Source organism: Mytilus trossulus, chromosome 6 (genome assembly GCF_036588685.1).
Source record: "Mytilus trossulus isolate FHL-02 chromosome 6, PNRI_Mtr1.1.1.hap1, whole genome shotgun sequence".
Lineage (NCBI taxonomy): Eukaryota > Metazoa > Mollusca > Bivalvia > Mytilida > Mytilidae > Mytilus > Mytilus trossulus.
In genome coordinates this window covers 19234489-19358110 of record NC_086378.1, presented here as the reverse complement: position 1 = coordinate 19358110, position 123622 = coordinate 19234489, and the positions used below count along the sequence as shown (strand labels likewise).

At 32.1% G+C, this 123622-nt stretch overlaps 1 protein-coding gene across 1 annotated transcript; it reads left to right on the top strand.

The window, feature by feature from the left end:
• The first annotated feature begins 1965 nt into the window (after window positions 1–1965).
• On the top strand, window positions 1966–52784 carry LOC134722388 (uncharacterized). Its single transcript, XM_063586007.1, has 8 exons — window positions 1966–2005; window positions 4040–4057; window positions 7906–7995; window positions 17892–18119; window positions 36343–36582; window positions 39689–39772; window positions 41623–41649; window positions 52678–52784. Exons 1-8 carry the CDS (start codon window positions 1966–1968, stop codon window positions 52782–52784), a joined length of 834 nt encoding a protein of 277 aa, XP_063442077.1.
• Window positions 52785–123622: the final 70838 nt, after the last annotated feature.

Sequence of the window (123622 nt, the reverse complement as noted above, 5' to 3'; positions counted from 1 at the left end):
ATGCATACAAATGACTTCTTCTAGAGAACCACTGAATGGAATGAAACCAAACATGGCATGAAAGTTCCTTATGAGGTGTTGACCAAGTGTTGTTACTTTGTAGCCGATCCATCATTCAAGATGGCCGCCAGCGGGGGACTTAGATAAACATAGGACCCAAATGACTTATTTTAGAAAACCACTGAATGGAATGAAACCAAACGTAGCATACATGTTCCTTTCTTAATGAGGTGCTGGTCAAGTGTTGTTACTTTGTAGCCAAATTTTATCTTTTTTTATATGATTTCAAAAACCCAGGTAGAATCAGGTGAGCAATACAGGCTCTTGAGAGCCTCTAGTTTTTATCTTTATTTCTACGCTCTACTGATGGAGCCACGGCGACGATTGATTGTAATACTTTATTGATGATTTATATCAGTACAATTTAGCGACGAACAATTTTTTTTTATTAAAAAGTTGTTTTTTATGTAATAAGGACACACCAAACCAATTTCATTTTTGAGGGGAAAAGAAGTATAAATTACAACATTCACAAAACACATACACTTTTTGGGGTTTGAAATGTCCTTCTGTGGGAATTCCCTGTTATTCACACCTAAAACACCCTAAATCCCGTATATCGGACTTTAATCCTTTAGATAAACATACGACCCTATGGGAAATGCATACAAATGACTTATTTTAGAAAACCACTGAATGGAATGAAACCAAACGTAGCATAAATGTTCCTTTCTTAATGAGGTGCTGGTCAAGTGTTGTTACTTTGTAGCCAAATTTTATCTTTTTTTTATATGATTTCAAAAACCCAGGTAGAATCAGGTGAGCAATACAGGCTCTTGAGAGCCTCTAGTTTTTATCTTTATTTCTATGCTCTACTGATGGAGCCACGGCGACGATTGATTGTAATACTTTATTGATGATTTATATCAGTACAATTTAGCGACGAACAATTTTTTTTTATTAAAAAGTTGTTTTTTATGTAATTAGGACACACCAAACCAATTTCATTTTTGAGGGGGAAAGAAGTATAAATTACAACATTCACAAAACACATAACACTATTTGGGGTTTGAAATGTCCTTCTGTGGGAATTCCCTGTTATTCACACCTAAAACACCCTAAATTCCGTATATTGGACTTTCATCCTTTTATAGGGTCAAATTGACTATTTATCACACATATCATAATATTTGTAAATCGAGATATTGATCCAAAAGCATTTTAATTTTTGTTTTTATAGTAAATTCTATTCTATTCACTTTTTGAAATTGGCCCTTCTGTGAAAAAAAATCACAGCAAATTGGCCCTACCTCTTTGTTTTGCATGCACACGTATAAAAATTGCGGTTTTTATCCAACGCAATCATAAGTCTGAACTTTGTTTTCGATTAAGACTTGTTTATTTTTATTCGTGTAGATGTAAAAGTTGGTTGTGGATGGGTCTAAACACAGCACAAACAACATTTTCCAAAAGACCAAAACGCTTTGACAAACAGGTCGAACAACTGATTTTCTTAAACCCTGCTGTCTTCCATTGACGATTACCAAATAAATAGATTACAAGATGTAACAAAATAAATCTTAATATTAGTTTGCTACCAAACAGAAATAAACTTGAGAGATAGATGGTATACCACAAACATGTTTGCCAAAAAAGTGCAGGTGTAATTATCACCCGTGTATACTGCAAATCCCAAAATTCACCGTTTGGTGGTGTGCCTCGAACGTACGGATTAGGTAACAGGTACATGTACTACTGATATCGGTTTCGGATTCGGCCCGGAACTTGCTAATTATAATTGGTTATATTAATTATGTAGAAGACAAATTGGCCCTAGAAGGGTGTAATTTTTAATCAAAACAATTGTCTTATATAAGTTATTATATATTAAAAGTTGATTTTTTTATTTGTCGTTCTAAATAGCGTCATACCGGCTTACAAATTGGCCTTCGTTATTTTAGTAGTATGATAGATAGTACAGAGAAAATTGACGAAGTCCGTATACGTTAGTTACACGCCAAAGTCATAAAACTTTGCTCGGTGCTCAGAGCATAAAAATCATGCTCGAAACATGAAATCCAGTAATTTGATTGGTTGATTTTGAAGTCTGGAGTACGAAAAAAATGCTCGAAAGTTCTATGACCGCAAGGCCAGAGGAACTGCATGAGACTAAAACGTTAAAAGAATACCTCCTTAAAAGAAATTGTTCATAAAAAAGAAGGTGTTCAACATAAATACACCCAATATCAAATAAATTGACATTAGATATGAATCATTCTCCATCTATTGAAAAAGAGATAACGTAAAAAAAAGTACAAAATTTATTTAATGATCAACAAATGGGCTGGATCAAAGCACTGAAAATGATTTATTTTTTTATCATTTGTGGGTTTGGGAGTACTTTATGAACGCGTGAAATTTATAAAGTGTATAGTTTATGATAGTGCAGTTGATTACTATAAAGAAGCTTGTATGAAGCTTTTACAGTGAAGTACAGTTGCATATTTCGTGAAAGTTATATGACACAGCGAGTTTTTTTCTTCCTGCACATGGTTTTTTTACAACATGTCCGTAGGTTGATATACAGGCCAGGTGTTATATTTAATACCGTGTAGTGTTTTCTGTTCGACGTAGTGATATTTTAGACAGTCCGATTGTACATGTATTTTACTATGGCTGCTTTAAATGTGTAAGTCCAATTATACCAATACATATGCCTTGACCAGAACGTTTGTTTTTTGTAGTTGTTAGAAAAGTGTAGTTGCTCTGTCGTTTGTCTGACTGAATATATGTTACAGGCATTTTCTAAATTGAAGAATTTTCAAAAATGTCTATAATATTTATTCATTTGATACATAAAAGTGAAATGTTAATAAATAGTTGGTTTTTTTTGCAGCTGAACAAGACTAAGATATTATTACGTGAGTATTTCTGTATTGGCCTGAGGCGAAGCCGAAGTCCAATACAGCTGGACGAGGACCAGTAACAAGGTCAATACAGAAATACACGTAATAGTATCTTTATTAATTAACAGTTACTACAGTGTTACAATATTTTTTGTATTTCATTTCACAAGAGATAAATATGCTTACCCTGGAGTGGAAATATCCAAATCTTAGTTTCTTTTTTTATAAGATGCAATATCTAATGATCTGGTGCTGTTTCAAGGTGTCTTCAGCTTCTTATGAACTTTCTACCTTCCGGTCACTATAAAGTTAAATTTATACGCAACACATAAAAAGTAATTTGAATGGTACTGCCATTGCATGTGTTATGCAAAAACAAATTGAAAATATCATAAACAAAATGATGTAGGAGTTGAAAATTATACAACTACATGTATCCACAAGCCAAATGACTAAAGAACGACGATTTTCACAATTACAATATGCATATGCCTGGTTCAGGTTTAAAACTACATCCCAGCTTCTTTGTACATGTTTTAACAGGCTCACCCTTACCAGATCACCCCAGTTTGATTTTTTTTTGTTTTGCATGCTTTCCTTTGTTCTGTGACATTTTGGTGGGAATGTCAAATCCACTATAAAACTTATAGTTATTTATACGGAAAAGACTATCTATCAATATTTACGTAGACAAAATCCAGTGTCGATGCTGGGATTCGAACTGAAGACCTTTAGCATATCAGCCCACGACACATACCGCTAAACCAGGACATCTAGTCTGGATACCAATTATTCCCCCCCCTCCCGCTCCACCCCCACCTCCAATTATTAGTAATTTAACATACTTAATAGCAAGATATGTTTATTAGTTGGGCGAGTTGGTAGACCTTTATTCAGTGGGGTTTAAACCCTTATCGGGTATATGTAAGTTGTCAGATTGATGGTTTAATTTGATTTTACACTTTTCAAAAGTGGGACGATTCGGTAAACAAGAGTGGGTCGATTCTTTTCTAAAGGTGCCATCTAGTGTGGGCCGTTTAGCCAGTGGGGCGAGTTCACATTGTTTTATATCTACTATATTCGATCATTTTAATAAAGTAGTATAATAAATTTGTGTGTTTATTTCATTGTAGGCAATCAACCATGTGAAGGTAAGTACCCGTTTTTTTATATCTGGATTTTGATCATCTATACAATATAAATTTGAGATTTTTCATATCATACTGCAGTTTAAATAGTATTTCAAATTTAGAGATTTTTCATATCATACTGCAGTTTAAATAGTATTTCAAATTTATATCATTTAGAGTCAACGATTCCCTCTACACAAACAAAGATATACACATATGTTGTAATGCATTTTCATTTTTGTTAATCTATTTCTCATTTGTGGACTCATTTTTAGTAAACCTTGTTTTACTGAAATGCAATATATATGTGTCTAAACATACCAAAGCCTACTCAATGTTTGGTTTAATTTCTCCTCTTAACAAACACCATTATCAATTTCAAAATTTTGCAAATGTACTTCATCAAAGGCTGTTTGAAGCAATTAAGAGAATGAATCAGGGTACCTTTCTTTTTATATAGTCTTTCTCACTTTCGAATTGACGTTCTTACTAATAAAGCTAATTCAAAAGACGACGGATGGCCTATAGCTATCACCTCGTCTGTCTATCTATCTGTCTGTTGGTCAGCAATTCTACATTTTAATAGACCTTTTCAACATCTCTCGACACCTACAGTTGAGAACGACTACGACCGGTAAAATGTGAAGGGTCTTCTCAAAAATAAAAAATAAAATGTGATCATTATTGATTTGATTCCGTTCAATCATTGACAATGATAAAACTTTCCTACAGAGTCCAAATGACATGGGTTTTTTTAATTTATAAAAGAACATGATAGACTTGAAGTCACATTTCATCTTTTAGACGTTTAGCTTCTAGCTGTCCTGGTTGAATTTGGAAAACGAAAAAAACATGTTTTATTGCAGTTGATATTTAATTAAACAATGATTATGTCGGTTGACAAGGTCTGTAATTAGTTTTGGCCTTGGATGCCTCTATAATGTACTCAATACTTTGATTCATTTCAATTCACCAATTTCGTGTTCCACTTGAATTATGTATTCACCCATCACTGCTTAAATGTTGTAACATTGAAACGAGGGGTCAATTTTTTTTTTCAAAATTCATCAAGAAAAAACTTTAACTCGAACAAGATATCTTGAAGTCTTGAAGCGGAGAAGACCGTCGTTGATAAAAAAACAAAAACAAAAACCAAAAAAAACGTTATGTTTTACTTCGACCCTAAAAAATCAATATGTAATTATACCTCCAGCAATTGAATATGTACATCAACTAAGGTGAAGTTCGGTGGAAAAACACCAAGTTGGTCGTGTTCACAAGTGTGATACGGACGGACGGTCCATTATTCTTTTTCCTTTTTTGAAAAAAATCATAAAAACTTTTACACCAACAAATTAAATCGTTATTGGCATGCGGCAAATATTTGGCGAAAGACTCACATAATCACAAAAGTGAAGAGGAAATGGGTTAGGTTTCAGAATGTTTGGAATTTTTGTTTAATTAATTCAAAATGAAATGTCGTGCAAATACATACGAAATAAGGATATTCTACGACAGAGACATATATATGGTGGACGGATGCGGACGTTTGGAAATCGAGAAATTGACAAATCGAGAAATACAGAAAGCAAAAACGAAAAATCGAGAATTCATTTTGCGATTTCGCATTTTCGTGTTTTTTCTTTCGTGTTTTTGCGTTTTTTCTTTCTTTGTTTTCTCGATTTCTCGATTTCCCGATCTTATCTATTTCCCAATTTCTCAATTTTCCTTTTTCTCAATTTCCGAATTTCCCGATTTCTCAATTTCTCGATTTAGCTTTCTCGAAATCCCAATTTCGCGTTTGCAAAAATGAAAGGAGTAGTCACGAAAACGCGAAAAGGCGAAATAAATGTCTGCATCCGACCACCATACATATATTTATTTATTTATTTGGTTGATATATATTCTTAAACTATATAGTCAAAACAGTATAAAACCGCCAATCCAATATGTTACGTAATAATAATCATGATGGTTTTTGTCTTTGAGACGACCCATCCATTTTACCTGTAAACTGTAGGTGTCATTAGTCGGTGTCGAGAGATGTTGAAAAGGTCTAATTAGCCAACTCATTCATCTAATGTCTATTTATATGCTTACTTATAAAACCTATTATAAAAGAAAGGTTTCTTTTGGATTATTTTTTTTTACAAATGTTTTTTGTTAAATTAGCACTATTTACGGTATTCGGAAAATCAGGAATCATGCAAAACATTAATGTGTCATCTGCTTGACCATAACAATTTTTTTCTCATAAAATTTGGAATCAAAATATCTTTTTTAGGAGAAACCAATACCTTCTTTTGTAAGTTAAATGTCTAATCCCTTAGTGTACTAATATGAATAGTATTTTACTGGAAATGTTTGACAACAAATATTGATTCTAACATACATATTTTGTTCAATAAAAAGACAGGAAATAAGTTGGTGAACCAAAAAGTTCAAATCTAATTGAAAGTTAAAGTGCCCATGAACGAACTGATCATGCACGAGTGATTCTATTCATAAAAAGTGTTCGTGTTACAACTAAAAAGAGTCCGTGTATCATCTAAAAAGAGTCCGTGTAACACCCGTTAATGTATTGTTTTTCTATAGCTCTGCGGGAGGCAAAGTCGTACAAGCATATGTTTCATAAAAGAGGCGAAAAGTATCAATGGGATATCGAATTCATATGTTAAAAACAATCTGATAATGCATTGGCAAGAAAAGGAAAAAATCCACCAAAATAAAAACAAACAAAAAAACAGTATTCGCAGCATGTAATATAGAAAATTAAAGACTGAGCAACAAGTAGCCCATAAAAAACGTGGATGATCTCCTGTTCTACATGTGATTTGCAAGCTTTTAGAAATGCCGGATTCTTTCTTTAAATTCCAAAAGAATAACCAATACGGTTTCAAATCAGAAATAAATTATCTCTACCATAAATTGCTAAACTGTTGGTTTTGTACCTATTATCGTGAAAACCACACAGATAGAGAAAATCTGAATGAATGAAAATGGTTGGAATTTAAAGATCTGACTCCCTACTGTAAATTTATGTGTAAACTGTCAGACGACTTCTTATCGGAGTTATTGCCCTTAAATTATTTTTTTCCATTTGATTTTTAGTTTGCATATTGTCTTGATAAGTATTAAAGATAAAGATTACTAGAAACTTGATCCGCGTGACCAGATCTTAAAATTAGTCGTATGCATGAAATCGCTTGACGATTGATGATCATTGATTGTAGCACGATTTTAAACCCTTTTTTTTCTTATAAAAAAGTAGAAATGGATAAACATTATTCATAGCAAAACAAATCTATACATATTACAATATGTTCTGAAATGTCTCTCTTATTGGAGTTGTTGATCTTATATAACAATTTTCACTGTTATAGATAATTTCACACTTTAAAAAGCAAACATGATTAGCAATACATGATCTACAAATGAATTAAAAAAAAACGAAATAGTTAGTGGACTCTTTATTAGATTTTTTATCATTGATAAATTATTTTATCATTTTTTCTTGAAAACAATAAAATACACTTAAAAAAATTTATTCGCAAGACATACTTTACAAACAAAGTAAACTTTGCCTAAATCAATACGAGCCCTTAAATGTCGATATTTTTATCCTTTTGATTTATTTTCAATTAAAGCTAGAGATAGCCGAGATAAACTATTAAAAGAAGACAAGATCAACAAAACAGATATTTTTTTGTCATGAATCATAAACAGTATTCTAGTTCGAAATACTGGAATGTCCATTATTCAACATACACATAGAACTAGATGAGCGACACGGACTTCATGTTTTCAGAGCTTTGAGTTTTGTAGATTGGTGTTGTCTACTATACAATTTAATTGATTTTCTTTTACAGGTTACATTTATGCTATAGTAGTAGTGGTTGTAACCCATGTTTGCCCTGTACCTATTGAAGTGATCATTGTGATAATTATAATTATATATGGTATGTTAAAGTATAGTTTTATTTTATTTATATTTTTCAATGTATTGCATATCTGTATTTTAATATTTCATTCTAAAACTTATAAATAAAGATTTGTTTTCGTTGATAGGTATTACAAAAAATGTCTAAAACACTAAACCGGATTCATAAATGAATGTTGGTCCAAAATCAAATATTTCTTTAAATATTCAGTCCATCAATAATTTATAAAGTATAAAATTGCACTAACGTCTGACGGCAATTTTTAGAATTTTCTTGGCCCAGGCAAAAAGCCGTCAGACGTGAGAGTAATCTTGAACTATAAATAATGACTAGAACACACCCGCGAAATCGCGGGCATTCAGAGCGTATTTGAAAAGATGTAAAGTGTTGTAGGAAGAATTTTGTAAAAGATTTAATGACTTGAGAATTTCAGGAAAAGTATCAAAAGTCATGGGTCCTTTATTTACAAAATTCCCATTTCTTGTTTTCTATTAATTTCATTATGAACATACATTTAGTGTACATGTATTATGAACATTCCAGTCAGGAGCCTGTAATTCCCTGGTTCAGTGATATTTGTTTTTCGTTCATTTTTTGTACATAAATAAGGCTGTCAGTTTTCTCATTTGAATTGTTTTACATTGTCATTTCGGGGCTTTTTATATCAGACTATGCAGTATCAGCTTTTGCTTATTGTTGAAGGCCGTAAGGTGACCTTTAAATGTTAATTTCGGTGTCATTTTGGTCTCTTGTGGAGAGCTGTCTCATTGGCATTCATACTACATCTTCTTTTTTTTTGTAAAAATTTGAGTGACTTGAGAATTAAGAAAAGGTATCAAAAGTCATAGGTAATTTGGGACAGGATAATTGTTTTGCTAGCCCGGCTCCTCCTTTTTCCACAAAAAATCCTTTTTTTTTTGTTCTCTATTAATTTTAATGACACATGAATAATTTTAGCGCTTATCTGTATATTATGAAAATATGATATCAGACAGAAAATACACTTTATTCGTAGTATATGTATTTGTTTCAAAGTAAAAAGAAAAACGCAAACCGGAGGTCTAATCTGACTTAAAGTTCGTCCAATGACGGATATAAGACAGAAATCACACTGTATTCGTAGTATTTATGTATGTTCAAAGTATACAGAAAAACGCAAACCGGAAGTCTAATCTGACTTAAAATTTCGCCCAATGACGGAAACATATCCGGACGTCTTTTTTCTCGTTTTTCACCCAAAATAACTCAATCTGAATAATCATATGAATGGATGACAAATGCGAGTATGCACTGCTCCGATAGGACACAGAGGCATGATGATTAATTTATTGTGGAAATAAGAGAAGCGACACCAAAAATGAGGTCTTCTCGTTTAATAGTATAGATACTTAACTATTTAATTGTACACTTGTAAAAAGGCAGGGCATTTGTTAAAACGAAGATTTAATTATGACGTCTTGAATGCATCACAACAGTAACATTTTTGTAGTTCAACACGGTCAACATTAGTATAATTTCTCTTTTTTGAAGTATATGTGCACCTGCGTATTATGTCAATTCAAAAATACCTCACACAAATGAAAGTATCATTTAAAGCGTTCTATTTAATCCTTTTGTTTGCCATATGACCTATCTGGTCTATTGAGTCCAACATTTGAGGCCGATGGCAAATGATAACTAAACTACGTTTCTAAAATTATTAACCTTAGCCTAAACAGATAAGACGTTACTTTTGTAAGGGTTACGTCCCTTTAATGCATTGTTACAGACTTATTATCGTGACGTTACGTTACCGGTAGTTACATTTATCCATGATTATCACAAAGATGTGAAACCGGTTGGAGAAAAATGTAGAGAATTAAAGGACTTTAAGAGCATTTCGAAATTTTTTATATTTATATTATATATATATGGAAAGGTAACACATGGCCAGCGAAAGCTCTTTTTTTGAGAGCCCAGGTGGTCGTGTGGTCTAGCAAGACGACTGCAGTGCAGGCGATTTGGTGTCACGATATCACAGTAGCATGGGTTCGAATCCCGGCGAGGGAAGAACCAAAAATTTGCGAAAGCAAATTTACAGATCTAACATTGTTGGGTTGATGTTTAGGCGAGTTGTATATACATTGTGTACTCAGCCATGTATCACCATCATTGATGGCGATCCGATGGATACATCTGTTGTAGGGTTGTTACTGACTCAGACTTACTTATGAATATAATTATTTTCTGTGACTGTATCTTACATTAATTTGTAGGATCCTTTACTATATATAATTTAGCTGATCTGTAACAATAACATCTTCATGCCTTATATATCATGTACTGTGGTTCGCCGCTAGATTAAAACTGACGTGGAAAGGTAACACATGGCCAGCGAAAGCTTTTTTTTGAGAGCCCAGGTGGTCGTGTGGTCTAGCGGGACGGCTGCAGTGCAGGCGATTTGGTGTCACAATATCACAGTAGCATGGGTTCGAATCCCGGCGAGGGAAGAACCAAAAATTTGCGAAAGCAAATTTACAGATCTAATATTGTTGGGTTGATGTTTAGGCGAGTTGAATATATATATATATATATATATATATATATAAACAACATTTTCCAAAAGACCAAAAGAGTGAAAAAGTATATTTAAACAAAACGCATTTGACTAACAGGTCGAACAACTGATGTTCTTTAACCCTGCTGACTGCCATTGACGATTGCCAAATAAAATTGATCACAAGATGTAACAAACTGGATCTTAATATAAATTTAATACGTCACAGAAAAAAAAAAGTTGTTAACTTGTGGACAGGATGTTGTGCCACAAACGTTCGGTGTCAATATTTCTTTAGTACACCATATCCGGATTTCGACAATAAATGTCTCTTCAGTGATGTTAGGGATCGAAACGGTATTTGGAAGGCCATATAAAAAGTACCCTCATTTTTTTTTAGAGAAAGTACCCTCATGTTTAGATTAACTCTTGAATTTTAAGAGTCAATATATAGGATGAACGGATCATATAAACCGGAGGGAAAATATGATACATGCCCAAACAAAAAATATAAACGAGTCTAAATTGAAAACTACGTTCAAACCTATGATTGCATTGGATAAAAACCGCAATTTTTATACGTGTGCATGTCAAACAAATTTCGTTGTAGAAGGATCTAAAAACAGCACAAACAACATATTCCAAAAGACAAAAAACGTGAAAAAGTATCTTTAAACAAAACGCATTTGACTAACAGGTCGAACAACTGATGTTCTTTAACCCTGTATATATATACAACTCGTCTAAACATCTAACATTGTTGGGTTGATGTTTAGGCGAGTTATATATATATATATATATATTAGGCGAGTTGTATACATATATATATATACAACTCGTCTAAACATCAACCCAACAATGTTAGATGGAAGAACCAAAAATTTGCGAAAGCAAATTTACAGATCTAACATTGTTGGGTTGATGTTTAGGCGAGTTCTAAACATCAACCCAACAATGTTAGATCTGTAAATTTGCTTACGCAAATTTTTGGTTCTTCCCTCGCCGGGATTCAAACCCATGTTACTGTGATATCGTATATATATAAGGAAAACGAATAAAAAAAGAAATAATTTAAGATTCAATTTAGAAGATTTTATACAATTGCTAACTGTTCAACTCCAACGACCAAAATGAAGAAGTACGCTACTATAATATAATCAGTTAACTGGAATCGTATCTGAATTTACGGCTCGGTAAACATCACCTTAAATATATTATTTGGTATTCCGTTTGTAATCAATTTTCTACATATATAACTAAACATCAAAACCAAATATTTGTATCTATGGAAAAATTTGATACAGTTTGATAAAAAGGGGCCCAAAGGGTCAAAAACTAAACTTTGTTTGATTTCATCAAAAATTGAATAATTGGGGTTCTTTGATATGCCAAATCTAACTGTGTTAGTAGATTCTTAATGTTTGGTCCCGTTTTCAAATTGGTCATCATTAAGGTCCAAAGGGTCCAAAATTAAACTAAGTTTGATTTAAACAAAAATTGAATTCTTGGGCTTCTTTGATATGCTGTATCTAAACATGTACTTAGTTTTTGATTATGGGCCCAGTTTTAAAGTTGGTCCAAATCAGGATTCAAAATTATTGTATTAAGTATTGTGCAATAGCAAGAAATTTTCAATTGCACAATATTCAGCAATAGCATGAAATCTTCAATTGTACAGTATTGTGCAATAGCAAGACATTTTCAATTGACAGTGTTGCGCAATAGCAAGAAATATCTAATTGCACAATATTGTGCAATAACAATCAATTTTCAATTGGAGTTATCTTTCTTTGTCCAGAATAGATATTTGTGCAATAGCAAGATATTTTCAATATTCTTTGAAAATTTTAGTTATCGTTCTTTGTCCAGAATAGTAGTTGAATCAACTTAAATCATTGTTTTATACAATATACATTTTATTTTCACTTTTACTACCAACTAATAAATTAAAACAATCTTTACCATTTAGTGATAACAAGCACTTTTTTACATTTTGATATTTTATGATGTATATAAATGAGCAGTTATTGTTGCAAACTCCCTTAGAAATTTGAATTGAGATCAGTTTTGAAATAAGGGAAAGGGGGATGTGAAAACAAAATTGGGGGGGGGGGGGTCAATTTTTCTCATTTCAGATTTCATAAATAAAAAGTGGATTGAAGACAATAGTTTTTTTAGTTTTTATTAGTATGATTGTGTTTTATTTAGGATTTTTAATAGAGTAGAAATCGGTTTTTATTAATTGCACTTATAATTTTTGCAAGTTTATTTTTATCGTTAATTTTCTATATAATTATGTTGAAATAAAGCTACATTTTCGTCTGCTAAGATAAGATAAAGATAACAGTATTTTCCAAAGAATTAATTAATGTGTAGAAAGTTAATGGTTAATCTTAACGGTATTCCTAAATTTTATAACACCTTCAGTAGGTCAGTCTAGTCATTTAGAGTTCAAGTAAAAATCGTCTGCACGTGCAGCTGTGGCTATTTAATTTAATTACTTGGTTTTGATCATCTCTGGGAATCAGGTTAAGTTAGTGTGAAATTTCATGTCTACTGGTCAGACGTAAACAGATCGTCTTAATCATGCGATAAGTTAACATCGAAAACAATGTTGTGAAATTGTATTACGAAAATGATTGTATATATTGTAAATATTGGATTAAAACGTAGTTATTAGCAAACATTCGTTAGTTATATGATATGGATATGATAATGCTATTGGTATAACGTTATCGTCGAACTCCCAAATCCCAAATCGTCGAACTTTTAGTTTATATGAAACAATTTATTCCACTGCACATTTCAAATCGTCTCCGCAACAAAAAGAAAATTTCTTCAAACATTTTTTTGAGAGGATTAATATTCAACAGCATAGTGAATTGCTCAAAGGCATTTTTTTTTAAATTTCATTAGACCACATTCATTCTGTGTCAGAAACCTTTGATGTGTCAACTATTTAATCACAATCCAAATTTAGAGCTGAATCCAGCTTGAATGTTGTGTCCATACTTTCCCCAACGGTTCAGGGTTCAACCTCTGCGGTCGTATAAAGCTGTGCCTTGCGGAGCATCTGGTTTTAACGTTTAATTGACTATTTCCTATTTGACTCTCCGTATTTTCATAGCTAGACCATCGATCGGTCCAGGAATTAATGTAATGTTTACAAACACTTTTTTTTCTACACGAAGCTTTTGACGCAATTTAAAAAAAACTGAGACGAATGACATATAGTTTTCATTGGATTAACTGAAAGATATATTTAAACAGCTTCAGAAAAGGTATTACTTCAGTCAAATTTGGGGGAAATATGTGACATCTTCATCCCTTCCCTTTTTGCAAGATTTTAGTGCAAATAAATGCAGATTGTTGCCATGGATACGCCCAAAAGAAACTATATTTTACCATTTCATATACTAGATATAAAATCTATGAAAAAGTTTGATTACATACCTATGCCAATATATGACACAAATAGTAAGCTTAATTTTGCAAGAAAGCAATGAAAAGGAATGGTTAAATTGATGAGGGCAAATTTTGATATTTTTTCCTAACTGATTATTGCTACCTAATGATCTTAAAATCGTTCAAAAACGATTTAGTCGCGTTTATGAATTTCCGGATTTGCGCGGACATCTACTTCCGTTTCCGTTCTTGTTTGCATGAGACTTTGAATAGAATGTATATTTATCAGTATAAGAAAGGAACTCAATACTAATTCATTTGTATACGACCGCAAATTTTGAAAAAATTTTCGTCGTATATTGCTATCACGTTGGCGTCGTCGTCTGCGTCGTCGTCGTCGTCGTCGTCGTCGTCTGCGTCGTCGTCGTCGTCGTCGTCGTCCGAATACTTTTAGTTTTCGCACTCTAACTTTAGTAAAAGTGAATAGAAATCTATGAAATTTTAACACAAGGTTTATGACCATAAAAGGAAGGTTGGTATTGATTTTGGGAATTTTGGTCCCAATATTTTAGGAATAAGGGGCCAAAAAGGGCTCAAATAAGCATTTTCTTGGTTTTCGCACTATAACTTTAGTTTAAGTTAATAGAAATCTATGAAATTTTGACACAAGGTTTATGACCACAAAAGAAAGGTTGGGATTGATTTTGGGAGTTTTGGTTTCAACAGTTTAGGAATTAGGGGCCAAAAAAGGGCCCAAATAAGCATTATTCTTGGTTTTCGCACAATAACTTTAGTTTAAGTAAATAGAAATCAATGAAATATAAACACAATGTTTATGACTACAAAAGGAAGATTGGTATTGATTTTGGGAGTTTAGGTCCCAACAGTTTAGGAATTAGGGGCCAAAAAGGGACCCAAATAAGCATTTTTCTTGGTTTTCGCACCATAACGTTAGTATAAGTAAATAGAAATCTATGAAATTTAAACACAAGGTTTATGACCATAAAAGGAAGGTTGGAATTGATTTTGGGAGTTTTGGTCCCAACAGTTTAGGAAAAAGGGGCCCAAAGGGTTCCAAAATTAAACTTTGTTTGATTTCATCAAAATTGAATAATTGGGGTTCTTTGATATGCCGAATCTAACTGTGTATGTAGATTCTTAACTTTTGGTCATGTTTTCAAATTGGTCTACATTAAGGTCAAAAGGGTCCAAAATTAAACTTAGTTTGATTTTGACAAAAAATAAATCGGTTGGGTTCTTTGATATGTTGAATCCAAAAATGTACTTAGATTCTTGATTATTGACCCAGTTTTCAAGTTGGTCCAAATCTGGGTCCAAAATTAAACTTTATTTGATTTCATCAAAAATTGAATAAATGGGGTTCTTTGATATGCCAAATCTAACTGTGTATGTAGATTCTTCATTTTTGGTCCCGTTTTCAAATTGGCCTACATTAAGGTCCAAAGGGTCCAAAATGAAACTAAGTTTGATTTTAACAAAAATTAAATTCTTGGGCCTCTTTGATATGCTGAATCTAAACATGTACTTAGATTTTTGATTATGGGTCCAGTTTTCAAGTTGGTCCAAATCAGGATCTAAAATTATTATATTAAGTATTGTGCAATAGCAAGTCTTTTCAATTGCACATTATTGTGCAATGGCAAGAAATATCTAATTTCACAATCTTGTAAAATAGCAAATTTTTTTTTAATTAGAGTTATCTTTCTTTGTCTAGAATAGTAAGCAAGAAATATCTTATTGCAAGAATTTTTTTTAATTGAAGTTATCTTTCTTTGTCCAGAATCAACTTAAATCTTTGTTATATACAATATACAATGTATATTCACTTTTTACTACCAACTGATAAATTTAAATAATCTTTACCATTCAGTGATAACAAGCAGTTTTTTTACATCTTAATATTTTATGATGTATTTAAATGAGTAGTTATTGTTGCAAACTCCATTAGAATATTTTAATTGAGATTAGTTTTGGAATAAGGGAAAGGGGGATGTGATCAAAAAATTGGGTTCAATTTTTCTCATTTGAAATTTCATAAATAAAAAGAAAATTTCTTCAAACATTTTTTTGAGAGGATTAATATTCAACAGCATAGTGAATTGCTCTAAGAGAAAACAAAAATTTTAAGTTCATTAGAACACATTCATTCTGTGTCAGAAACCTATGCTGTGTCAACTATTTAATCACAATCCAAATTTAGAGCTGAATCCAGCTTGAATGTTGTGTCCATACTTGCCCCAACCGTTCAGGGTTCAACCTCTGCGGTCGTATAAAGCTACGCTCTGCGGAGCATCTGGTTATTTTTTTTTTGTTATAAAAAAGACGTTACCTGATGACAGCGTTTCTTTGTTTATAGTTATCAAAGGTACCAGGATTATAATTGAGTTTGCCAGACGCGCGTTTCGTCTACATTGAATATGACGTCATAACTTAAATAACGTCACAACTGAAATCCTTTACAACAGAACCAAAATCGGAAACGTAACGGTATTTCCGTTTCTCTTTTTAAATTGTTTGATTAAAAAAAAAGACTTCGTCCCCATTCACAGGTAATGCCTGTCTCATATTATTTATAGTATACAATTCCTATTATCTAGTCCTAGGTAAGAATGTTGAGGGTTTTACGATCATGAGATAACAGCGTACAATACATACAATGGTATAGTTTTGTGTTTTCATTTTGTAAATGTTTCACCGAGCGAGTACTCGAGTATCGCTCGGTATATCCAATGAGTAATCGATTAGCAAATGATTAGGTAATCTTCAATGAGTTGACATCCCTAAAGATTATAAATTTTGAAACGATTTCTTCTATTCACACCAGCTTTTTTCTTTCGAAACTAAAAGACAGAATGAGAATAAATCCAACTTCGTTTCATTCGAAAATTGGGCACGTAGACAAAAACATACTAAATCAACCAATCAAATTCCCTGATTATGTCAATTATACGTTTGTTCGGTTTTTGAAGAATCCGGTTAGAGTAAACATTATCCGATATGACCGTAATTGGATGATTATTTGTATGTTTTTTACATTGGTCGTGCAATGTAATACTCACACTTTTATTGAATCAAATCCTGTAAAAAAAAAACATGATTAAGCCGAAAATTAGATAAGTATTTACTTAGTAATTACATAGAACTTAATTTTATAATTCATGATGGCGTGTAGGTAGGGACACCAGGAGCAGCCATATTGTTCTCAAAAAAACGTCATTATATACGTCAGACATTTATAGCATACATGTTTAAGTTTAACTTTTGTCTTATTTATTTGCATGTCCTAACATTTTTACTTAAGCTAGGCCTGTGATCAAAAAGAATTCAAAAACCTTTAATTTGTATTTTAGAATTCACAGCTTTCTTGTATAAATAAAAATATGGTTTAACAGGGTTCAACAGTTTTTCCTTATCAATGAGCCGTCATGTGAAACCAAAATTACTTACTCAATGCTCGTTAATTTCTCGAATTTGATTTGTTTGGTTTTCATCACATCTGCACGAATCTATATTCACGTATCCTTTCATTAATTCATTATTTGAACAACTTATGTTTGGCCATCTGTGTTACAAATTGTCATGCTAACATACAAACTTACTATGTGTCTCTTGTCTATGATTTTGTGCAAGAAGCAAGCACTATCCTTTAATGTTTCGCGGAATAGATGAAGTCATTTCAATAAATGTTCCTTTTTAATGTTTTAAACATTGTTTTGTGTCTTTTATCGTGTCTTTTTGCTTTTTACCTTGGTGTTGTCATTTTAAATGAGACTTGTGAATTTTGTTTTTGCCTTTGGTATCTTCCGGTTCTTTTACACAGTGCTGTACAGAAACTCTTCTTTTCAATACATGTGCAAGATTAATCTATTTTCTTCCTGACCGGTCCTTTATTAGAAATTATATACCTAATGATGGTCTTATCATTATTAACTTTGATTGTATATATTTTAAGATACTCAGAAGGTAAAAATTACAGTGACAGCAGACAGCAGCAAAAATAGAAAATTGAAATCGGCTAAGCAGACAATAAATGGGGGAGAACAGCAGAAAGTACTTGATAAAAGAATTTATTCAATTATTCAGCAAACAAAATGTTCCATTGATGTTCGTGGAGGAAATACACACATGTGTGAATTTACAACTGATGCAGGTGTGATTTCATTACAATTTCTGATCAAAGGTAGGAACAACGTTTTTAATTACAGAACAATATTATAACACTTCGACGTTTATTTATCACAGAGAATCTGTCTAAACTACCAATTATTAATTATAATGTTTAAAACGGGTGTTGAAAGATTTCTATTTCAGTCCAATGTATGAATGCTTGCCTAAAAAACGCCTTTTGTTACCACATGCTGTTCCCTAAATTTGACAAACCTGAATATCATCAACGGCATTTTCTAGATCTCTATACAACCATAAAAAAATGGATATTACCTTTATAATTCTATTTAGTATTTTTATTTCCTCTGCTTTTCAACACATTATACCTCCCTTATTTTGATAGCATAGAGCCAGGTATAATATTTTATTTGTATGAAAATACAGTTATTTTTTAAGAAAACATCAGCTTCATCCAAAAATGGTTTGAACCAAGAGTTTTCTGTAGTAAAGGTGAAGTCATCCCTTTTGAAAATATTTTACAGACGCTATCGTGAGTTTTTTGTTACCGTAATGGAATATCAGTTTCTTAAATGACGACTGATATGTTCCAAATGTCGTAACCATAATCCAGGCAATTTTCCATGAAAGTGACATCACCGATTGACACTAACTACCAGGTCGTTACTTGAATTAAAAGAACACAAATAGTGCAACATGATGACCAGGATGTTCAAACACTTCTGGAGCACATGATATCACCCTTGATGTTGGTGTTATTTTACTGTGTATCTTGTAGACTGTTGATTCGTGGTTTCTTGCAATCAGCAACACTTCTCTGCGAAATATGCTATTTATAGTTCAGAAATATCGTTAGCTTAATCCATCAATTTGAAAAACATCTTCAAAGTACTGATGGATTCAGCTGAGGATCATGCCGGGCAATCGGTTTAGTGCGAAAAAGAAGACGTACATAGTCTTTCAATCTCTTTCCGAATAGATTAAGGCTTTGAGGTCGTTGATACCGATCAGAATTAAGAAACTAAATGGGTGTATCAATATTCATGATACGTCAATCTTTAATGACCCGAATGTTGCAAAACACTTCTCCAACCTCCATGACAAGTATGTTATTGTCCCAGTAGATAAAGCCCCAAACAGTATCGTTTCTGTGTGTAAATCACATTACATAAACTGCTTGATAAATGAATTAGGTATTGACAATTCACGTGGAAGCTCAACATATACCCCTACGACACTTATTTAGGAGGAACTATTAGATAAACTTGGTCTATTCCTAACATATGTTCCTTTTGGATTTCAATCAAAGATGAAAAACTGGATCTTTCATTACTGTTTTGGTTACTTTAACTACATTAGTATCCTTACAAACAACGTCATATTTCTGGGTATTCCAAGTACTCCACGAAACCTCTAAGTCTAAGTTATGAACGTTATTTTCATCAGCAATCAAAGACTGGCTTCAAAGCATATTCCTGAGGTGGCGTTCATCAGATGTGGATACTAAATTTCAATACAACATAAGACTCTAAGTTTTTCTAAAATAAAGTGTATGTTCTATTTTCTGTTTCCTCAGAAAACTTGGCCGCCATGGCTAAAATAAGAGCATAGGGTGGAATGCAGCTTATGACTTATAGCTCAAAAATTAAAGCATAAAGCGCAAACCCTATGTGAAAATACTCATTATCTTGAAATTATCAGCTAAATCGGGTATTTGATTTTTAGGTTATTGAGAACAAGTAAAAGAAAATTTTGATATACTTTTAAATATATGTAAATAAAATAATCTCTATTCAAGAATAAATGTAGTGATTTCGAATAACGAACTATGATTTATATTACTAAAGTAGCTAAAAACATGCTAACAAAATCTGCATTTATAAACAAACAAAATTCATACGGTTTGTTGTTAGTTGGATTTAAGGCATTGGTATTGAGCGAAACCTTTGAGCGTCCTGGTGAGTCTTTGTATACAAATTGCGAGTATGGGAAAAGCAATGTTAAGCCTTGTTCCTATGATTAGTTTATTAGATTCAGTTACGTTCACATACAGTTTGGTCACGTCGAGTGGAAATCTCTACTATGACACAAAACAATGTTTGCGTACATCTTATTTAAACGTTGTTCTGGTATAAACCTAAAAAAAAACCTTTGCTGACTATAAGGGCTTTTTTTTTAAACATACGGTTGCTGTTAAATGTCATCGAAAACATCCGAACTATTGGTAATGTGCAAGTATCATAAAAGGGTTTAGTGGTTTTTTTTAAATATAAAATTAATTATGGCTGGTAGCCAAGTGGTCTCGTGATTTCTACTGCTGTAATCACTAGCAAGTCAACACTGAGGTCGTTAGTTTGAAATCCGCCCGTGCGGGTGCACTCTGCTCCAATCTTAATTGACTACGATTTTAACAGTGGCGTTAAGACACCAACAATCAATCAGCAATCAATAACATATGGTTTTATTTGTCTTTTATTTCTATACGTCTTGCTCAGTCGCAAAAATAAAACCCAAGTTATAGTGCAATGACGAAATAGGAAAAAGTCGAAAATTGAAAGAGTTTAATTAAACTTCATAACACACGGCTAAAAATTAGCACTGGCCTAGACAAATGATTTTACTTGAATTAAGATTGGTCGTCAAAATGTCCATATTAGATTACTCGCAGTTACTGAGAGTTAGTTCAAAGTCACAAACAACTAATAAAACAAACATGCATCTAAGACTAAAAGCCTTATGAGGACAAATTATAAAGGTACAAATTAATGTAGACTGGGACATTTTGTATTTCATCGGATTCCAACATCATGCAATAAAACACTGATGTATAAGTTGTATCGTAACTACTTAAAATAATAAAACTGCAAGTTTTCTTTTCACATACAAAAGTTTTTATGAGGGAAAATTCTGTAAAACGATATAATTTTGATATTCGAAATTTCTGCCATTCAATCATTCACTTGAAACAAATTCCGGAAAGTTGTGTCCCGTTCCTGATTGGGCTGAATATCTAGTTTTCCAAATATATATATTTCGAACTTGATATTAACTGTATGTGTTGATGTTTTAGTGTTCGGTTTATTTTTTGGGTGTCCATAATTCTTTTTTGAGGTTGTTTTAATATAGTGTTATTTACAGAAGAGCCAAAATGAGTTTTCACCTGTATATTTAAGAAATGGGGATCCGACAAAATATGACAAATCCGAGAAGTCTGTTGAAACTTGGCTTTCACATTTCATAGAAGCATACATAACGTGTTATCCTTTGAAATTGATATTTCATGAAATGCAGAAGTGAAATAATTGTTTTATTGTCACGGACAGTTAATCGCGGAATTTTAACACAGATGATAGGTGTAAAGATGAAATGTACTAGAAAGTGCGCGCTTGATTGTGACTTTGGTTCTATTCAATGGATCCGTTTAGAAAATATTTAATTTAGAAGTCGATACGAATATAAGTCAACATAACATAACGGTGTTTACAGTTCGCATTCCAATTAGAAAAGCAGACCCTTTTCAATGACCAAAAGAAAACCGTTTCGCGTAGTTTTATTCAATTTCAGAGATATTGAAGATTTCCTTTCACTCTATAACCCGCATTTTAATCCTTTATTTCATATACACTATAGAGCTTGTAATAAAGGATACTACCGAAGCTAGAATGATGATTTCAACTTTCAAATTGTCAATTTTTCCATTTCACTATAGTATTATATACTCAGCGCCATCATAATCACTACAAACCAGTAAAAGTCTTAAATGGCCTATATATGCATTCGACTGTACTTATTTCTACTCGACCAGTCTGAATTGGTTTGACTTTTACTTGATATTACTCAACCCCAGTCTGAACCATACTCGACTGTACGGAATCGTACTTGACCCTTATCTTTGCCTTTGAAAATAGTCTGAAATATTTTTCGAGCAGTCTGAAACAGTCTTAACAAATTCTACACCTGTACTCTACCTATTTCATAAGTCTTAACAATACTCAAAGAAAGGTCTGAATAATAATCGCCCAGTCTGAACTATACTTGACTTTATAACAACAGCCAACAAAATCAATGAATTGTTTAACCTTATATTAAAAATATATCTTTTATTATAATTTGGGACAAATTTTTTTCATATTATATAAAATATCTATCAGAAAGGGATAAAGTTAAAGAAATTAATAAAAATTGTACTTCTGATTAGTGGCGAAGTTTTACATTTTACCTCTGCTTGGGGCAAACTCATTATTAAGATCACACCTGGTCAGAGGTACTAAATTCTAAATTACATTGATTCAAAATGGCAACATCCTGTTTAATAGAAATAACAAGGCCTTTCGAATATACAAGATAAGAAATATACCAATTTAAGAAAATAGGGCTTTCTTTTTACCTGTAAAACACGCATGTACTGAGATTATTAACCATATAAAAGAAGTGTTTGTATGTCATGTCTTTATTTGATCAAAACGTAAATAAATTCTATAGTTGAAATACATTTTTACTTTAATTTTGGAACACATTTCCCTTTTTAAAAAGTTATCAAGAATCGCTATGAGAATTCTATTATCATGATTATATTAAATTATGGTTTAAGAAAACAAAACAAAGGTATCATTCTTTTTAATTTGTGAGGTGGCTTTATATACTTTGTTATATATATGTCGTGTACATGTTATTGTTTCGTTCAGGTTATAACTGGTAAAGACGTTTTGTTGCTTTTTGGTTATTATTTTGAATATTATAATAGGTAGAGATAATTTGTAAACAGCAAAAGTAAGATCTACAAATAAATCAACATAACCAAAATGGACAGTTGGCCCCATAATGAGTTATTTCCCTTGACAGGCAAATTTAACAATACTTCGTAAATTTTTGTAATCTTTTACAAAAGTTTTCTTCTGAAACAACTAAGACAAATTTAATCAAACTTGGCCTCAAATAAGCAGAAGTGTTTTTAGTTTTTAAAAATGTGTTCGATGACCAACATGGCAGACATGGTTAAAAAAGAAAATACATGTAGGGGTAAATTCAGTTTTTGACCTTTTTTTTACGACACAGGTTCTTTGGAACCTCTAGTTCATAATTATCAAGATACTGAATTTCTTGATTGACAACTTATTTGTAACGTTTGTAAGACGTGTTTTTAAACAAAATATCGACATTTCAATGAGAACAAACTGTGGCCATCTTCTTGCCTACGTGTTACTTTATACGTATGAGACTGACTTCATAAGAGAACACAAGTAGAAAGAAAAGAAGTTAGTAGTATCCTGTAACTTTAGAGTAAATAGTAAATAAATAAAAGCACTGAAAAATGACCAAAATATACCAAACTAACAAAGCCAAAAAAGGAGTGTTTGAATTAAACATTTGAAACAGAAGAAGTTACAAATACAACTCAAAGATAGTGAGTTGAACAAGTAATTATATTTTTCTCCACAAAAATTGTACATGTAATTGCTTGTTTAGATTTATTTGTACATGCAATAAATTGTATGATGGCATCATTCAAGTAATTACTTGTACAAAGTGTAGACATTTGCGGATGTTGTAAAACGATTAGGATTACAATTAAACTTACAGGTAACATTTAAATCTTGGGCTTTCTCAAAGTGTAAAAATAAACTATCGATCCAAAATAATGTAACGATAGTGATGTTTTTTCTGTAGTTGAACAACGATTTTTTTCTAAACTATTTGCAGCAATGTCTTAACATTAATTATTGTACACGATGTTATCCAGGTTGAAAATGTTGAACGAAGTATGCTAGAATAAACTTACATTTTTTTTTAAATATATGTAACATGGGACACAACATATCGCAATCGTCATTGCAGTAGCTAGATTTGTACAATCGCTGAAAAAAGGTCAGCAATACTTTGTGTTAGGAAAGGTGCAATCAACCATGGAGCATGTTTGCATGTTTATGCTAAGACATATTTGTTTTTAACTACATAATAATTTTATTCATCAATATTGCTTGTTACATAAATCATCAAGATTCCAAGCTTCTCTTGACGTACCCTGTTACAATCCACTGACTACCCAGGGAATAATCAGCTGATTAAATTAATTGACATACAGTTATTACAAAACTCCATATTAACAATTTAAAAATATTATTCATTGATTATGTGTCTTTTTATTGAAAGTAACTTTGGACGTATTGCCTTATGTCCATTAAAATTGGTATTTACTCTCTTGGTGTATTCATTAATAAAAATTCTGAATACGTCTATGTTTTTTGTTTTCTGTTCAGATACATACATTTGTAGTACGACTTGTATATTGAAAAACTAATAATTGTAATCAAACAATTTATTGGGTAATACTTGCTGTCTGTAATTTTGTATCCAAATATCATGTGTTGTAATTTTATTGAAAAATGTAAATTACTCTTTTTTAATAGTTCGTTTAATTGTTGCCAAACTCTTGTTAAATGCGAGCAATTGAAAAAATAATGAGCATAGTCTTCTTCTAAGTTACAAAAATTGCAAAGACTGTTATTAGTTATTTTCCATTGTAATAAATGCTTTTTGGTTACATGTAGTACAATAAACTGTAGCAGTTTCCATCTGTATATTTTTAATTTATTTTCAGTTAAAAATTTGAAAATAAAGTTATATAATGAATTCATATTTGAATCTTCTTGCAATGGTATAATTTTGAGCCATCTGTTTATCTGTATTGACGTTTCTTTTTTACTGTTCACTAGAGAGTCATATAACAATTTATTTGAAAAAAATGTAGTTTCAAAATAACTATCTTTCCATGTGATCTTATTTCTATTGATATTTACCTAATTTTGGACAGAATTTTCTTTGTTTAACTATGTAAATCCAATTTTGTGGAATGGATTGTTTCAGTTTATGAAATTAAGTAATTCAGTTTACTTTACACTTTAATCTGTTCAAAATATAATTTTCAGATAGTGACATAGTGTCATCTAGAATGTCATTCAAGTATATTATATCACTTTTAATCCAGTTTTCAGATATAATTGGTTTCTTATGAAATGCAATAATTTTTTTCCCCAAATTGTTTGTTTTCTTATATCATCATATGTCACTGCTTGTTTTGTTTGCCCACCCCCAGTCAAAATTCAGGACTTTATTACTTCTCTATAAAATTCTGGAACATGTTTAAAATATTCTAAACGTTTTATATCATTTAAATTCACATTAAAAATAACAAAAATATTATTAGACACTTTTAAATATTTAAAAGGTATAAGCTTCCAGTTGGCAAATTTTCCATTAACTAGTCTATATACCCATGATGCAATAAGCGCGATAAAATAACTTTTAAAACGATTGAATATATTCTTTGATATCAAGTTGTTCAAATTTCATTTTTTGTTGAAACATTTCCTAAATTTATAAAAATCAGTTGATAGATACAATGAATAGGTCTAGTTTGGTTAAGACTTGGCCAAGTATGGTTCAGGCTAGGTCGAGTATGGTTCAGACGAGGTCGAGTATGGTTCAGACTAGGTCGAGCATGGTTACGACTGTTTTGTTGCTTAATTTTTCTCTGATGTGTCATAAGTACCATGCAAAGTATATTACAACAATATTATATTGCAAAAGTCGTGCAAGTTCGTTAAACGGAATTGTCCTGACGCTGTGCTGGTGATAAGAAAAACGGTCCTGGTTCTGTGCTCCTATGTCCTGGTTCTGTGCTTTTATATTTTAGTTAAAAGTGGCATATATTCAAGATCATTGATGCTGTACTGTTATTGACTTATTGGCTGTTGTCTGCTTTCTTGAAATTGACATTGTTGTGAATCTGTTTACTGTTATTATGAGAGCAAAACATACCCCTATTTTTAATTTTTTTTTTAAACTAACTGTAATATTATTTATTGGCCTGTTAATGGAACCCTTCTTGCCCCCTTTTAAGATAAGAAAATATGTTTACGATTTTCGGGATTACGATCATTTTGCAAGATCACCAAGATACGTTGTAATTTATACAATACTTATATAAAGTAGATGATGTGGTATGTTTGTTGTCAATGGACAAATTTCCATAAGAAACCAAAGGAAGTATGTGTTAACAACCATACGTCATCGTACGACCTTCAACAATAACCCATAAAATAAAAATGTAAAAGGTTTTGCATAAAAATGGAGAGCAAAATAGAGAACAAAGGACTTTCTGAGCGTTTGAATCATGTCTTTAGCAGTTAAAAACACATTTGTTTGTGAACAATTGAGTGCTGACTATAAGAATGACAATAGTATTGCGGGTTTGTTTGTTTGGTGTGTGTGGGTTTTTTTTGGGGGGGTGGGGGAGGGATGGGGATAAGTTAGAGCGAGGTTACAGTGAAAGCTTGGAATAGTTTCCCGTTAGATTTAAAAGTTGTATTGTAAAAAAAAATGTATCTTATAGCTATTAAGAATCACTTGCAGTCAGATTTTTCCAACAATTTTTTTTTGTCTAAACGGTTATCAGGTATTTTTGTTTCTAAAGTTCGATAGAACACTAAAAAAAATCACTATTTTATGAAAGGGCAGGCTAGAATATGTCAGAGAATGAAGACGAGATAACCTAGAGAACACTAATAAAACTAAGATTTTTTAGCTCTTTTTCATTTCAAAATAAATATTTTTGATAAAGAATTACGGGGGAGGAAGTGAACAATGTGTCCTTCTTTTCTATATATAAATATTTTTCATGAATAAAAATAAAATGTGCCTTGATTATAATTGAAAATGAGTAAATGGAAAAAATACCTAGCTAAAATACTCTTTTATTTTAATATTGGTAATATCATTAAGCTTTTAAGTTTTGTGTGTCTAACACACCATCTCTGTAGTAATGACTCCTTACTAAGATATTTCACTTCATTCATTTTTTTCCTGCATTTTGTAAATTGTGAATTCATAGAATTATTGTATTAAAATGTAGCCTTAATTTATATTTTTTTTAAAATGAATCTAAAGCCAGATATATCAAACATTTTTGTTTCCATCTATCCGTTTTCAGGACTTTAACAATCAACAATAACACGCCTGGAAAGTAAAATGCATACTCGGCTGTCTGTAATCGACCATTTTTAGACACCCCAGGCTCCTAAAAAAACAAGCCGTGGTGGGGTTCAAAGATGCAAATTAAGTACTTATATCAATATTTTATCTTTTCGTGTACGGTTTATGACCCCTCCTGTGGCCTGTCAATTCCGAAATGTGCAAACTGCTATAGTATCAAAAGAGCACAGAAAATGAATTATAAAGATATAATTTTGTACATATATCAAGGGGATACTTCTTGCAAAGCATTATTATTTATAGTTCATTATTGTATTTAGTAGAAAAAGAGAATTTAGTGAAAATAAAATCACTATTTTTGTAGAAATTCACAGACCTTTGTACAGAGATTTTTGTTACGTTTAGCATGGGATCAACACAATGGTTCATTACCGAGTAAAAAAAATCAATATGTTTATCTACCTTGCACATTTCAGAAAATTCAGATCAGATAACGAAACTGGTTCCAGCAACATTTATAAGCAATTTAAGATTGTGACCCTCACAGTTTCCATTCACCACAAATATTCTCGTTACAACGAATCATTTTAAATACAAAAATACGTGTTGCATGCAGCATTTTGTTTATCTATTAAATTTATGTATACGGTTAAAGTTATGAAAGGCAGCAGGGTCATCAGGGTGAGGAGTCCATGTCATCTGAAATAAATGCTAAGCATAGATCTAGAAAGCGACATATAATCATGACATTAAAAATAGTCTCTTCTTTTCGACTTTTTTCGAACAAATTGACACATAAAATGAATAATATAGTATTGTGGAATTTTTAACTTATTTTAGATACTATATATTGTTATCTGATATTGGACGAAAGATGTTGCCCTTTATGTTATTATGTAATACAAGTTCAGATCATTTGAAAACACATATTAAACAGCCAAATGGATGCACAAGAGCTAAAATAGGAGTCATAGATCCTGTTGGCAACAATTATCTGGCTAATTCTATTGATTTTGTAACAGTTGTTTCAAATATGACCAACTTCTTATCCAAAATCACCAGCACCGTATCAGGACCCACCAGCACAGTACGTTCTCTCGCAGGACAACCATACCCACGGTGACTACATAGAGAAATAGACACAAACTATTTTTTATGGTCAACATAACGTATTGTGTTATGATGGTATAATACTAAACCCATTACGGGAGGGATTGGCCTTCATTTTCATATGATGAAGACAAAATCTGTCAATCAGTTTAGTTGAGGTCTAGAGCTTGCATGTCAGCAGTCCTTTGCTCATAAATGTATCATTGTCATTTTGCTTAGTTTCTTCTGTTACCTATTCTGAATTTTGACTTGGAATTCTTTTGAGCTTCTTTTACTGTGCGTATTGCCGTGTGTTTGTTTATTTTACATTTGCTAGAGGTATAGGGGAGGGTTAAGATCTCACAAAACATGTTTAATCCCACGGTATGTTTCTGTCTGTCCTAAGTCCGGAGCCGACCGCTGATCACTGTTATTCTTGTAAGGCTTTTTCATTTTAGTTCATTTTTATGTTTCGTAGTTAAGTGTGATGTCCATTTCACTGAACTAGTACATTTTTATGTTTATTGGCCAGCTGTAGCAATCTCCGGGTGCGGATTTTTTTTCCCTGTGTTAAAGATCCATTTATGCCTTTGAGCTTTGTCGCGTTGTTGTTTTTTGGCAAATTCTCAATACTAGTCTCAATTTTATTTGTCGTGTTTCAACTCGCTAGCACCATTTTGACATGATTTAAGATATCTTAATACTTAATACCAATTCAGATTTGAAAATGTACCTTTTTTTTGTCCCAATCCTGTTTTACATGACGTTTGTTGCATGCTGTCGACATAACCAATCTGAACCTTTTTTGAAGTGCATTAGATTCCCTCAGTTTTTGGTTGAAAAATCAGAACATCGGTAAAATAGTGTTGCCTTTTTTTTTATAGAGACATACAGATATAATAGCTGCCGAATGGAATCCAGAAATCGAAGTCGTGGACAAGTTTCCATGGCAACAAATCATGACTTAATTTGTATATTTTGCAAAATTTCGTGATTTTCTTTGTTTTAAATTGAATTTTTAGGTACATTTTAAATTGAAAAAGTATGTGCGCACCCGAGAAACACATTTATATTTAGTGAGATTTTGTAAATAGTTATGATAGAGCTTCATTCAAATTATTGTGTCGTTTCTTGGCTGCGCACGATGTTTTCACAACAGAATTAAAGATAGAAAACTGCATAAATTCTGTGAAACCAGTACATATTATGACGTAATTGTGACGTCATCACATAAAAATCGTAACGGTTTTCATTGATATTTCTTGACCCTATGCATTTGTAAACACTCTGTGCCAATTTGAGGAAGTTATCAAACATTTTATTTTCTTGGGCCTAAATCAGGCCTTAATGCCCCTACAGAAAGTATATTTTACCCATCAGAAAAGCGATATCAATGCGAACCCTGCTTCAGATATCAAATCAATTTATACAGATCACACTGTAGGGGGAAATAATCACGCAAATCGTATACTTTCGAGAAACTGCAATTATGTGATCATGGCTAGAATATACTGTTGACCAGAGATGGCTTTTGTCTTAACCTTTGTTGAAGGATATTTATAGTTACAAGCAGCTAAAAAGACTATTCTTTTCTGGACAGGGTTCGTTTGCCATTTGTGCAATTTTTGTAATATCCTAATATTCGACCAGCACTCTATTCCTTTAAACAAGTCAAATGTCCGAAGCTTAACATTCATATTGGCAATATCATTATGACTTGTGGTTAAGAATTTTGTCGTGTTCATTAACCACAAAAGTGAAACTGGGGCTCAATTTAGATATTTGAAATTTCGTTGCATAGCCTTGCATGTACGAACATCTATAGTGTAGCTAAGTGTTAGAACTTTGATACAACGTCCCCACAATACGAAAGCCATTTGAGGTGTGAATTACCTGGATAAAATGCGGTTCCCATCAAACATTTCTTCTTTAAGATGTTAATCTACTTTGTTATGATTTATGTTCTTATTTATACATTTTACTGTACACAACACGTCATGGCACTGTTGAAATTAGAATATAACTCTGTTTTGAAAGATTATTTTTTTTTGCAATGGTGCATGTATCGAATTTAACTTATACGCTCAAACTAAGTTTTTATTGAGAAATAATAGATAGATATATTTACAAAAGTATATTTTTCTGCGTTTCGTAGTATAGTAGAAAAATAATGTTTTGCACGGTTCATCAAGATTAAGTGTAGTCACGTGTTCAGAATGCCTAATGTCAAGGGTTTTTTTATGGTTTGGCGCCAAATGTATTGTCCGTGTTATAGTCTTCATTCTAGCTGTGGACGTTCGATAGTAAACCACAAATTACAAGTGTATATAGTTATATATTACGGATAACAAATGTGTCGAGGTTTGGATAACAACACAGAGATGTCAGTTTATATTCAGGAAACTGCCGGGGTATATACGACGTTTTTATACCCAATTGGAACTTCATAAACGTCGGAAATGGTGTCGGCATTACCTCGAGTCACAGGTTTCCATGAACTAAGTTATTTTTTTATGGTTTTTCCTGGGTAGCATACATCACTAATGACGGAGATGAAGATTCAAGGAATATAACTGTTTGGCTTTATAAATATGTTGATTTGAGCGTCACTGATGAGTCTTATGTAGACGAAACGCGCGTCTGGCGTACTTAATCATAATACTGGTACCTTTGATAACTATTTTATATTGTTTATGAAATAGACAAATCTGTTAGTCTAATTTGTCATTTGTGATTGATGTATTGTAATAAATATATGTCGTCACATTATGTCAGATTATATAATATTAAATGCCGGCTAGTTCGTCCGTACGGCAAATGCAATATATATTTGTTGAGTTATTATTTAGATTTATATAGTTTAAGTATAGTTCAATTTGTATTTGGTATACTGGTCAGTCAACATTGAGTATGTTTGGTATATCCAGTTTGGTATAGTAAATACCAATATTTTTCATATTGATCTATACATTTTGTATAATTTTGTCGGTCGTTGTTCTTATTATTTGAAAACAAACTGCTTTTTAAAATCGAAAGCACTCCCCTTTTTGTAAAGTGGCGTACGTTTACTAGGAAAACTCATTCAATATTTATATAAAAGTTGAATAAGGGAGAAAATCAATCGTTCTACTGCAAAAAGTGTATTTAAATTGGAATTGAACATTCAACTTCGGTTTTCCTTAAAAACGGTAAGTGAATCATACGTTTTTTGATTGAGTTAAGTCTGCCAATTGATATTTTATCGTATGTTTTTCTATGTTGTAATGTTATGCTATTGTTTCAGAAAAAGGGAGAAGGTTTGGATCCATTAAAACGTTTAATCCCGCTGCAAATGTTTGCACCTGTCCTAGTCAGGAATCTGATGTACAGTAGTTGTCGTTTGTTTATGTAATATATACGTGTTTCTCGTTTCTCCTTTTGTTTATATAGATTAGACCGTTGGTTTTCCCGTTTGAATGGTTTTACACTAGTAATTTTTGGGCCCTTTATAGCTTGTTGTTCGGTGTGATCACCTGTCCTAGTCAGGAATCTGATGTACAGTAGTTGTCGTTTGTTTATGTAATATATACGTGTTTCTCGTTTCTCGTTTTGTTTATATAGATTAGACCGTTGGTTTTCCCGTTTGAATGGTTTTACACTAGTAATTTTGGGGCCCTTTATAGCTTGTTGTTCGGTGTGAGCCAAGGCTCCGTTTTGAAGGCCGTACTTTAACCTATAATGGTTTACTTTTTAAATTGTTATTTGGATGGAGAGTTGTCTCATTGGCACTCACACCACATCTTCCTATATCTATTTGAACTTGATTTCTTAAAAACTACACCATATTTTCGTTTGCCGACCAAATTTTACAGTACATTTTCAAATCGAATGATTTATGATATAGTCAATTATTATTTGTGATTAAAAAAAAACAGATTTTGATCACCGCCCAATAATGCTGGTTGTTTTCGTATGAACTCATCCATATTTAAATTTCGAAATCATTTTGCTGTTACTAAAAAGAATCTAGTTCTTGTTTACTCATGTTGTAAATTGGCATCCACTCATAATTTTCTTCATACTGATAAGATAAATAAGTGGTTTCTATTTATTTTGTTTTGAGTGAATAGGGAAGATAATAAGTTACTTCCGGTGGCATAAATGTTACTTCCGGTCTTTTTTCTAGTCTTTAATGGTAAGTTAATGTATCTTAATTACAAAACAAATAGATTACATTAAAAAGTCCAAAAAGGCTACTTCCGGTTTTCTCAAGGTCACTTCCGGTTGTCTTTTTTTTAGAGTCGTATGTCTCTCCACCTTTTTTCAAATGTCTTTATAATGAACCAAGTTGAAGTAATAATCAATTAACCTTACATTTAGAAATTTCAGGGACACTAACTCCTTTTAGATGCCATGGGATTTTTTCAGACCAAATGTAACATAACTTCATTACAATTAAGCAAACATTTTACACTTACTTCTTTACATATATCTGTAAAAGTGTTGGAGAAAATGCAAAAAAAAGTAAAAGTCACCATTGAGAACTTGATCTTAACCTTTGAACTTGACCTCATTTTTGAAGCAAGAACCCAGGGGCTTCAAATAGAAATGTTTCAGGGTTATGCGGTAAACGGTTTATGAGTTAAAACAAATTTATTTGGTAACAGTAGATAACTCCTATTAAATTTCATCGAATCGCTACGATCCACATTTTTCAATATTGTTTTTGTTACAAAGGAGATGCACATATTCAATAAACAGTTACTACGGAGATAACTGTTACAAAGAAAATGGTTCGGCTTAGCAGGGTGAAATTAAAAAGCAAATACACTATACGATGCAATATAAGAAATATCTAAGCGACATATTGTGAAACAAACATGTATTACATGAACAAAATTGGGTGGAAGAATAATAATAAGATATTCAGAAAAATACGATAGGTCTTTCCACAGAAAAGTTGAAAGACCTAATTAAAGAGTCTTTCCACATCAATTTTCGAAGTTATTAAAAATTAGCTAGTTCCGGTTTAGTTAAAGTTAAAAATGGCATCCAATTATAAATTTTATTCATACTGATGTAATAAATAAATGTGTGTTTATACTATTGAGAGAATTAAGGGCGATAGTGTGCTACTTCCGGTGAAGTAAAGTATCACTCCTGCTCTATATAATAGCTTCTTTGAGATGGTTAGCGCTATTAAACCAGGTTTAATCCACCATTTTCTACATTTGAAAATGCCTGTTCCAAGTCAGGAATGTGACAGTTCTTGTCCATTTGTTTTGAATGCGTTTTGTTATTTGACTTTGCCATGTGATTATGGACTTTCCGAATGGATTTTCCTCTAAGTTCAATTTTGGTGATTTTACTCTTTTTTTTCACACTGATTCAAAAAATATATATAGTTTCCATATAATTTAGCCTAATGCCAGAGGATAATTGGCCACTTTCGGTTTATCAAAAGTAACTTCTAGTCTTAAGTGATACTTGAATTATTTAAATATATGGATTCTGAGTTCTTTTTCATAAAAAAAAGTGCAAAATGGCTACTTCCCGTTTGACTGAAAGTCACTTCCGGTTTTCATTTTTCTAGGTCTTATGCCACCCAACCTTTTGTTTAAGTTCATATGGCTTTATAATGAACCAAGTTAAAGTAACAATCAATTAACCTTATAATTAGACATTTTAGGGCGTTAACTTCTTTAAGATGCCATGAGATTTTTTCAAAACAAATGTAGCTTATCTTTATTACAATGAAGCAAACATTTTGCGCTTGTTCTTTTATATATATCTTTTAAAGTGTTGGTGAAAATGGAAAAAGAAAAGTCAAATTTAAGAACTTGACTTTGACCTTTGGCCGTGACTTCATTTTCTACGTCAGGACCTAGGGGGCCTCTAATAAAAAGATTTAAGGGTTATATGGTTAACGGTTTATGCGTAAAAAAAACATACCAACAAATAAATTGGTAAAGGTAGATAACTCCTTTAATTCGCTTCGATCCAAATTATATAAAAATCATTGTGGATGTAACGAACAATATAGATAAAGAATTTTGTAGATATTTTGTTTATATTACGAATGAGATGCACTCACTTGATAAACAGTGAATATGGAGATAAATATTAAAGAAAAGTGGAAAGACCAAATAAAACAGGCGAGCTATTTCAGCGTGTTCACTCTTGTTTACCCCAACATAAATCATTCTTTGCAAAGAGCTGCAAAAACCAAATATATCGCCTAGATCCAGTTTTGAATGATGAAATTTATATATTCTTGAACCAAAATTCATCTCCTGCACACTTTAAAGTACCTTATATTATTAGAAATTATTTTATTTCCTTGTAGATAACTATAACATATCATATCTGCTATAAGAAAATTCAAGTAGCAACATAATGGAAGCCAGTTGATCATTATAATTAATTAGGTATTATGTTCTTTTGTGATTGAAATTGACCAATTTATACTCATGCAAAAAAGTATTGCAACACAAAATTGAAATTTAAATTAAAAAATCACTCTTTATTTTTTTTGTGATATAGTCTTTTGAAATAGAACTAGTTAAACATTATCTAAATGTCACCAGTGTTTCATCAATAAATATCGACTCGATAAGTTTGTATCTGCACATGCAGCTACTGTACTCGTAAACAGTAAAACAGACGTTTTTATCCTCATTGTTTTCAACACTTTAAATAACAAAATTTATAAAGTTATGTGATAGACATCTTGTAATTGGTCATCCACAACTCATAACTGCAGCAATATGGCAGATAATCAGCATGAGAGAATCAGGTATGTCGCTGTGACAATTGCACGTATTTTCGGTCATCACCATTCCACTATAGGTCGTTTTTGAAGGATAAAAATCAGGCAACAAACGATGTTAAAGACCTTCCGAGATCAAGAAGACCCTCTATACCATTTGTAAGGAAAATCAAGCATATTGAAGGTTGGTCAGAAGGAAACCCATTGCAAATAATAAAATCCTAAAAAGAGAGTGATGACCATACATAAGCCTTTAAACAAGAACTGTTTCGGGGACCTTTGCATACGAACAGACACACAGTTACCCGTATCCAAAGAGCTCGACTTATTTGGTAATTAGAATCGTGGAGGACGATCCATTGTTCCAATGAAATTCGGTTTATCTACCTTGGCCCGATCGTAGCCCGAATTTGACCCATATCGAGCATATATGGGACACTATTGGTTCTAAAGTGTACGAAAGGACACTCCAGTTGAAACACGTCATGAAATAAACAATTATACCCTTCGTCAGGAATGGTTGCTGCTACCTTAGCAACAAATTAGTCGACTTATGGCAGGAATCAGAAGACTTTAAGATGCGGTTATCCGTTTGAATAGAAGCTGCGCACAAAGTACTAATTCTTTGGCGTATAACGATCAACCATAATGTGAACAATCATCTGAAGAATAATTTTGAAATGTCTGACAATGTAAAGTTCAACTACAGTTAAAGTTGTAAAATGCATTTTTTTGTACAAAAAAACACTTTATTTTGTTATAAAAATTTTGGTTAGATAAAACATTTTTTTTCATACATTTTTTTTTCGTTTTAATGCCAATGTTATCATTAACTACGTTTCAATATTGTTTTACCAATATTTTATCATATTCCATCCAAAATAAACGCTGATTTTTCAAGTTTTAAAACATCAAGGTGTTGCAATACTTTTTTCCATGTGTATATAATTAAGTCTACTTTAAAGCTGGGGTTACTGTACTGAGAAATTTCATTTATCTTTCTAATAAAAATAACCGGTCGATCGTCTTGAATGAAGGGTTTTGCCTTGTATAAAATCCTTGCGATGACATTTACATTATGAACATTAATGAAACAATATTTACTTTGATTGAGTATGGCCAAAACAAGTTCGTGCAATTATTTTATTGGCAGGATATAGATACAATCTATCGTCTTGTACGTTTCCTTTATCAATAGACCATTTTGGTGACTTGATGAAGAAGTTTTCCCTGAGATAAAATCTGATTCTCATTGACAATGTTTCTACACCCATGGTAGAGTTAATGGTCGAAATCAGATTTTCAAGCAATATGCATTGGTCGTTACACTCATAAAATGATAGCAATCTGTCAAATATGCTGTTTTGTCAATTAAACGATTAAAACAGCGTATATCAATTTTCTATCGCAGTTGTATTAAAATATATTATATATGCATTGTGTATTTCAGATGACTTGCTGAACGTCGAACCTGGCCATAAAATAACATTGCCAACAATATTGACGTTAGGTAATCAGATTGATCAGTCTATACCATCTATACAATGGTTTCATAAAAAAGAGAAATTTGTGAATCCAGGACTATATTTTAACACCATTGTAACATGGGCTACTTATGGTGTATACAAAATCGAAATGAAGTTAAATGATCTTGGAATAATGATTCGGATAGAGAACATGCGTGTTACAGGTATGAAACATTTTTCTTGGATTGATAAGTTAAAAAGATGCAAACATATATTAATTGTTTTAACAACAAATAAGTATTCCTTATTTTTCAGATTACTTGTTACAATTTTACTTTATTTTTATTGTCCAAGCTTCTATAAAGTATCCGTATGAATACTTTTTGAGTATCCTTAAATATTGCATACCTTATTAAAATAAAAGTATATACAATCGGAAATTTTACAAAACAGTGTCAACTTAATATTCCAATAGTATCGGAAATAATATTTTTCAAACCGGAAGTAACAAATTATCTCCCTTATTTAAAAAAATATTGAAGAGAAAACATATATTTTTGTCGAGCCTTCGACTTTAGTCGAAAAAGCGAGACTAAATAAAGGCAACAGTAGTAAACCGCTGTTCAAAACTCATAAATTAATGGACAAAAAACAAAATCGGGGTATCAAACTAAAACCGAGGGAAACGCATTAAGCGATCCTACATTCCGTCGTCGGCGGCGTCAACAAATATTCACTCTGTGGTTAAAGTTTTTGAAATTTTTATAACTTTCTTAAACTATACTGGATTTCTACCAAACTTTGCTAGAAGCTTGTTAATGATCCTAAGATAGTATCCAGAAGTAAATTTTTACTATAAATGGACTTAGTTTTTTCTGCGGGGAAACACAACATTCACTCTGTGGTTAAAATGTTTAGAATTTTTATAACTTTCTCAAACTATCCTGGGTTTGTACCAAACTTGGATAGAAGCTTGTTTATGATCATAAAATAGTATCCAGAAGTAGATTTTCTAAAAATAAAAATTCCATTTTTTCCGTATTTTACTTATAAATGGACTTAGTTTTTTTCTGCGAGGAAACATAACATTCACTCTGTGGTTAAAGTTTTTAGAATTTTAATAACTTTCTTAAACTATCCTGGGTTTGTACCAAACCTGGACAGAAGCTTGTTTATGATCATAAGGTTGTACCCAGAAGTAAAGTAAAGTAAAAGATTACTCCGTTTTTTCTGTAATTTACTTTTAAATGGATTTAGATTTTCTTATAATCATAAAATAGTAACAAAAGGAATATTTTTATTGATTTTTTTCCTCATTGTTGTTGAGCCTGCGATTTACAGCAAAAATAGGCGAGACACTGGGTTCCGCGGAACCCTTACATTTTTTTTAATCAGTGTACAATAGGCTATCATTTGAAGATTGCAATGACATTTTAAACCTAATTGTGCTTTTTTCATATTTGAGTACATGTTTTTAATGGAAAGACCTTCAATTGTTCTCTGAACAATGTCTTTTATATTATTAGCTCTTTCCACTTTTCTGTGGAAAGACCTTTTGTATTTCTTCTGATCATCATTATTATTATTTTATTTATTTTCGCCACATTCTCCTCTTATATTTAATGCGTTTCCCTCAGTTTTGGTTTGTTGCCCCGATTTTGTTTTTTGTCCATGGATTTATGAGTTTTGAACAGCGGTATACTACTGTTGCCTTTCTTTATCTGAAACTTTTGTTTCGCAATAAAATTATGTCGCTTAGATATTTCTTATATTGTATCGCACAGTTTACAAAGCAAGATCGCGATAAAAGTTTATTTTTACAGATTGTTCGTTACATCCTCAGAAATATATCCACTAAGTAATATGTATATTCCTTTATAAATATCAGCGACCTTCACCAAGTCACTGTGACATATGGCATTGAGTAAATTATCTGTGACTGAACCTTGACAAGCAACCATTTCAATGTTAATCACACCGTCATTGTCAGATTTTTACAACATCATGTTGGCACTGTAAGTTATAGACAAAGGTTCAAAAGACTTGTTTGTGGTTGTTCTGAAGCCAGCCCATTTAATCTTGACCCCACAACTTAGACACTGTCCTCCAAGTGGTCGTGTTAGTTTTCGAACATTGGTCCGTCAACATCAGCATAACAGCCAGGCACCGTATATTCAGGTTTCAAAGGGCTCTCATTTTACTTCATTTGCGAGTATGGTCACGTAAAAGATATCTTGTAGATTTCGAAAAAGAGCAGGCTAATGCCGCTACAAGGCAGCACTCGCACACGCAAAGTGAAAAGGGATTAATACAAGTTGAATTTTTTCCCAATCCACTATAAATAAATATGTTTAAACTAAACAAATGGCTAATGATCATCGACTCTGGAACACGAGGCATTTGAAAAATGTTCCTAGGTCAGATGAGAGTCGGTTTCTGTTACGACCAATATACGATTTTGATTGGGAAATAAAACTGCCTATGACCAACGACTGCATTCGTTGCTGGTGGTGTTAAAGTAAGAGGTTTCTTCTCATGCTGTTGTAAGCTGAGTGTGCATATTCTGAGGGGTAAAATGAGCAGAAAGACATACAGGGATTTGGTGCTTAGAAACATCGAAGTCCCTCGTTTCGATCATCCGCCACTTGCGTCGAGCCCCTTGTACATAACACTAACTAACGCTAGGCCACACAGGGCAAGGATTGTTCCTCGATTACAAAGAGTAAGAAACCATTGGCACTATTTTTGGCCATCCATATCTCCAGGCATGAACCCTATCGAACATGTCTGAAATGTCATTGGCAGAATTCTCAATCGCAGAGATCCAGCTTTGAAAAATATTACCAATGTAAGAGGGGCAATTGTTGATGAATGGAATAAATTTGCTCAACTAAATCTGAGAAGGCTTGCACAGAGTATCGGACGTCATGTTATTAAACTGTACAGGAAGAGAGCCTGAGAGGTGTTTACACATTATATTGACTCAAATATTGACATTAAATTTGTCGAACATTCGTAAGATTATTTGTAGAGACTGTTAATGATATTGTGCGATTAATTGTTGTATGGTTTATTTATGGTATATGTTAGCAAAATTGCTACATGAACATGAATATTTTCTCTTTTTCGAGGATAAACTAGCTTCGATGCAATACAAATTTTATGAATGAATGCTTGTTTGAGTTTTATCATATGTGATATAACATTCGTGAACGCAAATGTATGTATATATAGTCAAATCACAATACATTATGGGCTCTACAAGTCCTTCTGCAAGATACCATTTAAGGTTGATGTTAAACTTAAAATTAAGATTTTTTTAATCAACAGCTAGAAATTGGACGGGAACAGTGATTATTGTTGTTGTCAACGTTTCATTGGTTGTGATTGGTGGAGTTGTTGTAGAATATAATAGTAAGGCAGTTTAATTTAGCTTTTTGTATAATCGTTTTTTATTTATTTGATGAATACAAATAAAATGCTACTACCATTCAAGCTAGTATACAAATTACCTTTTAACAGAAGCAGCATTTAAAAGTTTTGGTTGAATTATGATTGTCCTATATTGATTTAGTTGTAAATACTTTCTTTAAAACGTTTCAACTTTTCATTTAAAAATCAAATATTTGAGAAAAACATGAGCGCCCTGTTTTTGTGTGTTCTATGATAGTATTATGTACCAAGAGCATGAAAGTCTCAATAAATTTGTGCTTCGTTCTTTCTTAAGCTCACCTGGCCCAAAAGGCCAGGTGAGCTTATGCCATCACTTGGCGTCCTTCGTCATCCGTCGTCTGTCTTCTGTCGTCGTAAACTATTTCAAGAATTTTCTCCTCTGAAACTACTGGGCCAAATACTTCCACACTTTACCTGAATGTTTCTTACGGTATCTAGTTAATAAATTGTATCCGAAGTTTTGATCTATTAACAAACATGGTCGCCATTGCTAAAATTGAACATAGGGGTCAAATGCAGTTTTTGGCTTATACCTCAAAAACGAAAGCATTTAGAGCAAATCTGACGGGGTACATATGTTCATGAGGTCAAAATCTATCAGCCCTAAAATTTTCAGATGAATCAAACAACCCTTTGTTGGATTGCTGCCACTTAATTGGTAATTTTAAGGAAATTTTGCAGTTTTTTTGGTCATTATCTTGAATATTATTATAGATAAAGATAAACTGTAAACAGTAAAAATGATCAGCAAAGTAAGATCTACAAATAAGTTAATATGACCAAATTTGTCAATTGACCCCTTAAGGTGTTATTGTCCTTTAATGACAATTTTTCACAATTTGTTCAACATATTTGCTAACTTTAAAAAATCTTCTCCTCTAAAACTACTCAACCAAACTCAACCAAACTTAAACTGAATGATCAGTAGGGTGTATAAATTAAGTTTGTTTTATTTTCTATTTCGTCAAAAAACATGGCCGTCATGGCTAAAAATAGAACACAGGGTAAAATGCAGGTTTTGGCTTATATCTCAAAAACTCCAGCATTTAGAGCAAATAAGACAAGAAGTTAAAGTATTTATTAGGTCAATGTCTACCTTTCCTGAAATTTTCAGCCGAATTGAGTAACTGGTTTTTGAGGTATGATACCCCTGAATTGATGATTTCAAAGAAACTTTGCAGTTTTTGGTTATTATCTTGAATATTATTATAGATACAGATAAACTGTTCATAGCAAAAATGTTAAGCAAAGTAAGATCTACAAATAAGTCAATTTGACCAAAATTGTCAATTGACCCCTTAAGGTGTTATTGCCCTTTAAAGACTTTTAACACAATTTGTTCATCATATTGACTTACTTTTAAAAATCTTCTCCTTTGAAACTGCTGTATCAATTTCAGCCAAACTTAGGCTAAATGTGTTTCAGAGTATCTAGCATAAATTTTATATTTTATTTCTTTGTATGTCAAGAAGCATAGCTCCTATGGCTAAAATAGAACATTTTTTGCTTTTGATGAAAATAGGACGATTCAAAGAACATTTAAATAAATTGAAAAGCCAAAATAATCATTGATGAGATATTTAACAAAAACAAATAAGGTGAGCGATTCAGGCTCTTGAGAGCCTCTTGTTTGTTTTGCCTAAATTTAATTAATTGTGTGCTCAGAAGGAGGAATAACCAGAACCGCTTGAACATTGCGTCATTCCAATATTTACAGTGACTTATTTATTTGTTATTTATAATTGTATAATTTCACAAATCTAAACAAGTACTTTTTTCATACTACAACCAACATATACTGACTTTTGTAGGGTCAACAGATGGATTTTGTGTCAGTGGTAAGTAATGACGAATATTAAAGACTATATTGCATTCGAAAACAGGCCATATGCTTATACAATACCAACGAAATGTCATATCCTTCGACAGTGGGGTATTATTGAAATATATAAGGGTGGTGTGTCTTTTAAATGCGTTATTTTTACCCCAAGAATCAAGTGCAATTGTTTTAAATCAAAAACTGTAATCTAAATATATATTCGAAAAGTGTAATAGAATAATTTTGATAGGAAATCTGAAAAATTGTGCACCCAAACTGCAAAAAAAAAAATATTTGTTTGACAACTCGGCTGTATTAGGTCTAACTTAGGTCTAGAAAATAAAGCGCATTGTCTGACAAAATATATTTGATATTTAGATGAAGCATGTGCTTTATGTTTCTTGTCCTGATGGTGATAAGATATAACCATTATCTTATCTTATCTAATTTATTTTATCAAACTGTGTGACGACAATCGAATTTGACGAAGCTCATGCCGACGACATAAAAAGAACGCTTATACGGAAATTTAAATATTTTCAAATGTTTCTTACTAGTCATGTTTTTATTTACGATTCATTATGCAAATAATAATTTGTGGATTTCAGCTTGAAAGAATGATTTGTTGAAACAAATTTACCCCGTTTTAATTTGTATTTAAATATGGAAGAAATCAAGTGTAGTTTCCTGTACATTCATTCATTCATATCTTTAATTCCTCATAAAAGTAAATACGCAAAAGATAATATGTAAATGACTTTTTATACAAGCGATATTTAAAACATTGTATCAGTGACCCATCATGTAGTGGCACATATAACAACACTGTCTAAGAGATCGACATTATTCTGCTACAAACTGGATACGTGTGCGTGACACAGCTAAAGAAACTGAACTGATTCATCTATATGTTTAAAATTTGTCAGTGGTATTCGACCGCGTACATTGTAACATTTGAAATAAGATTTTGTCGTCAAAAAATTTGCAGTAAAGCTTCACTGGATACTTTTCATTAAAAATGTCCCACCAAACTTCGCGTTGTGCATTAGTACTTGGGCTATTACAACAAGCGTGTGCATAAACGTCATTTAAAAAATTCCTTGTACATATATCACATTTGTTACTTGTTGTCTTTGGTATTTCAGTAAGTAATTTAGTGATTAATAAAATAGTGGTAAAATTGAAATTGCTTATGTTTTCAAACTGATTTGGAATTTATAATGACAAATGATAGTGTAGGAAAGTCAATTGGTTTGGATTGTGACTATTTCAAGAGGAAAGATATTTACATTGAATGAAATATAATTACAGATCTCTGAAAATTTTAAGTGATCCTCTACTATGTAACCAATAAAACCAATGAAATAAACATGACATGATTGATCATTAAGGTATCACAGTGAATGCTACAACATTACCGTTCTAGTAAAATATATATAAAAATTAGTGTTAAATACAAGAAATTGTAAAATACCTTGAAAATGATAATTAACAAAACATTAGAAAACCAAACGGGACAAATATGTTTAAAACGAATACATAGAATCCATTTTCATTAGACATGTTACGAAAAGGTATATTCTCGACGCTGAGGTTGACAAATTAGACTTTAAATTTGGGGACGGTGTCAAAACATTGATTATAGATTAAAACAGGTAAAATTTAAATTATGTGCGTCTTGGTTAATTCAAATCACATTTATCTAGTACATCATTATGTAACATCCTATATAATTGCTGTTGTGATATGGTTGCTGGCTATCATAAGACATAAGAAAAAAGTGGTGTGTGGCTGAGAGTTATGCATGTTCATTCGATTCTAGATTAATAATATACTATTATATAAAGTAAGCCAGTAAGATATCAGTTTTATTGTTGTATTACAGTTCATGAAAAAATTCAATCTGTCGCTCCACTAATACCGCACAAAATTACACAGTCTGATTAAACTTATCTTTCGATTTTTTTTAATCGCCTTAGAGCGTGTTCGACATATACCCGACACTCTGATATACACAAATTCATTATTTTACATTTTCTTCTTTCTGCTCGTGGGCTTGCTCTTAGATAAGGGCGTCTGTAAAGGGTAACAAGGGCGATCAACATGGACAAATTTTATCCGCTAAGATGACGGATATCTGGGTGAAATCTAACTCCAACCTGGTCTAATTGAAGGCAATAGATTATATTGGGCATCATTTTAGTGTCCTAGGAAACCACTACGAACAAATGTTATACTATTTCGTTGTCCACAATCACTTAAGTATGAATGTAATGTCTGCATAAGGTGAGGTTAAGGTGTCAATACAAATTCATGATGCAATGCTTTTAAAACTCAGCTGCAGGGATGTTAAACCGGTGATTAACGAGTCATATTTTCCACAAACCTCTTATCGTTTTGAACATGCATGAAATATTTGCCACTGGACGTTTATCAACCAACATCCAATCAATCACAAACCCCTTATAAAGAAAATGCAAATTGAGCTGAAACTGTTTGAATTAAGACGAAGTTGGAAGGAAATAAAGGAAGAAAATGCATGCCTTCGACGCTATATGACCGGGAGTAAATTTAAAACAAAAACTATAATGTTTCAATTCTTTTGAATTATAGTTCCTTAAAATCATTATGGAATTTATCAATATCTATTTCTTATGTTTCTTTTAATATGGAACAAATGTCATTGATTACTCGTTTCATACGGAATTGCCTCCAAAAGGATGAATGCAGTTTTTAAATAATATTCAATGTATACACAGGTAACCTTTTTCATTTGTGTTTTGACACAGTCCCCTCATTAAAAGTGTAATTTGTCAACCTCAGCGTAGTGAATATACCTTTTCGTAACATGTCTAATATTAAATTATCAGACGACATCGATCACAAAAAGAAGTCTTAAATGTTCAATCAATTAAATTATTTGAGAAGTTGATTATTTGCCATTATCTTAATAACTATAATAGACAAAGAAACCACATGCAGCGAAAATTGCCAGTAATTATATACATGATTTACCAAAAAATTGATATGTTAGATATACATGTACGTTTGATCGAGGGATTCTTTTTTTTTGCCTTTCCTCTTTAATATAATTATGAAGATTTAAAGAGGTTTGATGTTTAAAATAGGCGGAAACCCCGGAACAAAAGAAATTGAACTCTTTGTTAGATAAGGTAAAACAAACCAAATTGGTATATTTGATTTGTTTACATCTGTTTCTATTGGCTTTAACAGTTTATTGGGATTGTATGCATTATATACTTGTTTTACTTGAATTATAGTATGGAGCGTTAAGATAATTATAACTCTCAATTATAGGCATTGTTTTAAAAAAACAGTCTATAGTGTCAGGTTCAAGTTCAAGTGGACCCCTTTTGAACATTAGCATAAATTCCGCCGACAACAAAAGTAGATTGATCTTTCCAAAGCATTCAAAAAATAAGAAATGGACAATAGTTGCATCGATAAGAGAAAGTCGAGTGTACCTTTTTATATATATTCGGACGTGTTTGAGTTGACTATTCTGCCTTGAAAACGTATAAAGCAAAAGTTTTTGATTCATCTTCTCGCTTCTGATTCTATTTCTTTTTTATATATTGAGGCTACAGGTTGACTAAATAACATTGAAAATTCACAGTGCTGAAAAATGAAATATATAAATCAAGTAAAATACTTTTCTAATGAGTCATAACAACAGAGTAGGTGTGTTCGAATAACAATTTTTTTACTAAATGGACCTTAAAACTGCACAACTTTAAAGAAAAAAAACTCCATTTGTGTGTGTGTGTGTCATCTAGAGTGATTAGTCTCAACCCCTAAAAATGTTGCCCTTCCACGAAATATGTTATTAGATTTGTTTTAAATATTTTCAAACTTTTGAAAATTCCATCTGAAAACCAATCAGATAATAGTTTTAAGTTGACTGAATGCATAAAAGTACATTAGATGATGCTCAATATCTAGTAGATACATTTGTCTTTTGAAATACAACTGGCATATAAGGATCTTAATGGTGCTATGTGGATAAATTTGTAGGTTTTCAGGAGCTAAATTGGCAGCACGTCATCCTTACCATAGCTTCCATTTTTTAACCATCGAAAAATTAACGACGTTTTTGGGAGATAATTTTGACGAAGTAAAATCCTGACTGAAAAGGAAGCTTTTAACCGATGGTACCACGTGGTGAATGTGTGAACTAATCGCTTCGAAACTTTTACGAACTGGTTGGCCGTTATGGAAAATATCTGAATATCAAATGACGACGGATATGTTAGAATTAAAGTAAAATTTTGAACCTGTTTTCAATCGAATAAGATTTACTACCAAAATAATAATCACATGAGCAACACGCGGGGTGCCATATTTTGAACAGGATAAGCTTACATTTCCACACATCTGGGATCACCACTGGTTTTTGTGGGGGTCGTGGTGTCCAGTCTTTGATTTTTTAATATTGTTTATTGTAGACTGATTTTAGTCGGGTTTTATTTCGTTTTTTGAGATGCCTTTGTCAGTTCGTCTCTAACTCATTAGTTTGAATATTCTTTGGTGTCTTCTCCCTACATGTATCTATTGTTGAAAGTTTAAGCTCTTCCGCCTATCATCTTGCTATATTCAGGTTTTCGCTTTGTTCTTTTAATTTGATTTACTCTGAGTTTAGTGTTATTAATAGGGTTCGTGTCTCGTGATTAAATGTGAACCAGGAAATTTAAATGTTGAACAAAGTATAAATTTCTCTTAGCTTGAAGGTATTTTTATATAAATCCAGGAAAATAAATGTATACGCAAATACAAAATTTCTGCAATAAACAAAAATTGGTAACCATGAAAATTTATGAACCCAATGAAATTTGAAATGTCTTACTAATTACTTATTAATGTAAACAACTGGAATTGAAGTTACGTTCTTAACTGTGATTTTTGCAAATTATTATTAACAGTCTTGAACCCAAGTAATATTGGCCAATGGACGATGCAAACTTTAACCACGGATTTCTTACTCAAGTTAATAATCTTAAACATAATGATTATTCAAACTTTGACTTATTAATAAGGCAGCAAAATTCAAGGCACAATGAGCTGCAAAAGTTTCTTGTCTGTATCTGATTTCACCATAAATTGATAAAAGGAGAAAAATACAGTCACTGTCGTTTCTCTTATTGAGAGTTAGGATGAAAATGTTTTTTTTTTATTTTATCATTTTTATTTCTATAAATATCAAGCCCTCTACATCCTCTGCTATGGATAAATGTTGATGGTAGTGTATCAATTTAAGCTACTAGTGTTTTAAAAAATAACTACATACAATATGTTGTTTTGTTTGAATGCGGTCTCGTTGATTTATAGTTTTAACTCATCTTATTAGTTCCCTACAGACGAAGTCGCAGGGGACTTTAGGTTTGCACTCCATCCGTCAGTCCGGCAAATCAGTTTTACACACCTTTTTTCTTCGTGCTCGAAGATATCGATTTGATATTTGGTATATTGTTTTAACATGACAAGTTACAGATCAAGTTCAAATTTTGTTACGGTCTGATAATTTTGTGCAGAGTTATGATTTCCTCGGATTTTTTTACGTCATGCTTATAGATATTGATTTAATGATTGGTACATTGTTTTATCATTAAAAGTTGCATATCAAGCTCGAATTTTGTTCCGGTCTGATAATTTTGTGCAGAGTTATGGTCCTTGAACTTAGAAAATTCACTCAGATATTCAGTTTTCTGCACTTCGTTTTGTCATGCTTGGAAATTAATTTATCATGACAAGATACATTGATTATACTCATTTCCAAATAAATAAATGTTGGTGACATACAATTTGATAAGAATTCGTATACAGGTCAAGGAAAATGATATATTGGAAATCCTTCCATGACTAAATACTGCCTTTATTACATATAGTTATAATCGTGCAGTCAGCATTTAGAAGGATATATTTTTTTATGTAACAATTTACGTTATCAAAAAAAAAAATCAAAGTGTAAATAAAAATTGCCAAATAATAACCATTTTGCAATAATTTTCAACACATTTCAATATTTCAAGAAGAAAAACCAGTCAAAAGGAAAATAATGTTCCCGTCGTAAAATATATGTTCCAATGAGAAGAAAAAAATGTTCCCATAAGAAGACAACATTGTTTTCATAGGAAGACAAAATTGTTTCCATAGGAAGAATAAATGTTCCCATGGTAATAAACTATTTACTAATGTTTCGATGGGAACTTTAACATTCCCATATACATTTCTCATGGGAACTTTGATTTTTCCCATGAGAACTTCTAATATTCCAATGGGAATTTTCAAATTATCCATGGGAAATGATCTTTTAATCCCTTGTAGAGACAACAGTGACAGCAGTGACATGATTGAACATATGGAAAAATATTATTTTTATCATCTTTCATTCGACCAAAAAATATTGGTGTTACCTTATAAAACAACAAAGTCAGATTTGCCAATTCTGGAATGGCAAATGTGTCTCGCACAGTGTTTTAACCGTACCTGAGAGATTGTGTTCGTAAATTTATATTTACAAACGCAGATATATTCAGTAAGATTTTTTTTTATTAGCGATACACGCCTCTAGGTTATCAGGGCATTAGGCTATTATATTCCCATACTTTTAAATCTGTCAGTTCTAATTGTTAATTTTGCTACGTCTAAATGCAGTCATATCATGCATATTGATGACGAGAACATTTTTTACAATTACAACTGTAGGTAGTTTGCCTAGCAAAATTCAACATACGGAACCCTGGGGTAGATGTTGAAAGTTCTTTAGTATCCCTAGATCTTGGCAATCTCCCCCCAAGAGGCAACATATGTGTTCACCTCGCGTGGCCAAATGAGCGACCCACTTAAGTAAGGTTTACTGTCGGAGCAAGACTTGTATACTCTGCAATTTTTTTTTTAAACTGCTTCTTAAACATCATGGTATATGTTTGTAATCTACACATAGATGAACCCAACATATGTTTTAATCATATATTCCAATTTCATATACTTAGTGTCTAACCTTAGTAAATGGTTTTCACAATGTATGCGACATCAATAAAAAACATTCTTTTATTAATATATGTACATAGTCCATCAGCTAGTTCTCAAAAGCGCTCTAGTTAAGGAGTTTGTGTTACACCCCAGGGTACCGCGATTTTTTTTGATAGAATTCAACTTCATTATCTTATAGATAAAATACAAGGTGTTAGACTAAAAAAAAAGTGTCCAAAAGAGGTTTTAAAACGTCCCTTTCAATGGTCGCCTCATTTAGCAATCACGACTAAGCAATTTTGAATTATTTTTTTTATATAAAGCGACTAAAAAAAATAAAGTATAAATGTAAACAACTAAAACAAATACAAAACTCTCATATTTAATGTTACTCTGAAGATTTTTTGTTTTAAAAAAATGTTTTTTTTACATTACAAACAATCCGATTTTTTGGGTTAAAATTAAGGCGTATTTTTTCCTTTCATAAAGAAATTCGTTATACATTTACCCGTTTTAGTTAATTAAACTTTAGAAATAATCATTATACAATGTTTCAATCATTTGCAGTATTTATATATCGTCTAAAATATGAAATATTTGAAAAAAATATATGTACGTGCAAGTACTCGTTAAATTACGGAAATCATCAAATTACCGTCTTTGATTCAGTATACAACATATACAATGCATTCACACAAAAGGATTATCAATTTGCAACTGATAACACATATTTAAATGTCGATTTATGATGTTTTGGTGAGACAAATTATTTTATAAAGTGAATGTGTAACAAAATATTACTGAAAAAGTACAAATTAAGGTGGGTTTTTTTTGCGTTCAGAAAAGGTGCACTCTATCAAACTCAATAAAAGTGTGCTTGATTACATTTTGTGTTTTAGCTATGTAGTGATTGACTTAAGATTATTAAAATATTCAATCGACAAACATCGCTTTGAATGAACGTCAAATAGTCAGTTATGAGAATTGGCCATACTTTTTACGTTCTTAGGTTTCTAAGAGATACAAAAAGAGTTGGCTTTGTTGTTTTCAGTTTAAATAAAGATTCTTTTAAGCGTTGGTTGTTAAAAGTACATGAAATTGTTATCAGAGGTACCAAAATTATAACTTTAGTATGCCAGACGCGCGTTTCGTCTACATAAGACTCATCAGTGACGCTCATATCAAAATATTTGTAAAGCCAAACAAGAACAAAGTTGAAGAGCATTGAGAATCCAAAATTCCAAAAAGTTGTGCCAAATACGGCTAAGGTAGTCTATGTCTGGGATAAGAACATCCTTAGTTTTTCGAACAAATCAAAGTTTTATAAACAGGAAATTTATATCAATGACCATATTATTGATATTCATGTAAACACAGATTGTTGACTACTGGGCTGGTGATACCCTCGGGGACGAAACGTCCACCAGCAGTGGAAAGAGCTTCAATATCCTTAAAATGCGAGATTTGGTAGGAATGGGTAACCCTGAAACATCCGCACAAAAAGATCTTTAAAAAACTCGAATGAAGCGAGACAAAACTGATGTTATGAAATTGTTTCAGACACTGCAAAGCTGGCCAAATCCATTTGAAACATCTGAGCAGTTTTATGGCTTGATCTCGGGTTCTGTGTCTTCTTCGGAATTAATGTGCAACTTTCTAAACGCGTATGAAAAGGGAAAGTTTGCTTCAAAAATTTTAATTAATGAACGGCTTATACAAAAGTCAACCGATATCTTCAAAACAATTAAAGATTATCATTGCTTACATTTAAAAAAAGGAAATAAAAGACAAGCAGTTAATGGCTGATTAAAACAACAAAACATTGAGGCAGATGAAAAAAATGTCGCCTGCTTGTCATAGCCCAGACAAGATAGTTGGTTGCGCAAAAGGCTCTCTAGTTTGAATTAGGTCCTCTTCCAATGTATCTTGCAAACTTTGATGGTTCACATGTTATGAAAAATTAAAATATGTCCTGAGTGGTCTTTTAGAAAATGGTCATTCCTTAGGAAAGCATGTGGATATTTGATGACATGGCAGTTATTCAACCGATTACTAGGATACCAATCACTTTTTTTTATTTGGCATTTGTTATTTTAAAAACCATCCTTTAAGTTTCGAAAAGAGGTCCCGCATTGATTTTGTCACTGATTAGTATCCCACAATATCCATTAAAAAATTAAAACAGCAGGTCCTTGGGAGGGCAAATCATTACCATAAGTTCTAGACCATCACAATCGTGTTTTTGGGAATGGACGAAATGTTTGTTAGTTGGGGAAAACAAAGTTGCTCTTGTTGAATTCGTTGGTTCGGAAAAGAGTAAATAATCCTATAGATTTACACGTGAATGTATTGATTTATTTGTATCACATGGAAGTATGTGCCACAAAATAAATGTTGGAAATGAAATAGCGTAGAAAGGCTTTATCTTATAATCAAACAGGAAGAAGCCGATTACAAAATGTTTCTTAATGCAAAAATATGCAGCTGACAAAAGTTAAGACTCCATTGTTATAAAACCTTCTGACATTGATGTGGAAGTATTGGCTTACTATTTTCACAGTTGCATATCAATTCTAACATTGTTAGATTGGTGAGAATGTTTGTAGAAAACAGCCAGGATTTCACGGCAGTACAGGTTGTGATTAAGTAAGTGTTTTGTCTGGTAAAGGAAAAAAAAGCAAAGTATTCGGCTTTCTGACACGTTATGTGTTTTCGAAAGGTCTATTCCATCGTGGTGAAATCTTTGAAGAGGTTGACGAAGAGTTGGCAAAACACTCGAGAGGTTTAAGTGTTCTATATATAGCTACGAAATTAAAAATATCGATGAATAAAGATCAGAACGTTTTGAAATGCAACCAAAAAAAGATTTATTGTCATCTACTGCCCCCAACAAAAGATGCAATGTTAAAGCACATTAAACCATCCAACTTCCAGGCGAAGATTTGGAAATAGGCTCTTAAACACAACACTGGTCTGTTGCTAGACAACTATAGTTGTATTGTTTAGAACGATTTGATCAGTATCAATTGGCTTGACCAACCACCAGCGTTAGATGCTTTAATAATTCTGAAGTGCTGTTCATTTAAAGCTGGTTGTGCAAACAACGGATGTTCATGTGTTCAACAAGGTTTATCCTGACCAGATACCTGTATGTAAATGCTCGAAAGCTTGTAGATATAAGGATTATCAAAACGTTGATATTGCTAACGATGACGACGAATATGATGGAAATGATGATAATGATAATTCGGTAGATGCAGGTGACTAAACTGATGATGATTCTATGGATTGACCTTCTGCGTAACCTTAAAATGTAGTGATTCGGTTGATAAAAAAAATTAAAAAGATAGAGATCTAGAAACCCTGACAGTTTTGTGTGTTTTAATATGTAAGTTATTTCATGAATATGATGTATAAATTTGTGACAGAATCGTGCATTTCTAGTTGCCTATGTTTGTGTCTGTCGTTGATTCTATGTTTTTGTTTTTTTTACCTTAGAATGGTTTTTTTCAACAGCCTTTACATTGTAGTTACATTATGCTCTATGTTTCAATATAAAAAATATACCATTTTATCAAGAAAATTAGTACTTTTGCTTCTTTTTATTCAAAATCATGAATTTGGGAAATTACCCTCCCCCTTTTTTCTTGGTCCTCCACGATTTAAAAATAAATTGAAAATTAGCCTGCGTTTTAATAAGATATAATTTGTTCCATTTAATAAAAAGAATAGTACTGAATTATTGGTTATTTTTACATTTTTCTGTAAATATGTGCAAAACAAAATTTTTGATATACCCTTAAATAAGTCCCCTTTTAACCCCTTTTGGACACTTTTTCAAAAGTCTAACACCTCTTAAAATATTCTTCATATATTACTCTTTAAATTTATACCAAAAAATTGCGGTACCCTGGGGTGTAACACAGAATTGAAATTTTGCCCTACCAGCTGATGGACTAACACCTTCAAACAGTAGTAAACGAGATCTGATTAATACTTATTTCTATTGCATTCAATTAGTATTTTTGTGTTTTCATCAAATTCTTTCTTTTTGCAGGCACAATCGTCATTATCATATTTGTGGTACCTATTTTTGTCTACTGCATTCCGGTAGTCTGTTTTATCTACGTTTTCTTTATAAAGAGACCAGGTAATAATTTATAGACATAATAACTTAAAATGACACAAGGATAAGAAACAAAACAGTATTACCATAAAAAATATGCAAAATAATAAGCGATTGTAACGCAAACGTTAGAAATATAAAAAAAAAAACACACAGGACAATACATCAATAGACAACCCGGTCAGGCAAAATTATTAAAAAAAAACCCATCTAGATCGCAACATACAGTGTCAAACAACAATTAAGTAGTCATACAATATTTAAAGATCTAAATAACCAAAATCTGGACGAGATTATTCAATATAGATTACAACAAATCACCTTGCCTTTTGACATTCCATATAAAAAGTGATCGTATTCTATTTGGTTTTATGAGTTGAATGATCAAATTAAAAACTTAAACCCTTTAGATATAGTCATTCAGACTCATCGGAGTGTCTGCAGTGTGTACATATGGTATTGGTGCTCTGTCTATTTCAGTTTCTGTCATCACTTGTCGTCACTCATTAACTTTTTCAAAGATTATTTCCCTAAAACTACAGAACCGGAATTAACCAAATTTGACCACAATTATCAATGTGGTATTTAATTTTAGTTCAATGACTCTGCCTACCAACCAACCTTGCGAACATGGCTAATAAAGGAGCAGAAGGGTAAAATACAATGTTTGTCTATTACCTAGGAAACCACTTTGAAAAAAAAATTGGACCTAAGCAAAAACGTTTAGAATGATGAAATCTACCATTCACATTAATAAACATCAAAACTTTCAGACGACGTCCTATTGCCATTGAATGACGAATTTTACAAATGCACTCTTTTTATACGACCGCAAAATTTTGAGGCCGTATTATTGTATGACTCTGTCGCGTTGTCGTAAATGTCGCTAAAACACATTTGGTTTCCAGATGATAACTTGAGTATAAGACGTTCGTGTCTCTATAAAATTTTACACAAGGTATCATACCACTAAAGGTAGATAAAAATGATTTTTGATTTCATCTTCGTAACTGTTTAGGAATAAGGAACCAGAAAGGGGCAAACTAGTATTTTCGTGTTTCAGGTTAATAACTTGTGTATAATATAAACTGGAGAACTGAAATGGGGAATGTGTCGAATAAAACACAACCTGACACTAGAGCAGACAACAGCCGAAGGCCACCAATTGGGCTTCAATGCAGCAAAAAAAAAACTGAGGTGTATGGTTTTCGATGAACTTGTTTCACAAGGTTCCATACTTTATAAAGAATTATTATTAGGCTAATGGCCAAAACAATTTAGGAATTAGGGGGTCAAAAGGGAGCCAAACACAAGGAGTTTCTTCTTTCCGTATAATAAATTAAGTATAAGTCAGTGGATCTTTATGAAATATTACTCAAATGTTCCATAGATTTTTTTTTAATTTATGATGATTTTGGGCCCAGGTTTTAAGTTGGTTTTACACGGGGTCCAAAATTAAAACTTTGTTTGATTTCAACAAAAATTGAAAATATGAGGTTCTTTGATATACTGAATCTAACCGTGTATTAAGATTTTCAATTGTGGACACCGTTTTCAAATATATTCACATTTAGGTTGAAAGGGTCCAAAAATAAATTTTGTTTGAATTCATCCAAAACATGAATTATTGGGGTTCTTTGATATGCTGATTCTAACCATGTATTTAGATTTTGGATATTGCACCCGTAATAGGTAAATTTCCAATATCAAAATATTTAAGTTCTTTGAACACATTTATTCTGAGTCAGAAATCTATGCTGTGTCAAATATTCAGACACAATCTAAATTCAGCGCTTTACCAAGCTTGCATTTTGTGTGCATACTTGCCCCAACTGTTCAGGGCTCGACATACGCTGTTGTATTTAGCTGTGCGCTATGGAGCATTTTATTGGCTATCATCTTGAAAATTATAATAAACCCTAACATTATGCAGCAAAACTGATCAGCAAAACAAGATCACAAATAAAGTCTATAACTGAAATCATTAGTCGGTTCCTTATAACATAAATTTCCATTTAAAGACGATTGTATACGATTTTTTGCCTTTTATCTTGAAAACTATAATAGATAGATAGAAACATTAAAATGCTTTAATATACTTTTTGATATTATTACCTTTTATGTCTTTCTGTTTTGGTCACACATTGTTGTCAATATAATGGAATTAGACGAGACTGTCATACAAGTTAGAGTTTTGAATTTATCTTGGAGTTCGATATTTTTTAGACAATATCTGTAGATAAGTCAATCACAAAGATCGTCTGTCTGTTGACTCCTTATTGGAGTTATGGCCCTTAAATTTCGAATTTTACCTTTCATTTTTATACGACCGCAAATTTTGAAAAAAAATTCGTCGTATATTGCTATCACGTTGGCGTCGTCGTCGTCGTCGTCCTCGTCCGAATACTTTTAGTTTTCGCACTCTAACTTTAGTAAAAGTGAATATAAATCTATAAAATTTTATCACAAGGTTTATGACCACAAAAGGAAGGTTGGTATTGATTTTGGGGGTTTTGGTCCCAACATTTTAGGAATTAGGGGCCAAAAAGGGCCCAAATAAGCATTTTCTTGGTTTTCGCACTATAACTTTAGTTTAAGTTAATAGAAATCTATGAAATTTTGACACAAGGTTGATGACCACAAAAGAAAGGTTGGGATTGATTTTTGGAGTTTTGGTTTCAACAGTGTAGGAATTAGGGGTCAAAAAGGGACCCAAATAAGCATTTTTCTTGGTTTTCGCACCATAACTTTAGTATAAGTAAATAGAAATCTATGAAATTTAAACACAAGGTTTATGACCATAAAAGGAAGGTTGGTAATGATTTTGGGAGTTTTGGTCCCAACAGTTTAGGAATAAGGGGCCCAAAGGGTCCAAAATTAAACTTTGTTTGATTTCATCAAAATTTAATAATTGGGGTTCTTTGATATGCCGAATCTAACTGTGTATGTAGATTTTTAACTTTTGTCCCTTTTTCAAATTGGTCTACATTAAGGTTCAAAGGGTCCAAAATTAAACTTCGTTTGATTTTGACAAAAAATTAATCGTTTGGGTTCTTTGATATGCTGAATCTAAAAATGTACTTAGAGTCTTGATTATCGGCCCAGTTTTCAAGTTGGTCCAAATCGGGGTCCAAAATTAAACTTTGTTTGATTTCATCAAAAATTGAATAAAAGGGGTTCTTTGATATGCCAAATCTAACTGTGTATGTAGATTCCTCATTTTTGGTCTTGTTTTCAAATTGGTCTACATTAAAGTCTAAAGGGTCCAAAATTAAACTTAGTTTGATTTTAACAAAAATTGAAATCTTGGGGTTCTTTGATATGCTGAATCCAAACATGTACTTAGATTTTTGATTATGGGCCCAGTTTTCAAGGATCTAAAATTATTATATTAAGTTTTGTGCAATAGCAAGTCTTTTCAATTGCACAGTATTGCGCAATGGCAAGAAATATCTTATTGCAAAATATTGTGAAATAGCAATTTTGTTTTTAATTAGAGTTATCTTTCTTTGTCCAGAATAGTAAGCAAGAAATATCTAATTGTAAGAATTTTTTTATTTGGAGTTATCTTTCTTTGTCCAGAATCAACTTAAATCTTTGTTATATATACAATATACAATGTATATTCACTTTTTACTATCAACTGATAAATTAAAATAATCTTTACCATTCAGTGATAACAAACAGTTTTTTTACATCTTTTAAGATATTTTATGCTGTATTTAAATGAGTAGTTATTGTCGCAAACTCCATTAGAAATTTTAATTGAGATTAGTCTTGGAATAAGGGAAAGGGGGATGTGATTAAAAAAATTGGGTTCAATTTTCTCATTTGAAATTTCATAAATAAAAAGAAAATTTCTTCAAACATTTTTTTGAGAGGATTAATACTCAACACCATAATGAATTGCTCTAAGAGAAAACAAAAATTTTAAGTTCATTAGAACACATTCATTCTGTGTCAGAAACCTATGCTGTGTCAACTATTTAATCACAATCCAAATTTAGAGCTGAATCCAGCTTGAATGTTGTGTCCATACTTGCCCCAACCGTTCAGGGTTCAACCTCTGCGGTCGTATAAAGCTACGCCCTGCGGAGCATCTGGTTCAAACTGTTGTAGAAAGAATAAAATTCAAAAAGAAAAATTGGTCTGACCGATTAAATCTACGAAAAAGTTAAATTGAAAACATTGAGAAAAAAAAAATACCGTTTTGGGGTGTTTTATTTTCAAGTTTGTCTATTATCTTGAAAACTGCAGGTGGCGACGTCCTATCATATGCAGCAAAAAAAACAGTCATTTTGAGTGAAAACCCAGAGATAAGTCTAAATCGGTAGGTTACATTCAAGTAAAATGGAGGACGGGATTGTTGTTACAAGAATTTAAACATATCTGTGGTCATCTGTGCAACATTTAATTCATAACGGTCATCCAACTCGTCATCACAGTGTGGGAACGGAACTGTACGGTTTTCTAATAATTTGGTCATTCGGGAGACTGTCAAGCGGTGCTCCGACATTCGCAAAATAACAAGTTGCTTGATGGAAACTTTGACGAACTCTTATGTTACTATATAACGTTTCTGCTTCAAAATTTGATAGCTCAAACATTCTTTATGTAAATATGAACCAATAAAATAATTAGAAAGATATATGCATCAAAACGTTTTCCTTAGAATGGTGGAGCTCCGTGTAAAACGATCAAAATTGTCACACAACAGCGATAAAAAATGTCATATAAACATCGAAAAATCAATGTTTGCTACCTGAATTTTCACATGTATCTTTTCTGATATATAGTCTTACCTGTCTGAAAGTTTCAAAGCCATTGTCATAGTAGAAATCTTAATTTATTCATTTTCTCCATGTCGGATATTTTTATTGACTGTACAATCGCTCGCAAGTTTACTGTAATAACACTCGGAGCCTTCCTGTACACTCACTCGGAGCTTTCCTGTAGAATTGCTTGGCCAAATTTATGAAATTCATTGTATATGCATTGCATTGGTTGTTTATTGCTGTCTTATTATATTCATAAATGGTATTTGAAGTGAAAATAAGCATATAACCAGTTATTTTGACAATTGAGATTTTACCAATGAACCCTTTTATGGTGACTATATCAGAGACAAAAACAAAATGTGTACAATAGATATAAAAAAGAAGGTGTGGTATGATTGCCAAAGGGACAACTCTCTACAAGAGACCAAAATGACACAGAAATTACCAACTATAGGTCACCGTACGGTCGTTAACAATAATCAAAGCCCATACCGAATAGTCAGCTACAAAATGTCCCGAAATAACAATGTAAAACTAGAAAACTAATGGCTTTTTATGTACAAAAAAGGAACGAAAAACAAATATGTAACACATAAACATACAACCACTGAATAAGTATACAAGACAAAAATAAAAGGACAGTACAACATATGTTAAGAATCTAATTTAAAAATGAAAATGAAAATAATCCTCGTACAAAATAAATATTTATGTATTCCGAAAAGGTGACTAGATTCTCTGGAAGGGTAATTATCATTTTTTGAATTTTACTTAATATATTATTTACCAGCAATTTAAAAAAAAATATAAATACATGTTTGAATAATACAACAAAGAATTTTTCATCACAGGATCGGGATATTGTAACAAGGAATTCGAATGTAGAAGGGTGGTAGCTAACCACTGATCCTAGAAAAGACACGTATATGTCAATAAACATGATATAAGAATAAGAAGATGTGGTATAATTTCAAATGAGATGTCTGTTTATTACAAGTTATAGCTACTGGTAGAAAAATCTCCAGTAAAATTAAATTTTATCAACGATGAGAGAGGACTTGATATCTGAAAGGGTTCATTCTGGCTATTCCTACATTTTTAATTTTATAGGTAAAATAGTAAAATTTTATGTAGGAGTTCCCAGATTTTTTTTGTAAACAATGGGATTAGTTAGGATTATGTTGTAACAACACTAAACTAATGAGATCTAATGAATCAAGGTGAATGCAGATAATTCTTGTAGAAAAAAAAAATTATATTACAATCTTTCATAAATAATATCATTTGAAATATCAATGTTAAATCATTCTTTAAATCAAAGCACTAAATGTTGAGTTACACTAAACAAAGCACCAAAGTATACTAAATTTATATTTGAATTTAAATTTGAATTTATTTATAGCACTCACATAGTAATACATATAAGAGAATACAAAGTCTTAATCAATGTGCAGGAGATGAGAAGCAGCATCTCCATACTCGACTGGAGTAAGCTCATCATTCTGTAACCTTATTTTCTATTATTATCTATGACAATTAAGTACCTTTGATTTTATATTCATTTTTAAAAATCATAATTTGTTAAAATGATGAAATTTATAAATTCTTTGTGCCTGTCCCAAGTCAGGAGCCTGAAATTCCGTGGTTGTTGTTTGTTTATGTGTTACATATTTGTTTTTCGTTCATTTTTTATATGTAAATAAGGCCGTTAGTTTTCTCGTTTGAATTGTTTTACATTGTCATAACAGGGCCTTTTATAGCTGACTATGCGGTATGGGCTTTTCTCATTGTTGAAGGCCATACAGTGGCGTATAGTTGTAAATGTCTGTGTCATTTTGGTCTCTTGTGGACAATTGTCTCATTGGCAATCATACCACATCTCCTTATTCATAGTTGAGGCTGAAGTTGAAAGTGTGGGTAACTATTAATTTTCTTTTTAAATACTTTTTTTCAGACTTTCCAGACTTTTAAATGCTTTAAATTAACTTTTTATTTCATTTTATTTTTATTTTTCCAATGCTTTTACTACTTTCTTGTTTCAATTAGTTTTATTTTTTTAGAAATACATGGTATTAAAATACTTAAAATTATTACTTTATGCATGTTTCAAACAAGAAAGTCTAATTTATACATGCAAATAATGATTTTTATTTAATTTCCACAGGTAAATTTACCTTTGACCAAATTAGACACAAATGACTAAAACAACATATTTTGCAATGAAAACATGTATTGTTCTTCCACTAATCCCCCATGTAGGAATAGCCAGAATAGTAAAATACAAAATGTAGGAATAGCCAGAAGACACCATCTGAAAGACAGAGTAAACACAAAATCCTTCAACACATTTTTTTTTATATCAATTTCACGATTAAGGAACTTTTCAATATTCCCAACTATAGCATCCGACAAATGAACGAAACAGTTGGTTTATCAAACCACATTTATATCTTCAATATTGAAATAAGGAGATGTGATATGATTGTCAAAGTTCAAAAAATAAATGAATTAAGCAATTATAGTCGGCTATAAAAGGTCCCAACATGAAAAATAAGAATCAATACATTTCGAACTTAACTGACGGCCTATTTCATAATAAAACAATTTACCAAAAACATATATGACAGACATGAACCAACGACTCTTGACTTGAAACAGGTACATAAAGAATTTGGCAGGGTTAAAAATGTCTGTGTGCGCTCATTTCTCTTCAAAACTAGCACAGCATAAGACCAAACTATAAAAATCAGATGAATGATCGGATCATCATACTATCTTTGAAGATATCAGACCAAGTGCGGATCCCGCCTTTCTGCAAAAAGGGGAACCAAACCACGGAACACCATGAAACGTCCACATTATAAAAAATCGGAAAAATGGGGTTTCAACCACCAAAACTCCCTCTACCCGCATACCAGATCCGCTAATGCAGGCTGCATCCATTCAAATAAAACTGAGCGTCAAACAACATTAACACTTTTGAGTGTGTAATTTAGGTTTAAAAAATTGTAAGGGTTCCACGGAACCCAGTGTCTCGCCTACGTTGGCTTTTAATTGCAGGCTCAAAAAAAAAAGAGGAAACAAATCAATGAAAATATTCCTCTTGATACTATCTTTTGATTGTAAATAAGAAGCTTCCGTCCAGGATAGTTAATGAATCTAATAAAGATAAAAAAAACTTTAACTGCAGATTGTAAGTAATGTTAACTGGAGGTCAAACTAAGTCCATTTATAAGTAACATGTAGATACACAGGTACAAAGTTTTAACAAAATGTTCTTCTAGATACTAGCTTTTGATCATAAACAAGCTTCTGTCTAAGTTTGGTACAAATTAAAAAAAGTATAAGAAAGTTATTTATAAAATTTGAAAAACTTTAACCACAGAGTGAATGTAATGTTTCCCGGCAGAAAAACTTAGTCCAGTCATAGGTAACTTACGGAAAATATAGAATTTTATTTTTACAAAATTTACTTCATGATACTATCTAATGATCATAAACAAGCTTCTGTCCAAGTTTGGAAGAAATCCAGTACAGTTTTAGAAAGTTATTAAGATTTCAAACTTTAACCACAGAGTGAATATTTATGGACCCCGCCGACGACGACACCGACGCCGACGGAATGTAGGATCGCTATGTCTCGCTTTTTCGACTAAAGTCGAAGGCTCGACAAAAATGATAACAATACCAACTAACGAACTGTTATTAAATCGTAACAGAAAAAGGAGAGAAAAACCATGCCAGACATATGTGGTATTTGGATTGCAGTAAGGCATCAGTTTCCAGTTTTGGGAGAGAAAAATAATTTGTTTTTGATTCTGAGCTGCCACTCTATGTAATACTAAAATTGAAAGAAGGAATAATTTTCGATTTGTCGCGAAAATAATAGATTGTTTTACGACGCATTCGAAAAAACAAGTTTGCCAGAAAAAAATCCATACCCCCCCCCCCCCTAATACCTTAGACTAGCTTGCTTGCTAGCTTGACCGTAAAGTCATAACAAGGTAAAGTATGTTACTCTCCTTTCGGAGTAGCCTAATTGGCCAAACGATGAAAAGAATAGCTCCAAGGGATTGTACAGGAAGGCTCCGAGTGATATTACAGTAAACTTGCGAGCGATTGTACAGTCAATAAAAATATCCGACATGGGGAAAATGAATATATTTGGATTTCTACTAGGACAATGGCTTTGAAACTTTCAGACAGGTAAGACTTTATATCAGAAAAGGTACATTTGAAAATTCAGGTAGCAAACATTGATTTTTCGATGTTTATTTGACAGTTTTGATCGCTGTTGTGTGACAATTTTGATCGTTTTACACGGAGCTCCACCATTCTAAGGAAAACGTTTTGATGCATATATCTATCTAATTATTCTATTGGTTCATATTTACATAAAGAATGTTTTAGCTATCAAATTTTGAAGCAGAAATGTTATATAGTAACATAAGAGTTCGTCAAAGTTTCCATCAAGCAACTTGTTATTTTGCGAATGTCGGAGCACCGCTTGACAGTCTCCCGAATGACCAAATTATTAGAAAACCGTACAGTTCCGTTCCCACACTGTGGTCATGGCGTCCGTAAAATATTCGAACAGATGATTTCAACATCAACACTTGGAATTTGTGATTTAATAGCTTTCTCCTAAAAAGCAACACTCTATCAAGAAATCATTATAGGAAAGTCCAAATTTTGCAATGTCTACTTATATTTTTGGTTCCTATTTCACGAAATTTGTAAACACTAGACTCAAACAATTTACACCTCTACACTGAGGAGATTTCAAGTGTTCCCACTGGTCAAGGATGATGAAGTCAGGCGTGGTATTTATCTGTCGGCAGATAGCGCAACTTTGAAATCACAACTTTGGCTTAATTAATCTGCCTTGAGGGAGAGGATGAGACTGTATCGTAAACCTTCCAGTTGGTTTTCGAATATGAATTTGCTGTTAACTGAGGGGCACTAGCTACAGGTTATATAAAGTCCAAAGCATGTTTTTTTTTATCAATCATTAATTAAGAAAGAAACAGTATTTCGCTTTTAGCAGCCAGTATGGTTCAATTTTGTCAAATTAGGCTAAGAAACATTGATGATGAATTATTCACTTACAAGCGAATAATTCGACATCATTGAATCCGTATTCATGTTAACTTCAATTGAATTCATAAGCTAGAGATGGATAATGCATGCATTGTGCGTGTTTGGTTACTTAATGGAACAGAGAGTCAATATTGAAAGTGAAACACAGGTAAATCATTTGATTGACTGATTCAAACCACAAAAAGATCATTCTTATACAGGTTAAAATGAAATTAAACAGACCTAGAAAAATATAATTGCATGAGTTTGCTTTCTATATACATGTTTATCTATATTTATGTTTATATCGCTTCTATGACCATGCACACGAAAGATGCTACATATTATCTATCCCATGCCCTGTAAATTGTTTATTTTAGACTTTTTTATAATTTGGATACATGTTTTACATCGATATAAATCAAACGTGAAAATATGAGTCAAATTGGTGAACATATATGCGACATGTATACGTCATATACAAATTTTCGACTTTTTATGGATTCAGAGCAGATGCGGTTCAATGCAATCGGTCTCTTTCTGAGTAGATTTGATAAATGCCATTTGTAAAAGATGGCTACCGCTGTTGCCGAAGATGATATTGCATATTTGTTTAAGTTGAGTAATAAGGCTCCTTGGTGACAAAACGATTGTTGACTAAATCAATGTATCAAAGTTATACCTTGAATTTCTGTGTATTGACAAGTTTGTCTGTACTTATTATAAGTATTTTTACATTGCGAAACATTGTTTACAGGAAATGAACAAAGCAGTGGGTAAGTTCAAAATATATTCAGATAATAGTAGTAACATTCAAGTAAAAATTTATACAAATGTGTTGTCCGTTTGTTTTCTATGCTTTATTTACTTTTTTTAATAGAAATGCTTGCCACGGATAAATGGTTTTCACGATATAAATGCCCTGCTATCAACTTTCTTTTGTTCTTCCTATTCTTTCGTTCTGATACAGAAGTTAATAATTATTAATGTGGTCTAAACAGCTTAAGATCGTAAGATTGTATTGTTCTTTGCTTTGAAAGGTCAGCGGTATATTAGTTATTGATAAACTGTGCTCCTGGAATTCAAATGTTTAAGACTCACACCATATCGTTCGAAATATTTACGGCATTTTTCTCGCCAGTTGTGATATAGGCGTTATATTACCGACAACAGTATTAAATGGTCAATACGTTTGATATGTTTTATTTTATCTAATATACAGTGGAACAAGTATCAGTGTATCTTTATCACATCCGGTAGATATACCCTGCTCGGCATAAGTGAGTCACTGACCCTGAATTGTTTAAGGGCGTAGAAATATTCACCCTTTTTTTAATATATGTGTTCTTAACGCATAACTATTATAAACCAACCAAATATGATGAGCATATATATAAATTGTTTCGATTCCTTGTATTTGCCATCATTTTTTTTTATTTGTTTAATATAATGCGTTATCTTGCATAAAAGCCAAAGTGTGTCGCTAATCGGCTTGAAAATACTAAAAATATTACCCGGGTTTGGCTTTACTTGGTCCTTTTTGGTTTTATCGACTTTTCATCGTTTGTATAAGGTTTTGGATTTCCAAACGTTTTGGCCTCGAGCATCACAAAATATGCATCTAGTAGAATAAAAAATGGAAACCTTTAATGTTATTAATACCAGAGTGGGGTAAAAAGTGTCCTTTAATATTTTTTTCTCTCATTTTTTTGCGAGGTAAATGTCCGTTTCTGTTTTTATGTAATCAATTATGGCATCAGTTTCACTACTTCGTCAATTTTCTGCTTTGTATACTGTTTTTAATTAGTCCATGTGCACAACAAATGAAAATCGCGATTTTCAACTTTGACCGCTTCCTTAAAATTGGCAGACAACGTAGCTGTCTGAAATTTGACCACTATAACGGAAGTCGTTTTAAATACACACATGATCGAAGATTAGGAAAACACAAACTTCAAAGATAAATTAAGGTTTGTTTTACTATATTTTTTGTCAGAAAAAGTGTTCAAAATTTTAAAAAAATAATGTTTTCCGTCTTTGATATATTACATTTTCACATCATAATGAACTAAAGATTAAGGTAGCACTCCACAGTTAGAAAATAAAATTAAAAAAGAGCAACAAAATGTTTTATCATCTCCTATTCCTGGATTTCTAATACATTAACCTTACTGTTTGTGTTGTACATGTGCATATGTATGTAATCAGTATCTTCCATAGATTTGATTTTCAAAAGTTAAAAGGGTGAAAAGGAATTTCTTTTATGTGTATCAATGGCAACATTCTGCATTTATTTACCATAGAATATTGCAAAAAGAAGGGTGAACATGTCACATATCCCCCCAAAATTTGGATCAAACTAGAATTGCAATGCCTTTGAGTATTACCTTTTTAGAAACTGTTTGCATAGATCTTCCTAATGATCAAATGAAAAATGGGTGTCGTTCGCCTCATTTTTTTCGTAAAATCTAATCACAAAGTTCGTGCGACAAAAAGTTGGAAAAAACATTACAATAATTGCCGGACCAATGTATGGTATGGACATGCAAATACGGACTGTCATACAGAACACAACCTATATTACATGCTTTACATAATCTTGATGTTCATATAAACCCAGTACGAAGGCTGTTTTAGTACTCAGCTATCCAAAAATTAACTTTATTGCACACTAGCTCTCATATTTTAAAAATCCACTGGGGCCAAAATGCGAAAATACACACCTAACTGTGGAGTGCTACCTTATATATTTTTAAGGTAATACAGTAAAAAGAACGAAAGTACCGAACTCACAGGAATTTTCAAAGCGGAAAGTCTCTTAAGGATGTATTCTTCTGAAATTTCAGTCTCGTTCAGTCTCGTTGAAATCCCGTTCTTGAACTATTTCCAAAATATGTGATAGAAGTGGAAAATATCCATGGATTTTAAAAATATTATATTCAAACATAGATCTGTGAAAAATTGTGTATTCACAATGAATGGTTTTTGAGTAATTACGTTTTCAAATGTTACGAACAATCAAGTCACTATTTTTAGTCAAAATTTTGAGAAAATGGGTGAGGGATACAAAACATGATTTTACAAGAATCATGTACATCCAAAATCATTATGGTCTTTTCAATTTCTTAGTTATGTATTTTTTCAATTATTTATAACAAAAAAATGGAAATAATATGCATTTTGTTCTAAAAACTGAAAAAAAATCACATAAATACAAAATTGAGAGCATGGTAAATTTTACACATATATCGAAATATATATATATTATATAGTAAAATAATAAGGTTGAAAATGCAGTACAGTTTGATACAGTGATAGACAAAATGTCCACATTCATATTAAATCTACATATTAAGTGTAATTTCAGCCTCGCCTTATTTTTTCCCTATTTTGTGCACAGCGTTGACAAAATTTAAAATTCTTCAATATATATATATATTGTTTTCTATTTTTATACGACCACGCATTTTTTGGGTCGTATATTGGTATCACGTCGTCGTCATCATCGTCAGCGTCGTCCGAAGACGGATGATTTACGGATAATAACTTAGCATAATGAAAAAGAAAGAAAATTTTAACTCAAGGTTCATAGCCACTAAAGGAAGGTTTGGATTGATTTTGGGGTTTTTGTTCCCAACAGTTTAGGAACAAGGGACCCAAAAGGGGTCAAAATATACTGACCGACTTTAGAAACGCAACACTAGATATTATTTTTTGTTATTTTTTGTTATTTTTGAATGAATGTGTCACCGTCAAAAGCGATGACTGCCTGTTACAAACGCCAAAATTATTGTCAGAAAGGGTTCTGATTTACACCTTCTGATTTTGCATTTGTTCAACCCATTAATTGGATTTGGCAATTATGCGGTTGGAACTTGAGGGCTTTAAAGGTTTTCCTTCAGTCGATTCGTTGGCAATTCAGTTGATTGGAAACATTAATATGGCATGAATCTGTACGCAAAGACACTCGGCAATTTGATTAGCAGTTGACGTTGTGGCCGTAAACATATCTGGCAAATGTCGTTGCGTAATCAAATTCTGTTGACGTGTCATTGTCACTACACGTTGATCTGTTCATTGATGGCCAGCAATTAATCTTGTCTACTTGTATCGTTGTCGTAAGGACAGTAAGACGAGTTTCTGAAATGATACAGTATGGTTGCAGCACATTTATGTTTTCATGTTTGCAGTATTCTTAAGGGCTAAATCAGTTTTTTTTATTTCTCAGTCTTGGCAACATTTTTTAACTGATTAAAGTGAGGCAAAGGATTAAAAGAACTGTTTCACAAAGCAAATAAAAATGAAACAATCTTTCATTGGTCCAAAATTTCGCTTTAAGAAATTCGTGCGACTTAAAAAAATCGGTATTTTCAATAACCACAGGTAAGTCATATTTTGATTTTTTTGTGAAGATAAAAAAAGTATGATAAGCATGAAAAATAATTGTAAGAGAATCTAACAAGATTTGTTAAAAAAAAATCAACAAAATGAGTGTTGCGTTTATAAAGTCGTTCAGTATAAGTATTGTTTTTGGTTTTCAGACAATAACTTGTGTGTAAGTGTATGGATCTTCTTAAATTGTACCACAAGGTTCCATTCCAAAAAAAGATGGGATTGATTTGGAGGGTTTTGCCCAAAAATGTTTAGGAATAAGGGGCAAAAACGGGGGTCGATAACAATACATCTAATTTATATTTTATATAAATTGCTTATTTCTTGACCAATTTTAGTGGATTTTGTTCTTAAATTCTTGGGGTTCTTAAATATGCTGAATCAAACGTGTATTAAGTTTTTGCAATGTGGTCTTCGTTTTTAAATTGGCCCACATGAGGTCCAAAGGGTCCCAAATTAAACTTTGTTTGATTTCATCAAAAATTGAATAATTGGATTACACAGGAAAATATGAAAAAAATAATTTCAAATGTGCATTATACATAAGATAACAAGATTGTTTATAATTACATTTCAGGATAAAAAACGACCAACCAAATGATGTCATGATGTAAGTTTTATTAGTAAGATGTGTCATTACTTTACCATTTAACCACAAATTGAATCATTGGACATTTCATTATAGATAAATGATACTTTTTTAAAGCGAAATGACGATTAAATATAAACTTAAACCCGAATATGAGTACTACAACAAGAAACTTCTTAAATATGTATCATCTGACATATACCGTCACAATATTTTTTTCTTCAAATATTTGCAGGGATTGCATTCTATTTGACCTATTAAGTAATAGTACGACATCCATTTCTCATGCGATTGTGTATAATAATACCAAACGGCTTGATTATAAGTCATTAATCTAGATATTACATTCCAGTTTTGAAAATGTAATTGCACGAAGTTGGAAATAAAACAATTGTTTTGATTTTCATACGACCGCAAAAAAAAATTGCGTTCGTATATTGGTATCACGTCGTCGGCAGCGTCGTCCGAAGACATTCAGTTTCCGGACAATAACTATTGTCTAAAAGAATGGATCTCTATGAAACTTTAACACAAGGTCCATAACCTATAAAGGAAGGTTGGGTTGATTTTGGGTTTTTTTTCTTCCCCATAGTTAAGGAATCAGGGGCCCAAAAGGGGTCAAAATAAGTATTGTTTTGTTTCCAGACAATAACGTGTGTGTAAGTGTATGGATCTTTCTGAAATTGTACACAAGATTCTATTAAAAAAAAAAGGAAGGTTGTGATTGATTTTGGGGGTTACGGCCCAAAATGTTTAGGGATTAGGGTCCAAAAAGGGCCAAAAACATTACATTAAATTTATACTTTGTATAAGTTGCCTATTTCTTGACCAATTTCAATGGGGTTTTATTCTTGAAATCTTGGGGTTCTTAAATAAGCTGAATCTAACCGTGTATTAAGTTTTTGAAATTTGGTCCTCGTTTTCAAATTGGTCAACATGAGGTCCAAAGGGTCCAAAATTAAACTTTGTTTGAGTTCATCAAAAAGTGAATATTTGGATTACACAGGAAGATATGAAAAAAATAATTTCAAATGTGCATTATACATAAGATAACAAGATTGTTCATAATAACATTTCAGGATCGAAAACGGCCATCCATGCACATTAATTCATTTCTTTGATGTTTTTTAGAAACCTAAAGGAAAAGACCTCAAACGAATCTTCTCTTCCTGAAAATAAAGGACCGTTAGAAAATATATCTGGCCGGAACAATTTATTGGAACCACTTCGAAAAGATACCAACTCCGCTCAGAATTAAAACAGATGACATTCCCATTCATATTGATCACATACAAACAGAGGGTGCGACTTCAGATATGTTTAACCCTGACCTATCCTTTATGTGCCTGTCCAAACTCATGATCATGTTGTTCAGTTGTTGTCGTTGGTACATGTCTGTCAAATTTGTTTTTCGTAAATTGTTTTGTTATAGATTAGGCCGTTAGTTCATCGATTGAATTGTTTCATATTTTCATGTCGAGGCCTTTTATAGCTGAATGGACGGTATGGGTTTTTTCTCATTGATGATGGCCGAACGGTTGCCAATAATTGCTTACATCCATGGATAGTTGACTCGATGCCAATCATCGCACAGCTCCTTATTTTTATGTATACTTCAGTTTTCCTCATTCTCCTTTTCTTTTTACATCAGACTGTGAGTGTGTGGACTTTTAATGTATTGTTTAATGTTTTGAATGTGTACATGAACAAGAAGCGTGTTATCATAGTAGGATAAAGGTTGCATGTTTTTGGTTGCCATGATTCATTCGTTGTCATCCAAACGTATTTCGTAGAGACCAGTGTTCATATGTAGAAGAAGCTGTAGTGCCGGGAGAGAACCACCAGCCTTTGACAGAAAAACTGAGTCAACAAAGTTTGAACACACCTGCCACATGCGGAGTTCAACTCACAACTTAAGTTTTGACATGCCGGTGATACAGTAGTTAATTACTTAGACTGCTTGGAAACGGAGGCCCCTGCATATATTTTGATTTGTGCTGTGATCATAAAAGTTTAATGCTAGTGTAAAATGTAAAATTTGTATGTATCTTTGATATTCATGTATACACAAATTGTGGTAGAACCTGAAAAAAATATATAGAACATCTTTTCAATTATAAACGAAAACTAAAGATGTTGGAATTGGCAGATATTTGTTTAATCTTGGAGATGAATATCATTTAAATCCAATTGAAAAAGTGCTTGTAAAAATAAATGATTGGTCTGCTAAAACCATAAATTTACATATCTGCTCATAGAAATTATCGTGTTTCAAAAAATTAAAATTGGTAACAATCCTATCACAGAGAAAAAAAAGATAGGATACGCCCATCTGGCATCTACATTCAGGCATATACACAAAAGAAATACCAACTCACGATTTCATGACTATTATGTTTTAAACGAAATGTGGATATAACAACATTATATATTCACATTTTTAAGAAACAAAATTACTTTTCGAAAACTTTGTCAATACTTTTCAATCGCATTATATACATTGCTAATTTCTTGACCAATTTCAATGAGGTTTTGATTGAGAAAGTCTTGCTTCTTGATGTTCTTTGAAATACTGATTTTAATCGTGTACTTAAATTTTGCATTTTAGTATTACTATGTTTTCAAATTGGTCAACATTGAGCACCTTTACATAATGATTCTAACATGTATCTATTTATTTATTTTCGAATAAGTCCACATTATGGTCCAAAGTGTTCACAATTAAAAATGTTTGATTTCAACATTAAAAAAACTAAATTCTAGGAGTCTTAAATATGCTGAATCTAACCATATAAATAGATTTTATACGACTGCACATTTTTTGTGGTGGTATAGTATTTATGACGTTGTCATCATCGTCGTCGTCCGAAAACATGTCGATTTCAGACACTCAATTGAGTCTAGAACACAATAGGAAGGTTGTGATTGATTTAAGGGGTTGTTGTTCTTAATGTTTAGGAATGAGGGTTCAAAAACAAACACTTTTTTTGTTTCAGGGCAATGGCTTTTTGATTATAAGTGTATGGATTTCTAAAATATTGTTCCACAATGTTCCATATCTCCAAAGCAAGGTTGTGGTTGGTTTTTAGGGTTATGGCCCAAACAGTTAAGAAATTAGAGGCCAAAAAGGATTTTCTGATTTCCGGATAATAACTTCAGTATAATTCTTTGGATACCTATGAAATTGTGCCACACGGGTCTATGCAAAACCAGATGGACTGGGATTGTTTTTGGGGGTTACGGTTCTCATCGTGAAGAGAAAATATTATGCTGAATTTAACTGTGGATTTAGATTTTAATTTTAGGTCCCGTTTTAAACTTAGATTTAAGAAAATGTGGTATGAGTGTCAATGAGACAACTCTCCATACAAGTCACAATTAGGCCACATTAAGGCCCAAGAGATCCAAATTAATCTTTCTTTGAACAAAAACTGAATTTTTCGGGTTCTTTTTATATGCTTAATATAATCCTGTATTTTGATTTGGAATATTGAAACATAAAAAATAAATGTCATATATCATTTTGTCAAGTTCCTTTTCCATGTTAATTTCGTGTAAGAATATTTTATCACAATCCAAAATTATAGAGCTGTATCAATCTTAAATGTAGTGTCCATACTTGCCCGAACTTTCAAGAATGGTCCTTTGCGGTCGTATCAAGCTTCGCTCAGCAGCATTATATTTAGTTTTTGAGTGACAGCGTGTCATCTCTACAATGGCTCCTTTTTTATTTCTACAAAAAAATCAATATGGTTACTATGGCGAAAAATCATACGGCGAATAAATCTGCCTGTCTAAATTTTGATTGGCCAATTGCAAGAAACATCATGGTCACGTCTGACAATGTCTTAGATCGAAAGTTTACTACAGTGTTAATTTCTACATTGACACAGATGGACGACCTCAAACTAAAATCTTTGACAAGTGCGATGGTTTCAACTTTCCAATTGTCAGCGTTTCCTTTCTCATCGGTTCATAACCTCATGCATTTTATTTTTTTTAATCTTTTTTGCATATGTCTTGCTGTGATATTTTATTAATTATCATTTAGGTTTTTTTCAATCATTGTTAATGTTGTGTGTACTTCTTAACTAGATCCTTGATGTTGCCTGTATACAAACATCATGTCATTTTAGGTCTGTTAGTTTCTGATCATCATAAATATTGTTTTTGTCAGTTGATTTATAGATTTATTGCAAATTAACATAACAATGTATGTGTGTTTTTGATTACTGTTCGATGGGACAAAAATGTATAAGTATTATAAAGAGCAAATAAACATTTAAGCGCACTCTGTCATGTTCTGGTATAACTATATTTGTTATTTGCAGCAACATGTTTGCATCTTAACAACCTAATATTCGCAAAATGGCCCTTTTTGCGGAAACTTTTTAATATACATATTCTTCAGACGAGGAAGAATAGGTGGTGTATTTGAGGAAGATTTGTTTTCATATCAAAATGAACTATTGGTTTTCTGATCTAAACATTGACTTTATCGTTTCTGCTGATAAACGAATGCAAATTCTTGAACTCAGAGATTATTCTACAGGACAAAACATCTTTATCAAAACATGGGCATACCAATTTCTGTATATTTTTTAAGACGTTTCATAATGTACTTTTCACAAGAAAATGCACATATATATATATATATACATTCTGTACTTGATATAAAGTCACTCGGGGACAATGATGAACAAAAACATTTGTATATGTCGCAGGGTAACGTAAAACAAACTGTAAACTTCAACAGTAAGCTTGAGTGATAAACATGTAATAAGATATTCTGCGAGTTACAATTGTATAGTTCTGATAAATGTTAGGAGAGACGATAAGCTATGGTTGTGCGTCTGTTCTGCAGTTTCATTTCAGTCTAAAAAACGATGTCACAGTTATTACCGAAAACCGTATAGTGGGTTGTACTCGAATTATACCATTTATATTTATACAACACGTTTTACTACATAATAAGTAAATACGTCAAATATTTATCCTTCCTAATTCTGATTTGGTGCATGATGTCAAAAACTAAGAATCAGTACTGAGGACAAATGGGACATGTCAGAGGTCATTTGTGATAAATATTTACCATTATGGTTAACCATACGATGATGTCGTTTCTTATATGATGCAATGTCGTTTAAGGATTCAAAACAGAGAACTATGTATTCTAACTCTGGAAAGGAGTAGGTCCGGTAAGGACCGATTTTGGCCTCAAATTTCAGGTTCATCTGACGAAAGATGTTGACCACTTTGTAAACACTTAAATTGATATAGGAAGATGTGGTGTGAGTGCCAATGAGACAACTCTCCATCCAAATAACAATTTAAAAATTAAACCATTATAGGTTAAAGTGTCTATTTTATTTGATTCAATTAATTTATGTGAAAGATTTTAACTAATTTAATCATTAAAAACGCTCCGATTCAAGCTCAAATATGAAAAATCTACCAAATATGCTTAAACATGTCACTTTTAAGATGTTTTTTGTCAAAAATGAAAGTGGCCGCATCCGTGTTCACCCTGTGAGTGAACCGTTACCCTTGGCTAGCGAAGATGACTTGACCTACTCCTTTCATAAATCTTTCAACAGAAAGACCTACAGGCGTGCTTATTATTCAGGGAAAACAGTTTTCTTCCTAGTCTGAACATTTTGAATGCATATCGGTCTCCCACAAAATGTTTTATTTTTACTGGATATGAATTTGTCACATTGGCAATCATACAACATTTTCTTATTTATACAAAAAGTAAAACAACAAGAATTCCGAACCCCAAGGAAAATCAAAACAAAAAGTTTCTTAATAAATAGCAAAATCAAATGCTCAAACATATCCTACGAATGGAAAACACTAGTCTTATTCTTGACTTTGTACCGGTATTACCTTAGGTATTAAATGGTGTACTATATTAGCTTTTATATCCTTAATCTTTAGTGCCGTGACAGTTCCATCTTCTGAAATTTGTATTACGTTGAAGCCGTTTGTGTCTTTGTCTTTATTTATTTTTAGCTCACTTTTTGGTACCAAGCATGGCTGCCGTTATTTTACTTTTTAATTATTTTTTTACATGATTTTACATTTGGTTTCAAGTTTATATGTCCCAAAGAGGCAAATGAGCTTTTCTCATCACTTGGCGTCCGTCGTCGTCGTCGTCGTCTGTTAACTTTTACAAAAATCTTCTCCTCTGAAACTACTGGGCCAAATTTAACCAAACTTAGCAACGCTCATCATTGAGGTAACTTGTTTAAAAATAAAATATCCGGTGACCCGGCCAAGCAACCAATATGGCTGTCAAGGCTTAAAATAGAACATATGGGAAAAAGGTAGAGTTTGGCTTATATCTCTGAAACCAAAGCATTGAGGGAAAATCTGACAGGGTAAAATTGTTCATCAGGCCAAGAACTATATGTCCTGAAATTTTAAGACGAATTAGACAACTCGTTGTTGGGTTGCTGCCCCTGAATTGTTAATTTTAAGGTAAATTTGCAGGTTTTGGTTATAATCTTAAATATTATTATAGATAGAGATAAACTGTAAACAGCAATTATGTTCAGCAAAATAATTTCGACAAATAAGTCAATATAATCAAAATGGTCAATTGACCCCTTACGGAGAATTTGCCCTTTATATTGAATTTTTTACATTTTTAACCGGATTTTTGTGACAAAAATGCCGGTTATTTAATTGGGGATGCTCGGCGGGAGGCAGGGCGGGCGAGCGGGCGGTCGGTCGGGCGGGCGGCAATCAAATGTTTTCCGTGCATTAACTCAAGAACCGTTCATCCAAAGCTTTTAAAATTTTAATATGTTGTTACTGACAACTAAATGAAGGTCAAGTTCAATAATGGCCATTTTGACTTTTACCGTTCAGGAGTTGTGGATCTTGAAAGATTGAAAAATGGCGTTTCCAGTCGTGTCCGTGCATTTACGCATGAACAGTTCAACCAAAGCTTCCCAAATTTTAATATGTTGTTACTGGTGACAAAATGGAGGTCAAGTTCAATAATGATGATTTTGACTTTTACCGTTCAGGAGTTATGGTTCTTGAAAGATTGAAATATGGCGTTTCCAGTCGTGTCCGTGCATTTACGCATGAACTGTTCTACCAAAGCTTCCCAAATTTTAATATGTTGTTACTGGTGACAAAATGGAGGTCAAGATCAATAATGACGATTTTGACTTTTACCGTTCAGGAGTTATGGTTCTTGAAAGATTGAAAAATGGTGTTTCCAGTCGTGTCCGTGCATTTTCTCATGAACCATTCAACCAAAGCTTTTCAAATTTTAATATGTTGTTACTGATGACAAAATAGAGGTCATTAGACAAGTTCAATAATGACGATTTTGACTTTTACCGTTCAGGAGTTATGGTTCTTGAAAGATCGTAAAATGGTGTTTCCATTCACGTTGTTGCATTTACTCACAAACCATTCAATCTAAGCTTTTCAAATTTTAATATGTTGATACTGATGACAAAATAGAGGTCAAATTTGATATTGACAATTTTAACTTTCACCAATCATCAGTAATGGTTCTTGTGATATTGCCAGGACACAAATAAATGCTAATAAATCCGGTTTGCTGTCGTTGTGACAGCCTCTTGTTTTGTAATCTTACAAAAACTTTCTCCTCTGATACTGATAAAAAAAAATTAATCAAACTTAATCAAAATCATTAGTCTGGTATCCAGTTTTAAAAAATGTGTTCGATGAACCTACTTGCCAACCAACATGGCCGACAGAGCTAAAAATAGAACATAGGGGTAAAATGCAATTTGTGGCTTATATCTCTGTCACTAAAGCATTTAGATCAAATTTGAAGTAGATAAAATGTTCGTCAGGTTAAGATATATTTGTCCTAATATTTTCAGACGATTCAGGCAAAGTGTTGTTAGGTTGCTGCCTCTAAATTAGCATTTCAAGGAAATTTTGTTGTTTTTGGTTATTATTTTGAATAGTATTATAGATAGAGATAACAGCAATAATGTTCAGCAAAGTAAGATCTACAAATAAGTCAATATGACCAAAATGGTCAATTGATCCTGTAAGGAGTTATTGGCCTTTGAAGTCAAATCTAACATTTTTTTGTAAATTTTTGTAATCTTTTACAAAAGTCTTCTCCTGAAACAACTGAGATAAATTTAACCAAACTTGGTCACAAATAAGCATCAGGGTATTTAGTTTTATAAAAGTGTGTCCAATGACCCTGCCTACAAACCAACATGGCAGATATGGCTAAAAATAGAAAATAGGGGGGAAATGTAGTTTTTTACTTATATCTATGAAACTAGAGAAAAAGTATAACGACTGCATTATTTCATGCATCAATTGTAAATAAAACTATCATGTGAGCGACACAGGCTCCTTGGAGCCTCTAGTTTGTATTGCTGACTCTGGATACGGTATGGGTTTTGTTTATTGATAAAGGCCGTACGGTGACTTATAGATGCTTTCATCTTATTTGGTTTCTGGTTTCAATTTATATAGATACATGAGAAGTTTAATGCGCACGTAACACTAGTTTCACCCCTACATATATATTTAGCCGAAATCCCTGACTTAAAAATTTCATAATAAAACTTAAGTTCGTTAAAATCCAAAACGTCACAACATACACGGGTATAGCGTACGAGTTTTGTTATATAAACACCGTTAGAGGGGCCAAAGGAGACTTCACATTAGGAAACGAAAAATCGATTCTTTTGTCGCAAATTTTAGTGTGGCGTTTCCCGTGTAAAACTGAAAGATGTAAGTCTAAGAAAAGACAAGTATTAATGTTTACATTTGATTTGTTTAAAGTAAGTTCCTTTGGAAAATAACGGCAGTATATTTAGGTAATTCGTTATTATTGAACCAAAAAATTCTCAAGATAATGGTGAATTTTTGAATTTATCAATTAAACGCCATTTAGACGGATCTTTACTGAGTATGGTCATGAACTTTGATTCATTTCAGTAAAATAACAAAATATCTGACACTCTTATAATAATTATTAAGTACCAGATGCCGTGTTATCTGATAACAGGTGAACATTATTTAAAAACACTTAGTGTAAAAAAAAAAACGTTTATATACAGTCCGCCAAAATGTAAGCACCACGGGAATATAACTGGCAATATTTTTAAAACTATTAACTATTGCGAAAACAATATTAATGTTTGGTGTTATGAATTACCTTCAACATACCCTAAGAAAATCCATTACGGCCAAAAAGATTGAACTCCGATACAGCAGTCAAGCAACCTCTTATCAAAGGTCATCTGCGCGTTTACAAATACACTGTTTCTCCAGGTGGTTGTGTAAGTGTTCGTCCCAGGTCCAATGGTCAGTCGACTTCTCAGAGGCAACCGAAGAGAGACCTGTACTTACAGGTAGGCACTCTACCGTCATTTTTTAATGGGATAATGACTATCTATGCTTGAACATAAGAAGCTGAGAAAACACTCATTGTTCAGATGGTAGTCAGTTTCCTTAACTGTCATTAGACGCCATAATACGAATTTCGCGGGGAAACAAAACGGCCTATGACCAAAAACAATGTTTGCACAAGGACTGCAGTCAGTGTTGGTGGTGTTCCAGTACGGAGTTGCTTCTTATACCCTTATAAGCTGGGTACGCATATTCTGCAGGGTAACATAAACTGACAGACTTTTAGAGATGTGGTGCCTTAACACATTGTAGTCCCTCATTTTAATAATCCCCCACTTGCGTCTACATTGCCAAGACCCTTGTACATGGACGACAACGCTAGAACACCTAGGCCAAGGATTTTAACCGAGTCCAAAGAGCAACAAGCCATTTACACTATTTTTAGCCTTCCATGTCCCCATACCTAAACCCTATCAAACATGTCTGAGATGCCATTGGCGGAAATCTCAATCACAGAGATCCACCTTCACAATATTTTGTCGATTTAAAAGTGGTGTTTGTTGTTTAATGCAACAGATTTAACTAAAGCTTGAAGGCTTGCACCGAGAATGATACGTCATGTTATGAAACTGTACCGGAAGTTAGGTTGTTACACATGCTATTGACTCAAATATTGACATTAAATTTGCCGAACATACCAAAGCTTATGTGTAGAAAATTTTAATAATATTGGGTGATCAATTGTTGTAAAAAAATAAAATCACAGTGAAACTTAAATTCTGTTTCTGAATTGTGTAATTTACACTATTTCTATGAACGGAAAACCTACATGCATAGAACCTTCATAAGTGACTAAAATTACATTTCTGGTTTGTTTATGGTATACATTAGCAAAATTGCTATATGATTGTTTTCTTTTTTTCGTGGAATAATTGATTTTTTGAATTTGAAAAAAAATCTATGCAATAAAAATAGGTGGTGCTTTACTTTTGGCGGACTGTATATATACAACTAACCATTTCTGTGCTTTGGGAAATTACTCCATCACACAGTCAGAACCACATATCTAAATTTTATAAAAATGTCGTCAAAGTATTTGCATGTTAATGAATAGCCACGCTTTGACACCCAACTGATCGCCCGCCCTTCAATAACCATTTTTTCCTTCGAAAATACGGTTCAGAAATCTGCTATTAAAGGGGCACAACTAGAGCCAAATGAATACCTACAACCACGATAATCTTTGATGCCGAAACGAACATAAACATAAATATTATCAAGGAGAAAATTAACAGCTTCAAGCATCTCATCACATTTCCAGTAAGTATGTCAAGCATAATTTTATGTTAAATAATCAAGAATTTTCTCAATATACTGCTGAAATTTACCCCAAGGAACTTACTTTAAATAAATCAAATTTATTCGGTAAAAACTGTCCTTTCCTGGATTTAGATATTTCGGTTTCAAACGGGAAACTTCACACTAAAATTTACGACAAAAGAGACGATTTTTCGTTCCCTATTGTTAATTTTCAATTTTTCGATGGTGATATTCATTTGGCACCATCTTACGGTGTTTATATTTCACAACTTGTTCGCTATGCCCGTGTCTGTTGTGACGTTTTTGATTTTAACTGGTAAATTATTAAACCAGGGATATTTTCCCATAGATATAAAGATTTGGTATTGAAATTTGGTTGTACCTGTAGAAAACTTATTTCAAACGGGATAGCACATCGTCATTTTTACGGAAATGTAGTTAACCGTGCCCGGAAATTTAGAAATGATCCATGTAAACTTGTCGCTCCTTTAAATACACTTATTCTAAAAGGTTACCTATTCAACACTGTAATAACATCATTGAATATTGTTTTTGTTGATATAAATATTGGTTTTGTTATCAGTAAATTAAAAGCTAACTAGACATTACTAGTATGTTATATACATATACATATTCATGGATCTACAATCTGTCGATATCTGTAACTTGGCATTGCACAAAGTCATGTTTTTCTCTGGCTGTTTATGACGTCTGTACACTAAATCCATTGGATGTTGGATGTGTACGGATTGATAGTTTAGTCTTAGATGCAGGATTTTTTATTAGCTTTCAGTTGGTTGGAACTAGCTGTCAGATAACTGCGAGTACTCTCAGATCTGTTCATTGTGTCTTTTTGTGTCGGGATGTATAAGTACCCGGCCACGTCCACTTGTATTTTTGTTTATCAGATGAGTTAAGCCTTTTTCAACTGATTTTTATAGTTCGTTCTTATGTGGTACTGTTATACCACTGTCCCAGGTTAGTGGGAGGGTTGGGATCCCGCTAACATGTTTAACCCCGCCACATTATTTATGTATGTGCATGTCCCAAGTCAGGAGTCTGTAAGTTCAGTGGTTGTCGTTTGTTTATGTGTTACATATTTGTTTTTCGTTTATTTTTTTTTTACATAAATAAGGCCGTTAGTTTTCTCGTTTGAATTGTTTTACATTGTCTGATCAGGGCCTTTTATAGCTGACTATGCGGTATGGACTTTGCTCATTGTTGAAGACCGTACGGTGACCTATAGTTGTTAATGTCTGTGTCAGTTTGGTCTTTTGTGGGTAGTTGTCTTATTCGCAATCATACCACATCTTCTTTTTTTATATATTTACCTTTCTGGTTAGAAAAAAAGGCTTTAAATGAGTTGCTGCAAATATATTTGCATTTAGATTTACCAAACGACCATTTTTCAAATAGGATTTTTTTTGTTTAATAAGATTGTGTTTAAGTGTAATGTAAAGAGTTGAAAAGTAACAACTGGGTCAACAGAATCAAAATTACCATCAAAAGCACGTAATTTATTTAAAACATCCAAAGAATTGTATTCAATTAAAAAATAGTTCATTCCACTTTTTTCATATATTTCATAATAAAGGTTACTGATAAGTTTCTTTGATAGTAGTTAAGGAACTAGTTCAAAGCAATACAATATTAGTTGTAGAACACTTAGATCAACCCCAGATTTTGGTGGGTTTCGTGTGGCTTAGCCTTAGTTTTCTATATTGTGTCTTCTGTATTATTATTTGTCTGTTTTTATTTTTATTTATTAGCCATGAAGTTGTCAGTTTATTTCCAATCTATGAGTTTGACTGTCCCTCTGGTTTCTTTCGCCCCTCTCACTAGAGGCCGAGATAATACGATAATATTTTACTGGTTTTTGTGAAGTTAAGGTAACCAATATAAACATAATATATATATGTTAGCGGCAATAAATGAAATTGGGCATTAAGCTTAAATCCTAGGCAATAAGCTAACGCTCATGCATAAAGTTATTGCCTATTTTATTTTATTTATTTTATTTTATTTATTTTATTTTATTTGATTATTTTAGGCAATAGAGAACTAAGGAATTTTATGTAACTATATTCGGTGATTTATTCTTGATTTAAAGTAGTTATTTAACTATATCCCTAATATTACATGTATTAATATACTTTCATTTGACAGATCTTCAATTTTTAGTTAGTTTATTACTGTAGAACATTTTGAGAGAATTAACTCATACTTTTTTGTGGTGTTTTAATGAGGCGGGATTCTATATAATAATTATTTTTACATTTTTACACTTCATTAGTCGAGCTGGTTTGAACTGGTCAAAAATAGACAACTTTAAGATATGATTTTTTGCTCATACCATTTTCGATATTTTTATTGGATAGGTAAATTTTCTTTGTTAGCCGAGTTCCACAACCATACTTGCCAACCTCTGACAATGGAAAATCATGTCATGACATGACATGGCATGTTAAAAAGCGTGTGAAAACACGTGACATAGTTGCTGAGTTTTTAACATGAATGTGGTATAAATATAGAATAACCATACATTGTCTCGAAATATCAATGTTATTTGTACAAGGCTTAGAAACAGGTAGAAAGCGAGGCTGTGCCGAGCATTTCTACCTGTTTCGAGCCGAGTACAAATAACAAATTGATATTTCGAGACAATGTATGGTTATTCTTTATATACTGCAACTCTTAAAAATGTTCTAAATGAAGTATTTTGGGTAAAAAAACATCATTTCTTAATCTGAAGCGGACGACGTTAAATTTCCGAGAACCTGTATGTTTTATTGACGTCCTAAATAAAACTCTACGGAAACACATTGTCAACGTCATAAACAAGATGATATACGGTCATGGACTGTATATGACATATGATTCTAATGCAATTTGTATGTAACATTGTTTTTCATTGGCTGAAAGTTGCCGTCAAATCCACAGTTGACCAGGCGTAACTAAGGAGGAACAACCATTTTGAAATGATCGAATCAACAAATGTTCGATTACTACTATATAATCGAAAATAAAACAACACCTACCTCCAATTCGCCGTTTTAATGTTATTTTATCCGAATTTGAAGCGTACAGGTAACGTAATAACCTCCAGTTTGTAAGTTTTCATTCGTATGACGTCACGTTTATCCATGACGCTTTTGCGCCAAAATCATTCACGTAATTTCGCGGATTTTTTTTTATTTTTCAAATTTAGACATTTTTCCAAGTTTTATCGTATTATTTCTTTTTGAAATGCATTAGAATCGGAATAACAGTACTGTAGTTGAAGAGTTGCCACCGTCAATTTTGAATAGCACAGCTGCAGTATATATGTTCATAATTTCACCACAACTTGTGATAACAAATGATTTTCGCACACATTTCTATCAAGTTTTCATATTTTAAAGTATTATTATTTGGTGAGTTTTAAGGGGCATACGATACGTCACAGTTTTGATTGCATCAAATATGTAATAAAAAAAAGTATACCTTCATGTGGCTGAACTAATTGTGAAAAAATGAGGTCAAAATTCCAGATATTTGTTAAAAATTCGGATGTGATGACATATTTTTCCTTACGACAGAAATACATAACTTTTTTTGTTTTAAAAGATAAACATAAGGTGTTTTTTTGGTTAAATCATTTGCATTATTTATTCTATATAAGTATACTAAGAATACATGAATTTTTTTAGAATTAAATGTTCATGAATTCAGAAAAAAAACCGTATTTGTTTGCTGTATATTTATCCATTTTTTTTTTTTAAATTGCATTGTTGACTTTTTTTATGAAAATCATGAACAAATAATCAAATTAAACCAAATTTCATTTTTTTTAAAAGTGGACCATGATCTCGTTTTCAAGTTTATTTAGTGTAATTGAAAACATATTTTATTAGTGATTTTATTTCTGGTAGATGACTTTTAAACTTTAGTCTCATAATGGTATAATTATGTAACAAAAGTATTTATATTTAAATGAATAAATGTATTTTATTTACTCGCATTTATATTTTAGGCATTAAGCTTAATGCCTGCACACATTTTACAGGATCTTCTTCTTCTTCCAAGTAAGGAACCATATTCAAACTGAATGTGTTTTGGTCCCGCGAAAACTTAGCGCATTGCCGGGCAAGGCAGCAAGTCCTCTCAAAGTTATTTACATTTAAAACATTCGCCAATTTACAATTAAAATTATGTACACTCTATGCTGTTCACTTCCTTCCAGAGCCTGCTTTCAGAGCAGCTCTGAAACCCTCTATCGAATCAGCTGATGTTGTATTAGCTGGCAGTTGATTCCAGTCCCTGATGGTCTTTGGGAAGAATGACTGTCCATAGGTTTCAGATTTTGTTCTTTCTTTTCAGGATTTACGCTTAAATGCTCAACATTATTTATGCATTATACTTACTGCCTAGGCATTAGCTTATTGCCTAGGATTTTAGCTTAATGCTTATTTTCACTTACTGCCGCTAACATATATTTATATACAGGGACCTTCAAATGTTCAGAAGGGGCCTTAAGATGTGATCACGTGAACATTTTGTTCGTGTACAATGAATTGTTAACGTCATGTGACTATGTGTAGCCATACAATACTCTTTGACGGCATCTAACCAATTAGGGTGATTTCCATCAGAGAATTATGTGTAAGTAAGTCTAAAGATACAAATGAGCTTAAATTTAAGGAAATATATAATAACAGATATTTGAATGTTTTACCACCATTATAAATCATCATCAAGTCAATATTGACAAATGTTTTCTTTTTTCAGATGTGGCTTCCCTTTTGGTTCATGTTGCCAAAGTTCCATTAAACCAAATGCGTAAGTAATGTAAACATATATACATATTCTCGTTTGTTGTCAGTCATGACAAAAACTTCTACACGTAAAGGATGTCAGCAATAACTTGTTGGGTACTGGCATAATGTCAATATTTATCTTAACGTTCAATTACACTAATTTTTTTTACAATTAACAAACTATATTTTATCTGACCAAATGGATTTTTTTTTGGGATTTTGGGGGGGGGATTGGGGATTATCTGAATATTATATATAATTTATTTTTTTTACATGCACACGTATAAAAATTGCGGTTTTTATTCAACGCAATCAAACGTGTGAACGTGGTTTTCAATTCAGACAAATGTTTTCTTTTTTTCAGATGTGGCTTCCCTTTTGGTTCATGTTGCCAAAGTTCCATTAAACCAAATGCGTAAGTAATGTAAACATATATACATATTCTCGTTTGTTGTCAGTCATGACAAAAACTTCTACACGTAAAGGGTGTCAGCAATAACTTGTTGGGTACTGGCATAATGTCAATATTTATCTTAACGTTCAATTACACTAATTTTTTTACAATTAACAAACTATATTTTATCTGACCAAATGGATTTTTTTTTTTGGATTTGGGGGGGGGGGGGTAATCTGGAATATGGTTGATGACTTTGAAATTGAGCTCAAGGTCATAGGTAAATTTAACGTTCTAGATTTTGACCTTTGCTTTAGCTTCACATATTTACATGATAAAGACATGAGACTTTTTTGAATTAGGTTGCAAGCAATGTGACCTCGTAAAAGCCAACCAAAAGTGACCTTTTGTAAACCGGAAGTAGCTATGTTTTGTACTAAAATAATGTCAAAGTTAATAGAACCAGATATTTTTGGAAGCAGTGTCAATTAATAAACCATCAAAACAAGTAACATATTTCAAACCGAAAGTAAAAAATTATCAAATTTACATTTTTTGTATAGAAACCATATATTTTTGGAATCGACGTTCAATAAGCTGTCCCATGACGCGGGAAATTGACATTTAAAACCAAATTTATCTTCAGATCATAATAGATCCTAACAAGAGGAAAGACCTTCAGTTGTTCTCTGAACAACATTTTTTTAATATTGTATTTACATCTTTTCAAAACAAAAATCCACATGCTTTTTATCAAAAAATGTTCTCTGGCACTACATGTCCAATTGACCCCAAAATGTGCAGTCAGCAGGGTATACATGTATTACATCTTCATAAAACAGCGTGGTGCAGATATCTCTCAAGAATATTCCTACAGAAAAAAGATTGCAATGCCGTAAAAATCGCTTGCTAGCTCCGTAAATCTCTGTGAAGTCCTACAATAAATTGTCTGCTCATAGATAAAAATACTAATCATCAAATATACCTTCTCTTTAAAACAGATACTTTTCTACACACTTGGGAATCTAAGATACAAATATCTTGTAAAGCCATGTTCTGTAAAGAACCGCACTAATTCCAATAAAGGGCTGCGCTTTAGCGCATGATACGCCCGTTGTTCTTTTAACCTGTCTTTTATGCTTTAAATGTATTAATTGTTCCAAAATTGGAAAAATCCCCCCTTTTTTAAGCATAAAAATTCATAACACAGAAATGTAAAATCTGAAATTTATAAAATTGAAAGGGAGCTTACATCAATAGATATAAACAATTCACCAAAGTTTCATGGACATTGGTGAAAGCCTTTTTGAGTTATTGTCCGAAGTGTTAAACATCCCTCTTTTTTATGAATAAAGCCCCATAAATCCATAACTTGTTTCATGGACATTGGTGAAAGCCTTTTTGAGTTATTGTCCGAAGTGTTAAAAATCTCCCTTTTTTATGAATAAAGCCCCATAAATGCAAAACTTGTTTCATGAACATTGGTGCAAGCCTTTTTGAGTTATTGTCCGAAGTGTTAAAAATCCCCCCTTTTTATGAATAAAGCCCCATAAATCCGAAACCTAAAATCTGAAATTTATAAAAATTGAAAGGGAGCTTACATAAATAGATATAAACAATTCACCAAAGTTTCATGGACATTGGTGAAAGCCTTTTTGAGTATTGTCCGAAGTGTTGAAAATCCCCCCTTTTTTATGAATAAAGCCCCATAAATCCAAAACTTAAAATCTGAAATTAAAAAAACCAAAAAGGGAGCTTACGTAAATAGATATAAACAATTCACTTAAGTTTCATGGAAATTGGTGAAAGTGTTTTTGAGTTATTGTCCGAAGTGTGGACGACAGACGGACGGACGGTCCGAGAACACAATTAATTCGTAGTGCATTTCTTTAAGAACATAAATGAAAATTTAAAAAATCCCACCTGCGCTTTCTCAATGAAATTTTTACAGTGTGTTGTACTACTTTTGGGACAAATTATATCAAAATTATAGAAAACTTCATCGCCTCTAACTCAAAATATGGAAAATTTTGTGTTTAGGTTGTATTGAAATCTTTTGACAGCTTCCGAAGTGCTAATTTTTAACCTTTTTCAGCTGGACCAAATCACTTCTTTCCTGTAAAATTCTGGACCCAAATTTTTTTACAGTGTAATTTTACCCTTCTTCTTATAATTTGAGGCATTAAACATGGAGAAATAAATTTGAAAGGTGTATAAAAATTAATGGCAAGTAACCCACTGTTAACACTAAGGACTATATTCGTGAACAACGAAAAGAACAACGAAAACAACGAAAATCAAGGGACGACAATTGTGGTCTCGGACCGGACGGACGGACGGACAACGGTATACCATAATACGTCCCGTCAAAAAGACGGGCGTATAAAAACAAGTAGTATATATTCACATAAACGCTTTTCATCGACAAAATGTTTGTTATGTTTTTTCGGTAACGGACAATAGACAGTCGGTTCTTAAATGTGTCATAATTGTGTATCCTACTTGTCGACTTGTGTCTGTACTCATTTGAAGCAGAAATAAGACAAAACCGCCTGTACGACAAAAAAAACTCTTACAAAGTTGATATTGTCCTGTCCGACACTGTCAGTCATTAACCCACATTACCAAAACAAAAGTTCTGCTTCATATCTTGATCTTTATCTCGATATTGACAAAGATGGACGACTTTACCCGGCCACGTCCACCTTTATTTTTTGTCTATTTGATGAGTTAAGCCTTTTTCAACTGATTTTTATAGTTCGTTTCTTATGTTGTACTGTTATATCATTGTCCCAGGTTAGTGGGAGGGTTGGGATCCCGCTAACATGTTTAACCCCGCCACATTATTGATGTATGTGCCTGTCCCAAGTCAGGAGCCTGTAATTCAGTGGTTGTCGTTTGTTTATGTGTTACATATTTATTTTTCGTTCATATTTTTTACATAAATAAGGCCGTTAGTTTTCTCGTTTGAATTGTTTTACATTGTCTTATCGGGGCCTTTTATAGCTGACTATATATGCGGTATGGGCTTTGCTCATTGTTGAAGGCCGTACGGTGACCTATAGTTGTTATATTGTGTCATTTTGTTCTTTTGTGGGAAGTTGTCTTATTGGCAATCATACCAAATCTTCTTTTTTATATTTAAACTAGAATGTAGTAAACACAGTAAAGAAAAAAATTGCGAAACCTATTGGTATAAATGTATGGTTAAATGTATTACCATTACAGACAGAATTTCATTTGAAACCATTGTACAACTTTATTTTTTATTATTTAGAAGAAAATAAATTAAAGATTTATCGATGGAAACTTTTACAAAGCAGTTTACCTACCAAAAAGTTATTATTTAGATGGAAGGTAACATACACTGATTTATGTAATAAATGCTTTACTGAAGAAGATTATCAACATTACTTTGTGTCATGTTCTTTTTTGTACGATTTTTGGAGAAAAATTAATAATTTATTGCAAAAAGTAAATATAGGAAAAGATTTCACATTGAAATATATTGTTTTTGGCTATAAAATATCTGATAAATATTACTTTCATTGGCTTTAACTTTCTTATAACTATTATTGGGTTTTCAATTTATAAATCCTACTATAGATCTGATCAGAAAATGAAAAGACTTGATGATTTTTGTCTATTCATTAGAGAATTTACAAAACGAATGTATTATTCAAAGAAGTTAAAAGAAGATAATTTTTTAGTTAATGTTAAGAAGTATTTATTAGATTGATGTTTTATTTACTAATATAATAGAATTGAAATTTATATGTATTCTTCACAAGGAGCTTGGACTTGTTGAAGACAATGTAACAAGCAACTGATGGAAATAAAGGAATTATAAACAAAAACAAAAAAAGAATCTATTAAACACATGAGGATTTTAATTTTTGAATGGTCAACTTTCTATTACAGAGCTGTCCTATAGCGTTTGCCTTTTTGTGTCTTAATTTATTATCTCAATTGATACGTAAGACATTTAAGGCTCTTTATGGTAATGCTCTTTACTCACACTCTGCTCAAACAGAGTTATGAGGAAGAACTAATGCAACCAATACTACTAAAATTATTCATACTGTGATCATCTCGGATATGTGGCCAATACATGCACGATACAACTGTATTTCAACTCATCATCGACATTTTTCCGTAGTGTTAGATCGATAGATACCAGATTTGAAGTATAATTTGTGATTTATCGATTGTGTCTTATTCCCAATTGTGATATTTTGATTGCATTTGGATTAAAATATAGGTTATGCATTCATTACCGTATATTCTTACTTTGTCGACGCACATTGATTTCCCTCAGCTAGGTCTTGTATGTTACTTTGGTTTGTCTTTTCTTATAGCTCTATAATTGAATTACTGGTGCTTTTAGTTAAAGAATTTTATTACTTGAACAAAAACTCTTACGCAAACAAAAGTCAAAACTTGCAGTTATAATCTAAACATTTAAATAAAATAAATATTTTGACTGACATAATGTTGTACTCTTACTTTCCTTAATTGAAATACTACGGGTTCAAATAGACCTTTATTGAATAACAGGATAAACATTTTGTATGCCAGACGCGCGTTCTGTCTACAAAAACTCATCACTGACGCTTGCAGTACATATGTTTAACAAACAAAATAAAGCACAGTCCCTTTGATATTCAGCTGAGGTGTATATTTGATCTAAAATAAAAAATGTTTTATGTTTGTTATTTTCCCTTCTGTTTGACAAGGAGGATTGATTGTAATTTGACTTATCAGACATTGCATGTGTACTAATATGTATGTTTTGCATGGCCAATAATAGCTGGAATGCAAGGTTGGCTATAAGCCCTCGAAATCTATATCGAGCCGCCAAATTTGACTTCCGGTGACCTGTCATTAAAAATCAGGGGATATTGCGTGTAATTGACATACGATTTGATTTGAATTTTGGGATTTCTGCATAAGAACATGAATATGTCAGTTATTATCAATTCGTTTGGTGTTTTTGAGCTTTTCATTTTGCCATTTGAATTGAGACTTTCTATTTTGAATTTTCCTCGAAGTTAATTTTTTTTTTGTGATTCATTTTTTTAGCTCCCCATTTGAGCTTTTTCGTAGCGGTCAGTTTTTATTGGTGGCGGAAGCCGGAGCGCCCGGAGAAAACCACTGACCTTCGATAGGAAAACTTACAATCCTACTGAATTAGGAGATAAGAAAAGATGAAAATTCAAAAGTACATTATACGTTCGATAACAAGATTGCATTATGTGTTTCAGGACCGAAAGTGGCCAACCAAATGTTGTCATGATGTAAGTTTATATAAGTAATATTTGTCATTGCTTAATTTACCAATCAATCAAGTCATTTGACAAAATGACGATTAAATATATATTACTGTCCAGTTTACATGGTTTAAAAAAAATGTAATTGCATGAAGCTAGAAATAAAACAATTGTTTCGATTTTTGGAAAAATGCAGCTGGTTACTTAGTAGGTAATTTATTAAATTAACGTTTGAAATGGGGACTGTTTATTTTATCTGGTTTAATGGCACTTGCATTATTTGTTCAACAATTGATCCCGATCTCATTAAACCAAGCTTTTTTCTATATAAAAAAAAAAGGAATAATGAGATATATTTTTTTGTGTTTTTGGTTATAATAATCCTTATTTTGTAAAAAAAAAAAAAAAAAAAAATTCACAGAAGTTACACTGAAGATGAGATTATCAGAATTCCTGAGTTTTTGATTGACATCATATGTTAATATTTTGGAGGATTACATTTGTAATATATCAACCGGCAGTTGGTGTTTCAATGGATATTAATTATGCACACTTACTAGTCCAGTCAAACTAAGTTTGAACCTCAAACTAATTGCAACAGAAAATGATTAAGTTCTAATCTATAGTTTAAGCTCCAAATAAACACTCAGAACACTAAAAGAGTCCCATAAAATCAAACTTGAGGAAATCTCAAAATCAGCCTTTGTATTTTTTAAGGAAATTAACATTGGAATGGGAGATAAATCCGCAAAAATGATTTTTTTGTCATTTTTTTAGCAATTTTCTTACAATTCATGTAAAGTATGATACTTTGATGGGGATATAAGATCGTATTTGACCATATTTTATAATCTTCTGCTGATGAAATGTACAAAACCGAAGTGTTATGGGTTTGGGGATATTTTTTGCACATTTTTAATTCAAGAAAATGCAAATTTATGGCTTTGTGCGCATTTTGAAAAAAAATAATGTGAATATTTGCTATTGTTTATATCTGTAAATTATATGTGTTCAGCATCAACCTTGTTTAAAGAAACTTTAAACTACAAAAAGAAGAATATATGCTAAAATTAGTTTTATTCAATATGAGATTCTTTACCACGACATGACGAAAAATCTAATAAATGGTCAAAAAATGAATTATGAAATCTAGGTTGTAGCTTGATAAAAGATATGAAAACACGTTATTCTCTAAAGACGGTTAAAATATCAAGAATCAATACATTCTGTAAGTACGCGGTAAAGTTATAATGTTGAATCAATTTTTATTGATATTTCTGACTTTTCGAAGAGTTATCCCCCATATCAATACTCATCTCCATTGGATTTTTAAAATCTTGATTTTTTAGATTTTATGGGACTTTATGTGTACATTAGGGGTTTAATGCTAAAGAATAAAACTTCAAAATATTCTGTTTCAATTACTTCAAGATTTGGGTCAAATTTATGCTAGATTGACTGGACTATACTGGCCGCTTTGTTTTTGTACTCCTTTGAAGCTTCATTCATGCAGAATCTTCCAAATGATAAAACGAAAAAGCACTATGCGAAATTCTTCGATTTTACTTTCTGATAAATTGATCATGTTCTAGCACTAAATAATCCATATTTCACTCAATACTTGCATCTCATATATCTAAGTGAAATTAAGTATACTGCCGATATTTGAAGCATCTGTTGTAATTGCTTGATCGTAATATTTGTTGAAATTTGAGTATCATATTAGAACAAATCCCTCAACGCTATTCAATATGCATGTATTTCTAAGCAGTTTTTGTAGTTATATCTTAACTTGCAGTTGTCACTACATTTAGGCAGACATACGTATAAATAAAGGAATAGGTCCGGTAAGGGTCGATTTGAGCCTCAAATTTCAGGTTCATCTAACGAAAGATTATGGTCATTTTTAAATTTAAACACTTAAGTGTCTACTTTGATTGATTCAATTAGTTTATGTGAAATATTTAAACTGATTTAGTCATTAAAAACGCTCTGATTCAAGCTTAAATATGAAAAATCTATCAAATATGCTAAACAACGTCACTTTTCGGATGGTTTTATTTTTGTCAAAATTGAAAGTGGCCGCATCCGTGTTCATCCTCAACCTTTATATATGTTATGCTATATCATCATATACAACTTACAGTTCAATATTATGAATGAATACGAATGCGGCCACTTTCATTAAAGACGGAAACCGTCTTAAATTTAACTAATATATAACTAAAATTGTGATTTTTTCAGTAATTAAGCATGACTTAATGATACTAGTACCCGATTTATGTGCATTGTATTGTCAAAACCAGGCCATATGTTTTAGCAGAAGCCTTCTACGTTCTTAATAGCTAAACAATTACATGATTGTTCACAATTTTGTAAAACAGCTGTATTTTGTTGTACACACAAAAATAGTTCGTGTATTGTAATTGATGACCTCGTTTTATTTCTATGAGAAGGAAACACCTCTCGAACACCAAGCTGATTTTATTAGTTATAGTTAAAGGAGGAGAAAGGAGTCCGTGCAATGATAGGCATTGGTGTCGTTGAAGTGAGAAGTGAAAAGTACAGGTGACAGCCCGGCCTGGGGATGAAGTAATGAATTCCTTTAATCTAGCTCGGCCTATTTTCTAGGCACTTTATAAATAATTTAATGCCTGATATGTCCAAATGATAATTATAAAATAGAAAATACTTAAATTGTTACTTCAGTTCTTTCACTTAACAATTCAAAATCTGGTGACTATGTGGAACGCATCTATCCCATCGAACTAGAGATAAAGGATACTACATATACAGTTAAGTCGGCTTCATATCTTGACTTACATCTAGAAATTGACAATGAGGGTCGGTTGAAAACAAAACTTTACGACAAAAGAGATGATTTCAGCTTTCCAATTGTGAACTTTCCATTTCTAAGTAGCAATATTCCAGCAGCACCTGCATACGGGGTATATATCTCCCAATTGATACGATATTCCCGTGCTTGCATTTCCTATCATGATTATCTTGATAGAGGGTTGCTGCTCACAAGGAAGCTATTAAACCAAGAGTTCCAAATGGTGAAGTTAAAATCTTCCCTTCATAAATTTTACGGACGCCGTCACGAGTTGGTTGACCGTTATGAAATAACTGTTTCACAAATGATATCGGATATGATCCTTACGTCGTACCTACAATCCCCTTCTCTTTCATGAATGTGACCTACCGAATTAGACTATATACCGGATTTGTAATCACATGAGCAACACGACGGGTGCCAAATTCGGAGCAGGATCTGCTTACCCTTTCGGAGCACTGTCCCTTTGGTATCTTTCGTCCCTCTTTTAGGCAGACATATGAACCTGATGTTCAGCGATGTGCTTTGTAAGTGTTTCTAGTTTCTCGTTTTTTATATAGAGCGACCGTTGCTTTTCTTGTTTAAATTGTTTTACACTAGTCATTTAGGAGTCTTTTATAGCTTGCTGTTCGGTGTGATTCATGGTTCCGTGTTGGCGCCGTACTTTGACCTATAATGGTTGACTTTTACAAGGTCTTTTGGGAAAGTCTATATTTATGAAAAAATGTTTTCTCGAGATGTATCATGGTGTTTTTTGTTAACTTGAAAGTTTAATTGTGGATCTTCATTATCCCCGAAAATCCTTTTACAGCTCTTTCTGGAATTTCGTCGGTTTATGTGACCCTTTCTGTTATTGGAGACCGTATGGCTACCATGACATACTTTTTTGATGAATTTGTGTTCTATGTCGTTGAATTTAAAGTATACCCTACATTTAAGACATTTTTCTTTTTATATTTAATAAAATCCTTTCTATTAAATATTGATAATAAAAATGACATTAAAAACGTTATAAGGTACATTCCAGGGTATAAATCATGTTTAAAACTGCATATAGATTGTCAACTTATTTTAAGAACTTGTTACATTTACAGTACTACTGAAAATGTATGGATAAATACGCCTATTGGTAGAAAAATGCCCGATTTGCCCCCCATACAATTGACGACTCAGACAGCCACAGGGATGGAAGATATAAAACAAAAGAAAAAGAAGAAAAAATCTAAGAATCAAATTAAAGACTCCAGCAGGAATGATATTCAACAGTCACAAGAAGACACAGAAAATAACACAGTCCAAGCAGTAACAGATTAATGAAACTAAATTAGAGATTAACTGAATGTTTACATTGATAACTATCTGTAGTTAAAAATTTCTCTTCTCAGAGTGACTAACATGTATGCCAGGTAAACATCACCAAAAAAAATCAGAATTAAAAAAGTAACAGAATGCCTATGGAAACATTATTTTTTTTAAAAAACATTCAGAAATGAGGGTTTTTTTTATAATAATTTCAAACGCGTTCAAACGCGAAGCACTATTATAGAATTTTAATTAGTAGATTTATTTTTATTTTTCATTTCATTCCACAGTATAATATTCTATCGTGTCATTTTTTCCATTGGTTATAAAAGGAAATGTCACCAAATTGAAGTTATAAGAATAATATCTGTTTTCAGTTCTTCCTTTGATATCGTACACAAACAGAAGTTTGATTTAGCTGTAATCATAACCGGTGTAATCATACAATATGATGTCAAGTTAGGCTGAAGCTATGAAAACTTCACATTTGGATAACGTTACATATATATTATTTTACAATTATGTCCATTTTAGAAAGAGACTTTTTTATCATGTTTTCATATTTGTAACTATAAGTTTTACATGTAGATTTAAAAGTATAACATGTTTCTATTCCGTCCTATGTAGCTACATTTGTACATATCGATAGTTTTGCGTCCACGATGAATTTTATTTCGAAGCATACTTTCCTTGAAGGTTTTTTTAAATAACTAATGTTATACTTTAACGCGTTGTATAACCAGTTTTTTAAACATCGTTCTTAATCTTGTTAGTTGTCAAGACAACGGCTGCAAGTGTATTAATTATACAATCATTTGTTTATTATTTAATAAGTTGGATATTTCCCCTCTACACATTCAGCAAAATCATTTGTAGTGCATTGATTTGATTTTTTATTGTATGAAAAGCACAAACTACATAATTGTTTTTTTTATAATTTACTTTTTTTATTATTAATTATATTTGGATTTCATTGATGTGTGTGAAAATATGATATTAAAAAATGAATAGTAATGCAATATTCGTTAGCCATCACATGCATAATTGACATCAGGTTTAATCGTTGCAAACTAAAAAAAACAACACAATCTACGTTTAAAAATACATTATTTGAACAATTAATGAGAAATTATCCACAACTTGTTAAAAGCCAAAACAATTAATAATAATAAATCATGCATCAGAGACTAAAATGAACTAAAACACATCCCAGGGACTCAGTATTTTAACGTCGCGGAGAGTCAAAGAAGATGGGACTTGTGCAATGCCAAAAATAAGCAAAAGTTCTTTGCACACATATATTCATTTGTAGCAAGGGATTACATACTTTGAATCTGTTAGTTCCTCTGAAGTTTTTTAAAGTTAATTTTTCCGTCAAGTTGAACCTATTACTGTAAAATCTCAAAATGAATACTGTTGCTCTTCTAATGCAGTTATTGCATAGATATAGGAAGATGTAGTTTAAATGTCAATGAGACAACACTCCATCCAAGTCACAATTTATAAAAGTTAACCATTATAGGTCAAAGAACAGTCTTCAACACGGAGCCTTGGCTCCCCCAAACAGCAATTGTAAAGGGTCCCTTCTTTATCAGTAGCATACTTATATTTGAAATAATGAATCAAATTATTTCTGCATTTCAATATAAAGACACAATATTCTATCATGGCAGATATAGAGACGATGGATTCATAATATATGGTGGAACATCAGATGAATTTATAGATTTTTTTCGTCTAGCAAAATGATTATAACTCCTTATTAAAGTTCACCTATGAAATCAAAAACGATAAAATTTCGTTATTGGATGTTGATGTAATTTTAAAAGGTCAAAGATTTACAACATATGGCATTCTTGACCTCGAAATACATTTTATAGAAACAAATTCTCATCTTTTTCTGCACAGAAATAGCCGTCACTCACAGCACGTATTCAGAGGATTTATTAAAGGTGAAGCAATACGACAAATTAGAAATACAAGTGACCCCATATCAAATTAAAAAACAATCTAACTAATTTCATAGTGAAATTATTAGATAGGGGTTATGATAACGTGGAAATAGATGATAGTATTACCGATGCTTTATCAATTGACCGTGCTGATTTATTACAACAAACAAAATCTAAAGAGAAGCAAAGTATTCCGTTAGTTTTAATAACTAAATATAATCCATATATACGTAAAATAAAGAAACGTATAATGAAACACTGGCATTTATTACAGTTCGACGAAGACTGTGTACAAATATTCAATACAGCACCAATAGTTGCGTATAGAAAACATAAAAGTATTGGAGATATGCTTAGTAGATCAAAGTTGAAGACTTCAACATTAAATTGACAGTTGGACCCCTGAGATGTTAGATCTGTCATAATAACTAGATAGAAGAAGAATTAAAATATAAATATATCAATATAAACATGAATAATTTTCATATTTGATTATATTCAAATAATGCATCTTAAAATGACCATCCCAAGCTTAACTACCTAAACACGAAATTGATATTTGTGTCGGGTCCTATCAGCAATATGGGATGCGTGATTGCATTGGTGTTTTATTATAACAAAAAAAACCCAAAAAAAACCAACTTTTTCTTGATGAGATTGTGTGGATGTGTAATGTAGAGAGTAAACAAATCATAATTGTCATCAGAATTTATAGGACCATCAAAAGCATGTGTTTAATCTAAAACTTATTAAGATTTGATTTAAACTGCAAAATAAGGTAATACCATTATTTTCATAAGCTTGATTTCAAAAGTTAATAACAAGTTCTTTAACTTAATCTTTTTCCATACATTTTTATTCAGTTACTAAATATACGATGTAGAAAAAGATATTCATATTACTTCGTAGTGAAGTTATTGAAGTTATAGAAGAATTGATATTGTATATTTATTACGTTACTTGTACTGAAATATAAATGTATATGCTTCATTCTAATTACTACGGTTACAGTATAATGTTATCCTGGCTGTATTCCACTAAACGTTCTAGTTTCTTGATTTTCATTGGTAAGTAGTCATGTCATTAAACCCGTCTGTCCAAAATTTGTATTCTTTTAAAACGGGATGTATAGACACACCCACGTTCATTTTTATCTATAAAGAGCTTAACTCCTTACTATCCTACTGCCTGTCGATACATTTATTTTGGCATTGCACACGTCATGTCTTCTTTGACTGTCCATGACGTTAAAATACTAAATCCCTGGAATGTGTTATAGCTAATTTTAGTCTCTGATGCATGATTTTTTTTTATAATTAATTGTTTTGGCTTTTATTTATCTATCAGTAACTGTGAATACTCACTCACCGGTTATCATTTATCCATTTTTTTAAATTATAGACAGTACAGGTAATAAAAAGTTGGTTATATGAGATCAAAGGTAATTAAGAACAAAGGAATTTTCAATTAGAGTTTGAGTTGAATAACAGGTGAAAAATAAGACTGAAAATTGACCCGGATTAAATTTTCTGTAGTATTATTTAGCACAGCTATTAATATGTGCACCTGACAAATGGGACAAAATATAAATTAAAATTGAGAATGGAAATGGGGAATGTGTCAAAGAGACAACAACCCGACCATATAAAAAACAACAGCAGAAGTTCACCAACAGGTCTTCAATGTAGCGAGAAATTCCCGCACCCGGACGCGTCCTTCAGCTGGCCCCTAAACAAATATATACTAGTTCAGTGATAATGAACGCCATACTTATTTCCAAATTGTAAACAAGAAACTAAAATTAAAAAAATACAAGACTAACAAAGGCCAGAGGCTCCTGACTTGTGACAGGCGCAAAAATGCGGCGGGAATAAACATGTTTATGAGATCTACGTTTTACTACACAAAGACTGAACAGAACAACATTCACATGTATATATATAAACAAAAGTAAAAGCACTTCAAGCACAATGGTTATAAAATACTGACACATCGTGACAAATTGAATGTTCCGTCGGTTAACACAAAATACAATGGCACTACAGAAATGTTCAGAAGATACACACATCATACATTTTTAACAGTAATGCAAGCACAATGGTTAAAAAACGTAGCACAGAAATATCAATAGCACACACAAAAGAAATGTTCAGTAGATCTCCTAGTTTAAGTTGATGGGATACTGCATCAGTGTAGTGATATACATTGATCTGTCAGAGGCGGATACAGCCATTTTAAAAAGGGGGGTTCCCAACCAAGAGTAAAAGGGAGGGGGTTCCAACTATATGCTCCCATTCCAATGCATTGATCGTCTAAAAAAAAAGGGGTTCCAACCCCCGGACACCCCCCCCCCCCTGTATCCGCCAATGTCTGTCCTTGCTGTATTCTATCCTTAAGTTGGGTCAGTCTGTTGTCTATGTTGTTGCACTTTAACTGTTTCTGGTCTTAACACAATATCTGTAGCATGCAACTGCATGATTAAATAGTTGTACTCTTACTTGATTTTGCCATTTGTGCAATAATGACATTTTGAATAAATGGCTATATATACTACAACATAAACTTAACTATGAAATGTAGTTTTATAAGAATAGAGTTCATTCATTCATTCATTCATTCATTCATTCACATGATTTGAAAAGATTGCTGAGTACTGTTACATAGTTACTGCATAAACTTTGCGAAATGGAGGCTCAATCACTTACCAAACAAATTTTCATATATAGACTTTATCAGTATTTCGGAGATACCGGTAGAAAACAAAATGGATTCATCCCAGATGTAATTAACATTTTATCAAAATATTCACTTATGTATTTTTTTATTAGCTTTATTTTTACTGGTTGTTTCCCAACCAAATTTCAGAGGAAAAACTTTGTCAACAGTGCGATTAACTTGGATTAGATACTTCAAAGGGAAGAGTGATTGCGTAGTGATAACGATTTTATAAGATTGTCTGAGAACAATGACTATGATTTTATATGGCAATATGCAAAAAAATCTGGCACACTTCGGATCGCAAAATATCTAGCTAAACTTTAATATGAGTCTACTCCCCGACTAGCGGAAACTGCAACTTGTGTGAACACTTTATTCAAGATACACATACATGTACCATAAAATTAAAATGTGCACAGAACCTCAAACACTTGCTATATAAAAGATTATCAGAACTAACTTGCACCTACAATTTGAAAAAGTAATATAAAAGACAGTCATATTTACTTTAATAAAATGTTAACATAAAAATATTCCTGTGGGTTTCATGTGAATAAATGATGTAACATTTATTTATTATTTAAAATATACTAAAAATTATTTAAAAATAAAATGTAACAAGTTTACCATTGCCAGGAACAAATGTACTATCAAATTTTAGAAAGACACCTTATTATCACTAAACAAACAACCCAATAATTAAACTAACAAAAAAGTTGGCTAAATGAGAAGACACCCACAAACAACACTTTCTTGTTAATTTGACCTGTTGATACTATTCTAATTGTGGTTTTTTTCCGTTACGTAATGTTTACTTATTCGTGGTCATGTCTATATACCAGCTTTAATAAGGGTTTGAAATTACTATACATTTTCAATTCTTCGTAACATGAACATCAAAAGTATTACCATTTTCTTTTTATATTTTATAATTATTCATCACTTTTTATTAATTGCTTATTTACATTGTATCATAGATCAAATAAATTCGATCAGTGTTTATTTGTGTTACTACGTCTTTTGATTGAGTAAAGCCTTTTTATTGATATTTAATATTGTTTCTTTTCATGTTGTGATGTTACACTATTTGTTTTGGATAAGGTTGAAGGATTGGCACCATGAAACGTTCAAAGCCGCTGCAATTGTTTGCACTTGTCTTTTTTCAGGAATCTGATATTCAGAAGTTGTCTTTTGGTTATGTGGTTCATAAGTGTTTCTCGTTTCTCGTTGTTGTATATAGATTAGACCGTTGGTTTCCCGTTTGAATGGTTTTAAACTAGTAATTTTGGGGGCCTTTAATAGCTTGCTGTTCGTTTTGAGCCACGGCTCCGTGTTAAAAACCGTTCTTTGACCTATAATGTTTTACTTTTGTAATTGTGACTTGGATGGAAAGATGTATCATTTGCACTTATACCACATCTTTTTATAATAAATCAATGCAAAGACCTTTTTCTTTTTTTAAATTTCGCAATAGCTAAATGCTATTGTGGTACAAACTAAATTCAATTTATATTTGAGCAGTATGAATACAGCTGGCCCTTGATGCCATGTGTAGTATTTTCAACACTTGACGTCTATTATTGTCAGTCGTCCGTTGATTTTGTGAAGAGCAATATGGACTCATAATTCTCAAAGATTTTACCCAATACAGCTAATGTAATCTTTTCCTTGGTTATAAAATCCTTACAGTTTCGAAAAGGAAAAACTTAACAAACATACCAAGATTGAAATTTCATATTCGCGCCAGACTACGTCTACAAAAGTGACGATCGAATAAAACTAGAAGCTCTCAAGAGCCTGTATCGCTCACCTGACTCTATTTGGGTTTTTGAATTCATATAAAAAAAGATAAAATTTTGCTACAAAGTAACAACACTTGGTCAGCACCAGATAAGAAACATTCATGCTATGTTTGGTTTCATTCCATTCAGTGGTTCTCTGAAAGAAGACATTTGTATGAATTTTCCATAGGGTCCTATGTTAAACTAATTCCCCATCTGGCGGCCATCTTGGATGATGGATCGGCTACACAGTAACAACACTTGGTCAGCACCTCATAAGGAACATTCATGCCATGTTTGGTTTCATTCCATTCAGTGGTTCTCTAAAAGAAGTCATTTGTATGCATTTCCCAAAGGGTCCTATGTTAAACTAAGTCCCCCGCTGGCGCCCATCTTGGATGATGGATCGGCTACAAAGTAACAACACTTGGTCAGCTCCTCATAAGGAACATTCATGCCATGTTTGGTTTCATTCCATTCTGTGGTTCTCTAAAAGAAGTGATTTGTATGCATTTCTCATAGGGTCCTATGTTAAAGTAAGTCCCCCGCTGGCGGCCATCGTAGATGATGGGTCGGCTACAAAGTAACAACACTTGGTCAGCAGCTCATAAGGAACATTCATCCCATGTTCGGTTTCATACCATTCTGTGGTTCTCTAAAAGAAGTCATTTGTATGCATTTCCTTTATGGTCCTTTGTTAAACTAAGTCCTCCGCTGGCGGCCATCTTGGATGATGGATCGGCTACAAAGTAACAACACTTAGTCAGCATCTCATAAGGAACATTCATGCCATGTTTGGTTTCATTCCATTCAGTGGTTCTCTAGAAGAAGTTCAAAATGTAAAATGTTAACGACAACGACGACGACGGACGACGACGGACGACGGATGCCAAGTGATGAGAAAAACTCACTTGGCCCGTCGGGCCAGGTGAGCTAAAAAGGGTTAGAAAGGTCAAATACAGTTGGAAGATGAAGAGCAACCAAGTAAACAAGTACTAGTAATTCATAATAATGACCAGGTAAATGATAGTTCATGTAAAAACAGAAGTGCTGATTACCGGGCTAGTGATATTACCTTCGTGAGGGAAACCTCCACCAGCAGCTGTATCGACCTAGTGGTTGTTTATAAACTAATCATACAGACTAGTTTTGGGATTTAATAAAGCAGATGCGTGCTTAGTCTACAAACGACTCAAAAGGCCAAGTAAAGTATAATATCTATAACTTATATATATACTGCTGGTGATCTGATGGATAAATCTGTTGTAGAGTTGTAACTGGCTTAGACGTACTTATAAATATATTTATTGTCTGTGACTGTATCTTACATTAATTTGTAGGATTCTTTACTATAGATAATTTAGCTGATCTGTAAAAATAACATCTTCATGCCTAAAATATCATGTACTGTAGTACGACGCTAGATTGAAAATGACGTGGAAAGGTAACACCCGGCCACCGAAAGCTTCATTTTTATGAAGCCCAGGTGGTCGTGTGGTCTAGCGAAAAGGCTACGGTGCAGGCGATTTGGTGTCACGATATCTCAGTAGCATGTGTTCGAATCCCGGCGAGGGAAGAACTAAAATTTTGCGAAAGCAAATTTACAGATCTAACATTGTTGGTTGATGTTTAGACGAGTTGTATATATATAGTTAACAATTTTTTTTTCTGTGACGTATTAAATTTATATTAGGATCCATTTTGTTACATCTTGTGATCAATTTTATTTGGCAATCGCCAATGGCAGTCAGCAGGGTTAAAGAACATCAGTTGTTCGACCTGTTAGTCAAATGCGTGTTGTTTAAATATACTTTTTCGCTCTTTTGGTCTTTTGGAAAATGTTGTTTGTGCTGTTTTTAGACCCTTCTACAACGAAATTTGTTTGACATGCACACGTATAAAAACTGCGGTTTTTATCCAACGCAGTCATAGGTTTGAACGTAGTTTTCAATTTAGACTCGTTTATATTTTTTGTTTTGGCATGTATCATATTTTCCCTCCGGTTTATATGATCCGTTCATCCTATATATTGACTCTTAAAATTCAAGAGTTAATCTAAAAATGAGGGTACTTTCTCTAAAAATGAGGGTACTTTTTATATGGCCTTCCAAATACCGTTTCGATCCCTAACATCACTGAAGAGACATTTATTGTCGAAATCCGGATATGGTGTACTAAAGAAATATTGACACCGAATGTTTGTGGCACAACATCCTGTCCACAAGTTAACAAATTTTTTTCTGTGACGTATTAAATTTATATTAGGATCCATTTTGTTACATCTTGTGATCAATTTTATTTGGCAATCGCCAATGGCAGTCAGCAGGGTTAAAGAACATCAGTTGTTCGACCTGTTAGTCAAATGCGTGTTGTTTAAATATACTTTTTCGCTCTTTTGGTCTTTTGGAAAATGTTGTGTGTGCTGTTTTTAGACACTTTTACAACGAAATTTGTTTGACATGCGCACGTATAAAAACTGCGGTTTTTATCCAACGCAGTCATAGGTTTGAACGTAGTTTTCAATTTAGACTCGTTTATATATATATATATATATATATATACAACTCGTCTAAACATCAACCCAACAATGTTAGATCTGTAAATTTGCTTTCGCAAATTTTGGTTCTTCCCTCGCCGGGATTCGAACCCTATATATATATGTATAATATATAAACTTTGAAAGGTAAAACATTGCTTTAATACAAACTACTATAGACAGACAGCAGCTGCTTAAACAAGATAAGCAATTGAAGATTTACAAACATACCAAAGAGAATGAAATCACGTATAATAGTAATGAAGAGTACTCAAGAAAAGTGCATCAAAACAATTACAACAAGAATGTGTCCCAAGTACACGGATGCCCCATCCGCACTATCATTTTCTATGTTCAGTAGACCGTTAAAATATAACAAAATTTCTAATTTGGCATTAAAATTAGAAAGCTTATATCATAGGGAACATGTTTACTAAGTTTCAAGTTGACTCGACTTCAACTTCATTGTAAACTACCTCGACCAAAAACTTTAACACAAAAATTTAACCTGAAGCGGGACGAACGAACGCAAAGACGAACGGACGCACAGACGAACGGACGCACAGACCAGAAAACATAATGCCCATAAATGGGGCATACGAATATGTCCAAAAATGAAATAAAGGTAAGGTAAAGCAATAACAATATCCATTTTACATTCAAAATACCTTTCATTTCCAATACTTAACTAAACGTGTAAATGGGCACAGTAAAAAAACAATGCAGTTTAGTATTCAAATTGTAACAGTGTCAGGCATTCTCGTTCTTTTATTGATTTACTGTCAATAAACCTTCTTTAACCTAGTATATATCTCTGGAAAATTTCAAGATTATAATACAGTATTTTAGAGCGCATCAATATGAAAATTACCAGAAGCACTTTACAACAAGATTTACAAGATACCTTATCCTCGCCATTTAATAAGGTACTGTTTATTGTGCATCGTTTTGTTTACACTTAATCATTCCCTGGACATCATACATGTTATGTTGATTGTTTGCATTTTGTGACAGTTGCTTTTATTTGTGTAAGTGTGTTTGATCATTTTTATCAATTTTTCTTTCTTGACTTTTTTTTTTATGGTTTTTAATTGTGTCATTGACCCTGTCAAGGATTTTAGACACATCAATGAGTTCCTCTGGGTTTAAGACGTCTTACATCGGGTGGGTTCGTCGGGTGATTCTTGGGGTTGAGATAAGCTGTTAAATCGATTACCATGCACTGGTGCCTTCACTATTTTATCATGTGAAGAGTCTTCTTATTTTCATATGAATCGTATATTCGGAATATAATGTGGTCCATTCCATTTTCGTTGAGGTATGGGCGAGGAGCAAACCTGGGTCCTTGTTCAGTAAATACAAACTTATCCATTCATAAAAAAAGGTTTCCATTATATTTTTGTCGTGTTGCGTTTTATTCTTTTGTTGTGCAGCTTCAATATTGCTCTTAACAACTTTTCTGGCAACGACAAAATTATCGATTATCAATTTTAGGGCTGACTCAACATCTTTGCTTATTCTTCTCGTTGATTCTGGAATTAGTGCGATGTCGATAGAATTTCGAGCTTTCCTTTCAAAGACCAAATTATATGGACTAAGTTTGAATTGTTTTCATGAAAGCCATCATAATACATTGTGAATAGTCGGGGATGTGGTTTGGTTCTAATGACAATACAATAAAAGATGTATCTAATGTAATACTATTTAGTCTACTATTGAGTCGTTCGCTTAGTGCATAACATTCTTGGTGACAGGACGAAGTGTTGAGTTTAGTTATGTGGCAAACTTTAAAGAATTCGTTTACAAGGGTCGACGTGAAGTTTTGTATTGCCTTGACGGAATCAAATCGCGAGACATAAGTATGCTGTGCTTTCGGCGGAGGCTTCAGACACTTGTCAAAAACAAGAAGATCAAAGAAGCCAGGTTATTTAATTTCACTTTCAGGTATATTACACGGGTTCATTTTTGCCCATTTTTTTTACTTTTACCTCAAATTTGACATACACAATCATCTCAGTGCCAGATGCTATGACAAACAAGACGGTTTTAATTTTGAAATTATCAATTTCTCCAACCTTTGTAGCAGTATACCAACTTCACCTGCATATGGGAAATACATTTCTTAGATAAATCTGTATTCCAGAGCTTGCAGCTCCTTCTCAGACTTTGTAAAACGTCACCAGTGTGTGAGCAGAAAGTTAATGAACCAGGGGTATTTCAAAAAACGTCTCGTATTTTTTCTTAAAAAGTTCAATGGAAGGTACAAAGACCTTGTTCATAAATATTCCGTATCAGCTTCAAAAATAATATACGAGTCTTGATTATAGATTTTGAGTACTAACGTTGTTTATCAGCTTAATAACGTGTTATAGTATTTTTATATCTGTCTTTATTAATATTACTTTTACTGTTAAGTCTGTTTATTTTGTGATATTCATTTGACGTGACTTTATACTTATGCCCTCCGTCATACATTGAGCGACAGATTATTTATTTCGACCTGTCTGACGCCAAACGCTGATTCTACGTCAGAGATCATGTTTATCTAACCATGTGTCTGTCAGGGTAACTATTCGGTCCCAGTACTTAAAAACCTTTTAATCCTTTATGTGTGTATTTTACAAATATAAATAAAATTCTATAATAAAAAAGCAAAATGAGGTTGTAACATTTGATAGGAGTAAACCTTTTTGTACATTTTTATCTATTTATTTTGTTCACGCGTCGCTGTCAATATAAAGGAATTTGATGTGACTGTCATACAAGTGAGAGATTTAGCGAGCCATAAAACCAGGTTCAATCCACCATTTTCAACATATGAGACTCTCCTATTGGAATTTTCCTAAGAATTCCGTTTTTTTTGTGATTTCACTTTTTTTTGTTATTATGTCTGATTAAGATGAACAACTAATGTTAATTCAATATATTGTGTATGCAATTTTCAAAATTTAAGTTTAATTTTCGTGGTTTTTATATAATCCCTTGCCCTCTTTATGGTTCATGGACTTTTACATAGTTTACAAATTGATGATATTTGTTAACGTTTGAAAAAGGGAACGACTTACCAAAAGTCAACGGTATTTGGTATGCAGTTGTATTACATTTATACATCTCATTTCGATGGAGATGGTTTGAATATCTCTAAATCTGCAGTCATGGTTCATTTCTATTGTTCGATCAAAATAACGTATTCCCCTTTTAACAATTTTAAGTACAATGTCTATAATTTGAGACATACTTATAAGTTAAAATTATAGCAATTTGTTTAAAGGGCTTGCATTTCAATAATAGTTGAAGATGTCTATATTTATCGATCTGCAAATAGACAAATAACACATGAAGTCTGAATGAAAGCAAATATCTGAAAATATAGCCAGATGAATAAAATTGGAGAAGAAAACGAAAGATAATAGCACTGATCAATAAACGAAATACAACTAAGCAAAAACATAATTTCGTTACTGGTTCCAAATACTGAAAGACAGAACTAATCTGGTCACAAAAACGTATATTAGTTCTAGACACTTCCCATGGTTTTTATCTTTAATAGACAATAGATAAGTGACATGTCGCAATAATATTATTCTAGTTACGTTAAATGAATTTGATACGTTTTGTGTAGTGGCTGTTCTACACACATGTTAGACTGTAACATTCAGATATTGACAATAGAAAAGCCGTTAGAAGAGAGACACAAACATAAACAAACCTCATATGAATTATAAGCAGGACATTGCACTGTAAACTATACATTGAGCCAGAAGGACAAATACACCGAAGAGAAAGTTTGAGCAGCATATTATATAATGAACTATTCATATTACATTAGTTTGCTATAATAACGAATATTAAACCTTTTTTAAAATTTCATATCGAAAAATATGTCAATTATTATACACACTATAATATTTTAACTGATGAACTAAACTAAATACATCAACACGTATAAATGATATTAAAGAATGAGTTTCTGATATTAAAGAGTCATTAGAACTGCGTAAAGGAGACAAGTAACTGTTTTTAACATGTTTATTAATACTGCTTAGTTTTTCTTATGTTTGTTTTGTCTCTGTATTGCTATCAGTAAAAATTAAAGGTTTCTGGGATTGTTTTTGTTTGCCAAAGACAAAATAAACTTATGTACATAAAAACAAAAAAAAATACCCAACTCCGAGGAAAATTCAAAACGAAGAGTCCCTAATCAAATGGCAAAATCAAAAGCTCCAAACACATCAAACGAATGGATAACAGCTGTCATATTCCTGAATATGCACAGACGTTTTCTTATGTAGAATATGGTGAATTAAAACCTGGCTTTATAGCCAGATTAACCTCTCACTTGTATGACAGTGGCAAAAAAAGAGTCAGTACTTAACTCATTAACTCATCTTCAGGCAAAAAAAAACCGATCATCCTGCATAGGCTTGCACTTTCTTGCCGAACTTCAATGATCCTTTAATTTGGTTACTAAAACATTCTATAAGCTGTATTGCTTTTTGATAAAGTACTATTATTATAATTGTTATTAAATAACATCAACCACAATTTTATTCGTTCTAAAATAATGTGCCAAACTTGTCATTAACTGCTTATAATTATTGGTGTCAAAACTTTGTTTCGTTTATGAGTATATGATCACAAAAACATTATCAAATTTTTAAAATGTATAAAGCAGAAACGAAACGAATACGGTTAAAGTTTGTTTTGACTATAAACAGCTTGTATCTAACTTTTCAATTATACCGTAACTACGTGTTTTGTAAAGGTTTCTGTTTTGTTAATTAAGCATGCAATTTTGTCTACGGTTGGTACGCGACTGACAATACTTTTTGTATATTAAATAGTTTATCAAATTTTAAATTTCAACACCCGATATAGTATGTCCCATTTTGTAAATAGTTTCTTTTGTTGGTAGGATCATTATAAATGCAGCGATTATTTTACAAATTCCACATGGGGAAATTACCTAAGATAAATGAGGACATATATAGGGTATCTTCCTGTTTAAATGGTTTATATGTACATTCATAAGTTAGAATAATTATATGTTTGATATATGCACCTATTAAACACTGCATTTCCCACTTGCGATATGGTAAATGAATGACCATAAAATAAAATATGTATTGTTCCAAGTAAGGCCCCTTGGTGGGAAGCATGACAAGTATACACACAGAACAATACACTATGGATTTGAAAAATATTCAAATAATTATAAAGCTATATATATAATGTTCATCTTATAAATCATGTAAATTTTAGAATTTTTATCTCAATATCAATATAATGCACTCTTTATAACAGTAATTAATCAATAAATAAAAACATTTGTCTTATCAAGATATCAGAGACGCCCTTGACAACAGTTTGTACTGTGTATGTTTAATGTTATAAAAATGATAAATTGTGGTGAAGTTTATTAAAGGGCTTGGACTTCAACAAAAACGTTACTGTAAAATATGTTAAGATATACGTGCACAACAAAATGTAGGCATTTTTATGGAATTTACGATTAAATAGAAAAAAATTATGTTTGCAAGTTAGTATGGTCCCATCTGAATAAAATTGCAGACGAAAAGACTCTTAATTAGTTGATCGACCACACGACAAAAGAATTTGACTCAATCCATTATTTAACTACTCTCAATCAGAATGCATTCTTGTTTTACAATAAAGCATGACAAATGCAGGATAATAGCATAGTAACAATAATATATTCTTCTTGTTCTTTTGTTGTAGAGACATTCAAGAACTTCGATATGGAAAGTTGCAAAAATTTTGATATTCAGAGTTTGGGAGTTGTTTACGGGTTGAAAACCGTTATCAGTTACTACGCATGCTTAAATTTTTCCAATGAAATTTATTTTCACTTTTGTAAACAATTGTTCTTGGCATTCTGTGTTGTAATATATTCAATAATATTCCATCTTGGGTAAAATTATTTATGATCAACTCTTTCCATGTCAGGATATTTGTTTTCAAAGTCATCCTACCCAGTCTCCCTATTTCCCCCTGATAAGTAATTGGTCGTCACCTGAATATGGCATGTTTGTTTAAAAATGTTAGTTCATATTTCATTTACAATGTCAATCTATTAAATGATTATTCACATGCTGACCAACATAAACAAAGAAATATTTGAGCTATAAACCAAACTTATAATTATTTTTTCGGTCAGGGTTGTTTCTAATGCATATAGTCACGTATTTGGTTTAATGCACACTCTAAACAAACATCACAATGAATACATTGTACATTGTTGTAGTTACCTGGTGAATTAACCTGCATAGATAACTTTGACCAATCGGATCAATCTAGGAAGTTAACGACTGTCATCCGGATCGATGTTGTATTTTAGATATTAATCAAATATGTTTTCAAAAAGAATCAATTGCCTAACTCCCAATGAAATACAACAGAAAATTAAACGTGCCGAACTGGAATCTTTTTCCCCGCCAAAATTAAAGTTTGTAATATTTTACTTCTTACCGACGGTTTTCGTTGGAAAATAAGATTTATGGATGTTTAGATGATGCACAAGAATCTTTGTCTTAAGTCTTTTCTATTTTGAAGTGGCTGTATACATAGAAAATGTGTAATTGTAAGAGGATGGTAAATATTAATTTTATTTGCCGAACTTGTAAGGGTTTCTTGTTTCGGTTTCATGTTGTTAAAAATAGAAAACCTATAAAAAGATTTCCTGCTAAAGTATGACTTATGTTTTTTTTTCTATTTATAAATGGCCATGACCGTTTTACGATATCTATTGAAGAAATATGATATTATCTTAAACAAAGCATGACATTACCATTGAAACAATATAGAGGTTGTCAACTTGCAAAACCACGCGATGTTCGCGTGGGAATCGGTTTAATATTAATTTACATCTTTGGAAGAAAATGATTGTTGGCTGGATTGAAGTAGTTATACATATGAAGAATGATTAGTTGAACCTTTTTTTTAACAGATTTTTATAGTTTGTTCCTATTTTGTACGGATACACAAATGTACCAGGATAGAGGAGGGTTGGGCGCTCATAACATGTTCATCACCGCCACCTTCGTTATGGGCTTGTCCCAAGTCAGGAGTCTGTAGTTACATTGTTTTCGTTGTTTCATTCTGTCATATTAGTTTTTCGTAAATTGTTTTGTTGTAAATTAGGAAGTTAGTTTTCTTAATTGATTTTCTTTATACTTTTCATGTCGAGTCCTTTTATAGCCGACCATACGGTATAGGTTTTCTCATCGGTAAAGACTATACGATTCCCTATAATTGCTTACATCAACTTCATTTGAACTTTGACAAACAATTGTTTCATTCCAATCATACCACATCTCCTTATTTGTATATGTTATAAAGAGAAAAAGAAAGCATATATCGAAGAATTCATCATTTCAAATTTAAAATAAAACCAAAACGGATCAACAATGCGACAAAATTCAGTCCAAATGATTATCTAATTTGAGGTAAAGGAGAGCTTAACATCTAAAATGGCATTGAACGTTATGAATCTTCACGTATGGGATACATTTTTACACAAAAGTGTAATTTTGTCTATCTCCAATGTAAAATGGTGTACTTGTCTTGACCTTGTCGGATAAAAGATAACATTTTATCTTTTACAATGTATTCAAGTCTCGAGGTTCAAGTATCATATGACTTTAACGTGTCCTTTTAAGTGTGTGCATAAAGATAAAACGTATTAACCTCTTTTCTGTGCCAACTTTTTCGTTAAAGGAACAAGGAACTTCCTTGTTGGAAAATATTTAACACATAATTTAAATCATTACCAAATATGGTTATCTATAAAAGTTTTAAATAGGTTTTTTTTAAAGTATGGAACGCCAACGATGTTACAGCAGTACTTGTCAGATTATATTGAACTACATTCTTTTCATGTTTGGACTTTTGAAGATTGTACTCTTTCCCTTCAGTTTTCTTACTGATTACATATATATAAATATATTACCTTCATTGTAACGTCATTTTTTTTTCAAGTGTTATGTTTCTTCAGTCGACTTATTTTTTTTCCCTTAGCTCGATTTCTTTCTTTCTTTTCCACAATTTTTGTTTGGGGGATAAGGAATTTCATTAGCCACGAAGCAGAAATTTGAAGCAAATTCTTATAAACGATATAAGCATTTTATCATTAAAAGAATCTTGAAATCTTTTCAGAAAACTTTTGTTGAACTAAGCTGGAGTGTTTCTTTTGTTCTTCTTGCACTTGAAACGAATATATCTACAAAGACTTGTAAACCTCCTAGGAAATAACTTTTTAATTTCTGTTACTCTCTATACTTATTTTTTTTAAGTTGAATATATATGTACTTTAAGTTTTACATGACAGCAAATTTGTAATCAAGTTAATAAAGGGGATCTTGTGTTGAAATTGAAAGTTGTGTCTGTCTGTTAGGTTTCTTAGAAAACAACACTGTCCTCCTTTCCTTTTTGGTTACGTTCCACGTGTTGTATTTTTTGTTGTCATTTAAGAACACAATTCGCTTACCTTTCAATATAAATCACCTGTGTTCATCCGAAGTTTTGAATGCTACTCTACCTTTTGTGAAGTGTTTGTGCATTTTTATGTGTTTTTTCTGTTTTCCTTATGGTTAGGTTGATATGGTCTTACACTTTTCTACATCAGTATTTTTTGTCTTTATCATTTTAATATACATAAGATAGTTTTATGTGTTATTGTTTAAAATTATATTTGCACTCAAATGAGCGGTAGGAGAACCGCTAATTTGTTCTTTTTCAGTGTAAATTGTCTAAATCTAAAAACCAGACAACTTTGTTACGAAACTTGTATACTTAAATGATTGAGTTCATGGACTGTGTGTAAATGTCTGTGATTAGAATTGTGTTATACCAAACACATTGAGGCTTCGTCTTTTTTAGTGAGACATCACAATAAAGTGCTTTTCATTTCATGTTGTTTTTGTTTTCAGAAAAGAACGAAGATACAACGAGAACAACGATTATCAATTAGTCAAAGAAATAAAGAAACATCACTTTCAATCGAAAAAGATGAAAAGTCAAACCTAAACATAAATACATCATATAGTAAAACAGACCCAAATATAAAAGACTGTTGATAATGCTAAACCGTTACAAGATAATGTTTATGTTTCTGACTTTTTTGTCCATGATGAGGTAGAAATAAACAAAACACATTTTGATGTGAAAATTACAGGTTTCAATTGTCCAACGGGGAATAACTCAATTTTATTTAGGAGAATAGTGTCTGAAAACTTTAATTCAGCCAGTATCTGTGATATACTTATTGGTTATCTTAAATGTCGAGTTTGTTTATTTAAAATGATAAAACATCACAAGAAAAGAACATAACATAACATGTGATTACAAACAGAATATCCCGATAAACATAGTAAATCGAATAAAAATCAATAAACGGAGACGAGCATCCTAGTGGCCATGTTACCATGTAAATCGAAAAAATGTTATCCTTTAACATAGTAGCACTACGGAATAGTATAAACACATTGATGCCTGCTGTTACTTTCTGTGTTTCCATGTGATGTATACACGTTTATCAAGAATAATTATATACCTTATCCCTATCAAACGATAATTTACTGTAATAACCTACAACTAAGCAAATGCACGAATATCATATATCCTGTAGGATAAATAAGTCTTTTGATTTCTGAATTATTGTTGTCTATTCGTGTTTTTTTTAAACCTTATTGTGTATATCCACTAGAATCAAGAAAAAGGTCGAAAAATTTATTCCAGAGCACACTATGTTGGTTTGCATGTATCTATATTCTATTTTTTTTCTCAAGTAAATTAAATTAATTTCAATGTTCGACCAATTAATTATCACACATACAAAAGACACTGAAAATATTCACGCATTCCCTCTTTATCTGCATTATCTTTTTTGCCAAATTCTGTGCTCAATTGTAGTTGCTATATCTAACTTTCGCAATAAGAGACAGTCACTCAAAAGCCGTATTTTGGGGCTGAAATTTAAACCATGGTTTATTGTTATGATGTTTTACACAATCCAAATTAAAATTTTGTCATTGTTTCTGGTTAAATACGTTAAAAGCACTGAATCGTGTTTCGTGTATACTCTTCAACTTTGTATCTGTTTGGTTTTATAACTATTTTGATGTGAGCGTCACTTATGAGTCTAATGTAGACGAAACGCGCGTCTGGCGTACTGAATTATATTCCTGATACCTTTGATAACAATTCAACCAGACTCATCACTGTCAAAACATGTCGAGTGCAAAGTTAAAGGGTATGGAAAACCAAAATGTTCCTACAATTTTGTGCCAAACCTGCCTAGGATTAAAAGGAAACCTATAAAGTGCTTTCAGACTTTTGCTTTTAAAGAAAATAAAAATTTGATGCGTTTTCAGATTCATCACTCGACACCAAACACATACATCATTTTATATCATTGGGTAGCCAATTTGTAAATTTCCGTCACATATTTTACAACAAGAACTACAAGATAAGAATTTCTGAAATTTTTGTTTCAAGGTTAATATATAAGTCAGTTATACCGTGTGATGAGTTTTCAGATTCATAACTCAACAACTTCCTGTTTACTGAACACTTTCAATGTTTTTAACATGAGCAGTCAAGTTGAAAATTATTGTTACATTCTCAGGAACCAAAAACAAGATTTCTGAAATTAAATATCAAGGATTATATAAGTTAGCTTTATAAGTTTTAGTGGTTGGCGTTTGCTGATGTGTTAATTTAAACATATATCATTGTTCAATAATGACAAATGGGTTAGAAACAAGTTTTTTAAATAAGTAATATCTTCTCTAATATATACATAAATATACACATGAATGAACATTGCAATCTGCTGTGTTACATATTTGTTTTTTGTTTATTTGTGTAACCAATTAGGCCGTTTGTTTCCTTGTTTGAATTGTTTTACATTTGTCATTTATGACTATGTGGTAAGGGCTTTGCTCATTGGTGAAGGCCGTACGATATACTATAGTTGTAAATTTCTATGTCGGTTTGGCTCTTGTGGAGAGTTGTCTCATTGACCATTATACACCATCCTTTTTTTTATATATATCGTGTGATGCGTTTTCAGATTCAGATTCACTCAACAACTTCCTACCGGAATATTTTGTCAGAGGTATCATAAGTGAGCAGTAGTTCGAGGTTTTATTTGTTCTGACATAAATTGGACATTCTTTTAATTCAACTTTAGTTTACTGAAACGCGGTTTTTTAAATGCTGGTTCACAATAGTTTTCTGGTACCAGAGTATACTCCTTCTGTTTAGGTGTCTTATTCCTATATCTAATTTTACATGATTTCGATAATAGCTGCAAGACTAGAAATAAAGACAATGAAATACGTAATTATCGATATAGATAAATTCCTAGCACTTGCAAAAACCCTTTGAGGGGACCGAATTTGATCTTTCGTATGGAACTGGGTTTTTTTCATATCCAATATTGTCTAAAGTGCAGCACTATTACTTTCCCTTTATTCTGATTGACCTACTTGCAGAATCTGCATGTATTTATTGTATTCATTGTTTTATTTGATCTTGTCCTGACACGAACGGAAATGCATGTTCTCCACTGGACGATATCCGTTGGTTTTTTAATAATTAGTTTTAAGCACCAAAACTTTAAAAAAAGATAGAACGACAAACTGCATTCATTAGTTTCGGTATCTTGTAATTGTGTCTAATATATGAGTTAAAAGAGTGCTGATTATCAATATAGATAAATTCCTAATCTTTGCAATAAATCTTTGGGTTGTTCAAATTTGATCTTTTGTTGGTTTTTTTTATTTCCAATGAAAACGACAATCTACATTTCATTAGTTCTGGTATCTTGTCATTTTGTATAGTTTATGAGTTAAATAAATGCTGACTAAGCGTATGATTATTTGAAAGCAGCATCATTGGTTATGAGTTTCTTTCTACATTACATTAGCGAAAATGACTATTATTTTAATAGAAATCGTGTTATATAACAAACAGCAGCAGCTGCTGTATTTTTTTTTTGTGTAAACCATCATAGTTATGCATTTTCTACAATCGATTATCATATTGTATCAGGTTGTATACAACTCAAATTGTTCGAATCAATTAAATGAATCATTTTATTATGTGGCTGATCAATAATTGTGTAAGGTTCCAAATATATATTTTTTAATTGATTGTGATGATTACTTCTCTTTCTGTACGATCAGCACGACATAATGCCTATGATGAAAATTGTTCAACGGGGAATAACGCTGTTAAGTTTTACAAACATTTAAACAAAAGGCCCCAATGAGTCTGCATCGATCACATTTCAAGCGTTTTAATATTATTGCAAGAAGAAGGAGACTCAGAGTGTACGTACTCTAACAGACCTTAATCATTTAAAGTATCCAAATCTGATTTAAGACACCTCTAGAGTAGTTGACTATGATTGATTGCCAGAAGAAATGATGTTAATAATGTAGAAATATAATTCGTGGAGTAATCGTCAGCAATTTAACATTGTTTGTAAGTACACTTGTGAAAGAGGAACGAAAGATACCAGAGGGACAAACTCATAAATCGAAAATAAACTGACAACATCATGGCTAAAATGAAAAAGACAAACAGACACACAATAGTACAAATGACACAACAAAGAAAACTAAAGAAAAAACAATACGAACCCCACCAAAAACTAGGAGTGATCTCAGGTGCTCCGGAGGGGTAAGCAGATCCTGCTCCACATGTGGCACCCGTAATGTTGCTTATATGATAACAAATCTGTAAATGTCTAATTCGGTAGGTCACGTTCATGAAAGGGAATTGGATAGTAGTTACGACGTAAGGAACATATCCGGTATCATTTGTGAAACGGTTATTCCATAACGGTCAACCAACTCGTGATGGCGTCCGTAAAATTTACGAAGTGATAATTTCAACTTCACCATTTAGAACTTTTAATTTAATAGCTTCCTTGTGAGCAACAACCCTCTATCAAGAAAATCATGATAGGAAATGCAAGCACGGGAATATCGTATCAATTAGGAGATATATACACCGTATGCAGGTGCTGCTGGAATGTTGCTACTTAGAAATGAAAAGTTCACAATTGGAAAGCTGAAATCATCTGTTGTGACGACAAGATTTGTTTTCAACCGACCCTTATTGTCAATTTTTTTATGTTAGTCAAGATATGAGGCCGACTTAACTGTATCTAGTTCACCAAATTTTGATTTATTCAGTGAAAGAACATCATCTTTATAGCGGAAAGAAGAGTTAAAGGATATTGCTAACTTGTTATCTTCCTTCCTAAGAAGTTCCTGTATGAAGTCAGCCTCATAATAATAAAGAAACAAGTCGGCAAGAAGAGGGGCACAATTTGTTCCCATTGGAATGCCGACAGTCTGTTGAAAAACACGTCCTCCGAACGTAACAAATATGTTTTCAATCAAGAAATCAAACATATTGATATTGTCAGTTTGTGAAATTAAGTTTGCGATACAGTGAAGGAACATCCAGTTCTTCATCTTTGGTTGAAATTTAAAATTAACATAGAACAAACCTATCCTTATTAAAGATTTCCTTCGGAGTAAACGTCGTTGGGTTATATCTTGATTTTCTAAGTGAATTTTCTATTATTCCTTATTCCTTTATCAAGCAGCTCGTGTAATGTAATGAAATTTACACACAAAAACGATGTTGTTTGGGGCTTTATCTGCGGGGACAACAGCATATTCATTTTAAAGACAAGACGTGTGTTTAGAAAAATTTGGGTATTTAAAGCACGTGTTTGTATGCACCCGTTCAGTCAATTACTTTATTGTAATGTTTTATCAAAGTTGTAGCATGATATGCATTTGAGTAATCCTATTAGATTCGCAGCAGAACAAATTTTGTGAAAGCTGACACTGGAACATAATATTATGGGGGGGATTTGTTGCTTGCAATGCTGTATGACATTGCTATCGAAGTACATATTGTCAAATATTGTGCTAAGGTTCGCAATTTTTTCAATTAAAGAATAAAAAAAGTTATAACAATACAAGTTCAACTACAATTTGTTAGCTAAAATGCGTATAGAAAACAATGATGAAAAATAATAAACATGCATTGTCAATTAATTATTTCTAAATAATAAAAGAAATTAGAATAGAAAGCAAATATCTTTGCATGTAACGATCCAATTTGATTAATATTTAAGTTACTACTATCAAGTTTTTAAGTTAATGTTAAATGAATTCACAACATTGGTATTTTGAATCTTATCGTTTTGGAAGTCCTTGACCTACCTATTTCAAAGATGTTTGCGTATAAGCTAGCCATCTTGAATTCGAGTTTAAATAGCAGTTTGCACTGGTGCTATAGAAACGTAAGTTTCTTCGTAATTATAGCCAAAAGTGCACGATACAGTCCAAATTCTGGACTTATTGTTATAAGAAATAATGTTTCTACTATGTCCAAAAATTCAAAATATATGTTGAACTGCATGTGATGATAATTTGATACAATATTCATTACAGACTCGTTTTATGAGGAAATTGGAAATAGTTCATTTGTATAAACTTGACCTGATATTAGAATTATTAATGAAATTACCAAACCATACGTGGAAATATTTCAATTAGTCACCACAAATTAAATTTATAGTTTCCGTCCATGTTAGTAAGGACGTAACTTTACCAAATATTGTGTAAAAATCATACCATATATATATGAAAAGTTCACAAAACGATACCCTTTGAGTAGGTTTTGTAGTACATTTAAGACAAGCGCAAATACAAAATTTCAATCCTGGTATACATGATGTGTTAAATAAACAACCACTGGCTTGATGCAACTGCAAGTGGAGCGTTCATTCCTCTAGCGTATGACCAGTCCAGTATTCAGAACTTCTGTGTTGACACGAATTATCATGGCATTAATATAGTGAAAATGATAAATTAACTGTTTACAAAATTTGGATTTTTTTTAAATGCTTCGGCATTTTTTTCTTCAGGAATAGATTACCTTATTTGTATTTGACAAAACTTTTAGTCCTCGATGCACTCTATTTGACCTTTCAAATTTTTTTCATCCGAGCGTCACAAGTGAGTCTTTTGTAGTCTGTCGCAAATAAAAAAAAATCATACCTGGTATCTATGATGAGTTTATTTGTATGATGGCATATCAATAATGTCACCCTACCTGGACAAATAATTCAGTTTCAGAGGCACTTTCTTACTCTAAAATGCCGTTTGCTTAGCACAAATTAATGTTCTAGTTTAGTTTGATCCTGCATTCTGAATTTTGTTGATTGGAAATAAGCTATTTTTTGTACTAAAGCAATTGTGAAGTTGTAAAGCCGATGTTTTGGGAAAGCGTAACTTACTGTCATACTATTATCAGTTCTGACCAAAAAACGTACCAAAGATACCCTGCATTCCTATTATTTGATATGCAATACGCTTGGTTTTTGTTATTAACTAGACTTGAATTCTGAGGAATGGAAGGTTTGTACAGAATTATAGTATAATTTAAACTCTTAGGATTTTTAGGCACAAACATTTTGAAAATATGCCGCACAGCCCTTAGTCTTTGCATTTGACAAAATAGTAGTGCAAATTAACTTTCCATATAGGATATATTTTATAAGAAACTCAAAGCCGTAAAAGGAGAACTGCAAGGTCTATATTTACAAAAGTTTACCTCCAACAACGTAGTTTATGTTTAACATTTGAATGTTGTGTTTCTGTTGTGTCGAAGTTTTCCTCTTATATTTGATGTGTTTCCCTCAGTTTTAGTTTTTAACCCGGATTTGTTTTTTCCCAATCAATTTATGAATTTCGAACAGCGGTATACTACTGTTGCTTTTATTTATACAATATCATAATTTAGTGCAAATTACAGTAGACTAAGATTTTTTCATTTTTCTTACTTTTTTATCACCAATTCTGGCATAGGATACGGAAGTTTACTGTTAGTATTGCAGTGTGGTTATTTATTCTACGTTGGCAAGAAGTATAGGGGAGGGTTGAGATCTCAAAAATTATGTTTTACTCCGACGCATTTTATGCGTTTCCCATATCAGGAGCCTCTGGCCAACATAGTCTTGAATGTTTTTAATTTATTTAATTTCATTTATATATTTTAGAGTTAAGTGAGACGTTCCATTTCATTACACTAGAACACAGTTTTGTTTAAGGGCCTACTGAAGCCCGCCTCCGGGTGCAGGATATGCTTGCTGCGTTAGAGACCCGTTGGTTCTCGTGGCTGTCATCTGCTCTTTGGACGGGTTGTTCTCTCTGTGACACTTTCCCCATTTCAATTTTATGTGATAGAAAATAGACAAATGTAATCTGATTTCATTCTTATAAAAGTTAATATTGTAACATTATCTGCAATTATAAGACTTGTGTGCACTCGACTAGTTCTCTAGATTATTTTTTCTCCTAAATTCCTTAATTCCAGTTTACGCCCGGCTGTTTTGACGAAAACATAGCTACGCGTTTGCTGACTCCAATAGTCTTTTTTAAAAATTACAAACAAAGTGATAACAATCGTCTTTAAGGTAGCACAATACAAAGTTTTTTTCACTTTTAATCAGATAATTTTTAACTGATGTAATTCATTTCATCCTTCTTTAAATTTTATAAATGAGGTACCAAAAGAAATAAGAAGGATTAATCTTTCAAATTGTGATAATTTCATTATGACATAATTATTACATAATCAATTGTTATGTTATTAGAAGTTAGAACGCGATGTCCACACTTTAGCGTCTTTGTTCTTCATAGCATTTCAAAATATTTTTTAGATTCTTGTACAACACAGCTTCACTTCCAAAACGGTGTCTCAGATTTCCCAAAACATCAATAGAACAAATTTTATACCCAATTGAATTTAGTGATCCCTTATGAATTGGTGTTGCAAACTTCATTGAATATTTATGAGAGAATGAAATACAATAGGAAAAATCTAAGACACAGTTTTGGAGGTCAAACTGTGTTGTGCAAGAATCTATAAAATATTTTGGGATGCTATGAATAAAAAAGAAGCTAAATTCTGGCTGCTTTTAGTTTTTTTATACGCCAACGGCTTTGAAATTAATTTAAATAAAACTGACAATGGAAATGGGGAATTTGTCAAAAAGACAACAACCCGACCATAGAAAAAATAACAGCAGAAAGTCACCAACAGGTCTTCAATGTAGCGAGAAATTCTTGCACCCGGGGGCGTCCTTCAGCTGGCCCCTAAAGTTACATTTCAGGTGGAACAATTTTGCTGAAACAAAAAGACTATCGGATGTTTCTGATGATTTTAAGAAATATATGTCAGATTTGCTTTTACAGATTTTTTATATGAAATATAAGCAACAAAATATTGCATGTTACACCCATCTTCTTTTTTTAATAACAACAGTCATGGATCAAACCTCCGGATAATTTCATACTAAATACCATAAGGAATAGTGAGGTAAAGTTTTGTAACATTTGTTCCATTGGTTTCAGAAAAAAAATGTAGATTACGACGATAGATGGGTGACGGACGAACGACAGACGATTGACGACTGATGGTGGAAAACAGACGGTGGACGATGGATCACGTACTACAGTTGAAACACAGTTATTTAAAGTTATTAGCTTTACCGTATGAGGTGTCATACTAACCACCATCACAAAGAAACAGACACTTTTGATTTGTTTCTACAGTTGTTTCGTCTTTTTTCGTAAGTATAAATTCCTGATTGTCTCAGAAACATCATTATAGTCATGATAAATGGGGGAAAATGGAGACAAAATAATACATGTACAAAAAAAGAAATTAATCGACTTCATATAACATTATTAATGTTATTTTGTATTATTACATGTGTGAATGCTATAGCTTGTATTATTATTCCAACACTCATTAAAGAAAACATCTACCTCAAAAACATACCAGTATACAGTTCAAAGCTGAATATTTGTCATTGCCATCCACAAGTTCATTCTGTTGTTTTGGGACTTTAAAATGCATATTTGAACATGCGTCGTTTGTATGCCTTTCTTGGAATGCGACTTTTTGGGTCAGTTTCATTCTGTGGATTTTATCTATTTGTAATTATTGAATAGACCGTTTATGGTTGTAATCAACAATTCAATATTATTGATATAACATTTAACTGAAAGACAGCAAGAATTGACTGAGAGAGATACATATATTAAAGCTGACATTAATTAAGATACAACTATAATTTTTTTCTGTAAAGTCACTATTGAACAGTCTTAAATTACAAACAAATCAAATGCAAATCAAAGTCCACAATAAAAACAAAAATTTGATATAGTTATGCAACAATTAGTTCAGTAAGCATAAATAGTAATGATGACGCCCCATGACAGCAAAAACAAGATAGAATAAGTCATACTTCATCTGAATATAACAAATATCAGAATAATGAATTTCTTATCTAATGCATTTTTGCAAATTTTCAAATTATACAATTGAGATTTATTCGTGTTATAAAAAAAAAAAATGTTTTCGCCAGCTAGAAGGTGAATTTCTTTTTCGGGCAGAAATATTCCGTTGCATTAACAACTGTGGCACTGTAGCAACAGGTCAAACAAGAGCGATCCGCGCTACAACATACTTTTTTTCTAGATTTTTTTAATTTTTTTTAGCTCTAGTTACACTGTTAGTGAAAGTCCCAATTACGATTATAATAATTCTCAGAGATGTTACCGCTATTCGTTCAATATCAAAACTATTTCCAATAAAATGACCAATTTACTCGAAAGTCTACTTTTAAAAAGGTTTTAGGTTTATATAATTCTTATCAATATAGAGCAAAAAATAATTATGATATTCATTCAGTTAAGGCAATCTTCATCTTTAATCTTTGTTAAATTACTGAAAAGAGACAAATATGTATTTTGCGCAAAAGGTATAAAATAAAACTGGAAATCAACATCGAGTTTAGAAAACCTGCATTACTTCTTACTGCCTAATTTCATGATGTTAGTTACATTATTTTTTAATTTGACGTTACTATAAAAAAAAAAAAAAATCTTAGTTGATTTTTTCATATTCAACCTATTTATTATGTTTTAAAAACATATTGTGCATTTTAACTCAACTTAAGAAATAAATTGCAAACACTTGGTAGTATGACTTAACCTTTTCATAGTATGTAAACATTTAAACCTGTGAACTAGGCTTACTCCATGCATGCTAGATGAAGGCAACTAATGTTATATATCAGTATGTATGGTCGGAGTATGTTTCTGTGTGTAAGAGAGAGTTTTCCCCTTTTGTCAGTATATAGTTTTATGTTTGTGACGTCATTCTTGGTTGGTCTGATTAAAATGTAGAAATTGGTAGCAGATGTGGTTTATCTGTCCGTAAATAATCGTCTCCACCCAAGTTACCAGACCGATTCCCCTAGTCTGTAATCCTAATGTCAACTTAGTCCATACTTGCATGGTCTTAGTCTGCTACAATCATTGGATAATTTCAAATGTCTATGTTAAGTTATGTTAGCTCATGCATGCATGGACTAAGTTTGTTTGTAATAGTCCATGCATACATGGACTTATTCAACCTAAGTTGCCGTCACCGATGCATGCATGAAATAAGTTTAGTAACCAAGATGTCATGTTTTCATAACATGAAAATGTTAAGCCATTCGGTCCGAGATCACAATTGTCGTCCCTTGATTTTCCAAATATAGTCCCTAGTGTTGACAGTGGGTTAGTTGCCATTAATTTTCATACACCTTCCAAATTTATTTCTCCATGTGTAATGCCTCAAATTGCAAGAAGGGGGTGAAATTACACTGTAATCCAGCTGAAAAAGGTTTAAAATTAGTACTTCGGATGCTGTCAAAAGATTTCAAGACGCACTAAACATAAAATTGTCCATATATTGAGTTAGAGCCGATGAAGTTTTCTATAATTCTATATAATTTGTCCCATATAAGTAGTACAACACACTGTAAAAGTTTCTTTGAGAAAGCGCAGGTGTGATTTTTTTTATTTTCATTTATGTTCTAAAAGAAATGCACTACGAAATAATTGTGGTCTCGGACCATTCTATCATGTGTTTGCAATTTATTTTTGAAGAAAATGAAGAAAGTTAGTTACAATGTATATGTTTAGAAATAAATAATACTAGTACACAGGCAAATTTGACTTACGTCAATTTCACGTGAATTTAAATTCATGTGAATCTCACGTGAAATTCACATGAATTTCACCTCCAACTATGAAACTCACGTGAAATCAGTTTTTTTGAGTTACACGTGAATCTCATGTGAAACTTATGTGATTTTCACATGAAAATAACGTAATTTTTTTTCGTGTGAAATTCACATGAATTGTTAAAATAGAGTAGTTCAAATAACATCTCAATTTTCAAACTAAATTTAAATCATGAAAAATATAAATTTGTGAATCTCAATTCACGTTAAATTCACATGAACATTTTCACGTGAGTTTCATGTATAAGCTCGATTGAGGTGAATCTCACGTGAAATTTTTCATGTGAATTTCGTGTGATATTCATGTGAAATTCATGTGAGCAAAGTTTGCCTGTGTAAGACAATGTAAGAGATGCAAACGGAGTTTTATCGCTCCTAAAGTCACCCAGCTGTGAAATATATACCGAAATAGGTGAATATTTAGGACATTTCACGAACAGATCGTGCAGGTGATTTAAAACTAGCAGGTAAGATGTTGTTGCAGAAAAATATTCATTTCAACACAACTATCAAAGTTGTATAGCGTAGAATAGGTGCTTTCTTTATGCGAGTCATGTTTACTGTCGAATAATGGTACTATACTTTCATTTTCACTGTAAAGCGATTCATTAGTATTGTATATGCGGTTCATTTTCACTATATGATTTGTTTTTATCTATTAAAGCCTTTATTTAAACGATTTGCTCAAACAGTAAATAAAGTTAGAGAAGGATTTGATCAAGTTTAACTTGTGGATGAAAGTTTGATTTAACACTCTAATAAATTCAATAAAAAAAGCATTTATTTCAAATGTATTCCATTTTATTTCTTATAAATTGTAGGGATATATATCCTTGGTTTTATTTATCCATTTCCATCACTCTTCATCACTTATTACGTAGATCTTGATATAGATAACACCGTTGGGTTTCCCGTTTGAAAGGTTTTACACTGGGGCCCTTTATAACTTGCTGTTCGGTGTGAGCCAAGACTCCATGTTGAAGACCGTATTTTGAACTTTAATGATTCTACTTTTATAATGTGTGACTCGTATGGAAGGTTGTCTCATTGTTACATGACATCTTCTCATTTCTCAGTATCTATAGATCAAACCGAAACGGAACGGGATAGAAAAAACCACACTACTTTTGTAATGTATTTATAAGGGCTTAATATAAGTGTTGTCAAATCGTACAATTTTGCATAACCGGTTACTGGGATAGTAGTTCGATCGTTTAACCGGTAGTTTTAGTTCATGTTTGAGAGCCTTACCTATTAGTACTGCAACTGACATCGAAAAAGACGCTTAGTTAACGAGTTAAATGGTCCGGGATAACACACGGCTGCAAATTGTTTTAAATGATAGAATAATATCTATATTTTAATTTCCGTCGGGTCGTAAAAAGTTTTTATGGTCACATTTTTGTAAGTTATTCCTTTAATGGGGGTACCTCTCAATTGACGGTTTTGGGTCGGTTACTTAAAATCCAGACAATTTTTTTTTTGTTAAATTTCCCGCTATTTTTGTAAATATTTTCTATGCACATATCATCAAGGATCGTCGGAGTGATGAAGACATAAA

What these genes read in the sequence shown, in the direction of transcription:
- LOC134722388 (XM_063586007.1), top strand. Translation starts at nt 1,966, where the DNA reads ATGATAGATAGTACAGAGAAAATTGACGAAGTCCGTATAC. An exon ending in GATAATTATAATTATATATG is followed by an intron (nt 7,996 to 17,891) that starts GTATGTTAAAGT and finishes ATATATTTTAAG; the next exon opens with ATACTCAGAAGGTAAAAATT. An exon ending in AGAGAACATGCGTGTTACAG is followed by an intron (nt 36,583 to 39,688) that starts GTATGAAACATT and finishes TTTAATCAACAG; the next exon opens with CTAGAAATTGGACGGGAACA.